Genomic DNA, 144,179 nt, shown 5'->3' on the forward strand with positions numbered 1-144,179 from the left:
GAAAAATAAACATGTTTTAGTATTCTATATACACTAAGTTGTAATAATGTTGATTATGTAATAATTATATAGTTTTAATTAGCAAATTACATTGAAATTCGAGAACTTTTTAACTTTGGTTACATATAAGGAACGTATGGTACTACATTGGGAATGCCAGTTGAAATTGTGATAATATTGTTAACTGATAGTCTGATACTGATATGAAAATATTGGGGTGCGCTATAAATTCAGCAAGACAGATATTAAACAGTGTCGGCGACGGTAGGATGGAAAGCTTTAATATTTATTTGATGCTACTATAGTGAATATTGTCAAGATGTTTATAATTTTTTTTCTTCAAAACGGTTAATGTATATAGTATTGTTACTTCATTTGGAAATACTTTGGTAACCTTACTCTCATTGAACTAAATTAGTTTTCTTGTTGGCTACGAAACTCAGCTAGTTTCTTATTTTTACAGGTTTCTGACCTAGTTGTCTAGTGATATAGCATTTGCGTGAACGAGCTAGTTCAACTCATTTACTATATCAACATGAACCCATATTATTTACATTGTAAAGTTACCTGAATCCATGAATGATTAACTGAAAACCTCCATAAAATGTGGAGACTAGAAAAAAAAGCAAACAAATCGCATTTACTGCATTTGTTGGCTAATAAACAAACTTTGCGATCATTTGTAGCAGCTGTATGACCGGTCGTAGCAAAGACTGAGAGCATTTTTATCGCAGATTTCTTAGGTTGGGTTTTTTACCGTAATATAAGATATGGTTTCTTATTTTATCGCAGATTTCTTAGGTTGAGTTTTTTACCGTAATATAAGATATGGTTTCTTAATTTTTAACAAAAAAAACTAAGAGACGTCTCTTATATCTCTTATCTAAAGAATATCTCTTAATTGTTTTAGCTAAAAACTAAGAGACCATATTTTATATTACGCTGAGAATTCTAACCAAGAGACATACAATAAACATGTTATTATAAAAAAACAATTGCAATTAAACTGCTCGGAACCTGATACCTGTCTCATGATGTTGAAATAAAAAAGTTATACAAATCAAGAAACAATATAATTCAGAAAATTATAATAATAAAAAGAGAGAGAGAGGCTCAATCAAAAGCACCAACCAAAGTTACACCGACTTCTTCTTCTAATCACAAACACAAACCAAAGAGAGAAACAACAAGAAAGCAAGAAAGAAACAGAGCTTCAACAGGCATGGGAGAAAAAGAGAAGAAAAGCAAGAAGAAGAAAAATAAAGATAGCAAATCCTCGCCGGACATCTCCTTCAAACCCTCCTCCGACGTTAAAGGTCTGAAGTTCGGCGGCCAGATAATAGTCAAATCATTCACAATACGGCGAGCAAGAACACTCGAGCTCCTAAAACTCCTCTCCCTCCCTTCTCCCTCATCACCTCCGCTTCTTTCCACGGCGGCGTATATTCCGACAAACTTCACGATCTTAGCTCACCAAGCATGGCACACACTGACCCTCGGACTAGGAACAAGAAATTCCAAAGTAGTGGTCTTCGTGTTCGAATCCGAGGCGATGAAGACGGCGGTCGCGGCGGCGGATGGAGGATTATGGCCGTCGGAGATTCCGCTCGGTGAAGTGAACAAGAAGATGATTAGAAAGTTAAAGAACTGGGAGATGGCGAGGTTCAAGTTCAGGAAAGGATGCTTAACGTTTTACGTCTACGCCGTGAGAAACGCCGGAAGTGAAGGTTTTGCGGCGGCGGAGGACTTAAAGGTAATTTTACAGGCGGTGGTGGCTTTGAAAGACTTCATGGATCACACGGCGATGCTAGTAATGCCCCACCAGAAAGCTATTAATTACAGTTCTTGCCCTCCTTTTGCCATGGCTCACTAGTATAATTGAACTGGCCCTCTTCTTTTTTATGAGGTCTGATAATACTCTTGTATTTAACGTGATAATGTTACAATGAGAATCCTACTCGTCTTTTATACATATAAGCCGGTCCTAGCTTGTCGTGTACGACAAGGTATACATCTCTATCTCCAAAGATACTAACAACCACATATGGGAATATGTAATATCGATCAAGATATTATCCGAAAGTGAATATTCACTAACATCCCAATACCCCTCCTCAAGTTGGAGCATGTAGATTTCTAATGCCCAACTTGAAAAGAAATGACCGAAACACCTTTCCGCCAAGTGCTTTTGTGAAAATATCAGCCAACTGATTCAACGTAGACACATGCTTCGTTCGTACTACACCCCGCTGTATATCATCACGAATGAAATGACAGTCCAACTCAACGTGTTTAGTACGCTCATGGAAAACCGGGTTAGAAGCTATATGAAGAGCTGAGCGACTATCACAATACAAATTCATCGCCTCCCGATGATCAATACCCATAGTGTAGAGAACACTCTTTATCCACTTTAGCTCGCACAATGCCTCCACCATCGCGCGGTACTCTGCTTCAGCAGATGAACGAGAGACCACCTCTTGCTTCTTAGACCTCCATGAGATCGGTGAATCTCCCAACTGAACCAGCCATCCACTAAGAGATCTTCTTGTTATCGGACACCCTGCCCAATCCGAATCACACCAAGCAGTAAGCTGAAAATCACAGTCTGATTTGAGCAAGATACCTTGTCCAGGAGACCCTTTCAAATACTTCACTACTCGCAGTCCAGCATCCCAATGCTCCTGAGTTGGTCGCTGCATAAATTGAGAAAGAGTGTGGACCGCGTAGGCGAGGTCTGGACGTGTTGCTGACAAGTAGATCAGCCTCCCAACTAGGCGCCTGTACTGTTGCGGGTTAGACAAGGGCTGAGCGACAGACTTGGCTAATTTGTGATTTTGCTCAATAGGAAACTCGACAGGCCGACCACCAAGAAAACCAACGTCAGCTAGAATATCAAGCGTATACTTTCTCTGCGACAAAAATATCCCCTCCTGGCTTCGTGCCACTTCAATACCCAAGAAATATTTAAGTTTTCCAAGATCCTTCATGTGAAAACATGTACTTAGATAAGACTTAAAATCCTGAACAACTTCATTCGAACTCCCTGTCAAAACTAGATCATCAACATATATTAAAACATGAAGTTCCTTCTTCCGTGTGATCAAAGAAAAAAGCGAATGATCAGCTCCACACTGGACGAAACCATAATCAAAGAGAGCCTTTGCAAACTTTGCAAACCAGCAACGCGGCGATTGCTTCAAACCATATAAAGACTTGCGTAGGCGACACACCATACCCTTTTCTGGAGCATGGAAACCAGGCGGTAGTTTCATAAAAACTTCTTCATCCAAGTCCCCGTGTAAAAACGCGTTATGAACGTCCATCTGGTGTAAGTCCCAGCCTCGTCCACATGCAATCTTCAGGAACATGCGCACTGTTGTCATTTTAATGACGGGTGCGAAAGTTTCAAAATAATCTAAACCCTCAACCTGTTTATTCCCAAGTGCTACGAGACGCGCCTTGAATCTTTCGACAGTACCATCAGCATTGTACTTAATCTTGAAGACCCATTTACATCCTATTGCGTGTTTTCCAGGAGGAAGATGTTCAACCGTCCAGGTACCATTTTCTTCTAGAGCCGAGATCTCAAAGCTAGCTGCATTTCTCCACCTTTCGTCTTGCATAGCTTCTGCAAAAGATTTTGGTTCTACTCCTTTGGTAACAGCGGCTAAAAATGCAGTATGAGCAGGTGAGAAACGATCACACGAGAGAAACTCCTCTATCCCATATAGTGAATCGAATTCAAACTCATACTCACCACCAGCACGATCCTCATTTCGTAGGACAGTGTTCAAAATATAGTCCTGCAAACGTGTGGGAGGTTTCTTCTCACGCAACCCTCTTCCCAGCTCCGTTACAGGTGTCTCATCTACTACTGGTTCGTCGTCTGCCTGCTCTGTGACGACCACTACATCTTCTTCTATCTCTGGTTGAGTAACATTTGACACCTCTACTTCTGTTATCTTGTTTTCTTCTTCATTCATGTCTTCTCTGTCTTCTGCCAGAGTATCTTGACAAGCTTCAGCCTGCTCAGTGTGGAAATGGTTTTCTTCCACCAAGTCGAGACCACTTTTCTCTGTTTCATTAACGCTATCATCGTCATCCAGAAACTGAACTGTATCATAGTCAGCAAATTGATTTCCTTCATAGAGAGCATCTTTAGACGAGGAAGACGTAGATACTTCAGAATATGGAAAAACTTCTTCAATAAAAGTGACGTCTCGAGATACAAAAATTTCATGCTTATCCAGATCAAATAGTGTCCATCCTTTCTTAGCGTATGGGTACCCGACAAAGACGCAGCGTCGGCTACGGCTAGCAAACTTGTCTCCATTCCTCTTCTGGTTATGTGCATATGCTAGACAACCAATAACTTTCAGTTCATCATACTTCGGTGCAGAACCAAAGATGACTTCGTATGGTGTTTTTCCTCTATGAATCTCACAGGGAGTTCTATTAATTAGGTGAGCTGCAGCAAGGACGCACTCTCCCCAGAACTCAGTAGGAAACTTTCCTTGAAACATAAGTGCTCTTGCGATGTTCAAAATATGGCGATGTTTCCTCTCCACTCTCCCATTTTGTTGTGGTGTGCTAACGCACGAGGTCTGGTGAACTATGCCGTTTGAAGAAAAAAAATTCTTCATGGACGTGAACTCTGTTCCATTGTCCGAACGTACCGTTTTCACATCTTTGTTGAATTGCCGTGATACTAAAGCAATGAAATTTTTCAGTGTTTGTTGAACCTGCTTCTTGTCTGCCAAGAGAAACACCCAGACACCTCTTGAGAAATCATCAACCACGGTTAGAAAATAGTAAGATCCACACAGGCTCTTTGTTCTGTAAGGTCCCCACAAGTCAACATGAATAAGCTCGAAGATGTCTTTGCTTTTATTGATACTCAAAGGAAATTCACTTCTACACTGTTTTGCTCGAAAACAAATATCACAAACTGAAAACTCAACACCACTACTTTCAACTACTGGCAACTGCCTTATTCTCTTCTCTGATGCATGCCCAAGTCGCCTGTGCCACAGCTCCAGCGACTCCTTTGCACCTACTTTCTTCACTCTTCTCACCAACTCCACTCCTTGAAGAAAGTAGACGCCATCCCGTCTTTTACCCGTTCCAATCGGAGTCATCAGCGTGAGGTCCTGTAATAGACAACACGTTTTTGAGAACAGAACAATACAATTCAGCTCATCAATGAGTTGTGAAACCGAGATCAAATTGCACTTCAGTTCTTTCACGTAAAGTACACTATGCAGTGTAAGATTGTTAGTCAGAATGACGCTTCCCTCTTGGTCAGCCATCACTAACTTCCCGTTTGGTAATCCAACTAGACATGGAGCAACTGTATGTATATCAAACAAGCCATCTACCATCCCTGTCATATGATGTGAAGCACCACTGTCTACTATCCAATCATCTCTACAGTTCTTACCAGTTAGCCGTGTCTCCTCTGTTTTCTCTCCCAGCAACTTTACCAGCTTGTCCCACTGATCCTTTGTTAATCCGGTCACTTCATGGGCATCAGCTGAAAGTCCTACGTGAGAGACTGCATTGACAGTTGCTCCTCTCCCGTAGCTTCCTTTGTTTCTCGCTGGAGCAGCTCCACTTCCCTGTTGAGAAGTCTTACCTCCTCGTCCTTTTCCATATTTCTCGACCCACCACTCAGGGTAACCGTGCAGCTGATAACACCCTGCAGTGTCATGACCGGTTTTGTTGCAATGAGTACAGTAACCTCCTCTGTTATTGTTCCGAGGTGTGTTCACTGCAAAAGCCATTGCTTCTCCTCTTGCCTCCTTCACCCGATCACGGTCAGAGAATCGCATCTGTTCTTCTCTTGCCACCATGGAGTAGGCGTGATCAACACTGGGAAGTGGTTCTGTGTTCACAATAGCCGTTCGTATGTTCCCATACAACGACGCGTCCAAACCAATGCAGAACTGATGTAGCTTCTCTCTTTCTCGTGCCATCTCGAGCTGACGCAAAAAATCGCATGTGCACCCTTGACACTTGCATCCTCCACAGCTACACACCGGTTTGTATTCATAATTTGAGAGATCTTCCCAAATCACTTGCAATTTTCCATAGTATGTCTCAAGCGACATATCTCTCTGCTTGCAGTTCATCAATTCTTCTTTCAGTTGCTGAACTCTGACTTCACTTCTTGAACTGAAACGCGCCTTGATGCTCTCCCATAGATCCTTAGCTATCTCACGATGTGTGATGCTGGACCTAAGTCTTGGTTCAATGGTGTTAAAGATCCAAGATGTCACCATGGCGTTCACGGTCATCCAGTCCTCTTCTTCTTCCGATCCTTCTTGCGGTGCTTTCACTGCACCATCGATGAAACCCAGTTTCTTCTTTGCTCGAAGTCCGGTTTTCACCTTCCTTACCCATTCATCATAGTTTCTTCCATTGAAGACAACTTGTGTGATCACATTTGCTGGATCATCCTTAGATGACAAAGCGTATGGAGACGTCACGATCTTGCTCACCGCTCCCTCCATCTTGCTTTCAATCTGTTTGCCGTCGGCTGACATACCTAGCGCTCTGATACCATATGAGGTCTGATAATACTCTTGTATTTAACGTGATAATGTTACAATGAGAATCCTACTCGTCTTTTATACATATAAGCCGGTCCTAGCTTGGACAAGGTATACATCTCTATCTCCAAAGATACTAACAACCACATATGGGAATATGTAATATCGATCAAGATATTATCCGAAAGTGAATATTCACTAACATCCCAATATTTTTCATTATTTTTGACTTTTTTTTAATTTTCAATATACAAAAAAATAGTTTTTATTATTATTATTTATTTTTGATTCCCTAATGAATTGTGATCAAGGATTGTTATTAATATGGTTTTTGGGTGGAAGAATTGTTTGAATAAGATCAAGACTGTTTGCGTTGGATTGTTTGAGATCGTGCATTACATATAACCAGAGCAGACCTTGAGCATGTTTGTCTCGATCGGCCTAAGTAGTTAATATGTATAGATGATAATGAACTTAAACTCGGAATATTAATTTAAAAAATTTGAATTAAAAGTGTAAAGTCACATTTTTTTATAAACACAATTAAAATTATAAAATGACGTTATTCGTAAAACGGAGTGAGTATAACTTTGCGTAAATTATTTAGTTTTCAATTTGTGATTGTTCTAAGCCCTAAAATTGGATCGAAGCTAGATGTTTCTTTTGCCAACAACTTCTAATTCACGTAATCAAAAACAAAATAGTTTTCTTTTGTTAATTATATTTAATATATAATGATGACGATCCAAGAACTGGAAGAATTATATATGTGCAATGTCTTTGATTTCTATAATCAGGTTAAGAATATGAAGGATCTCGTAGATCTTGCCTTTTTGGTAGGCGGCGACAGTATGTGGCTAATTATCCAAAACAAGTGTCACTATTTGTTTATTCTAGTCGTGACCAGTCAAATATTGTTCTTGAATGAGATCAAAACTCATCACTGCATATACTATTGGTTATAGTTTTGACCAACAAATGTTAATGATTCTATATTAGCAATGTCAATATGACGCTATGTGAACAATGTAATGTAATCATTGTAGAATATCATTGCCTGTGTGATTTTAGCCACTTTATAAATGCGTTTTGCTCATGTTTGACTGAAAACAGGAGATCGAGGGAGAAGCAACATTGAAAGTTTCTGTTGAACACTGGCTTAGTCAACAATGTGGACAAACCAACTTACTTTACTAACGGGAAAATTGCATTTTAAAAACTCAGATTATCATTATCTAACACTTTAAACACTGAATTTTTTTGACTAACATTTTAAACCTTCGACATTTTTACCGTAATAAACCCCCAAAGACGTTTTCTTGTTCAAACACAACCGGTACTGTTCATTTTACATGTCAAAATGATGACATGTCGGTTTCTTAAAAAAAAAATACAGAAAAATTCGAAAGAAATTAGAAAAAATTGTAAAAAATTCAAAACAAAATTAAAAAAAAATCTAAAAATTCAAAAAAATTTAAATTAAAATTTCAAACTTAAAAATAAAATAAAATATTAAAAATTTAAAATAAGATCTAAATTAAAATGTCAAATTTTAAAAAGAAAATAAAATTTTAAAAATTCTAAAATAAGAGCTAAAATATTAAAAAAATAATTTGAAATTTTTCTTTATTTATTTGTATTTATATATTTAGAGCATAAGAGTTTTTTGCATCTTTAATGAAACATTTTGGTCATTTTCTTAGAAAATCTTTTTGGGACAAAACTCAAAATAATATATTTGAGAGAATTATTAGCCCTGCGTGTAGCCACCATCAATTAACATGAGGTGAAATTGGCGACCCCAAAATACTTTCTGTGAAGTGTACTTAGGCGCTAGTCGGATTATGTAAGGTGTCTGGATATCCGGATTATCAAAAAAAAGGTTTTTGGTGGTAGCAAATTTTGATATATTGTTTTTGATGGTGGCAAGTTTTGATATAATTATAAGTGAGAGTCACTTTCATTGGATGGAATTTTAAAATAAATATAATTTTTTTGGTTAAATATTTACAATTTTAATTTTAAAATTTGAAGTTTTAATTTTAACTCTTATTTTAGAATTTTTAGATTTTTTAGAATTTTATTTTATTTTTTTTAATTTGACATTTTAATTTTAGATCTTATTTTTTACATTTTAATATTTTATTTTATTTTTAAGTTTGAAATTTTAATTTTAATTTTTTAAATTTTGTTTTGAATTTTTTACAGTTTTTCCAATTTCATTCGATTTTTTCTGTATTTTTTTATTTTTTAAGAAACCGACACGTCATCATTTTGACCTGTAAAATGAACAGTATCGTTCGTTTATGAACAGTATCGTTCGTTTATGAACAGAAAAACGTTTTTGGAGGTTTATTATAATAAAAATGTCACTATGAAGGTTTAAAGTGCTAGTCAAAAAAATTCAGTGTTTAAAGTGCTAGAAAATGACACTGTGAGTGTTTAAAATGCGATTTTCCCCTTTACAAACCAGAGCCATGCTTTAAAGTATTATGCAATTTTGTCTTTGTTTAACCAACCGGTCAAGAGTTTTTTATTGATGATTGTTTAAAGAGTTTGAAGGTTTAGCATGTACTAACAAAATAATGAAAAAGAAAGAGCGCAAGAGATATTTCGAACCACACATGAAACAATACGTCGATCGAAGATTGTGAACTGAGAGACGATTTTAGCTGAATGTGTCACTATGTAGTAGTAACTGATCAATAACCATAGCAAACAAAACATCATTTTTGTAATCATACCTTAGGAGAGTGATGCCTTAAGGTTTGTTAGCCTCATTTACAACCAACAAATAGTGATCCTCGATGACATTCGATTGCCATTGGCGAGGAAATACTAATCAAGTTGATCAATAAGAATATTTACGAATCCATACTCTAGAAAATTAGATATGTAATTTTGAATATAAAAATTCTGTTATGGCGAATGCGTGATTTCATTACACAGATTTGAAAACATAAATCTCAATTTTGAGAGTGGATTCTCTCAGTTATTGGTGTCATTCCTACCTACCAGTGTATGATTGGTCGAGGAACCGGCCTGGAAAACATAATTATCTTGTTGATAAGATTATGTTCTAACGTTCATATTGCTTTATAGGTTGATGGACCATCTATTTCAAACATAATGATCATAAGACAGCGTGATCACCGCGTTTAAGCGTATGTCCTAAGCATATATTACAAGAAGTTCCTCTTCATTTTATTCAAATAAAAGGATTTGAAAAAAAGGGAATGAATAAAGAAACCTTAAAATTAGAAGAATATCCAAAATTAAACATAAAGTACCTCAGAAACCATAACATTAAGTCTTTCCAAACAAATGCTACATAGACAAATCTCTTAAAGAGATGTCTCACTTAGTACTTACACGCATCATTGCTTGGGTTGTTCCCTACGATGACTCCGGTTCCACTGAAATTACATGACCCGTCAGTGCGACCGTTTCTCTGGAAATAAGCGTTCATCACGAAAGACGCTTGCGACCTCACACTGCTAGGGTTAAAGCACGAACCACCGGTTTGGATCGGTTTACAGTCAATGCCTCCTTGACTACACACCCAATCAATATTCCCTTGCAACTGCGCATCAGTGGCTTCCGACTTAGCCACACACCATTTACCACCAGCAGTACTAGGTGTAGGCAAGGCTGGTGCTGGACGGACGCCACCTCCACCACCTTGTTTGTTTCTGAGGAGGCCCACGTCGTAAACCGGAGAGAAATCTGACCGGAACAGCCCCCAGTTCCTCTCTGCGGTTGGACCGGGCTTGCCTTCTTCGTTAAACAAACCAAAAATGTAAGTCTCGAACCGTCTGTTAGGCATGAGAGGTGTTCCTTGGCCTTGAGCACGTTTAATAATGTTGAGGTTGAACCAAGCCGCGTTTTCAAGGGAGCACCACGGTGCATCGCAGGCAGATGGCCAGCCTGTCTCACCAACGACGATGTCAACATCACCGTAGCCAAGAGCTTTCATGGCTGAGTAAGTCGAATCCATGAGAGTGTCATACATGTTTGTGTAGACTTTGCCGGTTAACGGGTCACGGACCGCCTTGTACGGTGAGCGGAAAATGGCGAAGTTGACGTTTTTAGGGTCGAAACCGAAGTAAGGGTAAGGGTTAACCATGAACGGAGACTTGGTCTGACGATGATAAGCTAGGATTGGAGCCAATACGCCTTTGTCCCAGCCTGGTCTGAATCGACCGCTGCTTGGTGCACCATTCAGTTCATAGGCTATAATGTTAAGTGAATGTGCGGTTGTAACCTGGAACCAAATTGCAACAGTCAGTATATTAAAATCAATTATTATCTAGCAAGTTACAATTGATAGCCATATTGGTCTAAATATCCCATGAAAGTTGTATACAATTTGATTTATTCGGAAATATACATGTATTTGTGATGTAATAAAAGCACACTACGACTTGTTTTCGCATTTGTCATCAGAAACATTCATAAATCATAACAAACAGAGCGGTGAGACAGCACGTGGGATAGTCTATATGGTCGGACCTTTGAATGATTATCATTCACTAACATTCTTTGATTTTTTTTTCTTGGAATTTTACGAGCGATATTTTTACCTTTTATTTAATGAAAAAATGGAAGCAAAAATAAAGAAACACGTTGAAGTACATTATGCTATTTGGACTTTGAATTTAACTTTAGATTGTTCCAACTTTATAAGCGCAATCAATGCATTGGTTCCGTGTTTTTTTTAAACGATTTTTTTTTCAAATTGCATTATCACGCCAATCATCAATTATTATCTACTAATGACGCACTAATGACATCGAAATATATTATTAAATTATTTAATCACCAAAACAGAAAAAAATCAGGAGATTAGGAAATGAAGAGATAAACCGACCTTAACATCTTTGACACCAGCACGAACCAAAGCAGCGTTAAGATTCTTCATCGCCGGTAAAAGATTCTTGATCATGTTATCATCTCCGGAGAGCAGAATCTCATTTCCGACAGAGATATACTTGATCTTTGTCTGAGGATGAAACGGTTGAATATTAGCAGAAACCCACCGACGAGCTTGTACTCCGTTAGCTAACGCCGGAATATCCCCGTTAGGGACAGTGACGACGACTGAGATTCCAGTTCCGGCGAAGGCACGGATGATATCTGGATTCACGTTGAAGATCTTGACGCTGTCTATCGAAGTCTGAGTCTTGAGGAAGTTCGCCACCTGAGTCGGCGGTGGGAGGTTCCCGAGAGTGCCGTAGTTGACGCCGATGGAGGAGATAGTAGCGGGGAGGGTGAGGAATACGGCGGCGGAGAGCAGGAGGAGGAGGAGAGAGATTGACGGTGGCGCTGTGGCCATGTTTTGCTAGTTTTGGAAAAGATGAAAGAAAAAACGATTCAAGTGAAACCCGTGAATTGTTTGGGGTGTTTATTTATGGGGAGAGAGAGAGAGAGAGTTAACGTTTTATTGAGAAACTATAAATGTAGATAAATAGATATGACTGTTTCTATAAACTTATACGTGCGGTAAGTGTATATGTACATTTTTTTTTTTAGTGACGAACAGCTGGGCTTTTTAGAAAAGGAAGTACAATTATTCTTCTCTTTTCGTGTGCGTAGGTTAAATTTAGGCAAACTTGTAAATAATTGAAAAAGTGGATTTGATTATGACCGTGAAAATTCTAGTTAATTTGGCTTAAAATTTTGGTGTCTTTTTGCTGTTTAAAATTGGTTCTTACTTTTTTGTGTGATGTAATCCAAAATCTTAACCTGTTTTTGGCTGATCTCGAAATTAGTTTATCGGATTAGTTTTACTATCCTACTAGATGATAACCTGCATGCGCGTAATAAGTTCTTATGATAATATTTAATTATGAAATGATTTTAACATTTTGCTATAATACAATTTTATCGATTATAAAATTATGAATACAAATGTTGATCTCTTAAATATATATCGTTGTTGAAGAGTTAACATATTATATCTCATTTTAATTATTTTTAAAACTTCATATGCACAAAAAAAAATTAAGTTTTGCGGCTAACACAAATCACCAAAACAAATAGGCAACATCAATTGTATAATGACGAAAGGGGATTAGGTTTTTTGCTCTCGATTTGTTTACTATTGACTCTCCATAAGCGATTTCATTTTCTACCTCTCTAGAATTGTGCTTTCGTTCTCGTCTTTGTTTAATTGATATGAGTTAAGTTTCTTTTTTAACTTCTTTTATGAATTCAGTGAATTACATAAGTGTCAATTAAAAAAAATGGACATTTGTAAAAATTAGTTTCATTCCATATATATATCTAAGAATCAAAATTTTGAAAAACAAAATCACCAGCAAACTATATTAACAGATTAGTGTTCAAATCTAATATATCAAGCTGTTATAGAATATAAATGCAAACTCAATATATAAATGTTTGTCTAGTATATATTCACCAACTCGGTCTAAAAATCATTTAACAAAACAAATTACTTATTTCACCAGTTAGGGTAATATCTGAATCCGAACGGGTAATATCCGAATCCGAATGGATATCCGAAGATAACCAAACATAAGTATACTTAACTCTATATTTCTAGTGTATTTCTCTCATTTTATTCAAAATATTTATATTAATGATTCTTATTGCTCAAAATTAGATAATATTCATATAATTATGGACAAAATTATTTGCTACTCACTTAAAATACATATCAAGTTCTTGTTTCTTATATTAACAAAAGTTGCATCTAAAATTTCAAAACAATAACTAAATTAGTGTCTTTCTATTTTTAAAGTTTATCTCCAAACCTATTAATAGTTTAATATTTTAACATTTTTTTTAAAAAAGTTAAGTTAAAATATATTTTAAATACAAAAAACTTAAACAATGAATAATTTATTATTTTTTCTTCAAAAATTAAATATCCAAATCCGAGCCAAAATAACTGAACCCGAACATAAAATACCTGAACCCGGTTCGAAATATAGAAATACCTCGAACGGGTTCTATACCTTTATACTGAAATATCTGATATAAACCCGAATGTGTATCTGAACGTCCACCCCTATGATATATGATTATTTGTATCTTACTTGAACAAACAAAAAAAAGTTAAACCCTTGATCACAAAATTTTTAATGTGAGACTTTTACCATTTTTAGTGATTTATAGTCGTTTTTAAAAATTCAAAATATAACATATAAGAAAAAATCTAATTGTTTTTATTATATGCTTGATGTGATTGTTTAATTTTTTTAATAGTATAAAATTAAACAAAAAAGAGAAAGATTAGAATTTGTTTTATCAAATATATATTATTCATAATTATTAATTGTCATATATATGTTAATCATATTAGGTAACCGTAGCTTTTATTTATGGAAAAAAAAAATTATTAAGGAAAAAAAAATATGTTCTTTTGTACACAATTAATTAATTTGATAGTTAGTTTAATAAAAAACATAGTATATAGTATATATTTATACGGACCAACTTATTTTTCTAACAATTCTAAAAATCATTCTCGTGATGACACGTGAATACGAAAACATGTTGTAATGATCCGGGATTAATATATAGGAGATTTATATATATATATATACCAATTTACTCGTTTCTAAGAAAAAAAAAGTAGATATGGAGTGTTGCTTTTCTTGGATGTGCTTTTTGAAAAGTTTTGTTCCTAGTGACAGATTTGAGTGTCCTAATTATACTATGGGTTATTAGTTAGAGTCGATATTATTATTTAATGTAACTAAAAAATCTTTTTAATAATTAATTATATATATCGGTCTCAAGTTTATTATCATAATGGCTAATTAGAATAATGATCTTAATGAATTAATTTAATTATTACTATTAATATATTTTATTTAACTCTTTGTGTTAATATTTTTTTTCTAAATCACCTTATTATTAAAAAGGCAATATCTTTCATAATTACAATGATAATCTTAATGAATTAATTTAATTATTAAAGTATTATTATTACTATATCTTATTTAACTTTTTTTGTTAATATTTGTTCCAAATCACTTTATTACCAAAAGGGAATTCATATATATATATATATATCATTTTTATATTTAAAATGTAATTTAACAAAAACGAATTTCATTTTCTATAAATTATAAATATCTTTAATATAAATATAAATACCATAACTTAATAAATTTAAATATAAAATGCAATATTTTAATATAATTATAAATATAAATTAAACACACCAAATTATAATCAAATTAGAATTTTATAAACAAATATTATAGTAAAGTTGAATATTTTCAAAATCAAATATGCTAAAATATCATAACTTAGTAACTCTTAAACAATAGTTTTAACTAAAATTAGAGATTGATCCGCGTATCCGCGCGGATATTGGTTCTTACATTTTTATACATTGATATTTGCATTTTTTATAATTGGTGTTACATATTTTAAACGAGTCGTAATATAACTAATTGTATTCAAAAGACCTGGACCGAATCGGATAACATGGTTATTTTTGGTACAAATATTCTAACCCGTTTCAGATACATTTGTTATTTAGATATTTTTTAGGTTCTTATATATCAGAACCGAACTCTTCCAAATCTAAAAAGACCCAACTCAAAACCCGTACATAAACTTATAATATTCGAGCGGAGCTTAAATTCAAAAAAAAAAATGATACCCATAAAAGAACAATTGTATCTAAATGGATTGTCAATGTTCATACCTAGCTGATTTAATAAACTAATAAAAATGACTATTTCTATGTATTTGGCTAAATTAAGTGAAATAAAAAGTATTTTTTAGTGAAATAATTATATGGAGTGAAAAAATAAGTGACACTAAATATAATACATTTTTTATTATTTTGATTTAAGTTATTATTTTATTCACAAAATCATGTATTTAAATTATGTTTTTGGCTACGTAATTTTCCATCGATTGAAACTAAAATTTAAAAAAAAAGTAAAACAAACTAATCTGAACGTTTAACCATATGCAAAACCCAGTTATTTTACATTTTTGATTTTATAATTGGGACAAAGTTAATGTTGATTAACTAATAAATGAAAATCTGCATCTATTATTATTAGGGCAATATAATAATGATTTGATGTATTGTTAAGGTAATATAATTAATGAAATTGTTAGAATGAGTGCAATATAAAAAGAAAATTAATGTAATTATATTAATAAAATTACTAAAAAGATACTATACTTTTTTTATATTGCTATTGATGTTTCTAAACAATTTTCATTTATATTGGTATCCATATTTCCAAACAGTACCAAAAATACTTTAGTTTAAATAATATTGATAGTTTAGAGTATAAAACTAACTAAACAAAACAAAAATATATATTACTAATAAACCATCGCAAATATTTCTGCGTACGAATATGGATTATATACTATTAAAAGGGAAGGATTCTCAAAAATCTACTTAAACAAGGTTGTTAGACTATTTCATTAGATTTAACTATTTTTTTGGTCTTACCTTATATTTCTATAACTATATAAATACTTTACATAATTTAAATGAACTCATTTATTATTTTCCCATAATCTATTATATAATTACTCTAACAATAAATCTCTATGATCATTACCACATAGAGTACAATTAATTGTATAAAATTTTCAAAGGTTTAGTTATGTTTAATAGGTATATAATTTGTATTTTAAAAATTTAAGTACTCATTTGGTTCTCAATTTGGAATCTATTTTTTGGTTCTCAGTTCGGTTTCTATTTTTCGGTTCCAAAAATAACCGAGCATATCCTATTAAGATAGATCGACTCGGTTTCTGTCTTTATAATTGTCATTTGGCCACGTGTTTACTATAGAATCGTAGAAGTTTGAACGCTGCCGACCAAAGTCCAAAATAGATTCGAATTTCAATGTAAGAAAGATGTCGAGGAAGCTGATTCCTAACCTTGGCATCTGCGACCCAACTCTGTTTCTTTTCTAAAATAGAGTTTAGAATAAAAATGTTTCAATGGTATTCTATTTTTTACTCTATAATAGTATGAACCTATTTTTTATTCTATATATAGAGTAATTTTTTTATTTTTTTCATCATTTTATTTTTCACTTTGAAATAGAATATCATTGGAACAACGTCCAACTCTATTATAGAGTTATTCTATTTTAGAGGAATAAATTGAGTAAACCACGAGAGTTACTTGCTCTTTTTTAGCCACTTGTTGTGCTTTCTTTGCAAAAGAAAGATCCTTCCATGTCTCTCTTTTTCTTTTCTTTTTTGTCTCTGATCTTTCCATGTCTCATTCTCAGCTACTATTAGATAACAGTTTTTGTTATTGTCATTGTCATTTGCCAATGACATCAATTTCGCTGATTAATACAGCCAAGGCAACTTTTTAAAATCAAAATAGGTGAATGGAAGTTAATTTATTTACTTCTTACGAAAAATAAATAATTTAGATGAACATAAGATTATAGACCCTATATTTTTGGAACAGGAGCCGAGATTATTAAAAGACAAATTTCACTGGTGATAACAAACATGTCACCAGTTTGGCAGTTTCATTAACTGTGGTGGTTTTTTGAACTTTAGATTACACAACTGAATTCAAAATATAAGGCTTTCGAGAGTCAAATTTTAGGACTTCCAAATCAAATGGATTACTCAACACGACAACGTCAAAATCAGACAAAAGAAGATAGCAGAAATATATTTAGATTACACAACTGAAGAAGATTGTTAACACTCTTAACGAAGCTCAAGTGCCTTCACAGGATGTCGTTGGTATGTGCTTCATCTCAATTACTTAGATGGAAATATTGTTTTCTGTTTTTCATTTTTTTATGTCTGAGAAATCTAAGGGATGTGAATCTGTCTAGGAATCTTGATCTTGAAATTGGTAGAACATGATAAGGCCAATAACTACTTTGAAGATTTTATGAACTGATTTAAGTTCTTAAAAGACGTACTTGGATTTGGGAATACAAACAATTTTTGTATCTACTGGCTATGTAGTGAACTTTTGGGTAGATCAAAATATATTAAGATGTTGTTGTTACTCAAATTGTTTTTCATCTGCATTTCTGGTGCACATATGTTTTGGTTTATATAATGTTTGTAGCAATCGTTTTTGTTAATAACTAGCATACTATAAATTCTACAAATGCAGAGGTTGTGGTTAGCGCTCCATATGATTTTCTTCCTCTTGTTAAGAGCACATTGAGGTCTGACTTCCATGTTGCAGTGCTGAGATGCTTGTGAATTTGGACATCCCAAGGGTTATCCTTGGTCACTCTGATATTTTGATATTTTACCTCAATCCTACGTTTGTAGTTTGTCGGGGACAAGGTTGCCTAGACAAGGTTGCCTATGCACTTGCTCAAGGTTTGAAAGTGATCGCTTGTGTTGGTGAGACTCTTGAGCAGCGAGAGGCTGGGTCAACCATGGATGTTGTGGATGCCCAGAATCAAGCTATTGCTAATTTGTATATCTATTATATTGTCAAACACTTGTCATTGTTTATCTCCAAGCTGCATAGAAATGTTTTGCTGGCCGTTCTTCTTACAAAGAACTTTTTTTTGTTGGCAATGGCAGATCGAGTGTCGAAGTAGTCGAATGTTGTTACAGCCTATGAACCAGTGTAGGCCATTGGAACCGGAAAGGTCGCCAGCCTAGCCCAAGCTCAGTAAGTTATTCTCTATGCGTGTGAGAGCTAAGCATTGTTGCTTATCGCCATGACTATACATGAAAACTTATATTCTTTCTCGTCTATGAACACAGGTACATGATAAGCTTAGGAAATGGCTAGCAAAGAACGTGAGTGATGACGTGGCTGCTACAAGCCTACAACCCGCATCGTATACGGAGGTAAACAATAAATAACATGTCATATGACAGTACTTTGATTCAAACCAAATTCCTCCACAAAGTTTCTTTGATACTTAGCTTGATTATCCAAATAAATGATCAGGATCCGTCAATGGTGGTAACTGCAAGGAGCTAGTTGGCCAGACCGATGTTGATGGTTTCTTGGTCGGTGGTGCTTCTCTAAAGGTACATTTATATTGTGTTTTGTCTTTTGTTTGTTTCAGTCAAAACCATTAACTAATGTCTTTTCTTCTTCTTTCATTGTTGCTTTTGCAGGCTTTGAGTTTAGAGCCATCGTTGCCCGAAGCGAATCATAAAATTTCTTCACTAAAAATAATAATACATATTACAATAGAGAATAAACATATAGATAATATAACTTCCAAACATATTAATTATATAAGAAGTTTATTTTTGTAAAGAAATATTAATCAAGTATTTATCATTCAATTTTGTAACTATATTTTAAGATAAGATAAAACAAACCACTCAATATTTTTTTCATAATTAAATAAAGAAAAATTTTCTAACTTCAGTTTTTTAATATTTCAAAATGCATTCAAAACTAGAATCTCCAATATCTAATTACTCTAATTCTTTAACGATTAAAAATTATCTACATTGTTTGTTATTTAGGAAATCCATGTTTTCACTAAAACCGAACTTTTTAATCCGAACTAGGGGAATAGCCCCCGCGCAAGCGCGGAGCCGGATACGTTATTGATGCATTGTGTAGTCTTATATATGAGATTTTTTTTTTAACTTTTGTTTTTCCGTGTTGTATATAATCTATATTATAATAGATCGATTAGGTTGGTATGAGAATAACCGGTGATTTCTTATGTGTTGATATTTCATATCTTATGTGTGGACGTCTAAAAGAATATCCGATTTATCTTCATGAATTCAACATCTAGCAACATTTTCCCCATGAATATGTCGGACAGAGACCCACATATCCGCTGAGATTCAACATCTGATACGCCGACTAATTTACATCATCATTAGCTATCCAGTAAATCCGCAAGCTGTGCAAGTATAAGAAAATAATTATCTACCAAAGTTTAGAAACCCCAAACAATAGTGAAACCCTTTATTAGACATATAGCAAGAGAATATACATAACTTTATAAATATGGTAATGGCGAGATCTTTTAACAGAAATAAAAAATGAGTCTCCATGAGCTCATCTCAGGTCTATGCGAACCCTCTTAGTCCGTCCAAGAAGCTGTGTTTCTTTTTATTGATTGTTCATGTAGTTTTCGGCTGTGTAAACGACTTTGTTCACCTCCTTCTTGAAACTACCAATGTGTTTTAATTCAGATTTGAAGTCTGGAAAATTAGTGAATCCCTCCATGGCGTACAAGTCTTGGTGGACAACTTCAGAAAGTAAAACAAACAACAAAGGAAAGTTATATTAATCAAGGTTTCAGTAGGACTATGAAATTCTATCAATTTAAAGAGTTGCAATGATATGCGACACTGAGGTGAGAATTAAGCGACGAAGTGGGAGAACCCTAGGCCCTAGCTTTGAGACGGTGAAAAAGAATATACGATTAGGATGTTTAACGTTTTACGTCTACGCCGTGAGAAACGCCGGAAGTGAAGGCTTTGCTGCGGCGGAGGACTTAAAGGTAATTTTACTAGCTGTGTTTCAATATAAGTGGTTTTTAAAATTTCATTAAATAAAACTAATTTAACCAATACGAAAAAATACAGTATTTTATAATTGATCATAAATTTCAAATGATATTAAATTTTATCTAAAATACGGATATTCAATTCTAAGAAATTAAAACAAAACAGTTTAATTTTAATTTTCTTAATTATATTTAATTATAAGTATGACGATCCAAGAACAGGAAGAATTTTGTGCAATGTCTTTTGATTTCTATAATCATTTTAAGAATAGGAAGGATCTCGTAGATATGCCTTTTTGGTAGGTGTCGATAGTATGTGGCTAGTTATCCAAAAGAAGTGTCACGATTTATTTATTTATAGTCGTGACCAGTCAAATATTGTTCTTGAATGAGATCAAAACTCATTAATTAATGTATATATTCCTTCTAGATTTGACCAACGAAATGTTAATGATTCTGTATTAGCAATGTCAATATGACGCTCTGTGAACATTGTAATGTAATCATTGTAGAATATATTTGCCAGTGTTATTTTAGCCACTTTATAAATACAGTTTGCTCATGTTTGAATAAAAACAGGATCGAGGAAGAAAAAACATTGAAAATTTCGGTTAAACATTGGTTTAGTAGACAATATTGTGGACAAACCAACGGTTACTTTACTAATTAGAGCCATGCTTTAACTAATTATGCAATTTTGTCTTTCTTTAACCAACCGGTCAAGAGTTTTTTTGTTGATGAACTTTAAAAGAGTTGGAAGGTTTAGCATGTAAGTTACAAAATAATGAAAAAGAAAGAGCACAAGCTTATTTAAACCACTCTAGGCAAAATCTCTTGAACAGATGAAACAATATGTCGATCGAAGAGTGTGAATGGAATGACAATTTTAGCTGAAGGTGTCGTCACTCTGTAGTAGTAACTGATCAATAACATAGCAAAAAAAAAACCTCATTTTTGGAATCATACCTTAGGAGAGTGATGCCATAAGGATTCACAACCTCATTAACAACCAACTAGTAGTGATTAGGCCTAAGACATTTATCCGAGATCCGGATTCGATCCGAGATTCGATCCGAAAATCCGGATATCCGGAGAGGCCGAATCCGGATCCGGATAGTAAAATGTTGGATCCGTCAAAGCCGGATCTGATGTGCCCCAGTCCATGGATCAGTACATGAAACTAGCTCCGCATGGACATCAGGACGTTCTGAACAATTCAACCGAGGTTCATCCATCCAACCGTACCGATCAGACTGACCGAGCCGTGTACCGGATCGACCCGCGTTTGTCCGGAATGGGGTTTCGGCTGGAACCACGATCAGACGACCGAACTGACCGTACCAGAGCTTGTCTTGCCCGACCATCTCGACAATCTAAGGACAATAGTCGAGCCAGACTTAGCTTGGGTCGTGAAGAACCTGAAGACATACATGGATTCTCACCCGGCGGACCATCCGGACAGTCCCGCAGGAGTCCTTATCGTTACCGCCGTGCATCTATCAGGTTCGGATGAACCTGTACAATAGCCGAAGGGTTTTCTTGACCAGAACGTGAACCGAATGGTCATCTTTGACCAATCTGCATGGAAGACTGAGTCTTTGACTCATTAATAATATTCTAGTCAATGTTTCTATTTTCTATGCCTTGTTTTCCCACAATTCTTTTTAATTCTCTTTGACTACAAGTAGTATAAATATGTAATCTCTTCCATGAATAAAATCAGTCTAAGTTTGAGTTTATTTTTGTTTTCTTCTTTTCTCTGATTGAGAGAGAGAGTTCTTTAGCTAGTTCATTGGTGTGAACCGGCTTGTTGATTTGGTGGTCAGCCATTTCATCTTTGTGTGTTGTTTGGTGGTTAGCCAACACATTCATTCCTTCTTGGGTGGTTAGCCAACACATTCATTCCTTCTTGGGTGGTTAGCCTTAGATCGTGGGTATATTAAGAGTCATTCCACATCTCTTGACGATCCTTTCAATCCATCTCATCTCCAGAAATGCCATTGCCTTCTCGGATCATATCCAACACCCAGCTAAAGTGATCCTTCCCGATTTAGGGCATATCAAGTGGTATCAGAGCCACTTTGGCTGGTTTGTTTTCTTTCATCTTCTCATCTCTCCACGTTTTTCTTTTCTTATTTCTTGGATCCGGATTGTTCCTTTACTCCCTTGTGATTGCCTATTATATATAAAAAAAATCGATAAAAAAAAAGTTTTGGCTTGAATCACTTCTGAAGAGAAATCCATGGGGAGTGGTGAAAGAGAAACCCTGCTGGCTGAAGAAAAACCCAGCCTTAGGACAGTTAAGGCGGATCCATATCAAAAATTTCTTCATCTTTCTTTCTCTTTTCTTTTTCCCACAAAAGTTTGTTTTGGGTTTTGATTGCTGAATTTTGACTGCTTATCATCCTTTGAACCAGTGGAAAGAACTCTGAGTGATCACCTAAAAATCCTGAGCTAAACACTTTGAGAGTGTGAGAATTTTTATTTGCTAACTCTTTTGTTAAGTGTTTTCAGGATGTTTGGACTTCTCAAGAAATCAAAACCACAACAAGACGTTTACTTTCCTTTTAAAACCGTGTTAGAAAAAGAGCAAATGATTTTTGGAAATAAGAAACAGTTTGCTTCTGATGGGTTTGATTTTGTGCAGAAACAAAGAAACCAAAGGAAGAGACAAAACAGGTTCGATGACGATGAGAAGTGGGTCAGAAGTGGTGATCGTCCCTTCACCAAAGCCAAGAGAAGCAACTGTGATGTGTTTTATCAGAATGAGCTTCAGACTTATGTCAAGTTGGAGAAGATGTTGCATAAGGAAATTCATGCTATCCGGCAACTCAAAAAGAAGGGAAACACCAACACTTCTCCTGCACCAAAACAACATAATCTCAAACGAGGTAACCTTTCTTCTCTTTCAAATTCCGATTTGAAAACTAATGTATTTTCTTTTGATAAACGCAAAGCTGTGAAAACCACAAGCAAAGCTCATTCTACCAGGTGCTTCAAATGCCATATGATCGGTCATTATGCTAACAAGTGCCAAAACCAGAAACCGTTGGTGACTTTGGAGAATGACAAAGTTGAAACCGAGCCAGAAAAGGAAGAACTTTTAGTCTCATTGCCGATTTTCGATGACTTCACAAATAAGCCAATGGAGGGGCTAGATGAAGAACAAATCTGTGGTCATCAAGCAAACCAAGAAGGATCTTATTCCATTCAAAAACCGGACCAAATTCAAGGTGAGCATTGTGCTGATTATAATTATTTTGCTTATAACCCTTTTCCTTTTAATGTTACAGATTTGAGGACAAATCTTTTTGAAGGAGGGAATGATGTACCCCAGTCCATGGATCAGTACATGGACCCAGCTCCGCATGGACATCAGGACGTTCTAAACAATTCAACCGAGGTTCATCCATCCAACTGTACCGATCAGACTGACCGAGCTGTGTACCGGATCGACCCGCGTTTGACCGGAATGGAGTTTCGGCTGGAACCACGATCAGACGACCGAACTGACCGTACCAGAGCTCGTCTTCCCCGACCATTTCGATATTCTAAGGACAATAGTCGAGCCAGACTTAGCTTGGGTCATGAAGAACCTGAAGACATACATGGATTCTCACCCGGCGGACCATCTGGACAGTCCCGCAGGAGTCCTTATCGTTACCGCCGTGCATCTATCAGGTTCGGATGAACCTGTACAGTAGCCGAAGGGTTTCCTTGACCAGAACGTGAACCGAAAGGTCATCTTTGACCAATCTGCATGGAAGACTGAGTCTTTGACTCATTAATAATATTCTAGTCAATGTTTCTATTTTCTATGCCTTGTTTTCCCACAATTCTCTTTAATTCTCTTTGACTACAAGTAGTATAAATATGTAATCTCTTCCATGAATAAAATCAGTGTAAGTTTGAGTTTATTTTTGTTTTCTTCTTTTCTCTGAGTGAGAGAGAGAGTTCTTTAGCTAGTTCATTGGTGTGAACCGGCTTGTTGATTTGGTGGTCAGCCATTTCATCTTCGTGTGTTGTTTGGTGGTTAGCCAACACATTCATTCTTTCTTGGGTGGTTAGCCTTAGATCGTGGGTATATCAAGAGCCATTTCGCATCTCTTGACGATCCTTTCAATCCATCTCAGTTCCAGAAGTGTCATTGCCTTTTTGGATCATATCCAACACCCAGCTAAAGTGATCCTTCCCGATTTAGGGCGTATCAGGATCCGGATATCTTAATTTTTTTATTCCAGATATCCGGATCCGTAAGTTTTATTAATAACTATTTCAAAAATAGTAATATCTATATAAAAAAATTAATTTTATTTAATATATTTTCATTTTTATAATAGTATATATAAATTTTATGTAAATTTTGTTATATTATACATCGAAATGATTAAAAACATTATATATATTTTTATTTTTAAATTATTGTTAATATTATATATATATATATATATATTAATATTATTTTTTATTTATTTTAAGGATCCAAATCCGATCAGGATATCCGCCGAATATTACAATTTTTAGAAGGATATCCGACATCCGGATATCCGAGAACCCCGGATCCGGATAAAGATAATAAAATTATGGATCCGCCGGATAAAGATCCGGATATCTTAAAATTGTCTGGATACCTGATCCGTCCCATTGTGATCCTCGACAGTGGCGGAGCCATGGAGGGACCCCGATAAAATCAATAAATTTTTAAATATAGGCTTGGTTTTAACGTTATTGTCTTGGACAGATGGTTAAGATCACCCCTTTTGACCCATGTGTCGTATGTTCAAGTCTTATATATGCCCTCTTTCCCTATAATAAAAATTAATTATGACCCCCACAAAATTTCTTTTTGCCTCTGCCACTGATCCTCGATGACTTCCGGTGGTCATTGGCAAGGAAATACTAACCAAGTTGATCTATAAGAAACATTTACAAATTCATAGACTAGAAAATTTAGATTTGGTTTTGAATATTTAAATTCGATTTCATGATTTTGTTATACAGATCTGAAAATATAAATCTCAATTTTAAGACTGGAATTTCTCATATATTGGTGTCACCCAACCTACCAATGTATGATTGGTCAAGGAACCACCTGGAAAACATAATTATCTTAACCAAGGGAGGACGACCAGTGGTTTTGAGGGAGTTTTGGCCCCAATACGAACCCGGGTTCGAATCCCACTAGCCACCGTCGATTAAAATGGGGTGAAAAAGGCGGCTCTCCAGGATGCCTTCTGCGGAAGTGTACTTATGCGCTAGTCGGATTCCCTCCGTGGTGTCCGGATTACCTGAATTATCAAAAAAAAAAACATAATTATCTTGCTGATGAGATTATGTTCTAACGTTCAAATTGCTTTATAGGTTGATGGACCATCTATCAAACATAAAGATCACGAGCCAGCGTGATCAACGCGTTAAGCGTATGTCTAAAGTAAATATTATAAGAATTTCATCCTTATTTATTCAAATAAAAGGATTTGAAAAAAGGGAAATGAATACAGAAACCTCAGAACTAGAAGAATATCCAGAAAATCAAACAAAAAAAACCTCATAAACCATAATTTTAAGTCTTTTTTTTTATTCCAAACAAATGCTACATAGACAAATCTCTTAAAGAGATGTCGCACTTCTAGTACTTACACGCACCATTGCTTGGGTTGTTCCCCTACGATGACTCCGCTTCCACTGAAATAACATGACTGGTCAGTTCGACCGTTTTTCTGGAAATAAGCATTCATCACAAAAGACGCTTGTGTCCTCAAACTGTTCGGGTTAGAGCACGAACCACCGGTTTGGATCGGTTTACAGTCAACGCCTCCCTGGTTACACACCCAGTCAATATTTCCCTGCAACTGCCCATCAGTAGCTTCCGACTTGGCCACACACCATTTACCACCACCAACACTAGGCGCTGGCAATGCTGGTGCTGGACGTCCACCACCACCACCAGCTTGTTTGTTTCTGAGGAGGCCAACGTCGTAAACCGGTGAAAAATCTGGCCAGAAAAGCCCCCAGTTCCGCTCTGCGGTTGGACCGGGCTTGCCTTCTTCGTTGAACAAACCGAAAATGTAAGTCTCGAACCGTCTGTCAGGCATGAGAGGTGTTCCTTGGCCTTGTGCACGTTTAATAATGTTGAGGTTGAACCAAGCCGCGTTTTCAGGAGAGCACCAAGACGCATCGCAGGCAGACGGCCAGCCCGTCTCACCAACGACGATGTCAACATCACCGTAGCCGAGAGCTTTCATGGCTGAGTAAGTCGAGTCCATGAGAGTATCGTACATGTTTGTGTAGACTTTTCCGGTTAACGGGTCACGGACCGCCTTGTACGGTGAGCGGAAAATGGCGAAGTTGACGTTTTTGGGATCGAAACCGAAGTAAGGGTAAGGGTTGACCACGAAAGGAGACTTGGTCTGGCGATGGAACGCTAGGATTGGAGCTAATACGCCTTTGTCCCAGCCGGGTCTGAATCGACCGCTGCTTGGTGCACCGTTCAGTTCATAGGCTATGATGTTAAGCGAATGTGCGGTTGTAACCTGAAACGAAGTTGCAAAAAAATAGTATACAATATATTAAAAACAATTATTATCAAACAAGTTACAAATTGATAACCATATTGGTCTAAATTTGCTATGAAATTAGTATATTATTTGATCTTACTCGGACCAAATATGTATTTCAGTATTTGTGACGTAATCAAAGGACGCTTTAAGACATGGCAGACACACTAGGAAAGTATCCGAATGTAAAGACAAACAAGACGGTGAAACAGCACGTGGGATAGTCTATATGGTCGGACCTTTGAATGATTATTATTATCATAAAAGAAAATTTGCTTACTTGCGAAGTTGCGATATTTTTCCTTTTTTATAAATGAAAAAAATGAAGCAAAAGTAAAGAAACCCGTTGAACTACATTATGCAGCTGCGCAAGGATTTGGACTTTGGATTTAACTTTAGATTCATTGTTCCAACATTATGCGCAATCAATGCATTCGGTAAAAAAATGCATTTATCACGCCAATCCTCAGTTACTAAATAACCAATAATGACATCAAATGTATTATTAATTATTTTATCCCCCAAAAACAGAAAAAAATCTGAAGATTAGGAAATAAATACCCAATAATGACATCAAACGTATTATTAATTATTTTATTCACCAAAAACAGAAAAAATCTGGAGATTAGGAAATGAAGAGATGACTGACCTTAATATCTTTGACACCAGCATGAAACAAAGCAGCGTTAAGATTCTTCATCGCCGGTAAAAGATTCTTGATCATGTTATCATCACCGGACAGAAGAATCTCATTTCCGACAGAGATATACTTGATCTTTGTCTGAGGATGAAACGGTTGAATATTAGCAGCAACCCACCGACGAGCTTGTACTCCGTTAGCTAACGCCGGGATATCACCGTTAGGGACGGTGACTACGACGGATATTCCTGTTCCGGCGAAGGCACGGATGATGTCGGGGTTCACGTTGAAGATCTTGACGCTGTCGATGGAAGTCTGAGTCTTGAGGAAGTTCGCCACCTGAGTCGGCGGTGGGAGGTTTCCTAGAGTGCCGTAGTTGACGCCTATGGAGGATATAGTGGCGGGGAGGGTGAGAAATACGGCAGCGGAGAGGAGGAGGAGAGAGATTGACGGTGGCGCTTTGGCCATTGTTTTGCTAGTTTTGGAGAAAATGGGAAAATAAAACGATTCACGGGATTGGGGGTGTTTATTTATGAGGAGAGAGTTAATGTTTTATTGAGAAACTATTATATATAATAGATAAAAATAGATATGACTGTTTGTATAGGGGGGGTATACGTGTGCTATAAGTGTGTATGTATAGTTGATAGTGACGAACAGCTGGAATTTTTAGAAATAGAAGTAAATAATAAGATTTGATCCATAAAAAAGGAAGTAAATAATAAGATTTGACCACAAAAAAGTAAATAAGATTCTTGTCTTTTCACGTTCGTCGGCTTAAATTTAGGCAAAGTCGTAAATAATTGGAAAAAGTGGATTTGGTCATGACCGTGAAAAATTAGTTAATTGGCTTTTTTTTTTTTTTTATCAACTTAAAACATTCATTAAAAGGCCTCAGGCCCAGGAGGAGAACACACTATAGAGGCAGGTTTTTGCCAAATTGCCTGTCTGCCCATTAAGGTCACGAGAAACAAAGGAGAAGCAACAAAAAACGAAAGACGATGATAGAGACTCGATGTCCGAGAGAATTCTGTAGAGATTCACCGGCTTGTTAACCGAGTTTATGGCTCCGATGAGCGAAAGAGAGTCTGAACGGATCCAGATTTTGGTGATGCCGAGGTGTTGAGCGTGAGAGAGAGCCTCCCGAATAGCCAACCCTTCAGCCATAAGCGCTGATGAGACCCAAGTTTGGTATTGACAACCATCTGATTGGGTGAGTGATGAAGCTGAGTCGAAGATCCAGGCCAGACCAGCGGTGAGAGATTCCTTTTTCCAAGCGGCGTCGGTGTTACAAGTTACTGTCTCGACAGGGATCAATGGCGGTCTTGCTTGGATCTGAGTATTCTTCTGTGGAGATTTGGTGGGGTCCTGAGCCTCTAGCCATTCACGAGCATTCACAAGGGATTTAGTGGCCGTGGCTTGTGCAGAGGTTGGTCTTGACTCAAACAGAAGTTTGTTCCGAGTGGTCCATAGATTCCAACACACCCAAGAGAAGATGTCGCTGCTTATACCACTCGGCGGCAAACAGGTCCATGTCCTTGATGTCTGAGCAGCTTCACTAACTGATAAGCAGAGCCCCGGATCAAAAGTCCCAGACAGGGGAATTAGGCTCCATACCTAGGCCGCGTAGGGGCAATGTAGTAATAGGTGTTCAGTAGTCTCAGTCTGACCGCAGTGAACGCAGTTAGTATTCTGTAACATCCCCCTCTTCTGTAGATTCCCATCCGTTGGAAGAGCTCCTTGAATCGATTTCCAAATGAAGATCTGTAGCTTTGGCGTAGAGGAAATATACCACACCGATCGATGCCAATCAAAGGAGTCAAGCGGAGCGCTACTGTCCAAGAGTTCTTTATCAGCAATAGCCGCAGCATACCCTGACTTTGCGGAGTATATGCCAGACTTCGCTGGGTACCAAATGTAGGAATCTCTTGCTTCTGTTTTGCTCGGTTTGATAGTCAATATTTCCTCAACAAAATCAGGCATTATCCTACTGATCATCTCTATATTCCATTCACAGGTACCTCGATTAATAAGATTAGAGACATAGAGATCATTTGTACCTTCCTTGAGTGGCCCATACGGTATAATGCGAGACGTAGTTGATATCCAAGCATCCGTCCATACCTTGATCTCTGTCCCTTCTCCCACTGCTCTTCCAATGTGGGAGGCTAGTAAGTCTCTACCAGCGAGGATACCAGTCCATCCATGGGAAGCGCCTTTCACCAATAAATTAGTTAATTGGCTAAATATAGTTTTTTATATTTTATTTTGTCCATGTTTTATTGTCTTTTTGCTGTTTTAATTGGTTGTTACTTTTTTGTGTGATTTAATCCAAAAAGTCCAAAATCTAAACCTGTTTTTTGCTAATCTCAAAATTAGTTTATATGATTAGTTTTACTATCCTATTTTTATGTATATGCCAAATTTACTGGTTGGAAAGAAAAAAATTGATTGGACGCGATTGTAGATATTCTGGCAGTCAAAATTTAATCTAGAACTATATGTCAATCAAACAAGTTTTTTTTCTTTAGAAAACTCACATAAAAAAATCTCTACAACATTAAAATATGGTGGTAGAAAAATTTATTTTCACTGTAAAAATAGTACTTTACAAAGATACATCAAAATAATCTACCGATTAAATTTTAAGGCCAAAAAAATAAATCTACCGTTAATTCCAATCATCCCCAAAGTAGATATGGAGCGTTGATTTTCGTGGATATGCTTTTCTCAAGATGCTTTTAATTTTAATGACCGATTTGAGTGTCCTAATTATATATTTGGTACAATTAACAAACTTTTTTTTTGGACAGCAATTAACAAACTTTATATTAAATGAAAAGAAAAAGAAAAAGAGATAAATTGATAGACGCGGTTTCTGATTGTCATATGGACACGTGTTTACTATGATAGAATCGTAGGAGTCTGAAGACCGCCGACAAAAGTCAAATAGATTCGAATCAACGTATGATGTTCCGGAAGCTGATTCTTAACCTTTACGTACCCTTTTGTTTAGCCACTTGTTGTGCTTTCTTTAGTAGAGAAAGTAGGCATGGACATTCGGGTCTTCGGGTCTTCGGGTCAGGTTCGGATCGGGTATTGTCGGATCCGAGTCTTTCGGGTCCTAGCAATTTAGATCCATATAGATACTTATAATTTTTCGGGTCGGTTCCGGGTCGGATCTTGTCGGATCCGGATCGGTTCAGGTCTATAATTTTAATACCCGTAAAATATCCAATATTTTCGGGTATATTTTGGATCCGGATCGGTTCGGGTATTTAGGACCCGAAATAGACCCGAAATACACGAACTGGACCCGAAAACTCTAAAAATACCAGAAGAACCGCAAAAATACCCAAAAATTTATCCAAAATCAGACCCGAAAACCCAAAACATACCCGAATTTTATCCGGATACCCAAATTATATTTTCTAAAAATCTAAAATTTCACCCGAAACCTACAATTATACCCGAAAATCCAAACCCGGAACTTTAAAAAAAGTCTGAAATACCAAAAATATACTCAATCACCCAAATATACCTAGTATATACAATTATTTGCGGGTACTTCGGATACCTGAACGGGTCTCGGGTAGGACCCGGATCCGAACCGAGACCCGCGGATCCAAAAAAAGAAGACCCAATAGGTACTTAGCATGGATCCGGACCCGGATCCAAATCTGTATTTTCGGGTCGGTTCCGGTTCGGGTCTTCGGATCCGGGTAAAATGCCCAGGCCTAGAGAACGATCCTTCCATGTCTCCTTCTCCGCTGCTACTAGATAACAGTTTTATTGTCATTGTCATTTTGCCAATGACCCCAATTACGCTGATTAAGTGATTATACAACCAAGGCAAGACAACTTTTTTAAAAACCATATTAGGTAAATTGGAAGTTAATTTATATACTTTTTACAAAAAAAATCAATTAGGTGAACATAAGATTGTAGACCCTATGCTTTTGGAACATGTTTGGAGCCGAGATTATTGAAATACAATTTCCAATGGTGATAACAAACATGTTACCAGTTTGGCAGTTTCATTAACCGTGGTGGTTTTTTAAACTTTGGATTACACAACTTAATTCAAAAATATTGGGCTTTAGAGAGTCAAATTTCAAGACTTCCAAATGAAACGGGATTACCCAGCATGACAACGTTACGTGAATTATGCATGTTTCGTGGTGATTAGTCTTTGGATCTAAAAAGTTTTTAGAATTACACCATAGTTATAAAAGAAAAAAAACATTACAACGTCAAAATCAGACAAAAGAAGATAGCCGAAATATATTCAGAAAACTAAACTAGTAAACGAAGAACATACTTAGTGGGCTTCATCTATTTCTTTTGCCTCATGCATTTTGATGGGCCGTAAAACCTTATTGCGACAGGCACAGGCCCAGCAGCACTCTCCACGCCACATTACTCCGTAAACTTACGTTATTACCCTCATCTTTCCAGACCTTGGCCTACACGTCGATGATATTTCCCCTTCCCTCGTAATTTACTTTAATATTCTCTCTTCCTTCCTAAGTCCTCTCGGGGGAATATTCCTCTATGCCTAGACACGATCGTAATTTCCAAACTCAAATAATATTGAGAGTTGGTATAATATAATAGTGACCCCTGCGAGAGACAACGGCCACTGAACACTCTCTCTCGGTCTAGCTCTCTACATCGTCGTTTCTCGTGATCATCGTTCATAAAGATGGTATTAATGCTTTGATTGGATCTTGGCATGGATGTTGTTGGCTAAGATTTGGATTACGCTTATGTTGTTGTTGTGAACTTTGAATCGATGTAGAACGGAACTGTTGAGGAGGTGAATGACAGTAAACAAACATTTAAGTCAAATGTGCCAGCTGGAGTAAACCGTGGAATAGCTTTGTCTTGACATTATGATGCATTCCAGGCTGTAAAGAAAGGTATTTGGTATGATGCCTTCCAAGCTGTAAACCGTGTGTGATGGAGATATATTTGATTATCTTGTAAAGAAACGTTTTTTGGTTAAGAGAGCGAATACAAGTTAGAAGTAAAGCTTTTATCAAGATCTCTCAGTCTCCTTTTATTCACATGGTATCAGAGCTCATTTAACCCTAACAGGTGCTGTCATGGCTGAGCAAGATCCATATCCTTTTCCCACAAGTGTTCACATTACAAGTTCTGTTACCATTAAACTAAGTGACAGCAACTATCTCCTATGGAAGACTCAAATGGAGTCTCTTCTCCGCAGTCAGAAGCTGTTGGGTTTCGTTACTGGCCAGATTCCACCTCCGCCGGAGCAAGTGACAACCGTGGTTGACAACGTCAATATTCAAGCCCCAAATCCTCGTTCTGAAGCTTGGACTTGTACGGATCAACTCGTCATTTCTTGGATCTTTGGCACACTTACTGAGGAAGTCCTAGGTACAGTACATGGTCTATCTACGTCTCGTGATGTCTGGTTCTCATTAGCTGACAACTACAACAAGAGTTCTATTGCTCGTGAGTTTGAGCTCAGACGGTCTCTCCAGTTGATGACTAAGAAAGGCAAAGACTTTACTACCTACTGTCGTGAGTTTCGAGCCATATGTGACAAGTTGAGCTCCATTGGGAAGCCCATAGAGGAATCCATGAAGATCTTCTCATTTATCAATGGCCTTGGAAGAGAATATGATCCAATCATCACTGTTGTTCAGAGCTCCATGACTCGAATCCCTCTTCCGACTCTGAACGATGTGATTTCTGATGTTTCTGGTTTTGATGCTCGTCTTCAGTCGTATGAAGCAACATCAGATGTTACTCCCAACATGGCTTTCCAGACTCACCGAGGGTACTACAACAACTCGAACAGAGGACGAAGCAACAACTATTCTCGTGGTCGCGGTGGTTACTCTGGTCGTGGTGGTTTCTCAACTCGTGGAAGAGGTTTCACTCAACAAGTCAGCAACTCTGGTGGTGGCAATAACAACAACAACTCTCGCCCTGTGTGTCAGATATGTGGCCGCACCGGCCACTCCGCTCTTCGTTGCTGGAACCGCTTTGATAACTCTTATCAGAGTGACGACGTTCCTCATGCTCTGTCCGCTTTTCCAGTCTCTGATCCTAGTGGCAGGGAATGGATAGCTGACTCAGGTGCCACTGCTCACATGGTTCCTAATACATCACAGATGCAGAATACTACTCCATACAATGGTTCTGAGCATATCATGGTGGCTGATGGCAATTTCCTTCCGATTACCCACGTTGGTTCCACAACGCTCACCACTGAGACAGGTAGCCTCCCTCTAAACGATGTTCTTGTCTGTCCTTCAATGCAAAAATCACTATTATCTGTATCCAAACTGTGTGATGATTACCCCTGTGGAGTATTCTTTGACTCTAATGCTGTCTATGTCATCGACCTCGATGCTCACAAGGTGGTGACAAAGGGAACTCGAAATAGAGGCTTGTATGTGCTGGAGAAGAAGGAGTTTGCGGCTTACTTCTCAAACCGTCAGTGTGCAGCTAGCGATATGGTGTGGCATCAACGACTTGGACACGCGAACTTCCAGATTCTTCAGCTCCTCAAGCAAAGCAAGGCAATCATAGTCAATAAGAGCAGCATTTCTCCCATTTGTGGACCTTGCCAGATGGGAAAGAGTACGCAACTTCCGTTTTTTATTTCAGAGTCTAGTGTCAAAGAACCCATAGATCGGATACATTGTGATATGTGGGGTCCTTCTCCGGTTGTATCAGTTCAAGGGTTCAAGTATTATGCAGTCTTTGTTGACAACTTTAGTCGCTACTCATGGATAATACCTCTTAAAGCCAAGTCTGATTTTTGTGATGTGTTCATTGTCTTTCAAAAACAAGTCGAAAATCAGTTTAACAAGAAACTGAAAGTCTTTCAGAGCGACGGGGGTGGTGAGTTTATGAGCACCAGGTTTCGCAATCATCTCAGAGATCAAGGGATTGTTCATCTTGTGTCATGTCCTTCAACGCCTCAGCAAAATGGTATTGTTGAGAGAAAACATAGACACCTTACTGAATTGGGTCTTTCTATGTTATTTCAAAGCCATACTCCTCTTAAATATTGGGTTGAGGCCTTCTACTCTGTCAACTTCATCAGCAACATGATCCCTTCTTCTGTTCTGAACAATAAAAGCCCTTCAGAGGTTCTCTTGGGTAAAGCACCAGACTACTCGTTTCTCAGAATTTTTGGCTCTGCGTGCTACCCGTGCTTGCGTCCCTATGCTCAACACAAGTTCGAGCCACGTTCCTTACAGTGTGTCTTCCTCGGTTATCATCCTCAGTACAAAGGATACAGGTGTTTGCATCCGCCAACAGGTCGAGTTTACATCTCTCGCCACGTTATCTTCGATGAACAGACCTTCCCATTCACTGGACAGTATAAACATCTGCTTGTGAAATACAACTCTGGTTTGCTTAAGGCTTGGCAAGATGGTACTGCATTTGAAGCCCCTCCGGTTTATCTCCCTACAGTATCTTCTCAAGTTACAGAGTATCCTCAAGTTACAGAGTATCCTCAACAGGATGATCCTATCACAACGGGTCAAGATACGCCTATTGCAACTCCTACTCGTTCTGATCATGGAATGGAAGACTTCGAGCTGTCTGAAGGAGAAGTATCCACCACAACTCTTCCTGAGGTTGCTCAATCACCTCCTCGTGTCTCACCAGACGTAGCAGAGCCTAGTCATCCTATGACGACGAGATCACGAGCTGGTATTAGCAAACCTAATCCACGTTACGCTCTGGTCGCAAGCAAGACGATTCCCTCCTTACCAAAGACTATAGCTGAAGCCTTGGCGCACTCTGGATGGTATCAAGCAATGTTGGATGAACTAGACTCGATTTATCAGAACAACACTTGGTTTTTAACAGAAGCTACAGAAACTATGAATGTACTTGGTTGCAGATGGGTTTTTACAGTGAAGCTTAACGCAGATGGGACATTCAATAAACTTAAAGCGCGGTTAGTCGCTAAGGGGTTTGATCAAGAAGAAGGAGTAGACTTTACAGAGACATACAGCCCCGTGGTTAGGACTTCTACCATTCGGATAGTTCTTGCTGTAGCCGCTTCAAAGAATTGGAACATCACTCAGCTTGATGTTAAAAATGCTTTTCTTCATGGAGATCTTCAAGAAGCAGTCTATATGCTACAACCACCAGGCTTTGAAGATTGCACTAAACCTCATCATGTGTGCTCTCTCAAGAAGGCTCTGTATGGTTTAAAACAAGCCCCACGGGCTTGGTTTGATAAATTTAGTAACTTCCTTCTTGAGTATGGTTTTGTCTGCAGTAAAGCTGATCCCTCTCTCTTTGTTTATCATCACAATGGCGACACATTGGTTCTCCTCCTTTATGTAGATGATATACTTCTCACTGGCTCAAACTCATTCTTGTTCAAGTCTCTTATCACTGAGCTCAGTAGCCGATTCTCCATGAAAGATTTGGGTAATCTGCACTACTTCTTGGGAGTTCAGGCTCAGAGTACAGATCATGGTCTATTCCTCTCTCAATCCAAGTACACTGAAGAAATTCTTCACCATGCCAATATGTCTGCTTGTAATCACGTTCATACACCTCTCCCTTTGCGACTTGATCAAGTTTATGAAGATACTCGGCCGTTTCCTGAGCCTAGCTACTTTCGGAGTCTTGCTGGGAAGTTACAGTATCTTACTATCACTCGGCCCGACATTCAGTTTGCTGTGAATCTCATTTGTCAGAGAATGCATTCTCCAACTGAAGCTGACTTTCATTTGTTGAAGCGGGTTCTTCGCTACCTTCGTGGTACTTCATCCATGGGGATTTACTTCCGTAAGAACTCTGGTTTGGATGTTGTCGCGTATAGTGATAGTGATTGGGCAGGGTGTAGAGAGACAAGACGGTCGACTGGTGGCTTTTGTGTCATGATTGGTTCCAACATTGTCTCCTGGTCGGCAAAGCGCCAACCGACTGTCTCCCGGTCGTCCACTGAGGCTGAATATCGAGCTCTTGCAAGCACGGCCTCTGAGTTAACATGGATTTCGTTTGTGATGCGTGATATGAAGATCAAACAACCAAAGCCGGCCGTTCTTCACTGTGACAATCTCTCTGCAGTTTATCTTACAGCAAACCCGGTTCTTCACGGTCGGTCTAAACATATTGAAACAGATTACCATTATGTTCGGGAGCGGGTGGCTCTTGGTGTCCTGGAGGTTCAGCACATTCCTTCTGCACTGCAACTTGCAGATATCTTCACTAAATCTCTCCCGCGCCATTCCTTTCAGAGTCTCAGAGCCAAACTGAGTGTTGGTGCTCCACCCACCATCAGTTTGCGAGGGGATGACAGTAAACAAACATTTAAGTCAAATGTGCCAGCTGGAGTAAACTGTGGAATAGCTTTGTCTTGACATTATGATGCATTCCAGGCTGTAAAGAAAGGTATTTGGTATGATGCCTTCCAAGCTGTAAACCGTGTGTGATGGAGATATATTTGATTATCTTGTAAAGAAACGTTTTTTGGTTAAGAGAGCGAATACAAGTTAGAAGTAAAGCTTTTATCAAGATCTCTCAGTCTCCTTTTATTCACAGTGAAGAAGATTGTCAACACTCTTAACGAAGCTCAAGTACCTTCCCAGGATGTCGTTGGCATGTGCATATACTATAAATCTTCATCTTAACAAAGGGACATGTTAATTACTAATTAGAAGAGTATCTGAATTGCCTTTACTCTGATAAAAACGTATTTGATTTGTGTATACAAACAGTTCTGTGTCCATTAGCCATGTAGTGATGTTGTGGTTAGATCATATACTTTGTGTTTCTATCTGCTTGGATGACCAAATCTATCAAAAGTAGTTCTTATTAGTTGACTTATGTTTTTCTGTTTATGCAAATATGATTAGGTTTTATGTAATGTTTATAGGAGTAACTTATTATACACGTTGTTGGTTACTAACGTAGTGGAAATTTCGCAAATGCAGAGGTTGTGGTTAGCCTTCCATATGTGTTTCTTCCTCTTGTTAAGAGCAAATTGAGGTCTGACTTCTATGTCGCGGCTCAAAACTGCTGGGTTAAGAAAGGAGGTGCCTTCACTGGTGAAGTCAGGTGAGATACCCTCGCAGCTGAGTTCTGTTTGATTTATTTTGTGTTAGAAACAAATTAGTTTCGTTTTGTGTTCTCTTCTTTGTCCTGTTTCATATTATATCCTGCCTCTTATGCCTTAAGTAATTACGTAAGTACCTATTGGGTCTAAATATTTAGGACCCGAAAAAACCTGGACCCGAAAGGAACCGGCCCGAACCCGACCCGAAGACACGAACGCCCAGGCCTAGCTCAGCCCAAGCTCTCAGGAAGTAAGTTATTTTCTATGCGTGTGAGCTGTTAATTCTCGCGATGACTTTATATATGAAATCCAATATTCTTTCTTGTCTATGAACAAAGGTACATGATGAGCTGAGGAAATGGCTTGCAAAGAATGTGAGTGATGATGTCGCTGCTACAACCCGCATCATTTATGGAGGTAAGCAATAAATACCATATCATATGACAGTACTTTGATTTGAACCAAATGCCTCCTCTACAAAGTTTCTTTGATACTTAGCTTGATTATGTAAATAAATTATCAGGATCCGTCAATGGTGGTAACTGCAAAGAGCTCGGTGGTCAGGCCGATGTTGATGGTTTCTTGGTCGGTGGTGCTTCTCTAAAGGTACATTTATATTGTGTTTTGTCTTTTGTTTATCTCAGGCAAAACCATTAACTAATGGCTTTTCTTCTTCTTTCATTGTTGCTTTTGCAGCTTGAGTTTATCGACATCATCAAGGCTGCCGAGGTGAAGAAGAGTGCTTAATGAGTTTCACTAAGCAATATCTAGCTTCCTTTTGCTTGTTCAGTCTCAACACTGATTTTTAAAATGAATAAGTCGATACAGTTTTATTATGATACTCTTTGCTTCATGTGTATGTTATCTTGAGAAGGCAACAATCATTTTACCTTTTATTTAGTTGTGAGCTTACAAGAAAATCTCTTCCTTGATGCTGTGTCCGTGTTCTTAACGTCCGAGCTATTTAATTAAAAGGAAATTAAGATAAATACAAGCCCGATCGAGGAAGTGTTTTTTTTGCGGTCTAGTCCAGTACAATTGATTTTAGCCCAATAACAAACGTCTCGGCTTTTCTTTTCTAAGACACTTGATTCATTGAAACCAATCAGTTCTTTATAATGTTGCTTTATTCTCAACTTTATTCTCAAACTCAATGACTCCTATCGTTGTCCAATTAATCATTTTTAATTAATGTTTTGAAAATTGGTAGCGTTGTAGTTTGTGCGGTCGACGAACATTGGTATTGCTTTCTGTGTAGATTTGTTGCGGCTGTAAAACAAGTACAAGAAAGGTGGTATAAACTTTTTTTTAATACTTGTCTTTTAAATCTTATCATCAAAACTGATCTAAGTTTTTAATCATCAACTAGACCTGATATAGTGATGCGTCATGTGTTCTACTTCCATTAGTATTTTGTTATAGTTGATCCCTGATGAGTAATGGTGTTAGCCACTTCAAAAAGTAGAGTACTTTTTGAATGATGAAACTCACGGGATTTGGCCAGATAATGCTGCTGTCAACGAATGGGTATTTAGTTTTAGTTATTTATTTATCGCTTTTTCGGCTACTGGCTTATCAATTTTGACCTTTAAGCTTTTATAATGTTGCTTTATTCTCAACTTTATCGTTGGTAATCATAAGAAAAATATAACATTAGGAAAACCCCATGGAGAAACTAAATTAAATAATCGTCACGGTGAAACTCATTATTATTAACGAATGTCATTATTTGGTTGTAGAAAATAAAATGTATGCTACGTAGAGTGAGTGGTACTGGTAATAATACTTATGGACTACTTGTTAATTAGTAAGTAAAACCAGCTCAGCGGAACTAACGTGATAATGTAGTTAAAGAGACGGATAAGTCCAAAAGAAGAGCTCCGAATGTCAAAAACTGTTGAAAATACTGAGCTCAATGTAATCAATAAGGGTTTTGACCTGACCACGAAAGTAAAAAGTTTACGGATTTTGACCTGACCACGAATAATCTAAGCTAATACCAATAACATAGCGACTATTTTCATTATAAAACATGATCACGTTTTATCTCCGAAGTCAGACCAGAGATGCTCATTAATGTATATACTATAGTTTATTATTTAATTTTCCGCACTGTTTTACTTTTTGAAAAATGTATTTATTATTATTGGTTGACACTGGACTTATTTGCGTAACGAGCAAACAATTGTGACCTTAGAAAGGGTCCAAGGGAGGTTTGAAAAGGTCGTCCATCTTTCTGTAGTAGCGTATTTTGGGGTTCATCTAACTGAAACAAGGGTTTGCTATTTTTTATAATTGTTAGTCTGACGACTGAATAATTAGTTTATAAATATAAGATTGGGACTACACATTTTATGTGTGTCAAACTAAGCGATCTGACTTTATTATATCCATAAACCTATCTATCTATTCTTCTATTTCAAAATTCGAATTTATAATCTTGTTTTCTGATAGCTTAACCTTTTATGTGTGTTCATCGACAAACAGATTTTTATATGTCTTTCACTAACCCACCTTGTAATCATGTCTTCTTATAATTTTTGAATATCACAAAAGGATTGAAAATGATGTTTTATAATTGTAAAAGAAAAACTTATTAAGTGAGAATGTGACTTATAAACCAAGAGAAAAGTACATAAAGTGAATCATTGACTTTTGGGAAGTTTTGCAATTCAAACTTCAGGAATTGTGAATACCTCGATCAACCACTTTGATTAGATTCAGTACGTTCAAACTGATTTTGTTAAAGATATGTCATTATACTGTTTCCACGATTGTATAGACAATGTTTTGTTTGTAATAATGTCAATGATGTTACTACCCTGTTAAATTCGATAGGTAGCATTTTTTTTTGTAAACAGATATGTACCATGTTGTTAACAAGAACATCTTTAAAGGATATATACTATCTAACACAAACGTTAACTTACATCGAGTTGGATAACCTCTTTTCACTTTGCTGTTTTTTTTCTTTGTTTGACATTTTAACTACTAACCTCAGTCCATTTCCACCAATATATAATAATACTAGTAAGATGGTCTAACAAATAACAATAAAATAACAAGAACTACAATAATGACATCTTGTTATTTCCATCATCATATGAAAATAAACTACCTTTTGCAAGTTTGAGCTAAACTAGTAAAAAAAATTTTCCAAAGTAAATGAATTACAGATTATAGATATAACGACAACATTTAGTTCAATAATTGGCTAGCTATGTTTAGTTTTAAAATCTGGCCTATCTGTATTTGTGCTAAGTGCTAACCATTTTATATGCATGAAACTTCTGTCTCACGATCCTAAGTTAATTACTGTTTAATTGTCTTAAACAAAAGTACATTTTTTTCTTGCAAATCTTACTTTTCTTATCTACTCGTGTAAGCTTTAATTTATATACTGACTATTTGCATTATAATTTGTTTTTGGCAAAGTAGTACTCAATTACATCATACATATATGTTATTCTACATCAATCAGAAAACCATAAAGAAAATGGTGTATTTTATTTTATTTTTGACTAAGAGGATGGTGTATTTTCTTACCTACTTGTAGAAAACTTATAGATGGTTAGATATTCTATTGCAAATCTAAGCTTTTCCTATAACTTGTACAAAAACTTTTTCAAACTCCACAAGGTCGAAACTTGCTTTTATGTCTTTCAATCACAACAGTAAATAGTAAACCAGATTTTGTCTCGTCATTCAACACCCAAATTAGCAAGAAAAATAAAAACAAAATAAACCTTTGCATCTAACCCCACCACAGCAAACTGAGCCAGCAAAAGATACCAAAATCTCATGACCCTTTTTTTTTGAACAACAATCTCATGACCCTTAGTGATCTTCTTTCTGCACGTTAAGCTTTAATTTATATACTGGTTATTTGCATTATAATTTGTTTTTGGTAAAGTAGTACTCAATTACATCATACATACGTATATGTTATTCTATATGAACCAGAAAACCATAAAGCGGATGGTGTATTTTATTTTATTTTTGACTAAGAGGATGATGTATTTTATTTTATTTTTGACTAAGAGGATGGTGTATTTTCTTACCTACTTGTAGAAAACTTATAGATGGTAGATATTTTCTTGCAAATCTTGCTTTTCCTATAATACAAAACTTTATCAAACTCCACAAGGTCTAAACTTGCTTTTATGTCTTTCAATCAGATCAGTAAATAGTAAACCAGTTGTCTCGTCATTTCAACACCTAAAGCAACAAAAAACAAAATAAACCTTTGCATCTTATTACCCCACCACAGCAAACTGAGGCCGCCAGCAAAAGATACCAAAATGTCACGACCCTTATGAGTCGGGTCTTTTGAGACTTCATCTCACTGTCCATCGAACCTCTCTGATCTTTCTGCACGTTAAGCTATATATTAACACTGAAGACAAAAAAACAAATTTATAAAATATAAAAACCAAAGGAGAGGAAAAAAGCTCATCGATATCAAATTATTTTATTAAATAGATTATTTTCTTCAACTCGGTTTTGTGGCTTGCTAGTCAAAGAACACTGTTGTCTTAGTTTGTGTGTTTTGTACTTTATCAGAGAGAGTGAAAAGGACCTTTCTTCTTCTTCTCCTCATCGCTCTTTAGTTGCCTCTCGTATCTCATCAACACCCATCATCTCTCTCTCTCTCTTATATTCTTCTTCGCTCTGTTTCTTGATATCTCTGTTCTACACAACCACAGTTCAAGAAGCTACTTGTTGTCAGAAAAGAGCAAACACAAGCTTGCTTTCATTGTCTAGAAATGGGTTCTTGCCTCAGCTCTCGTGTCAATAGTACGTTCTCTGCAACTTCAAAAAAGTTTCCATTTTTATAAAATTTTCCTGGAAAATTTTGAATTTTTCCTTCAGATTCGATCTTTTTATGAGTTTATCAAGGATGGGTTTTAACAAAAGGAATGATATTTTCAAGAATCTTCACGTGATCTAAGTAAAGATTCACACTTTTTTCTTTCTCCTCAATTTTGACTTTGGTCAACGCTTTGTGTGTTCTGCAGATAAGAGCAGTGGTCTCTACGACCTCCACCTCTCGAGTGTTCAATCATCATCATCAGCGGCTCACAGGAGAGAAGGAGAGATACTCAGCAAGGCGAACGTCAAAAGCTTCACCTTCAACGAACTAAAACTCGCGACCAGAAACTTCAGATCGGACTCTGTTGTCGGAGAAGGCGGGTTTGGTTCTGTCTATAGAGGTTGGATCGATGAGACGACTCTCACTCCGACTAAATCTAGCTCCGGTCTTGTAATTGCTGTCAAGCGTCTTAACCCTGATGGGTTCCAAGGTCACCGAGAATGGCTGGTATGGTGGTTACACACAACACTGTTCTTGTTATGTCTCTTTAATCTCAATCGTTAATTGTCTGACTTTGAGTTGTTTGTTGTGAAATTCAGACAGAGATTAACTACTTGGGGCAGTTAAGTCACCCGAACTTAGTTAAACTGATTGGTTACTGCTTGGAAGATGAGCAAAGACTACTTGTGTATGAGTTTATGCACAAGGGTAGTCTTGAGGATCATCTCTTCACAAGTGAGTCATAACTCATAAACCAAACTATTTTATTGAAACTCTTTTAGGAGATTGTTTGTTCTTATGTTTGAATTGGTTTTTGAAGCAGCTGGTGTGAAGTGTAAGCCGCTCTCTTGGACCTTACGGGTTAAGGTTGCGCTTGATGCAGCTAAAGGTCTAGCGTTTCTTCATAGTGACCCTGTTAAAGTCATATACCGAGACATAAAGGCCTCTAACATCTTGCTTGACTCGGTATGTAACGCTCTTTCGAATAAAAGTCTCGTTGTTCTCTTTAATTAAAGGATTAATTTGGTTTCTATTGCATTGACAACAGGACTTCAATGGAAAACTTTCAGACTTTGGGTTAGCCAGGGACGGTCCAATGGGAGAAACAAGCTATGTCAGTACAAGAGTCATGGGTACATTTGGCTATGCTGCTCCTGAGTATGTGTCCACAGGTACTAAGATATGATACAATCAATGGTTAGATAATGAAAAATATTGTTTTATAATGTCAAGAGTAGCATAGTGTTACATGCTTGATTCTTGTTTTCATCCTCTCATTATTTTTTTCTTTTTCAGGTCACTTGAATGCTAGAAGTGACGTGTACAGTTTCGGAGTTGTGCTTCTAGAAATACTATCTGGGAGGCGAGCATTGGACCATAACCGACCAGCCAGGGAGCACAACCTTGTGGACTGGGCTAGGCCGTACCTCTCAAGCAGGCGAAAGGTTCTACTAATTGTGGACTCTCGTCTTGAGTCACAGTACAAACCTGAAGAGGCAGTGAGATTGGCAAGCATTGCTGTGCAGTGCATCTCGTCTGAACCTAAGTCAAGACCGACCATGGACCAAGTGGTCCGAGCCTTGATACAGCTGCAGGAAAGCATGGCTAAACCGGCTAAAGTTGACCCGGGTAAAGATACCAAGAACGTTGTGGGATTGAAAACGGAAGACAAGTACCAGAAAAAGGGTTTAAACAAAAAGACCATTGGTTTGTAGTAGGTAGATTATAAGGATGTGGTTAGGTCTCATGTCTCCTCGTGTGTTTGTAATATTGCGTGTAGTGATTTTGTGACACTAGTTGTAGTTTTGCTCCTGATATGGAGATTTTTTTCTTTCTTGTTTTCTCTGTCTATTTGATTAGATACATAGTTTAATTTTTATTTTCTATGTCATCTCTCATACAAGTTTTGTTTTGTGTACCTTTTTCTTTCTTTTGCAAACATGATTTTCATTTTTAGTAAACCATTCTTGCATCTAATTTCCAAAGATATATCCATCTTATTAAAATAGAAGTACATTTATAAATTAACCCTTAAAATTTCAATTTATTTACGCCTCATATCACTGAAGTAATAACTAATCTTATCTTTAAACATTAACTGTTTTTTTTTCTAATTTATATACAATTACTTGAAATAAATTCACATCAAATTCATGATAAATCTTAAATTTAATTAATACACCACAATTCGAAATCCATATATTTATGATCTTCGTAATTGGCAAGTCTTAAATTATAAAAATACATGACCTAATAAATCTATAATCACTACTTTCTCAATTTACTTTGTTTCAATTTTTCTTAAAAATAAATTTCACTGATTAATAAATAAATATATACGAATTATTATAAACTATTATAAAATATATTTTGATGATATAGTAAAATAATGGAAATATGATAATATATATGTATATATATTTAACAACCATAATTACATTATGAACTTTTTAAATTAGTTTTAAAATAATTTAAGTAAACGTACAGAAAAACTAAAAAAAAATCATTTCATTTACAATATAATATTGTCAAAGTTTACAACATACTTAGCTAAAATAATTATAAAATCAAAATAAATACCATTGGTTAAAATTTAAAACCTATAACAATTTTAAATATATATATATATTTTATATTGATATTAAAAATTAATTTTCATATTTTCACAAGATGAATATGTGATATTTTTATTTAGTTATGTGTGTCATTAGTTTTAGTCAAAAGAATTATATAAAACTCAACATGCATTTATATAAAATTGATTTCGAATATGGAAGGTGTGTCATTAATTAATAAACATGATAAAAACGGGATATAATGTTAAATATAAAACAATAATTAATTTACAAAAACGTAAAATAACTTGTAAAAACCACCTAAACCAGTTTAGATATCCTTTTACTCAATTTAGAACACAATATCGTTTTAAAAATATATAGTTATATTTTTATTATTTATTAGTAATAACTAAAAATTAAAACTACATAAAATAATCATTTATATAATATATACATAAATATAAATTATTCCATTTATATATTATTGGTAGCTTATTTTCATACAAATTAAATTTCACTCAAAATCAAATAAAATAAATTTATATGATAAATATATGCTGATGTAATTGAATGTTAAAAACAAAATATAATTACTCAATGTAATAAATAGAATTATTATGTTTAAAATGTTATATTTAACAATTATATAATATGTGTTAAATAATATAATTTATATTAAACAAAATTTTACTTATAAAAATGAAAATAAATACCGTGCGGTCGTACGGGTCAGGTTCTAGTGAGACTTATTATAAGAGAACGCTAAAGAATTTGAGAAATATTGGTTTACATTTATTATCTTATTTCATCATGCATTATCTTTTCCTTCTTTTATTAATTAGTGAATAACAACAGATGGTAGAGAATACTTTTCGGTAGGTATGGTGATTCTTCAATGAGATGAAGTCGTTTTCAGAGATGTGGAATATGCCGGGGATGTGTTGTGCTTTATTCAGTGCCAAAAAAAATGATGATCAGATTAATGTTTTCTTTTGCAACCCTTGTGGTTTGTAGAAGATATATCTTAAAAACGGTTGGTGTGGGGCATGTTGTATTTTACTTTACTTTATGTTGGTTATGTTGTTAGAACGTTAGCTAATAGTACGTTCTCTTTTTATTTCTGAACGGCGCTGATAGTACGTTCTCAATATCATTTCAACTAACATAATATAAGCAAGGAAAAATTTGCGAGATAGCTATATTTAGAGAAAAAATTTAGGTCAATATCATTGGTTTTGACATAATTAGACAAATAACAATTATGCATTAAGTGAGTCAGTTTTAATCGTCTCTTGCACAAGTAGGTGAACGATAGAATGTTAGATGACATAGACAAAAGTAGGAGGTGAAGCATAGAAGGTTAGATGACGTAGACAAATTGAGGTATGACTACTATTTAGTTCACATATGAAATAATATAAATAACCACCTCACACATTTATGATCACGTACATATGTACTGAATGTTTTATTTTACATCACCGAAATAATACAAATTTCTAACTTCACCCACATATTCTAATACTAAACATTACGCCAACTCCAACCTCTGTATACTAAACATTATCCCAACCAAACCCCAACCCCTTAATACTGAACCCTAAACCCTAATCAATAAACCCTAAACTCAAATACAAATCCTAAACCCAAATATAAATCCTAAACCTAAATAGAATGAAACAAAATAAATAGCATGGTATATTGGTGAAACTATGAAATATCAATGATTTCATGGAAGAAGTTGATGCTGACCCTAACCATATCCCTTCATCATCTAAATACTAAACCCTAAAACATATTCACTAAACCCTACACCCTATTCACTAAATCCTAAACTCAAAAATAAACCATAAACCCAAATATAATGGAACAAAAATAAATAGCATGGTATATATTGGTGAAATTATGAAATATCTATGATTTCATGGAAGAATTTAAAGTTAATGTTGACCACAGCCATACCCCTCACCTTCTAAATAATAAACCCTAAACCATATTCTTTAAATCCTAAACCCAAATATAAACTCTAAACCCAAATAGAATAAAACAAAATAAATAGTATGGTATATATTGGTGAATAATAAAATGTTTATGATTTCATGGAATAAGTTAATGATGACCCCAACCATATCCCCTCACCTTCTAAATACTAAACCCTAAATTGTATTCACTAACCCTAAACTCAAATATAAACCTTAGACCCAAATATCAAAGTGTAAAAAAATACATATATGTAATATTAAACTATACAATCAAGATCATAGTACGATATTTACTTATTCAAAAACTATATTTCCAAACAAAGTAAAACATTCTTTAGTAATCATCAAATGAAATGGAACATGATAAAATATAACAATAACAGAACATATCATAATAGGAATAGAACAAACATAATACATATTGTTTTACATTTCTATTCCATATGCAAATAGAATAGAACAAAATAAACGAAAACTGTTCATCTTCTCCAATCAACTTAACTCATTCATGGCGACAAAATATAAGTGTATCTGGAGATAGTACATACAACCACATCAGAGAGACAAATTTTGTTGTTGATACAGTAAATAGAAGAGAAGAACATACGGTGATGACGTGATGATGGTGTTGTTTGTATAAATGGAGGTGATCGCTACTATACAAGTCTTGTCGGCAAGGGTCAGCGCAAATTGGGATTTGAATGTGAATCGGCGAGGGTCAATGCAAATACCATTGGGCCTGTTACTTTCTCGTCTCTTCTGAAGATTTCAAAAGCAGTGAACCGACAACTCAGACAACTGAATTCTCTTCGCAAACGCCTTTTCTTAGTCGAATTAGCGTCGGGATTGTAATCAGAGAAAATGCGGTGGAAACAATCTGGGGTTAAACTATTCAAAGGGGTGTGAATCTGGGAGGGACACGACATATTTTTGTAAAATAGTAATTATTAATTTCATTTTTTTTTCTAGCAGGTTTCCCGATTTCAATCAGGGGCAATACAACAATATTATATAAAAGACAAGTGGAACAGTGAAAAGTTAGGGCAATTGGCTACTCAATCAATTATGTTTTTTTAGCGTCATCTCACCTAATTTCCCTATAAGAAACTAGGGTCGCTCTGCGCCACACGCGGAATATGCTTTACATGTGATATATATAAGTATATTATTGTATATTTCCATTTCATATTTTATGTTAGTTTTTGCAAAAGAAGTGTCTAAAATATGTGTGGTTTTTAAGAATGTTTGGGTGTCGAGGGATTATATATGTTAAATTTATAATGTTTAATTTTGATGGTTGTATCGATATTAAGAAACTGCAGGGTATAACATATTATATAGGTTGGATGAGGTTTACGTAATTTTTTGGTTGTATGTTTTTTTATAATTCTAGATCCATAATTGACATTTGTTCATGTTTTTAACGTGTTTTGATTTTTAGTTGTAGTTAAATATGTTTTAAGATATTATGCGTCAATTATTATTTTGTGTTTTTTTTTTATTTATGGTATCATATTTTTATGTTGAAATTGTTTATGTGATGAGATTCACCTTCAATATGGTTGATTAATTTTTTTATACGATCCTTGAAATATAGTTTGAATAGATATATGTTCAGTTATTTTCTGTGGTGTCAATTGTTTTATTATTCTTATTTTATTTTAGATTATTCATGCAAGAGAGCCTTGAAAGACTTGAAAGCACCAATTTCAGACGTCAGATTCCGCAAGAAGATTAATAAGATACGAAACCTTTCACTTCACTCAAATTAATAAATTTTTTCTAAGAGATATACATACTTATTGTTCATTATTTTTAGGGAAAATTGGCAATATAGAACAACTAAACTAAGGTATTGTCCCCTTAGAACAAAATCAACTTTTGTCACTTTTGGACATTCACTACCCTTTTTGTATATAAAAATTCATATCAATTTTTTTAGAATGCAAAAAAATCTGGAAAATTGTATATTTGATGTAGATAATCAACTGCATATAAGAAAAATAAATTTGGATTCAAAAAATGTTTGAATAGTAATTTCAAAAATTGGGTAAAGGTGTTAGAAAATCAGATCTACCATCTACGGAGATTTAGAATATATAATCTAACAAAGACATAGTGATCTAACAGTAGTAATATGCGCAATACACCGAAAACATTAGCAACTACTAGGGAAGAATATAAAATCCTCATTCCCTCTATGCTCTACGTAACTGGTAGATTTGATGCGCTACAAAAACTAATTAATCTACTAAAGTAGGAAATGCATTATTCGAATTGTCTTTTTGTCTACACCGGTGGTATACAATATTCTACCAGGCCTTCTAATTTCTAAACAGATAGAATGCAAATTCTACCTAATAAAATTACAAAATCCGAAAATCTAGCCAAAAACGGTTAGTAAATATTCAGTAAATCTTTTAAATGTTTTTAATTTCCTTTTTTATTTTTTTTCCTAAAATCTTGTCTTCTTCTTCAACATACCACGATTTCTGAAATTCAACGTGGAAGTTTTCTTCATCTTTTAGTTCTTCCAAACTTTTGTCATTATAAAATATGAAGATTAACATATATGCTTCATGTGGTTTGTGGAAATCGTCGATGAACAATGGATGGGGATTTCTTTCTGATGAAGAAAAAGGAGGCATGTTACTTACTTTGGACACAAGTTCAAGCTTTGAACACCTAAAGGCTATGGTGTGTGAAGACTTTGGAATTGATGTAAGCATGGTCAATATAGAGCTGAGTTATTTACCTTCCGATTTGATCAATAGCATCTACTCACCCCCTGTTATCATCACCAGTGATCGGCAAGTTAGAAATTTTCTTACATATGTAAAGAACAAAGCTTCGACGCAGTTGTGTGTGAGTACTCAAGCCTCTAACATAGCGGAAGAAGGTACTGAGTCGCCTAACAGAGAGGAAGCGCCTATGGAGTCTGACGATTCAAGTGATATGGAGTCTGACGATGCAGCTGATATGGATTCAGAAGAAGATGTTGAGGTACCTGACAGTGAAGATGACAAAAAGTGTGACAAAGAGAAGATCAATGAAGATGGTGTTCGCTTTTCTTTGGTGGATGTTGTGAAGAAGGGTCAATCTTTTAGTTCCAAAACACTTTTGAAAGCAGCATTCGAAATATGTGCAATGAAACATAATTTCGACTACGTGGTTGCCAGATCGGATAAAAAAGTGTACGTCTACAGGTGTTGTTAATCTTATCAATCTGAGTCTATAGGTGTTGTTAATCTTATCAATCTGAGTCTCAGCTCCTTCTTCAAGAATGCGTTTTGGAAACTGATAAGCCATTCCTATAAAACATGAAATCATAAACTTCAACTCGCTAGCCATTCCTTTAAGGACATACAAACACAATTCCAAAGTAAATATAACTCAATCTCACAATCAAACTATTAGACATTCAAAAATAGCACCTAACAATCACAATCAACTAGCATATGTGTTTTTCTCTACACGCATGGTCCAAACACGACAAAGAAACAGAGACAAATCAATTGATCACATTAACAACATGTAAAATCGATCTATTTACATGTCAAACTAATTAGCCTTTTCAAGTCTATTAGGAATTGAGAACTATAAACGTGAATCGAATCGAATTGTGTTTTAAAACGTGAATCGAACTGAACAAAAAACTACAATCAACTCAAACACAAACTAAAAATCAAAACCGTAAATGTGAATCGAATTGTGTTTTCAATCAAAGCAATCTCTATCTACTACATGCAAAACCATAAAACGAACAAAATAAAGAAAAATAATAAAGGGGATTTCCAAACCCTAACCTTCAATTTTTGGGAACCGAGATGAAGCAAGAGCAAAAGAAGAACAATGTGAATCTAATCGTGACGACGATTTCAAAGGAAAGACGAAGAGATGTGACGAGGAAGGAAGGACGAAGAGATGTGACGACGGCGGAGATAACAGAGCGTAGACGAAGAGATGTGACGATGAAAGAAGGAGGACGACGGAGAGATGGGACGACGATTTCAACCTCTCCGACAGACTTAGACGGCCAGCTCAAGACGGTGGCGACGGCGAACGAAATCGCATCTTCTTCAATTGAGAAGGAGTCAGAGACGACGATTATTGTGTTTTTTTATAAAACTTTTACTCCTTTTACTTTCTATTTCATTAAAGCAAATTTTTTTTTATGGTAACTACATGTTAAAGAAAAGGACAAAACAGGGTATTCACTATTGTTTATTCTATAGGGACAAAGATTTATGATTTAATACTAAGGGGACAAATCTATAGTTATTTTGCCAATTTTCCCTTATTTTTAACTGCAACCTATCCATGAAAACTTTAGTACCCTAAAATCAAAGTACAAAAAGTATAGAAAACTTGATCTCTCGTAAAAAAAACTTACAACTTCACCAGTAACAAAATTCCCAAAAGTTCCATCACCAACTTCTTTTGACAAAATTATACTCAATTTTATTGATAGTTAAGTGTAAGTTTCTAGCCATAATCAACCTCAAGATGATGATATGTTCAGACAACCCATACCTATCACTCACCAGAGGTCCACACTTTAACCTCGAATTATTGTTTCTGAATCTATACACGAATAGGACTTCAATAGAAGTCCTTACAAAATACAGTAATTCTAGAAAAAGATGTTGCAGATTTGCCAACCATACTCTGTACCTAGCAACTGACATTCTTAGACACCTCCCACATCATCTTAATATGACCACAGAAACATCAAGCATATTTTAACATATTTTCTCTCTTTTTTTTTCACATGCTCCATGCAGTCTAAAAAACAGCCTTCAACCGTACCCATTTTCTAGACCAAAGATAATTTACTTGTTCAGTCATCATGATTCCTTTACGTTTCACCAACAATAATAATCAAAAACAATATCCATAACATCTTCTACTTGCAGACTCCACCAAAAATCCAGATGTAGATAAATCTTTGGCAACATCTTTAGAAGGTTTTCCACCAAGACCTTCACCCTTAAATGCGCGCCTAATAACTTCAACAGATGATGATCTAGAATCAGGAGATGGTACCTGTACATATATACTGGATCTGCAGAAGATGAAAAGAGCTGTTTAATGCTTTAATAAGAAATTTTCGAGTTTGGATCCTGGAGACGGTTTGGTATAAAACTCTCTTTGGCCTATTTCTTAGCATATCTCCTCTTCTTGACTTATCTAGTCTTATTATTGCCTTCAAATTTCAGTTTCTATACAAAACAATCAACATAGTCAATCTTTGCAGGTGAGAAAAACTCTTCAGTTAAAAAAAAAAATCAACATAGTCAAAAAGCTGCATGTAATTATTACATGATAAGGTCGGTTTGAATAATTTTCGGCAATGCCACAATTTGAGCTAGGAAGATTTTGGATCAAGTTAAAACTTGCCAATCCCTTGATTAGAATTTTGTATAGAAGATATATGCCATCTTAGTCTAGATATGTAAATAATTTCAAGTTTCTGAGACCACCAATTGTGTAGTCAACGATAAGAACAACACTATCAGCCTGGATTAAAATAAGTGTGGGGAACGATGATCCGTTTATCCTGCCCCAATTATGTTCTGGTTTTGTAAGGTTTTGTCGTAGATGGGGCTGCTGGTTTGTTGTTGAGTGCGATTTCGAACTAAAATACCATTAGCGAAAGAATATTGTAAGATATTATTGTTTCTCACTCAATATTAAGATTGTAGAATTTAAACATGTACCTTTTCGAGTTGATATGCAACACATGCAGCTGCAGCTCATGATATTATGCTTTCTCTTTGATCTCGCGTTGAAACCGTTTCTTGTAACATAGGTTGTAGTAGTGATGAGGAGATACAGTCCGCCTTATTACAGTCCTCCGAGGAGAGGATATGATGGTCGAGGCAGACTCCTCGACGTTGTTATGGTAGTGGACGCAAGGGATCTAGCTCTGGAAGTCTATTGGTAGGGAAATTGAAGAGTAAAAAATGGACTCATTTATTAAGTTATGGATGTTAAAAGCTGATGAAAATGATAATTGTATCTCCGGGCTTAATCCATGCTACTACTAGGGCTCCTTCTCTTCCTAAAAGTTTTTTGGCTTTTTTAATTGCCTTTGAAAACTGTAAGGGACTAATCTCATCGATACTAATAAGAGCCACATACGTATTTTGTCAAAGACAGTACCACTATCTGATTCTGATGAATTCCCTTCTTCATTCCACAAAACACCCTAATAAAGGGAGAAGAAAGAAACTGAAGGAAGAGTTTACTAAGAGGCAGTAGAGAAAAGGCCGTGATGGAGTTGATTTAATTCACCCAGTTTTGGCGAAAACGCAAAATGAATCAGCTTAAATCTGAGAGAAGATCCCGTCCAGTGATGGTTCTCACAGGCAAGCAACAGTTATTACAAACATATGCCTTCATTCCACAAACTTCAAAAACATGTTCATTTCTTTATTTGGTTTCATGATAAATCTCTTTCTAGTTTGCTCCCAAGATAACACATACTATAATGATAATCAATCACTCGGAAACAGGTAAACAATGCAGAAAATTAAACCAAAGTGGGACTGTAGCCACAATGCCAGACCAATCGACAGTCCCACAAATCTTGTCTCCAGCTCTATCCAGTGAGACCAACATACACTGAACATTCTTGGTAACTTCATTTACATCCCACAAGCCGTCGTCGTCAGTTGGGATAATGTAGTTAAAAACCACAAGCCTTCCGTCGTGATATTCCGACATCCCCTTCACACGTGAGAGAACCAGGTCCTTCCCATCAGGACCGACCAATCTTCTCCACACATTAATCTTGGTATCAAACCACATCAACCCAGCCCGGGTAAAGAAAGCAAAGAGAACATCCTCCACCACACACACGCTATGCGCCATATCAGTGAACCTCTCCATACGAACCATCCGTTCTCCTTCTTCACCTCCTCTCGGATTGTACACATTAGTCTCCTCGTACTCCACCATATAAACCTTCCCCTCCACCGTGGCACTACACCGTGAAATCTTACGCACCTTCTCCACCCCCGCAAGCTCCCAACTCTCCGTCTCGGGATCGAAAACTTCAACTGGCATCTCTTCGTTAAACTCTCCGCCTCCCATCACGTATATCTTCCCGTCGATTACGCCCACGGCTGCTGTGCGACCTACTCGAGGCACGCACATGCTTGGTCCCTGAGTCATGTTTCCAGAGCGTGTATCAAGGATCCATAGATCCGTGGAAGGCTCTCTAGATCCGCCGATGAAGAAGACGTTTGAACCCACTGCGACGGTTGAAGAACCGTAACTAGGATGAGAAGGGAAGGGAGTTGGGTTCAGAAGTAACCCATGCTCCGCCTCGTTGAGAGTAAACCAGTGGAAGGATGAGTTGTCGTCTCCGTCGTCTTCTTCGAAACATACATGGAGGGAGGTCTTGGGGAGGGTGGATCGCAAGAGGTTGAGCTCAGGAGAGCGAACATGGGACCTTAGGTCTTTTGAGACCCATGAGATGTTTAGGTGATACATCCTTGGAACACGGACCAAGCATCTTAAAACGATATCGTCAGGCAGGGAAGAAAGAGACGGCTGCGGAGGAGGATGGGACATTGTTTCAACAGGAGAGACTGAAAAGGTTGGTGATGAATCCGGACAGAGCGTGCTTTATAAAAATTTATTACGTTACTTTTTTGGGTTTAGGTTATTGATTCAGAGATGGACGGCATTTATAAAAAAATATTACGTTACTTTTGAAAACCTTAATTTCAAAAACAAATGCTATAGAATCAAGTCATCAACGTTAATCAATAACAAGATTTCAACAAAAGTCTGTATTGAGTTTTGTCTTAATTCCAATATGGTCTCTTGAAATTGACCCGTAATTGTGGCTTTGATAAGATCTTGACCCAAAAAAAAAAAACAAAAAGATCTCACTTTTATTTTAATTGTAACTTCTCAAAGCTGATTTTGCGGGGTATGTATTAATGTAATAGATTTTTAGTGACAGGATTTATTTCCAATTACAAGATGCATTTTGGCAAAAAAAAAAGAAAAGACTAACACTGTTCATATCATAACACTAAATATTAAACATTATTTTTTATTTAATAATATAGTTAAAACTAATATTATTTATTAATTTAAATTAATAAATAAAAATAATCTATAAATTATTTAAAAACAATATATAAAATATTTATTGGGTTATGGAAAGCTGATAAAAAATGATAGTTGTATCTCCGGCCTAATCCATGCTACTACGTTTGCTTCTTCACTTCCTACAGTTTTTTTGTTTTTTGTTTTAAGTTGCATTTTCAATCTATAGGGGTCTAATCTCATAAGCTCTGTATTTAGTAATGTTTTTAAGAGAACTAACTAGCTCTTTATTTCGTAAATGGTCTTTGTACTAGAAGAAGCCGCCAAGGACAATACCAGTATTACGATTCTGATGCATTCCACAAAATAATCCAAAGTTAAAGACTCTTGTAACTTTGTAGGAATTTTGTCATCATTGACTTGAAACTCAGGTTAAACTAATATCACTATCTTCCTCCGTGTGTGTAGTTATCAATCATGTGAAACTCAATTTAGATTAACAGAAGATGGTTTCACAAAAAAAAAAAAAAATTAACAGAAGATGACAACAATCCTGAGGAACAAACAAGATAAATAGAAGTCCAAATTGATTTGGTTGGTGAACAAAACAATCATGAGCCAGAAGGTCGAACCACACTATATACTCTCCAGCACTTATCATTACCCTCGCGGTAAGACCGAGCTTGTCCTCAAGCTCGAAAGTGGGGTAATCTCGCAATATCCCTCACCCGAAGCCATGTCTTCTCATGGGTCGGTAAGCCCTTCCATTGAACCAAGGCCTCAAGATGACCTTCAGCATCATAACGAGTGCCTTGTATACGTTCTGGCTGCAGGATAAACTCTTCATTCTCCTCCAACATCTCCAGTAAAGCAGTCACCTCATGACTCTTCCCCAGTACCGGTTTCAGTTGGGACACGTGAAACACATGGTGAATCTTACTCTCAGCAGGGAGCTGCAAACGATAAGCCATTGTGCCTACTCTCTCCAGTACGGTAAACGGTCAGTAATACTTCGTAGCTAACTTCTGACAAAATGTCTTGCTCACAGATGTTTGCTGATAAGGTCTAAGCTTAAGAAACACCGAAGAACCCACCTCAAACTCCAAATCTCTCCTTTTCTTATCTGCATTGTTTTTCATTTGTTCTTGAGCTTTGAGTAAATGTGTTTTCGCATCCCTCAAAATAGCATCACGGGATTTCATCATATCTTCTAGCTCTCCATTAGTTGTTGATCCTTCTTCAAACCACAACAGACTAGGAGGATCTCGGCCATAAACCATTTTAAATGGCGTAGTTCGAGTAGCGGTATGATATGATGAATTGTACCAGAACTCCTCCCAAGCCAAATATTTGTGCCACTGTTTAGGATGAGAACTGGTAAAGCAACGTAGATAGGCTTCTAAGCATCTGTTGAGGACTTCAGTCTGACCATCACTCTCAGGATGATACGCTGTACTGAACTTCAATGTAGTACCAGCTAATCGAAAGCACTCTTTCCAGAATTTGCTTAAGAAGATCCTATCACTATCGGAAATAATCGAAGTTGGATAGCCATGCAACTGTACGATCTCTTTTACAAACATTTCTGCAACCACCGTGGCTGTAAAAGGATGACGGAGACTGAGGAAGTGAGCATACTTGCTCAGTCGATCTACCACAACAAAGATTATTTTAACACCTTCAGACTTTGGGAGACCTTCAATATCCATGGAAATCTCTGACCATATCGAAGTGGGTAATTCGATAGATTGAAGTCATCCAGCAGGTCTCAATGTTGAGTATTTGTGCTTCTGACAGACTAAACATTCGGCCACATACTTCTTGACATCCTCCTTCATCTTAGGCCAATAAAAGATCTGCTGAATACGTTCAATGGTTTTGAGAATTCCGGAATGACCCCCATGACTCCATCATGATATTCTCGAAGGATCTGTTGAATAAACTGAGAAGTTCTTGACTAGAACAACCTTCCTTTGTAGAATAACCTTCCTGCAACAACTGTATATCCCATTTTAGGCATTGTCTCCAATATTACTTCCTTAATCATTCGCTGAATATCTTCATTTGCATCCAATTCATCGAAGATACTCTACATTTGGAGTGATGAAGAGACTGTTAATGCACAGCACACCGTCAACGTTCATTTGTCGATCAATCATCACTCGTGAAAGTCCATCTGCCACTTTATTTTCCACACCAGCTTTGTACATAATCTCGAACTCATACCCCAATAATTTGGTCAACCACTTCTGATAATCCAGTGAGATATCGCGTTGATCCAAAAGAAATTTTAGACTCTTTTGATCTGTGTGTACAATAAATTTCTTCCCCATCAAATAATGCTTCCATTTTTGTACCGCCATGACTATAGCGATCAACTCCCTCTAACAAATTGGTTTAAGTTGCTCTCTATCAGATAGACCTTTTGTGAAATAAGCATTAGGTTTCTGTAGTTGCATCAAGACCGCTCCCAAATCATAACCTGATGCATCCGATTCCACCACGAAAGGAATATTAAAGTCCGGAAGTGAGAGAACTGGAGCTGTAATCATGGCTTTCTTCAAACTTTCAAACGCCTTTTGAGATAAACCCGTCCATTCAAAATTTCCAGACTTGAGAAGATCTGTCAAAGGACGAGCAATGACCACATACCCCTTTACGTAGTTACGGTAATACCCTGTCAGACCCAAGAAGCTTTGCAACTCTTTCACTGATCGTGGTGTTGGCCAGTTCTGCATAGCTGCAATCTTACTTGGATCTGTTGCAACACATGCAGCTGAGATAACATGGCCCAAATATTCAACTTGTTCTTGGCCAAACATACATTTCTTCTGGTTGGCAAAGAGTTGATGTTGAATGAGCTTCTGAATCACGATCGTGAGATGTGTAGAATGGTCTTCTACTGACTTGTTGTACACCAGAATGTCATCAAAGAAGACTAGTACAAACGTTAGGAGAAACAATTTGAATATCTCATTCATCAGAGCTTGAAACATTGCTGGAGCATTACTCAGTCCAAACGGCATGACCACAAACTCATATTGTCCTTGATGTGTTCTAAAAGTTGTCTTCTCAATATCAGCCTCTTCCATTCGGATCTGATGGTAACCTGATCGTAGATCCAACTTAGAGAAGATGACTACACCATTCAACTCATCCAGTAACTGATCAATTACCGGAATAGGAAACTTGTCTGGTATCGTCGCTTTATTTACTGCTCTATTCCCTAACACGCTTCATGAAATACCCGTACCCACCAAAATTGTGAAGTTATTGTGAGCTGATGTTTCAATATGTGTTTTCTCAACAATGTCCTGTGATATGAAATTGTGCGTAGCACCACTGTCGATCAACACTATTACTGAAGTTTTTCCAATTTTACCACGGATCTTTGTTGTTGTAGGAGACAACCATCCAAAAAATAAATGTAAAGATATTTCCATCACTTCTGTACTATCTATTCCCTAACACGCTTCATGAAATTCCTCTTCTATCAATTCCAACTCACAGTCTTGAGCAGCCACCATCACTTGCAACTGCTTATTCTTACAAAGATGTGTCTTTGACCATCGTTCAGGGCACTTGAAGCATAAACCATTCTTCCGCTTATAGTCGTATTCGGCATATGAAAGTTTGATAGGATGATTACTCTTCTCATTCACCCTCGGCTGTGCTTGCTTCTGTACTTGTTTTTGTCCTGTGTCAGCATTCATTTGCTTTGGTTTCCACGATTGTGACACATATGTTGAAGAAGGTTTGCTTGTACTGTTACTTATTTGTCTTTCACTCTTTTGATCTTGAGACTTCATCACGGTAAGCAGTCTACAAAACTCACTATCTTCCATCTTCAGTATCGCTTCAATATGCTTTGGTAGAGTGTGAGGTTCCTTCAACTTAATAACCTCTTTTAACTCTTGCTTCAACCCATTGTAGAAATATCAATTAAGTTCTCCTCAGCCACCCGCACTTGTGATGCTAGTTCTTGAAACTCTTTAATGTATTCTGCCACTGAACCATGTTGTTGAATGCCAAACAATTGTTTCCCAGGAGTCTTCTCAAATGAATCAGCGAAACGTGATAATAGCTTCTCTTGAACTCACCCCAATCCCTGAACGGCCTGAACTCTAATTCATAGTTGAACCAACACAGTGCATCCTCTGCTAAACTCAATGAAACCAGTTCCATCTTATAACCCTCACTGCTCTGAGTCACTCGAAAGTATCGCTCTGCCCTCACGATCCAATCAAAAGGATTATGTCCCAAAAACGTAGGCATCTCCAATTTTTTGTATAAACCTTTTCTATTCTCATCAGTACGATCTAACTGTCGATAACCTAACTCAGTGTCACCCCGGTTACGTTCCAGATTAGTATTTTGTACCTGAACTGGCTGATGGATTCTCGATTGAATCTGACTTGGTCCGCTTGACTTAGTGTGAGTTGTGTGATGTTGATTTTGCTGCAGAGACGCGATAAGAGATTGCATCGATGCCTCCAATCGATCGATCTTTGCATCGGAAGCCTTCATCGAAGCTTGAATCGAGTGCGTATTCGTTTGAGATGTTGCGACGATCGTGTTCATGCGTTCATCCAAACAATCGATCTTCCGGTTCAGTTCGCCACCGTTGTATCTAGAATCTCGATTCGTTGCGCCAATTCACCGAGCTGCTGCTCCACCGCCGCGACTGATCTCGTCGTCATCGTCGGGATAGCGTAATCCGATCTGCTCACCGCACCAAATGATAGAGCACAAGATATTGTATTCGTATTTCTTCCTCAAACGTACAATACTCAGTCTGTAAAATACAAACTAAGCCCAATCTCAAAAGCAATTGCTTAAGAGCCCAACGTACAAATCAGATACAAGCCACCTTACAAATGAATACAGCTCACAATATTTATACTACTCCAAATGCTCTTCAACTCTAACGGTTTAGTAACAAACTCCTGCCACAGCCGTTATGATCTTTAGCTTCAATGATCACTCATCGTCCTTCTCATGTTGATCCGCAGATCTTCTTGCCTTCCCCTCTCTTATCTTCTTTCTGTAATATACTCTCCAGCACTTATTAGATACATTCCGGCTGGTAAGACATTGGACATAGAGGGACTTCTTGTGGAGGATGGATCGCAACCTGTTGAGCTAACGAGGGATTTTAGGTGTTTTGAGACCCAAGAGAGGTTTAGGTGATAGCTTCTTGGGAGGCGGGCCAAGCATGGCAATGACGAAAGAGACGGCGGCGGTGGAGGATGGATGGGTGGTGTGTTGTGCCGGTGGACATTTTGTTGCGTTGAGGTTGGTTCAATCGTTTTCCAAACGGCACTTTGTAGCATTTTTGGCGAAAAGTAAAAAGTATTTAGAAATTTCGTAAGATATGAGTTTTAGTCACCCAATCGGTAGTGTGAAGAAGTTACGCTCTACCGAATGAAATCATTATTCTGTTTCAGATATTTTTTCCAGATCCTCAGTAATAGTATTGTTCAAGTCTTGTAATTGGTTAAATGCTTTATTCATTATAGGTGAGTCCTCTTATAAATAATTTTATTGCCAATATGAAAGTAAATCTGGATGAACTCAAAACTCTGACACTTGTGAATTTCAAATTTGATTTGTTTTATTGATACTAGTACTTGGACCCTGCGGAGAAAAGTTAATATTAAGTTTTCAATATTAATTTAAAATGATTACATATTACATGTTTATAAAATATGAAAATATATAATTATTTTAAAATATTTATAAAAACTGATATAGTTACAAGAGAAACACTAAAGATGAAAAATAAGATATTAAACTTTATTATGAATAAAACATATCGAAAACACTTATGTCAAAGTGATACAACCCTTCGAAAGTATTATGTTTAACAATCATTATTAAATTTTTCAATGTTATTTTAAAAATTATTTTGTATTCAATGTTTAAAACAAAATGATAATATTTGAATGTTCTAACTTTCTTACATCATTCTGAAGACTAATATGATCTGCACAATGGTATTACAGGTCTTATTCTCCTGCACCAAGACGAAGAGGAGCAGACTATTCAGCATCTCCAAGGAGAAGACATGAGGAACATCCAAGGTCGCCACCAAGAGGTCATCCTCGAGGAGAAGAAGATGGAAAATACAGTCGCAGGTCCTATTCCCCTGGCTATGAAGGTGGATCTGCTGCAGAGCCGGAGAAAAATGGAGAGGATGAGATTAGAGAGTAAGTGAGACATCATCACTGTCTGATTAGAGAGTATGTGAAAGAGTCAGTGTTTGGACACCTGGGTATGAACCAGAAGAAAGGCGTCGTGGGGGGAAGATCAGTATCAAGGTCGCCATCTGGATCGAGGTCCAGATCTGTGGAGGCATCTCCAAGAGTAAAGCAGTCTCCATCCATTATTTTACCAAAAAAAAAGAAAAAAAAGCAGTCTCCATCTCTCAGACCAAAGAACTTGGTGCAACTCTCTATGGGGCTTTGTTTCTCTAGTTGTGGTCTATGTGTCCTCAAAAAACTCCTTTCTCTGGCTTTGCTAAAAGATATTTGTGCTGTGATGTGATGATACTAGAGATCTTTCTCAATTTGTGAGTTTTTATTTTTTAATATTTGTTTGAAGAAGTTTGGTTAAGCTTTTTATTTTGAGAAACATTTTTTTTTTGAATGAATGTAAAATTTATTCAATCAAAACTTTAATTACATCAAGTGCTACTATTTTGATCTCCATTTACAAATCAAGAAACTCTTAAATCTCTACTTTTCTGTACTTCAAAAAGAAAACTCATGTAACTCTTGAGCCAAACCACACACTCAAACCTTCCTCAAAGTATTTTTGCCTCTTCCCTTTCACAGCTAAAAGCTTCGGTCTTATCACTTTATCAACCCATTTAATCAGCAACAATTCATCTCTTGGTTGCTCTCTATGCCGACGAGCATTGCGCTCCCTCCAAATACTATGCAGCAACGCTTGAAGAGTATATCTGATAATGAATACTTCAGTGATAAGAGAAACGTTTTCAATGTACCCTCGTCTTCTTTCCTATGAGTTCTCCAACTTAAAAGTCAAGATCGTCGACGATGTTGATATTTTCATTTAAGCACTCGAAAGTAGAAGACATTATGATGTTTCTTAGGTCTATTTTGGATAAAAGTCCCAAGGCTTTCGGTTCTTCTTTTGGTTGGTTAGGATTCAATTTTCAAGGAGCCAATCATCTCATACGTCAAACCGGTACCCAAAATAGGGGTTAATAAGGTCATTTAGTTTGGTTGAGCAGACCATATACCATAGTTAGGCGTAGGCATGAGCGTTCGGGTATCCATTGGCGTTCGGATCGGGTTTTCGGGTTTTTGGATTTACGCTCCTAGGTCCCATACTAAAATTTTATTAGTACGTGTCGGGTTCGGATAATAACACTTCGGGTTCGGTTCAAAATTGTATTGCGTCCTAAAACCCACAAAGTAATCATATATCGTAGGGATTCAGGTTATATCGGTTCGGTTTGGATATAACCGAAGTAAAAAACAAAGTTTTTGAAGCAAAACATAAAGAAAAACATCTAAATTAAATAAAAATTAATCTATCACACGTAAAATTGATAAAATAACAATAAAATGTTAAATCAAGCATGAAAACAACATCATTTGTAAACAATTTGTATTGTCTTATAGAGAGTAGACTTTTAATTTCAATGAGCAAATTATAAAATATTTATTTATAACTAATTGTGTACTTAAAGCATTTATTAAGATTTTAATATTTATTATTATATATCATATTACCACAAATATTGAATTTAATAATTGAAATACTTATATATATTTCAAAATATTTATATTGACTATTAATTTCGGATTTTTCGGGTTACTCGTTCGGTTCGGTTAATAACACTTCGGGTTCGGATAATTTTTGTACCACCCTACAAGACCCGTTCAGGTATTTTTACATTTCGGATCGGATAACGGATCGGATTTTTCGGTTCGGATTTGGTTCGGATTTCGGGTTCCAGATTTTATGCTCAGGCCTAGTTTGGCGCCTCCCTCCTCTGCATAATGGTTTGGTTCGGTCTGGTTTAAGTCTTTGGAACCACAACGCTGGTTGTGTTGAAATTCGAAAATAAATAAAGAATAGTAATAAATAATGTGAACCAATTCTGTATATAAGGACTTTCTCTTACACAACCACTTGTTCATTATGTCTCACAAGATTTCATCTTCTTTTCTTTTGGTTTAGAAAACTTCAAACAAAGCCAATATTTCTTTTGAAAAGCTCTCCAGAGACGGAGATGGCTGTGGGAATCCTAGAGGTTGATCTGATCAGTGGGAAAGGTCTCAAACGATCTGAATTTTTTGGTAAATTGTTAATTTCTCTCTTCTCTCATTCAGATTTGTCATCTCTTTCTTTCTGTTGGTTTTTGGCTTTTAATTTTGACATAATTTGATGTTAATTCCTTTGAAGGTAAGATAGATCCGTATGTTGAGATCCATTACAAAGGACAAACCCGCAAAAGCAGTGTTGATAAAGGTATAAAATTAACTCACGTATTACATTCTCTCCATATAACTCCAGATCTCAGCTTTTTATTCGTCTTTTTAGATTGACTTCTCTCGTTTCATGCGCCAGACTGGTTCTCCATCATTATCAGAATAGTATTATTATTTTAAAAATTACTAGGACTTAAGAAATAAACAAATTGCTAATATCTTTTCTTGGAGGAAAACAAATTGATTGTCACATATAATGGCTGTAGGCTTTCTGTGTTAATAACAGTAATATATAATGGTTGTAGTTCTTTATAAAGTTTGTGGTATTTGATTTTGAACCAGCCATGTATAAACTTGATCAAATGAAGTCATTAGTTAATCACTTAATCAGATAATCTACAAAAACACTTTTTTACTAATTGTGTTTCTGTTTCGTGAGCATTCTGTGATCATTTAACATTTGTTAATCCTATTTTATTATTTTTCTATTCGTCGTTATGCTATTTAGTATTTGCAAAATTTAGTGGTAACTTGTAAGTTTTCTTTTCTTGTACGGTTTAAATCTTGAAAAAATTGCTGTCTGGCCAACCTCATTTTAACTACTTATCAATATACCAAACTTCCTCTTATAACTTACATAAAGACGTTTACTAAATACTATAATTTCCTTCTGAAAATAAGATAAAAAGAATAATGTGTCAATACAATATAATGATCACATATATACTAGATATTTTATTGATATTTGTGTTATTTTAATGGAAAAGATGGAGGTAGAAATCCAACATGGAATGAGAAATTGAAATGGAGAGCAGAATTTCCTGGCTCCGGCGGCGACTACAAACTCATCGTCAAAGTCATGGACCATGATACTTTCTCCGCCGACGATCCCATCGGCGAAGCTACGTAAGTATCATTATCATGTATATACTGATATACACACTAAACTTGCTTATGCACTTGACTGGAATAAAAGCAATAATACTATGTGCGAATAAAAATGAATAAACAGAATATATGTGAAAGAGTTATTGGAAATGGGAGTGGAGAAAGGAACGGCTGAGCTAAGGCCGACCAAGTACAACGTTGTTGACACCGATCTCTCATTTGTCGGCGAGATTCTCCTTGGAGTTTCTTACTCTGTTATGGTCCATTATTACTCTTTATTTTTCTTAATCTACTTTTTCAAACTTTATTTACCATCTTATTGAAGCTCTTTCATTTATTTTTATTGGGAATATTCAGCAAGACAGAGGAATGGATGGAGAAGAGTTTGGTGGATGGAAGCATAGCCAGTTTGATTGATTTCTCCTTTAGATTGCTCGTTTATACATTTAGTGTGAACACATTAAGCATTTCTTAATTTCAACAAAAAAAAACTCTGAACACATATTGAATGTCATTTGTGTGTTGTGGTGAATGAATCTCGTTGTATTTAATTTCAGTATCGAAGAAAGTGTAAAACGCTGAGCCAAAGATGACTCTGCGCCTGCCACATAAAATACTTATAATATAAAGTAATCCCAATGAGGGGTTTTCACAAGATTTCTAGCATATAAAGTAAAACATTTTAATCAAATATTGTTTGATGTTCTCAAAATCATCAAATCTCCTTCTGAAAATAATCAAATGAAATATTCTAAGGAGTTCTTATGATTTTGAAAACTCATTAATAAAATATAAATATTTATAGATACATATAGCTAAAATACTATGTTTGAGAAATCTCTATTGGAGTTGTTCTATGCAGTCTGAAATTTACAAAATATTAAAGTAAATTAAATACATTAAATAAATATAATGTAATATTTTAAAATTTTGATTTATTAGTTTTTTCTTCTTCAATTGCCTAATTTTATTTTCCAAGTTTTATCTTTAGTGTGAACATCACCAAACTATTCAAAATTTCACAAAAAATAGTTTTAACACAACAATGAAATCTATATGCGAAATCTATATATCGATTTATTCAGCATTCTTCATCGTTGTTTATGATTTCTTATCTTCTGGTTTTATAATGCAAATGTTTTTCCAAAAAATGGATATGAAATATTTTGTGGGCAATCCTCTATATATTAATAGAGAAACATTTAAAAAATGGTAACATGTAGTTTGTAATAATTACAAAAGAGCATTGCTGAGTTGTTACTTAATTAAAATGCCAATTAATTTTACGTGGTAGTTTAAAAATCAATTGAAAAAATGTTGGTCCAAAATCTAATTACTAGGGAACATTATATTAACCCAAAATATAATAAGCGTGTATTCTTTCCTTAAATAAAAGCTATGAAGTTACCTATATGATTAACATATATATGACAATTAATGATTATGAATAATAAAGATTTGATAACAATTTTTGCACTCTTTCTCATTTTCTCTTTACGCGGACCTTACAGTGAAATCATTCATCAATGAAACATCAAGATCATGGAATTTACAGACCATTCGGACTCTGGTGGATCCTCAAGATGCGAAAATAATTGAAAGTATATCATCAAGTAAAGTTCCAACAGTAGATCGAGATGGATGTCATTTTACTACTAATGAGAAATATACAGTTAAATCTGGATACCAAGTAAAATGAGTGTACCCGAATAGAGAGAAAACACTACCAGAGTATGGTCCTTCGGTGATTCCACTGAAGGCTCACTGCTAGAAGGTACAATGTCCACCTAAGATGAAACATTTTTTATGGCAACTGGTATCAAGATCCATAGCGGTTAAGAAAATTTTAAGGGAAAGAAGATTATAAAGGGATATAATCTGTGCACGATGTGGAGCACCCGATGAATCCATAAATCAAGTTTTCTTTGAATGCCCACCATCGGTTCAGGTTTGGGCACTCTCCAGAATTCCATCAAACCCATACATATTTCCTACAGAGTCATTGTTTGTAAACATTGATAATTTATTTTGGAGGGTTACCCCGAAATTAGAAAATCATCAATTTGCTTGGATTTTATGGTACATATGGAAAGGAAGAAACAACAAAGTGTATAGCACTGTGGATGTTGATCATAGAGATACTCCTAAATTGGCGGAAACAAAATCATTACTTTGGGTTGATGCACAAACTTCACATGCACATGGAATCAATCAAAATTGATTACCAGTAGCAACAATAGTATCGTCTATCCCAGGTAGATTTTTTTTACGGATGGATCATGGAAAAACCAGGAAATGTTTTCAGGACAAGGGTGATATAACACACTGGAAGGTTCTGATGGTTTAATGGGAGCGAGAAATACAAGAGTGAGTCAGTCGCCACTTCATTCGGAGATAGATGCTCTCATTTGGGCAATGTAATGTATTAGAAACCTAAGACAGTTTTCTGTCACTTTTGAAACGGATTGTTCTCAATTATTGAAGAGGGTTTCAGAACCAGAAGAATGACCAGCATTTGCAAGTTATTTGGAAGACATAAAGAACTTAAAGACAAGTTTCAACAGTTCAGAGATTATTCATATACCACGGGCGCATAATTTACAAATATCGTTTGTTGTCCACATGAATGCGTAGCTAACAATTTGGTTTGCAAAGTCTATATGAGTCTGTATGTTGCTGACAAAAAAATATTATTAAAAGAAATTAAACAATCACATTAACCATATAATAAAAAAATAGATTTTTTTCTTATATGTTATATTTTAAAAATTTTAAAACGATTTTAAATTACAAAAATGTTAAAAATCCCTTTGAAAATTTTGTGATCAATGGCTTAATTTTTTTTTGTTTTAACAAGATACAAATGATCATACAATCATATTAATATGAATTTTTATTTAATAGATATTCATATTAAATAGTATATATATATATATATTAATACCATTTAAATTAAACTATGTACCATTTAAAAATACATTAATATTTTAATTTTTAAATTTGCATTGAAAGAGTATTGAGACATTAATATTTTAGTTTTGAAATTTGCATCAAAAAATACCACATCGAAAATTTTGAGATTAATGTTTTAAATTTTTTGTTATATCAAATATATAAATGTTAATAAAACCATCTGAGTAAGAAGTCTGAATAATAAATATTTATATTAAAAATACAATATTATGTCAATATCTTTGAAATATAATTATATACCATATAAATAAATAAAATGATTATTTTGATTTATTTACCATAAATATACTGTAAATGAATAAGAGGTATTGTTTTGATTTTATGTGATTACTATAATCTCCTATATATTAATTGAGAAACAATGCTGTCAAAAAAAAAGCTGTCAAAAAAAAATTAATTGAGAAACAATTGATTACTCTAACAAGTGCAAAATTTTATTAATTAATATTGTTCAAAAATCTTACAAGAGATCGATACAACTAAGATTGATTTAGAAGTTATTGGAATAATCTAGCGAGAACATGGATTTCACAACAAATATGATTTCCTAACCCTAACCCCATTTCTATTCGTCACAACACCAACATAAAATATTTGGAAGTATCGATTGACAATCGGAAATGATAACTTTTTTTTAAGTCCAGCCCATTTTTTTTTCTTAAATGACCTTAAAACAGTTTTTAATGATTAACTAAATGAGCTACATACATAGTAAAATGTGTTTTGGTTTAAAAATTATTGCATACCCAAAATCAATATGAACCATCATCATTTTCGTTTAAAATGTTTTCACAATAAAATATAGAGTTGGACAAAAAAATCGAATCCAAAAAACCGAACCAAAGCCGATCCAAAGAATAGTATTGAACTTTAACCAAAATTGGTTAGATATCCAAATGGGTTCAAAATTTTGGTATTTAGAGAACCGAAACCGAACCCGATTCAAACCGAAATATTTTTCCGAATATATCTGAACAGGATTTATATACTTAAATATATTAATTATTTTTTAATTTAATATCTAGAAGAATATACAAAATATATAAGACATTTTTAAGTTGTCCATAATACTTAGAAATATATACAAATAGTTATAACTACATTTTAAAATAGCTAAACGATACTTATAATACTTAAAATATCTACTGATTTCCTATCTGAATATTTAAGCTAAACTAATTTTTATGTTAATTTTAAGTATTTTGGCATACATTATTCAAATTTATATGTTATATATTATTTTATTTTTAGATTTTGAAAAATTTAAAGTATATATGAACTTTAATTTTTGAAAAAAAAAATAAGTTATTTGAACCCAAACCCGAACCAAACACGTAAAGATCTGAACTGACCCAAACCCTCAAGGATCCGAATCGAACCAAATGGTACTCGAATGTTCACATCTAAGCAAATGTAAAAAAGTTATTGATAACAAAATGTATATTGTTTATAATATTTAAGTACAATTTAGCAGAAATATGTCACTAGTTGAAATAAAATCTTTAATTTTTGTTTATGTAAGGTTTGAAAATCAGAATTTTAGGATCCTACAAGAAAAACAACAACATGAACAATCGCAAACAACTAAAAGAAAACATATATGATTTAAGGAAAAAGACTAACAAGAAAAACACTCCAAGATAACAATTCATAAGCATCATAACTCAAAATTTCAGTTCAACCTAAAGTAGCAGTCCACGAGGAAACTAATGCAATCGACGAAAAACAACGTTGATGAGTGCTTTGATATATAAAAACTTGTTGTATCTCAGCTTAAAAGTTATTCTAAGCATGCATGAATTGATATGGACTAATCATTGTAAGGTGCCAACACATTTATATTCAAAACAAAATATTAGCAGAGAATCATGTAACATGAGAGACATAATAGTCATAGTGGTTGAATTAAATGGTTCAAATAAAAACGAGTCAATAAGAAAACACTAAATAAAATATATGATTTAGAAATCTTTTATTTTAAGTTACATGGATTTAAAACAAAAAGTTTATTTCCAAAAACCAATTAAATGTTTTGGATTTAGAACAAAACAATATTTCCAAAAATAAGTTACATAGATCTAAAACAAATATTATCTCCAAATACAAGTTTTTTGCATAATCAACGTTAATAGATGTATAAAATTAACTTACTAATTTCATTCTCTCCATATCCTCCACATCTTAGCATTTTATTGGCCTTCTTAGTTTGTTTGTTTTTCCTCATTTCAGTGTAACAAACTAATTATCCATTATTACTGACCTTCAAGACATGGTTCATCTATGAGAAGATGGAGATCTTCTTTAATGCTATATTTTCACCCCTGCTTATTAACTCTATTATGAAATCAGAGTCGTGCACCCTTTTGTATAGTGCAATTTGAAAACCTTCGAGCTTCTGCCCAATTAAAAGCCTTATGTTAAATTTTCCCCATTTTGAGCAATTCTTCTTTTAAAACAAGAGTGTACCAACAAATTATGTTCCCTCATCCACCCGTTATCAACCCTCCACACACCTTCCATCTCAGTAGGAATCAACATCGCGTTTATGACCTGAAATAGATGCTGATGTTCGAACAGTATGTCCCATTCCGCAGTAGTAATCCATAGAGTCCGTGAAGCATGTAGTATCGCATTGACAACTGCAATGTTAATATGATCATTATAAATCTGTAGATCCTATTAGTATTATGATTTATCTAGCTAGGCATTCATTATTCATGATTAACGAGGTAAGTAAATGAACATATAGACATCATCATTTAATTATTGATATTTGTGTTATTTTAAAGGAAACTAGATTTTGATCCGCGCTTAGAAAGCGCAGATTTATTTTGAAATTAAATATTTTTTTCTTTTATAATTTATATATAAAATAATGTATACATTTGAGTAGATTTACCCGGGTACACTGAACCGTACCAAACTGAAAAAAAAAAATTAAGTTGAATTTCATAATAACCGAGCATATCCTATATCTTTGGAACCGAAAAATAGAAACCGAACTGAGAACCAAATGAATACTTAAATTTTTAAAATACAAATTATATACCTACAAATATTAATTATATTTAATTTCTAAATAACCAAATATCCTAAAAAATACTATTTATAAACGAAATTATGCAAAAGAAAAAAAATAATGACTCGAATATTTTTTATTCAAATATTTAATAGTTAATTATGTATCCTATATTTTTTTTCGAAACAACCTAAACTACCCGATTTAAAGCGCAAGATATTTTACATTTTTGAAGTAAATAAATATGTTCTATTTAAACCAGTCTTTTTTTACTAATTCCATTTAAATCTCCAACCCGTTTAGACCCATTTGATATTTTTATGATGAGATTAATCATTTAGTTCATATTATCATATATAAGAATGTGTAGTTTCCAATTCACGTAAAATGAAAAAAAATTGTTATATAACAGAGGATTCTCAATTACAACATATATTAAACATAACTAAACCATTGAAAATTTTATACTATTAATAGAATTATATGTGGCAATGATCACGTCATATGTAAACATGTTTGAATAATCTGTCATATATTTATAGGGATTTACTGTTAGAGTAACTAGATAATAGATTATGGGAAATAATAAATAAGTTCATTTAAATTATGTAAAGTATTAATATAGTTAGAGAAATATAAGGTAAAACCAAAAAAAATAGTTAAGTCTGATGAAATAGTTCAACAAATTTGTTTAAGTAGATTTTTTAAAAATTCTTCATTTGTAACAGTATAGATATCCAGAAATCCCTAATGGAATGAGAAACTCAAATAGAGAGACGGGGTTTCCTAGCTCTGGCACCGACTATAAACTCATTGTCAAAGTCATGGTCCATGGACCATGATACGTTCTACGTAAGCATCATATACACTAAACTTTGCTTATGCACTTGACTTGAATCAAAAACAATAATATGTAATGAATAAAATATACAGACAAGTATCAAAATTAAAAATGTTATGAAAAAAAGAGTTTGGCAACGTATTAAATTCACCACATGGTGGTGACATAGTATATAGCAAAAAAAAGAAGTAAAATTCGATTTATCAGCTGGCTGAAGAAGACGTCTCAACCATGAAATTAGCAATTCTGTTCAACAGGTTTAAACCGAAAACCGTTTCTTCGCAGTTGATCTTAACTGTTAAGTTGAGATCCTCATTGCATTTACCTTGGACTGTGATGGTAATCAAAAGAGGGATCTCACTGCTCAAGATTTTGCTGCTGAATCTCAAACGCAGACCAGTTGCATCTTCAAGTGTGTTAGCAACTGGCAAATCCACAGACACAAGGTGCAGATTTGAATTGCTAAGCACTTTAAGCGTAATAGACTCGCAGATGCTAAGAAACTTGTCTTTCCCATTCTCCATTCTTGTGTCTTTGACATGATCTGTGAAAGTACACCTACCAAAAAGCCAAGAGAGGTCAAGTAGAATCAGTATTTGCGAAAAAGAGATTGGTCGAAGTTATAATTAAGTAGAGAAAGGAGCTCTAACCTTCGACTATACTCGAACATTCCAGGTAACCGAGATTCTGTGGCTAAGAACTCTTGGATGGTTATTGAATACGGTTTGACAAGGTATCCGAGATCAGGTCGTAACTTAACAGGAACCTTCTTGCCATTGTAGTGTAAGCTTAACCTCATGGGAAGCAGGTGGTGATGAAACCTAACCTGGATAAGCCTCTTTGCGCTCTGACCTGGTTCAAGGCAGCTGAGTTCCTCCATTGGGATTAGTGTTGGCACATTGTTGTAAGATGCACTGCAAAATAAGTTAAATTAGAAAAATTTAACATGAGAACTTGTCTTTTCATGTCAGCTCAGAAAACAGGTTTTATAGGCATAATGAAAGTAAAACTCACTTTGCTTTGCCCACCAAAGTCTGTTCAGCTGAGTCTGATACATTCATTGCTTCTTCATCCTCCAAGTTAACCTCAAGGATAGGTTCTGTAGAACTGTTCTGAAAGAGAACTTCTACACAAACGTGCAAGGGAGATGCAGTGGAGACTTCAGATAAAAAGGTATAGTCTATCTTCAAGCCATTGCCATTTCCGGGGTCTAGGAGAGTATAGCTTTTAGGCTTTACTCTGCTTCCTATATCACCAATGGATATTTTGGCATAAGAGCTCTGATTCCTATCTAGTGCAGATGGAGTTTGATTTGAAGTGCTAGACTCCTCGTCTAACCACAGATCAAGGGCCCTTTTTGACCTTAGTTCTTCCTGGTCAGTGGAAACAGTAATCTCTGAAAATTGAATTAAAGGATCAGCTGCATCGTTGGCTTCATTTCTTTCATCACCATCACTGCTGAATTCTGAACCGTTATATGATTCGGAATCATATTCAGAAGAGCCATCTTCATCCACTGTTTCAGAAGATTCCTGAGAACCATTTAAATCAGATGTCGCCTCTCTTTGTCTATCAGAATCTGACAGCTGATCGTGTTCTTCAAAGACAAAACTACAGGGCTTTGGAAGAGGTTCATATCCAGGAGCCGCATGAAGAACTATCTGCGACAGAGATCCGGGAAGATAGAAACGGTTGTGTAAGTTTAAAGGTGAGAAAGGCTTCAGCTTTCTTCCAAACACATGTTCCACAACATGCTCAGCAATATTTTCTTGTGATGCCACACTGTCTTCCGCTGGCTCATGACAAGCTAATTTGTATGACAGCATTTTCTTGAGGAAACGAGTTCGATCACGAACATCATAGTTTAAGTCGCAACCTCCTAGTTCAAGCAAATAAAGCACAATCTTTTTCAACATCTGAAAATCTTCGACCTCTGCACTTATTAGAACCTGTAAATATGAAGGTAATATGAAAACTAGAAGTCTTGAACAATATATTCTGAGAAAGTACTGAAACGTGCCTAAGTAAAAAGTACATATAAGCACGAGCAGTTAATAATTTTGCAATAAACCTAAATTATTTCACAGGATAGAAAAGCCATTTGATGTTAAACTCTTATACTATTAGGTCAAAAACGGATCTGATTTTTTTTCTGAGAAAAAAAAATGATTATTCAAATAGCACAACAAATGTGGATGGCCTTTCTCATAAATCATTATTCCTTCAAATGGTAAATGTATAGATATAATACTGATTATACTATGGTTTTCTTTAAAAGAAAAACTGAACTCAGAATAAGAGGTTTCGAGGCAACGCCCTAGCTATACCTTAGCAGCCGTATTAAGAATCTGTAGTTTTGTCTCTGATGCCTCTGATTTAAAGCTCCATGCAAGGTACTTGGTTATTGTGGTCAGCATCTTTGGAATGATATGACCCAAAGAGCAGTAGACACCTACCATCCAAATAATAGTTGCACGAGCAGCAGCTACCTTGACTGAATCCAGACTACGAAACAGTTGAATTATCACCTTCAAACACAAAATAATTTACAAAACTGTCAACAAAATAGTTGAGATCATTGCAATAGCTTCTAAGCATGTGTTCTGAAAGTGTCTGAGAAGCTTAATAAAGTGAATGAGATGTACATACTTTTTCATGACTAAGGGGATCTCGCTCTATGATGGTCTGAATTGACATCACGGCTTGCACCAACACCCCTGCTTCTCCATCCACTAACTCGAGATCGCCAGCAAAAGATTCTGCAACATTGTAAGTGCTACTTTAACTTAACTGCAGAGTTTAACTAATGAGTGCAATGGAAATGAAGCATAACATACCTTGTTTAACTAGTGCTAACAATCCATTAAGGCATGCAGTTGGAATTTCTGGCAGTCTTTTTGCGCACAAACCAATTGCTGCAACTGTATCAGCTGCAAATCTCCTGTCTGGATCTTTAATATAGTCCTGGAGAAAGCTCACGGTTAAAACATTCAGTAATGTAAAAAACATTTCTGCTAAAAAGGACAAGGATGACGGTGCAGAAGTTCTTATATCACTGGAACCCAAATGATCACGCAAACTTTCCGGAATGAGCAAAAAAAGTTCTATAATCTATTAAGGATAAAGTATAACCTCAAACTCTCTTAAAATCGAAGAGATAGATGAAGTGGTAGCAATGAGAGAGAGCATCTCCAGCTTATGTGCTTTAACTTGATATGCATCTGATGAACAAATAAAGAAATCTTCGAAGTGTGGAGCAAAGAGAGAAGGGACTGCTTTGGCAAAAACAAGGATATTGCAGAGGACCTGCCACAAATTATGAACAAACAACACTCAGAGAACATTTCATCACGCCTACACAGACGTATGTGGAGTGGATGGACTAGAGAACCATAGGCGGGAAAAATAAAAGAATGGTTACCACATATTTTGAGGCAGTGGATGACCTAAGCAGAAACAGGAGCGGTTTAACAATTCTTTTAACATCTTCCAGGGGAGCCATTATCCACTGAACACCAGCTGCTGCTAGTACAACTGCACTATTGTTACTCCATAACAGCGGGGATGTACACTGAAGGAGGATCTTAACATCTTCATTATCTCCAACAGATGTGGTATCTTTGCTATCAAGCGAAGATGCCACCGTATCCACGCAATTAGATCGTGACAGGTACTCGTCTGGACCTTCAATGTAACATTTAGATACAAGGCTGACAAGATTAGCATCAAACGAATCACTCTTATCACCATCTCCTTTATCACTGACTAGACCATCCTTCTCATAGAAGCCGTTACTATCCAAACCATGTAAAGACAACATCAAAGATTCCCGTACAAGTCCATGCCTTGCAACAACATAGCGCAAAAGAGTTCCTATGAGTAGTATCTGACCCCACTCCTCTACATCAGGAAGAATCTGGCACAGCTTCTTATAGTTCTTCCCGATCAGTTTGAAGTTATTTGGACAGATACAGGTGAATGCTGCTGCCGCTGCTCCAACCACTCCTGGAGAATGGTCATTTAACAATATCCCCACTAGCTGCAAACAAAACCAACCATACTCAATGAAAGTTCACCATTCACAGATAAAATCAGTAAACTCAAGGACATCAAAGACTCCAAACAATGATGCATAAAACAGAAACTTAACATGATATAAATATCCTAGTCACACTCCATAAAAAGAAAGAAAGTATGTTTTCAAGGGGGCTCGTGAGTTTATATAACAACTAAAAAGGAAACTGAGAGGACAAAACCTCTTCGATTGAAGGGGCATGTTCTTCGAGGCGCAAATCATGCAACTTTGGAAGAGCATTGGCAGCACATTTTCGTACATAAACAGCTGGATCCCTCGCACATTTTCCCACAGCTGCAAGTGCAAGAGGCGCGATCACGTGTAAGCGAATCCCAGCCATTGTACGAAGCGCCCAAGCTCTAACCAACGGGTTTGGATCTCCCAAGTCCTTCTGGAAGTAGTTGATCGATAGCAATGCTTCATTTGGACGCCTAAAGAAACCAAATGAAAGTTAACATGTAAGTTACAATCACATACACATGTAGATGCACAAACAAATACGCCAAAAGAAGCATATAGTATTATACTATATGCTTCACATACTTTTCTGCATAGTGGAGCAGATACAAGTAAACCAGCTTCTTCACTTCCGATGACTGTGACGCCACGTTCTTCACCACCTGCGAATCGAAGTTCGTGCAAAGAGGTTTCATAATCTGAGCTCTACGATATTTCTAGGATTGTAATTTTAGATCATTCGACTGATATGGAATTCTACTGAATCGAAGGGATCAAATCAAAAGCACCTGAGGGAAGAAATTGGAGACGTCGAAGCCCTGAGCGATGAGAGCAAGGAGACGCTTGAGAGCTTCGCATTTCTCCGATTCGAACTTGCTATCCAGAAGTGGAGCGATGTTGACGTCTTCCGGATCGTCGTACAGGTGAGCGTCGGTGCCGATCCGGAGCACCGCAGCTGAGGCCTTGCTCAGCGTCTCCGCCGTGGAACCAAACTGATTGAACATCGGATCAAATCCACCTCCGGAAAATTCAGAAATCAAAAAAAAAAAGAACTCCAGCAACTAACCGAGAGAGAGAGAGAGAGAGACCGAGACGATGAATGGTTACTATGCAGATCGCAAACCGGTTTAATTACCCAAACGAAGCCCATTAATGTAATGCGGTAAAACGAAAACGGAGAAATGAAAGGTCGGCCCAGTAAAAAGCCCACAAAAAACTTTAGAACATTTTCGGTGAGTGAACCTTTCAATGACCAATGCATGAGAGATTAATTGGTGTAGGTCATTATTAATGGGCGTGGAGTCGTGGACAAAGCCGGTAGTTCCGATGCTCATTATTATTATCTTCTGATAATTTAACTCCTTCATGTAGATACATCTAAACTATTAAGGCAGAAGTACAAATAAATCTTACTCCTTAAAGTTCCACAAATATTACATCCCTATGCCACTATTAAAACTATGTCGTTTTACTTACTCTCTTTTTCTTCCTAATTCGTTGATACATATCAACTAAACAAACCTTATATTATTCTGGGCTTACAATTTCTAAATGGCCCAAACATACTTATTTAGGTATATGTGTATATTAAATAGATTATGCATAGACTATCGTAACTAATTCAACTTCTTTCCTTCCATACTACAAACCATTCCTAAAACTATTCCTACATTTACGATATTTAAAAAACAAATCAACACAGAATATTTTTTCCTAATTCTACTTATTTAGGTATATGTGTATATTAAATAGATTTTGCATAGACTATCGTAACTAATTCAACTTCTTTCCTTCCATACTACAAACCATTCGTAAAACTATTCCTACATTTACGATATTTAAAAAACAAATCAACACAAAATATTTTTTCCTAATTCTACGCAGTCAGCATTTAAAAAAGGGATCAATATAACTAACGAAATCACATAATTATCTTGCCAAAAACTTGGTTACCAAGTAATTCTTATCTTTAAAGATCGAATATTCTCTTTTTCCTATTAAATAAAAAATTATGAATGTACATTAAATAATTTTACAAAGATTTTGCCATTGATTCTGCGTTTAAATTATAACTACCAAAATTTACCATTTAATTATTATGAATTAACCTAACGGGATCCCATTTGATATGCCAACTATATATACATATCTCCTCAAGTTGCATCGAAATCATATCAAATCAAAGAATAAAAAAAACCTCAATATGTCTAAGCTAACGACATTTGTTCCTCTCACAAAACTCAGGCCATTCAAAGACAACTGGAGAATTCAAGTGAAATGTTTACATTCGTGGAAGCAAAACACACCTTTTGCAGGTGATACTTTCGAGATGGTGTTAGCAGATCAATGGGTAAGTTTTGTAACACACGTTTCTTCCTTTCGTTGTATTACTAATGTCATGAATCTAACTAATATGACTGTGTTTTTGTTAGGGTAACAAGATCCATGCTACTAGCAAACGATCTCTCATGCAACGGATTCAACGTGTCTTACCTATAGATTCTTGGGGAGTTATTGAACACGTTACTGTGACTCCAGCTGGTGGTCAGTATCGAACAACCAACTACAAATACAAGATGGTTATAGCAGAAGACGCTGTGCTATCAAGATCGGATTTAGTTGATGATAGAATTTTTATATCGCTTGCTAATTATGAAGAAATTGAGAATGGAACCAAAAAGCAAGCTTTTCTCATTGGTAATCTCTGTTTATGTTATATTCATATTGTTTTAAAACTATACTGACATGCGTTTGATATACATCGTTACCTATGTTTGTATTTGTTATCTTACAGACGTGATAGGAAGAATTCATGACCTTGGTGATGTACAGACTGTACAAGTTTCTGGCGAAGACAGAAAGAGGGTTCTGTTTCGCTTAGTTGATGCAGAGTTAGTTTCAAAACATTTTGTTTTTGTTACCTTATACACTTTATTTTGTTCTTTTCATTGACTAAATATCATTCTTTGATATCGTTAGAGGAAACAATCTTGCATGCTGTCTGTGGGGAACATATGCTGAGCAACTTGAACCGTTTTCTCTAAACGGAAAGGATCAAACAATTATTTGTTTGATCAGGTTTGCAAAAATCAAGGAATTTAGAGGTATTTGTTTTGACTCTTATAACATTAGTTGATTAATTTATTTTTTGTTTGATTGAATTCAAAGCCTATGTTTAATGTTTTATAGGCGAGCTGCAAATCACTAATGCTTTTGATGCGACACGATTGTTCCTGAATGCAATGATCCCTGAAGTTTCTAATATAACTCAAAGGTTTTGCTTCTGTTATGATTATGATTTATATATTATTACATGCCTATCTTATAAAACTAATTTTTAAATGTCCAAATTGAAATGCATTTAAGGCTGTCAAATGATGATCTCTCTGTTGTTCTGGTCCCAAAACCGTCTGGAAAGAAGGATGGTAAAAGAATTTTGTATAACTGGAATGATGCTGAGATCAAAACAATTGCAGAAGTCGCTGAGGCCAATCAGGTACATCTAACCATTTTTCCGAATGTAATTGTTTTGCTTTATGGTTATGAACATTTGAATAAAAATCCGCTTATGATTTTATAAAATATTTAGGTGGAGATTTGCAAAATCATATGTACTATTGAAGCTATAGATACAGATTGGTCTTGGTTCTACATTGGTTGTAACCGGCACCAAAAACGTGTACTTAAGATTCCTAAAGTTGATTATGGAAGGATGACAAAAAAAGATAAGCCTATGTTTCGTTGTGAACTTTGTCGTTCTAATATCAATACTGTTGGACCCAAGTAAGTGATTATATTTACTTGAACTAATTGTTGAGAGTTCAAATATTTAGCAAGATCAAAGTATTCTTACTATATCCGATTTTTTTTTTTTTAAGATTCAAGCTACATCTGGTTGTGAAAGATGACTCTGCAACATGTAATGTGATGTTGCTAGGCTCTGTTGGTAAGTCCATCGTTGGAGTGGATGCTGAAGAATTATGGGATGGCTCATATGAGGAGGTATATATTTTTTTTATGAATTTGTGTTTTGCAGTTACTTTTCTCTACAATAATAGTTTAGATTTAACCCCCATTTATTTCTACTATATATCAGATTGAAGATCCAGATATACTACCAGAACATATTCTTAGTTTGGTCGGCAAGTCTTTCTGTTTTGGTATTTCCATATCCTCAGACAATGTCACAAATGGATCCGACACTTTTGTTGTTTTAGAGGTTTGTTCTGGAGATAAAGTTCTTACTATCCAGACTGACTCTCAATCTAATTCTGATATGGTCACAACTTCTTCTACCATGTCATCTGGATCTGTAAGTATATTTTTTTATTAATCTATGCTTTACATTTGTTATTAGTGTGTGCTTTATGATAGTGTCTAACAATTCCTTGAAATTTAAATTGATTTAGGCCATGATGTTGGATCAAATTTCCTCTGATGAGTGTCCAACTCCTATAACAAAGCGCAAGGATGATGATTGTGACCTACAGGACCTAACATCTTCTTCCAAGAAACAATGCACCAAGATAATCAAAGAAGAGAAGATCAAGAATGATTAGGCTGAAGATGAAGTTTCTATCCGATATCAAACTCCTTTCGCTTATTTTGGTTTTTTTTGTTATGTTTTGATTTATTCCGTATTTTGAATTTGAGGCTTTGTTTTTTTTTATATTTTAATTGTGTTATTTTAATTTTCTTTATCTAATAATAAGCTGGGTTTTTATGTCATTTTTATGCATTCTTAAAATTAATTTATAAGACAGTATATTGAAATTACTTATTACTAATCAAAACAAGAGCCTAACTAACCAATCAACTCATATAGTTCTAAAGTAAAACTATACTACCAATCGTATTTCTAAAGGATAATAAGTTTGGTTAGAAGAGTTTACCTGTCTATAAGAGTATGAATGTTCGAACCTGCTCCATAATCACAACATATTCAAGATGGTCCTACATTGCTTGGTACTTATGAATTAGTTGTGATAGCTAAGAAATACTAACCGTATTCGAAGTCTTTTGTTCGCCAAGGTTGCTGGCTTACTTTGCATCTGGATTACTAGAAATTGCTTCACACAACGTCCAACTCAAACATGCGTCACAATTAAAAAGGATAATATCAGAATTGACACAATTGTATAAAAATAGATACAGAAATTTTAAAAATTGTTGATTTTGACTTTACGACCTTATGTCTCTAAAGACGAAGGTTAATTGCCGGCATACTCATTGAGACTAGAGATCTATCATTCCATAAGAGAAACAATCAAAAAATTTAGGGAAGAAAACTATTCATGGAATCTTAATCAAAATAATCGATTATGAATCTAACCTTTGATAAAGTAGATCGATTGACTTAACAAATAGAGTGACCAAAGTTAATAAACATCTGTTCATTGGAACAAAGATATATGAGTTGTTGACGAAGTGATCAAGTACTGTAATGAAGCATTCCGTGGACAAAGCAGAGCTTATAGTGAGTCTTGACAGGTCTTCATGATTAAACCGGGACCGTGCTATATCTATCCGACAGAAAGCTCTTCGTATGACCCCTTCAGTTGATTTTAAAAACCATCATAACACAGAATCTAGAACAACAAATCAAGATAAATAATTTCAACCTAAACCTCCAAAATCATACCTGTTTGCAAAATCTGTTGTAGTTCTCAATTGATCTAACCATCTTTCCTCTTTTGAGAGAGAAATTCAACCCCCTGAGATGGAACTTATCGCCAGAAAGCGGACGGCACCGACATAGAGATCTACAAGAACGGAAACCAAGAAGTCGTACAAAGAAAACTGTTTCTGTTTCTTTTCCCGGAAAAAAAAAAATTTGGGCTTCGATTAATATTTTAAGCCCACTAAATTGAAGTCAAAAATAAATTGCCTATTTCAATTCATCTAAATGGGCTTTGTATATATAATTTTGCACCCGAATACTTTTTGTGAATTTTTTTGGGTATGATTTTCCATAATTTGTAATTTTTGCTGAAATTTTTGTTTAAAAAAAATTAAATCAAATGTCATTTTTAAAATAATTTATCACACAAATTTTATAGTATAATTTAATAAAACACACTCAATCTAAACAAAATACTCTAATATTTTAGATTTAATTGTTTAATGTAATATTTAAGTTTGGACTAAACATCTAAATTGTTTAATTTACTCTAAGATCAAAATTAATCAAGTTAATTTTTTAATTTACAAAGTAAAAGTTAAAAAGGTACAAATGAAAAAGAATGCAACTAAAATTTAAAAATTCGACACTTAGCAAAATGACCAAGATACACAATATATCATAACTCAATAACCTATGAAACATTAACCTACAAGTCTACAACTAACAAAAATATTAAATTCTACAAAATATACATCCGCGCAGGCGCGCGGGTCAAAAGCTAGTTAGTCTTTATATACTTCGATACTTTCTCAATCGAACAAGCAAACAGTCTCAAGATACATTACTCTTTTTTATATCCGTCTGTTCACTTCTGATTTTATCTTCTGATTCTGGTTCTTCGTGAGACACCCATCACTTAATTAACTCTCCACATTTTATAAGGTTTTGTCACGTTCCTTTCTTTTGTCTTTTGTTTTTGATTATTGAGTGTTTCTAATTCATTTGGTTAGTTTTAAAGATGTTTTTTGTGTGTGTTTTGTCTCCTCCTCATATATGGACAGAATCAGTGGGTTGTCTGATGAATTACTTATTAAGATAATATTGTTTGTTCCTACAAAAGTTGCTGTATCCACTAGCATCTTGTCGAAACGGTGGGAGTATCTTTGGATGTGGTTGCCTAAACTCGAGTACGGTCATAGAGATTGTTCAGAGTCTGAATGCGAGAAGCTACGGTGTTTCCTTGACAGAAATCTGCCATTACATAGAGCTCCGGATATCGAAAGCTTCCGTCTTGAATTGTGTAATTCACGTTTTAAACCGGAGAATATCAGCATGTGGGTTGTAGTAGCTCTTTCTCACTGCCTACGTGAGCTGGATATATCATATGAGTCTTATCCGGAGAAGCCAGACATATTGCCGAGTAACTTGTATACCTGCAAATCGCTCGTGGTCTTGAAACTGGAGGGGGATATCCTCTTGGATGTTCCTCGAATGGTCTCTCTTCCGTCTCTGAAAACTCTGATGCTTCAGAGGGTGAGATACCTCAATGATGAAACTCTTCAACGGCTTCTATCTAATTGTCCAATTCTTGAAGACCTAGTGGTGAGGTTACGTGAATATGGTGACACCATGCAAAAGTTGACAGTTGTTGTTCCATCTTTGCAGAGATTGACACTCTATATACCCTATGGTCATGAACTATATGAGTATGTGATAGACACTCCTTCTTTAAAGTATTTCGAACTTGTGGATTATATTGATAATGATCACTACGGTTTGATTGAGAACATGCCTTACCTGATCGAGGCATATGTAGATTGTTGTTGCCCTGATATTTATAGTCTTATGGGATCAAACACATCTGTCAAGCGTCTTACAATATGTTCAGTGGTAAATCATTTTTCCATTTATTCAACTCATTTTATGTAATCAGTTGTCAGTAACTTTAGTATTCTGTGCGCAGGCTATTCTCGATGGTCTTGTCTTCAATGAACTTGAACATCTGGAGGTATGTCTATGCACAGTGCTTTTCTCGAATCAACTTGTCCAGCTGCTCAATGCTTCTTCTAAGTTAAAGAGACTAGACATCTCCTTAATGGATGTAAGTTTGTTTGTTAACCCTCTTTTTTTACTGTCTGATGCACAACTAGTCTCACTCTAATTTTTGTGTTTGATATATCAGGGTCATGTGCCTCGATATATGGACGACTGGAACCGACCAAGTACTGTTCCTGAATGTTTGTTGTCAAGTCTACAAAGTCTCAACTGGTTGGAGTACACAGGAGAACCACAAGAGAGAGATATTGTGGTTTACATTCTGAAACATGCTCGTCACTTAAAGACTGCAACAATCACGTCATTTGAATCGGATGTTCCAAAATTTGAGATGATAAAGGAGTTGGCTCTTTCTCCTAGAGCTTCAACAACATGCCAACTCGTGTTTGAATGAGTCTTTTGATCACTAAACTTTAGCGTGTTCTTCAATTTCTTGTATTTGCTAGGACTCGTTTCGTTTGTCTTCAACTCTGGAAACTTGTTTTCTACAATAGGTTTTATTTCTATATACTAAGAGCTAAGTTATATGATCTTTTTCATTAGCTTACAGTTTAAATACAGACCGGAGAAATCTTGTAACTGAAGAAAGAGAACAAATAAGCACTTGATGCATGTTAAAGTATATATTTTTAAACGCAACATGAAAATATAATTCATCTTAATCATATCCTTTTCCATAATATAAATAAATAAATTTTAAAAATGTATTATCTGCAAAATGTATAAATTAAAGAAAAAAAATAATTTTGAAAAAGGTTTTTTGTTTGATTATTTCAGATTGTTATTTTATGGTAGCTAACTCGAAAATATACTAGTAAGTAATAAAAATTAATAACAAAGTAAAATATATTAAACAAATCACTATATATTAATAATGCTAAATGAAAAATATAAACAATAATAGTATAGAGTTATACAATATATAACACAAAATAAAAAATTATATATTTAAAACATTTGTAATAATATAAAATATATTTATAAAATGAAGAAATATCCCCACAGACGACGTGCATGTTAATCTAGTTATATTTTAATTCACCGCCACGCTGTTTTAATAAATTACAAATGGTGAATTGCAAATTTGTAAATAAATAAATTTTAAAAAAACCAGCCACCATTGTCGCTAGGTTGAGCTAGGTTAGACTAGAGCGTCATTATCCCACATACCTTAAATGAGTTTCTTATTTTTTTAATATTTTTAAAAGGACAAATTTCCAAAATAACACATTTCTCAGTTTATATCACAAAATAGCACTCAAAAACTAAAATAACCAAAATAGCACATTTCTAAGTTTATCTTTTGAAAATTTTAATTTTTTTATTTTTCAAAATTTGAAATCTTATCCCCAAAACCTCATTTCTCAACTCTAAACCCTAAACCCTAAACTCTAAACCCTAAACCCTAAACCATAAACCCTAAACTCTAAACTCTAAACGTTAAACCCTAAACTCTAAACCCTAAACCCTAAACCCTAAAATCTAAACCCTAAACTCTAAACCCTAAACCATAAATCCTAAACCTCACCCTTTAACTCTAAATCCTAAGTTTGTGACTTTTGATAAAACATTAAGTGCTATTTTTGTGACTTTTGACCTTGAGTGCTAGTTTGGGAACAAAAATTTGATTTAGTGCTATTTTGTTTTTTTTTCTCTTTTTAAAATGCAAAAGTGAAACTGTATTAAGAGACCCAAAAATTTACGTGCTCCAATGCAAGTCTCTTAACTAAGGGTTCTTAAAAAAAAATTATTAAACTTATTTTTTTTTTATTTTTCTTATTAAACTTAAACTTAAAACATTATTAAAGATAACATTTTAAAGATAGATTTTAAAATAAAAACATAAAAACATAAACAAATATTAGTAAAATAAACGATAATAATTTGAAAAATAAAATTTCTTAATTAAAGGTTCTTATAAAAAAAATATTAAACATTATTTTTTTTAAACGTCTGAACTCAATTAAGAGGGGTAACAATGTTTCATGAGACAAAACAAATGAAAATAGAATAAAACTCTAACACCAACATAAATATCTTAAGGGAAAGATTTAGAAACCATTGGGTAGAGCCTCATTCCTGATCCTATTAAACATTGTTTTAAAGATAAATTTTATTTATTAAATAAAACATATTAACAATAATCATTCCATAAACGTACATGGTTTTCTTCACGATTTTTTTTGATATAAGCTCGTTTTTTTTTTCTTCTTTTTGATCACCATAATGAATGGTAAAATTCTCAAAGGTTTGATCAAAATATTGATCAAATGTATCATCAATTGATTCCTTTGAAGTGTTTTGAGAATAAGAAGCTATACATGGTGTTAGATCAAAGCATTTTTTGATAAAAGTGTTTTTAGATTTTCATAAAAAGAAAGCAGAGTGAATGGTGTTGTGAATAAAACTTTGGTGACACGAAGCATGATCAAGTCCGTGACATAATAAGTTCTTTCGCCTTGACATAAACCTTTTCATTCAAAACATAACAGATCAAAGTAGTTTGTGATATGTTCCAATCAAACAAAATAAACAAGTTGATTCTTTACAAACAGGAAACAAGTAAAAAGAACTAAGTTGGTGACACAAGAACATATATCTCCAGCCTCAAGATCCAACAAGTTGTTTAATAACAATGATCCTATGATCTACAATCCAAGACCAAACAGGGACAGATTATAAACTATGATCGGATCTGGAAGAATCAGTGAAGGAGATGCAGATCTAGAGATTGCTTTTCTCGGTGTCAGGGGTGCTGTAGTTTCTTTTCACTCTAGAGAACCTCGAGTTTTCCTGATGTTTGAGTGCTCGGTCATACTGACTCCTGGTAGCTTCATTAGATAGACCCTTTCAAAAACAAAATTACAGGTAAAGTGAATTAGAAAAAAAAACTCAAAGCTTGTGGTTAAGGCATTTTGATGATATGGAGTCATCCATAGAAAAAAAGAAGCTTTAGAAGAACACCCACCTCGTAGGAGCAACGAATGCTCTTGAATAGCTCTCCGGCTTTAGAATCCTTGTTCACATCAGGATGAAACTGCAATAGCAACACAAGGATACTGTCAACAAACAAAGAGCATACTAGATTTATCGTGTTCACTAGCGATAAGAAGGATCCAAGTGTAGCAGAGAGCTAGAATGTTCCACCAATAGCTTCAGACAAATGTTGCTAACTTGCTTAAATAATGAACACAAGGATACAGTCAACAAACAAAGCTGAGGAAAATAAGAGCATACTAGATTTAGCGTGTTCACTAGCGAGAAGAAGAAGGATCCAAGTGTACTATAAGAATACAAAGAACATATGTTCCACCAAGATTATTGCAAACACTCATTTTTAACCAAAACAATCAATCAAACCAGCTAATGACGCCAAACTAGAAACGTGAAGAATCCCAAAACAAATTCCTAACCTTTCGAGCCAGCAAGTGATAAGCTCTCTTGACGTCAGCTTGCGTGGCGTTGCGAGCGATTCCCAAGACGATGTAGTGGTTATGTTCGCCATTATTATAAACCGAAGACCAAGAATGAGAAGAAGAAGAAGACGCCGCTGATATAACAGTCGTCTTCCGACGACTGCGCTTGTGCCGAGATCTGCCCTCGCGGTATCTTCGACTATGGTGGTAAAGGTCACCCGACTCACGACCATGTTACAAATCGTAACTCAGGTTCCTCAACAACACCAGCAGCCTCAACGCTTCTACAATCAAAACAGAGGAACAAACAAGAAAAACAGAGGACGAGGCAGAGGCTTCTACAACCAACAATGACCACAGTACCAGCAATGGACAACTCCTATGTGGCCTCAGCAGTTCGGTCCATGGGTCCAACAACAACAACCTTTCTCCAATGGAGGAATAGTAGGACCACGACCTCAAGCCATGCTCACGCAGCCTCAGCAACCATGTTACAAGAAGGTAGGGACTTTGCTTCAGCTCAAAACGTCCCCACTATTGTCGGTAGTCTAACACTTACAATCATGTAGAGAGAAGATGCAGCCAAGGCAAGAGGAATGGCAACAGAGTTGACTTTGTCCATTGGTCCTTTAAGGTAAGTGTGCCTATTGCTTTGGAACAACCTCTGCTTCTCCAGAAGCTTCTCTCTTGGCCTAAATGGTGTTTCCGTTGATAACTTGTGCACGTTGATAACACCAAGCATTAAAGTAGATTATGTTCTATGTAGATACTGAAGCAACATATCATACGAATACTGCAACATTTAATAAACATATTAGAAGTCTGCAGACATGGAAATTCAAGTTAACCAGACCAGAAAACTTGAAGCATTTGCCTGTAAGAGACGGTCCCTTTGCTTGCTTAATTAAGGGACGCACGACACCTGCCTCTAAGAGACGGTCCCTTCGCTTGCTTAATTAAGGGACGCATCTTGAGTTAATGTCTTTTTTTTTTCTATTTTAGTTTTTTTCAATCCTAATTAGCCTAAGAACCCATGTTAAGACCATCTTTATCCTAAAGACCCTAATGGGTCTCTTAATTTTATTTTAGCATTATTTAAAGAGTTAATTTTGGTGAGAGAGTTGATTAAGAAACTTACACTTTTCCTCCCTCCATTGCAAGTCTCTTATTTGAGGTTTCTTAAAAAAAAATATTAAACATTTTTTATTGAAAAAAAAAAAAATTTGTTACATAAAGCATAATAAAATATTACATTGTAAACATAGATTTTTAAATTAAAACATCAAAACAAAGATTAGAAAAACAAACGAGAACATTTGAAAGAAGCGTTCGAGCTCAGTTGTCGTCTCCATCTCCTCCAAATTTAGACCATAAATGTTCAACTAAATCAGCTTTTAGTTGTTGATGCATCTGTCTATCACGAATTGTAGTTCGAACACCCATCATATTAGCAATATTTGTAGGCATATCTGTGAAGAAATTAAGATCGACATGCGAACTTCCGTTGTCTTCTGCTTGTTCGAACTCCGAAGAATCAAGCAGAGTGTATGAATCTCGTTCGTCTTCAACAATCATATTATGGAGTATGATACATGCTCGCATAATCTTCCCAATTTTGACTTTATCCCAAAAAAGTGCGGGATTTTTAACAATGGCAAAGCGAGCTTGCAAGACTCCAAAAGCACGCTCGACATCCTTTCGGACAGCTTCTTGACGTTGAGCAAATAAAACTGCTTTCGGCCCTTGGGGTAGTTGAATCGATTGGATAAAAGTTGCCCATTTCGGGTAAATACCATCTGTGGCAAACTTCCTCCTTTTCGAGCTGGTATCAGTTTTAGCAGTAGCGAGCTCACACCACTTCTGGTCGTTGCGAAGCTCGTTCCAGGCATGTTCGAGACCAAACTTCTTTTTTTGGTTATTGAAGAAGATCTCGTGGGCCAGTTTTAGAACGTCATTGTCATTCATGCCACTGGTTTTCTCTCTTGTGGCTGCTTCATACGCCCCTGAGAACTTGCAAACTGCTTCATTCACCTTGTGCCAACGTTGCTTGCATTGACTACCCTCTCGTTTTTCAGAGGCTGCAAGTTTAGGACTAGCCGAGAAATATGCTGCAACTCTGGTCCAGAAAGCCACAGACTTCTGCTCATTCCCCACAACGGGGTCTTTGCTCGTGTTCAACCACGCGCTAATGAGCACTATATCCTCTGTAGTTGTCCACGACCTTCTTTCCTTACGCTCTGGTCGCTGCTCTGCAGCTTGACTACCTGAGGAGGGTTGTTGACTGCCAAAGACAACATTTTGTTGACTATTAAGTAGGTCAACAAAATTGGCAGAATCCTCAAATGGATTGAAATCCATTTTCGAAGACAAGGATATAGTAGAAAGAGGAGACAGAGGAGAAAGAGGAGACAGAGGAGACAGAGGAGAAAGAGGAGACGGTGGAGAAAGAGGAGACAGAGGAGACAGAGGAGACAGAGGAGAAAGAGGAGAAAGAGGAGACGGTGGAGACAGAGGAGACAGAGGAGACGGTGGAGAAAGATGAGACAGAGGAGAAAGAGGAGGCAGAGGAGCCGGAGGAGAAAGAGAAGGAAGAGCTATCAAGCTCATTCAGATGTTGGAGATTGAAGAGAAAGACAGTGGTTATAAATAATACAAGGAAGAGAGGTAGCATTCAAGACACCAACCCAAACAACTCAACACAAACAATTCATCATAGAAGCTTTTTAAAATTTATGTTTCAACTACTAGCAGACTTGAATGCTGATCGAATTGACACATATCTAACAACAAACAAAGGAGTTTCACTGAAGCTTTTTAAAATTTATCTAACCACAGAAGCTTTTTAAAATTTATGGTTCAACTTATGTTTCTATCTAACCATCAGTTCTATTTAATACCATACACAACCATCAACCATAAATCTAACACTTGACTACATCTTTAATTACACGAGTTTCAAATCATCACAGAAGCTAACCACATCACTTCTAATTCAATTCATTTCATTTCATATCGGACAGATGTTGGAGAGTAACACTAACCTGCATTGAAGAACCTTCCTGACCTCTCTTTCCACTTAGCAGATCAAACGCAAGTTGATCCCTCGTCTCACGTTGATCCTTTCATCTCACCACACAAAGGCAGAAACAAAATAAATTCAATCAGCAAAAATAGCCAAATAAACATTGATGAACTTGCAACAAACAAAACGAGCTTGGAAAAAAAATTGTTCCAGCTAAACCCAACAGAATCATATGACAGAAACATTATCAAAATAGATTCACTTGCAACAAACAAATCACAACTTATGAAGCCACAATCAGAGACATGCATCATTGAAGAACATGAAACAGAAGCATTACCTGTACGAATCGCGGAGAGGCATCGACAGAGAGCTCTGTCGCCGTGGTGGAGAGCCACCGACAGATAGCCATATATCGCCGTCGACGACTACCACCGCGAGAAAGAATCGAACCTACAAACCAAACAAACCTGCAGTCAGAACAAGAATAAGTGTAGAATAAAACATGCATGCTTGAAGAACACAACAAACGCTTTAAATTTACCTTCAGATTCCAGTTTATCGACCCAGAAAGAGAGTGCCGTCCTTCGCCGACGAGAAGCCCCACGGAGAGGGAGATAATCGACGATTTCCTTCGTCGACGTCAGCCACCGAGAGAGAGAGGTCTGGCTTCGTTTCCTCCAGGAGTCACAAAGAGAGAGAGAGAGAGAGAATCGCCCTTTCGTCTGCGAGCCACAGAGAGAGACGATCTCGTTTCGTCTGAGTCCCATGGAGACATGGAGTTTCGCCGGCAAGTCGAAGAACCATGGAGGAAGAGAGAATCGCCTTCTCGGAAAGGTAGGTGGAGAGGTTTCGAGAGAAAGAGAGAATGAACCAAAACAAACCGTAGACGCTCTTCCTCTCTCTTCTTCCTTTGCCTACACGTGTCTCTCAAATACGGTCTCTACCTTACCCCAATTAAGCGACGTCTCCAACGTTTATTGTGTTTTTGATTTAATTTTAATGCACAATTAAATTAAGAGACCCCCTAAAGACCACCGATAATGGTGCTCTAAGGGACACCAATAAACATGCTCTAAGGATCGGTAATTTTCTTTCTTTTTTGTTTTGATTTAGTTAAATCAGCAATTATGTTTAAAAACTCCCTTAAAGATCTCCGATAATCATGGTCTTATAATCCTAGGACACATCCTTTGTTTTAATTGATATTTTTCTTTTTCTTTTAATTGTAACTAGGGATTAACCCGGGCTACGCCCAAAATTTTTATTTCTTTCTAATTTAAGTTGTTAATTATTTATATTTAGGTTATGATATATATTTATATAAATGTTAAGATGCATGTCATAATTAAAATTTATTTTTAAATTTTAACACGTTAAATTAACATATTTTTTACTATTTAAATATTTTTTTTGTAATTTTGTTGGCTATCTAGTTATCATATTTAGCAAAACTATCTGTTGAGTGTTGGAATAAATGTTTTAGATATTTAATTAAACTGTAAAGTATTTTTGGATCGACCACATGCTAAACAATCGATCGATCCGTAAAAAGATGGTTGATCTCCTTGGCCAGATAAGTACAATTTTAGCAAAAATATCTTTGATTTTCAAATATTAAGTACATAACTATTCTTTTGAATATTGTTTTTTGAATTGTATTTTTTGATTAAATTATTGTATTATAATGTTTATGTAAATATTTTTTGTGATGTTTGAATTTGTGCTGTTAGTATACTTAACCTAGATGATATTGATGTTTAACAATTTTTTTTTTTTCTGAAAATAGAAAATAATTATGTATCAAAACGTATCTAATACTTGTTAAATGATAGTATAATGTAAATTACATCCATAATTTGAAAATAACCATTTGTTGTTTTTATTTATTTTTTTAAATCAGAAATTATTTTTATTTAAAAAATTATTCATATATAATATAATAGTTTAAGTTTGCAAGATTAATCTATATATATAAATTAGGTATATTTTTTAAAAAATAATTTAAGATATTATATATTGAGTAACTGAATAAAAGCTGAATTTCTTATCTTGAAAATGAAATATTTATATTTTTGTCTTCATGTTATACTCACCAATCCAGCATTGATATTTATAACTTAGTGTGTTTTTTAAAAAAAAACTTAGTTTTAAGTAATAAATGAATTTAATAAATTAAATTCATCACCTATAATGTTCTGTAAACTATATTTGAAAACTCTCTAAAATTATATTTTAAGCATAATATTACTATTATTTAATTTAATTTATTTTAAGCATAATATATTCTAAACCAACTTAAATTATATTTACAATAGGACCATCCTAAACCGGTTAATAAACCAAAAACAATATTAAACCAACATGAACCAATACCTGATTCGGCGAGGAAAGAAGTGTTTCGGGATAAACGCTTGAATGGTTATTAATTGTAATGGTTTGATCATGAAAGAGTTAGTATGAATATTAACAATAAAATTATGGATTAGATTAATTTAAATTTGTAAGAATATCTTTGAGTCTATGAAAAGAAATTCAATTCTCGTTAATAAGTTTGGCTTTTGGAAGTTGCGGGGTTTCCCAAAAATTAATTCACCTAACAAAAAGTTCGTTGTTATAATAAATCTCCTTCAAGGTCTTTAAACGTTTTTGGGACGACAAGAGTTGATGGTGGAACCATTTTTTTGCTCGAGTGCTTTGAAGTGTTCCTTGATAGTGTGAGGTTGATGTTGATGGAATAATGAATTTTATAGGGACTTTCTTGATGTAAAACTATACATTTTTTTTTTGTTTAATGTGGTATTTCTATTTTTATATAATTTACTACCATTTTAAGATAGATGTACATTTTAAGATAGATGTTTAAATCTTAAAGTACTTTTTTCATTTTTTAAAATGTTTATTTCCATTTCTTATTTTTTATTTACGTAATATCTATATTTTATATTTTAAAAAAGATATTTAAATCTTAATGTACTTTTTCCATTTTTTTAAATTGTGTATTTAGTTATATTATATATTTTACATTTTAAGATAGATGTTTAATGCTTAATGAACTTTTTCCATTTTTTAAAAAAAATTGTGTATTTACTTATTATTATATATATAATTCATATATTATATATTTACATTATTTGCTTATTGTTTATTTTCCTGTATATGTATTTCCATTTCTTGTACTTTTTATTTACTTAATATCTCTATTTTACATTTTAAGATAGATGTTTAAATCTTAATGTACATTTTCCATTTTCTTTAAATTGTATATTTCCATTTGTTATACTTTTTATTACGTAATATCTATATTTTAGAATTTAAGATATATTTTTAAATTTTAATGTAATTTTCCATTTTTAAATTGCGTATTTACTTATTATTTATTTTTCTTTATATTGTGTATTTCTATTTCTTATACGTTCTAGTTACTAATAATTTTATATTTTAATATAGATTTACATTTTAAGATAGATGTTTAAATAGTAATGTATTTTTTCCATTTTTTAAAATTGTGTATTTCATTTTCTTATACTTTCTATTTGCGTAATATCTATATTTTAAATTTTAAGATAGGTGTTTAAATATTAATATACTTTTTCCATTATTTTTAAGTTGTGTATTTCTTTTTCTTATACTTTCTATTTACTTAATATCTATATTTTATATTTTAAGATAGATGTTTAATATTTAATGTACTATTTCCGTATTTTAAAAATTGTGCATTTACTTATTATTGTATATATAATTCATATATTTATATATTTATAATATTTACTTATTATTTATTTTTCTATATATCGAATATTTCTCTTTCTTATACTTTATATTTAGTTAATATCTATATTTTATATTTTAAGATAGATGTTTAAATCTTAATTTTTTCCATTTTTAATGTAAAGGGCAATGTTTAATAGAAGAAGTTGGACAAATAGTCAAATAGTTATATTTATGTTTTTTTTTATTTTTTTGTAAAATGGTAATGTTACATTATGGAGATAAGCCGTGTTCTTGATGTAAAACTATACATTTTTTTTTAATGTGGTATTTCCATTTTTATATAATTTACTACCATTTTAAGATAGATGTACATTTTAAGATAGATATTTAAATCTTAAAGTACTTTTTTCTTTTTTTTAAATGTTTATTTCCATTTCTTATATTTTATTTACGTAATATCTATATTTTATATTTTAAAATAGATATTTAAATATTTTTTCCATTTTTTTAAATTGTGTATTTACTTATATTATATATTTTACATTTTAAGATAGATGTTTAATGCTTAATGAACTTTTTCTATTTTTTAAAAAAAAATTGTGTATTTACTTATTATTATATATATAATTCATATATTATATATTTACATTATTTGCCTATTATTTATTTTCATGTATATGTATTTCCATTTCTTGTACTTTTTATTTACTTAATATCTCTATTTTACATTTTAAGATAGATGTTTAAATCTTAATGTACATTTTCCATTTTCTTTAAATTGTATATTTCCATTTGTTATATTTTTAATTTACGTAATATCTATATTTTAAAATTTAAGATATATTTTTAAATCTTAATGTAATTTTCCATTTTTAAATTGCGTATTTACTTATATTATATATTTACTTATTATTTATTTTTCTTTATATTGTGTATTTCTATTTCTTATACTTTCTATTTACTAATAATTTTATATTTTAAGATAGATTTACATTTTAAGATAGATGTTTAAATAATAATGTACTTTTTCCATTATTTTAAATTGTGTATTTCCTTTTCTTATACTTTCTATTTGCGTAATATCTATATTTTAAATTTTAAGATAGGTGTTTAAATATTAATATACTTTTTCCATTGTTCTTAAGTTGTGTATTTCTTTTTCTTATACTTTCTATTTACTTAATATCTATATTTTTTAAGATAGATGTTTAATATTTAATGTACTATTTCCGTATTTTAAAAATTGTGCATTTACTTATTATCGTATATATAATTCATATATTTATATATTTATAATATTTACTTATTATTTATTTTTCTATATATTGAGTATTTCTCCTTCTTATACTTTATATTTAGTTAATATCTATATTTTATATTTTAAGATAAATGTTTAAATTTTAATGTTTTTTTTCCATTTTTAATGTAAAACGGCAATGTTTAATAGAAGAAGTTGGACAAATAGTCAAATAGTTATATTTATGTTTTTTTCTTTTTTTATAAAATGGTAATGTTACGTTATGGAGATAAGCCATTTTTTTTACTGAAAGATGGTAATCTTACGTATGTTTAATGTAGTTTTTCCATTTTTTTATGTTGTATGTTTACATATTATTGTTATTTTTAAATGTAAAATGGTAATCTTACATTTGTTTAATGTAGTATTTCTATTTTTTATGTTGTATGTTTACATATTATTTATTATTTTCGAAATTAGATATAATGTTTTTTTTACAAAATAGTAATGTTACATTATGGAGATAAGCCGTCTTTTTTTTAATGAAAAATGGTAATCTTACATATGTTTAATGTAGTTTTTCCATTTATTATGTTGTATGTTTACATATTTTTTAAAAAAAATAAAAATGTAAAATGGTAATCTTACATATGTTTAATGTAGTATTTCCATTTTTATGTTGTATGTTTACATATATTTATTATTTTCGAAATTATAAATAATGTTTTTTGTTTTTTTTATAAAACGATAATGTTACATTATAGAGATAAACCTTCTTTTTTAAGTGAAAAATAGTAATTTTACATATGTTTAATGCAGTTTATTATATATAATGATTTTTGTTTTTTTTTATAAAACGATAATGTTACATTATGGAGATAAACCGTCTTTTTTAAAAGTGAAAAATGGTAATTTTACATATGTTTAATGCAGTTTTTCTATTTTTTATGATGTATGTTTACATATTATTTATAATTTTCGAAAATTAGTAATATTAAAATGTAAAACTATATTTTATGCCATGTGTCATCTTTCGGAAGAAATTTTTTTTTGCTGATGTGGACGCTCTATGGAGCCTCAAAAGGTCCCTTTTATTAGTATAGATTAAAATGTAAAACTATATTTTATGCCACGTGTCATCTTTCGGAAGAAATTTTTTTTTGCTGATGTAGACGTTCTATGAAGACTCAAAAGGTGTCTTTTATTAGTATAGATTATCTTTTAAAACCCTTCTAAGAAACTCCCATAATGGTCCTTTTAGGAGGGCAAAACAAAAGTTAGTAGCGGTTACAAAGACAGAAGGGCTGCCTGAATGAAAAGTCGGCCCTTAATCAGGCCCAGAGTAACATGCCCACCAAAGATTTAGATAATTTTACGGTGAGTAAACCATTCGTTGACCCAATCCATGCGTTATTGGTGTAGGTATTAATGTCGTTGACGAGACTTTTTGTAACCCCTTCATCTTTCCTTGTTGGGGTCGATTCACTACTCTTTATATTTGTCGATTCCTTCTCAAGCTACCCGTCTCTTCTGTACTAACAGATGCTTTCGCAGTCTTGTGGTCACTTCTAGGTTTATCTTCTGACTCTGTTTTCTTCGGAAACACTCATCATCTAACTACCCGTATTCTCTAAGGTTTTGTCACGTTCCTCTTTGTCTCTTTCGTTACTAATTAGTTTTGGTTAGTTTTTAAATATGTGTTCTTTTTTTTTTTGTGTCTAGATCCTATCGACAGTTAACAACTTTAGATTGTTTTTCTTTTTTTAAAGATATGGACAGAATCAGTGAGTTGCCTGATGAACTGCTTGTTAAGATATTAATGTCGGTTCCGACAAAAGTTGCTGTATCCACAAGCATCTTGTCGAAACGGTGGGAGTATCTTTGGATGTGGTTGCCTAAACTCGAGTACCTTCATAGAGATCATTGTTCAGAGCCTGGATGCAAGAGGCTACAAAGTTTTCTCGACATAAACCTGCCATTACATAGAGCTCCGGTTATAGAAACCTTCCGTCTCGAATCTTGTAGTTCGCATTTTAAACCTGAGAACATCAGTATGTGGGTTTCAACAGCAGTTTCTCACTGCCTACGTGAGCTGGATATCTTACATGACGACACCGAACCGGCAAAGTCAAACATACTGCCGAGTAACTTGTTTACTTGCAAATCGCTCGTGATCTTGAAACTGGTTGGTGAGATCCTCTTGGATGTTCCTCGAGTGGTCTCTCTTCCCTCTCTCAAAACTCTGAAACTTCAGAGTGTGAGATACTTCGATGAAGAAACTCTTCTACGGCTTCTTTCAAATTGCCCGATTCTTGAAGATCTAGTGGTTGATTTACGTGATTATGATTATGACTATACGGGAAAGTTGTCTATTGTTGTTCCATCGTTGCAGAGTTTGTCACTCTTTATACCCTATCGTCGTGAGATAGATGGGTTTGTGATAGAAACTCCTAATTTAAAGTATTTCAAACTTATGGATCATAGTATTAGTGATCACTACTGTCTGATTGAGAAGATGCCTTGTCTGATCGAGGCATATCTAGAGGTTAATCTTCCTGATATGAAGAGTATTATTGGATCAATCACATCTGTCAAGCGTCTTGCTATATGTTCAGAGGTTATTATTTTCTAGCTATTAACTCATTTTTCTTAAATCATCTGTCAGTAATTTTAATTAGTATTAATTGCGCGCAGGCTATTATGATGCTTGGTGAAGGTTTTGTCTTCAACCAACTTGAACATCTGGAGGTATGTTTTTGCACACTGTTTTCCTCGGATCGAGTTATCGAGCTACTGCTCAAAGCTTCTTCTAACTTGAAGAGACTAGACTTTTCCTTCATGGATGTAAGTTTGTTTGTTAAATTCTTTTTTTTTTTAGGGTCTGATTCACAGTTTGGTCTTTTAGTCTAATTTTATGTGTGTTTGATATCAGCATCATGTTCCTCAAGGTATGGTTTACTGGAATCAACCAACCACTGTTCCTGAATGTATATTGTCGAGTCTACAAAGTTTCAGCTGGTCGAAATATACAGGAGAACCAGAAGAGAGGGATATTGTGGTTTACATTCTGAAAAATGCTCTTCACTTAAAGACTGCAACAATCAAGTCATCAGAATCGTCGGCTGTTCCAAAATTTGAGATGTTAGAGGAGTTGGCACTTTCTCCTAGAGCTTCAGCTACATGCCAACTCATGTTTGATTGAGTGTTTGATCTTTAAACCTAGTCTTGTTATTCAATTTCTTGTATTTGCTCGGACTCATTTCGTTTGTCTTCAACTCTGAAAACTTGTTATTCGACATAAATTTTCTTTCTATATGTTATGAGTTAAGTTATATGTTACATTTAAATTTTTAACGGGTATGTAGGTTTGTAATTCCAGACCGGAGAAAATTTGTTGTTGAAGACAATTGTAAAAAAAAAAAAAACACATGTACTGATGTAGACAATGTTAGAGCCATTGATCATGGAAGTGTCCTTGTGAGTCTTCGTCGGAGTTGTATAATACGACAATGTATTATGATGAAGAAAAGACAACAAAAACAGAGCATTGGAAGTTTTATGGAACATTTAGAACTTAGCAAAATATCATTATTCCATGAATAAAATGTAATAAAATGTAATAAAGTTTAGAGAACCACTAATGACCAGGAGACGCAGAGATATAAGATCATAATAAGGCCATATTTATTCCAATTAGGTCTTAACTTCAAGCACTTGATTAATAGGGCTTAGTATCAGTCAATATGGTTAGTAAAGGATTGCAATTTGAACCACCATCATCGCTTAACTTATTCGTATCTCAACTTTCGTCTACTGGAATGTTTATGATAATACTCAAAACTGAATATCCAATATCACATATAGGCTGTGTTATAAATTTGTAAGATGAAGTTGTTCTAAAATACTTTATAAGTTATTCTCCGAAAAAAAAGAAAAATTTAATTAGTACTATAATAAAGTAACTATAGTATATAATATAATAAAGTAACTATAGTTTATTTACATTTTTTTTACCAATAGCCACGCCAGATCACAATAAACAAAACATAAAAGAAAATATAAAGTTATAAATCTCGAAAAAAAAATTCAAATTCACTTTAGAGCCTGAAATTCTTTCCGGCAAAATTTGTCCAAACTGCCAGTTTGAAGGTACGATGTTCCATGAAGTAGAGGTTCTATGGTCACTGGCTGTGACACGGAAGGAAAATGTCTGATGGCCAACTAGAACGGCATTAGACTGCCAGTTATGTCTCGAGTTCCTAGTCAAACCCATGATTTTACGATTTGGGGGAAAAAAAATTACGAATTTTTCCAAAAAAAATAGTTTTATAGTTTTGGCGAGAAAAAATTTAGTTATGTAATTTTGGAGAAAAAAAATATTCCCAAAGTTTTAGAGAAATAAAATTATAAATTAATAATTAAAATAATTAATTAATACTATTGAATGTCCATGGGTATACCCATTTGGACTTGCTCTATTGGTCTTGAGACATTTGTTTGGATCATTGTCCAATATGAACCATCTATTATTGCCCAAAACTGAAATGGTTTAATTGAGCAAATCCAGTTGGACTCTGAACGGACCATTTGACAGTTCTAATTACCCATCCAATCTGTCTTTGATCCTTTCACGCTCGTCCTCACGATGTCTCCTGCTCCAGCCATGTTCAAGTTGAAGTAACTGTGACCCTTGATCATAAATTATCATTCCACTCTTCCTATAAAAGATTCCACACTTATCAAGCTTAGCATTTTGAATCATTACATTTCTCAAGTTTAGATGTAAAGTTGGCTCTGAAAATTTAAACTAATGAGATATTGGCCTAGTGATAAAACGAGGGTCTAGTATACAGACCCGACCCTGAAATATTTTGGGTCGGAAGCCCAAAACCTGTAAAGATAACAGAATGTGATAAAAAGCAACTTACGGTAATCAAACCCACCACCTCTGTGAATAAATCTTAGTGATTAACCAGTACTACAAGAGATTTTATCAATAAACAGCCGAAATCTTATTTATTTTAAAAATGGCCGAAAGCAAATGCTTCCTTGGCTTTACCTCAGGGCCGATACGCTAGTATACATTCTGCCACCTAGACCTTAAGCATAACCACTATTTATAAACAACTCAGAATCTTTTTGAAGATACAATGCCAATGTTTTATTTGATTATGCTCAGAGTCGGTTCTGAGTTTATATAACCTGTGGTATTAAATAAAATAGGGACAATGTCGGCTCGATCTTGAGAAAAACAGGCATGACTAGATGTGGTAAATTACTAAGGTGGTTATTGGTTTAAGAATTCTAAATGAATTATAAAATTTTAAGAATCCATTGTTATTGGTTTATGGACTTTTAAAATCTTTCCAAAATCCATTGTTATTGGTTTGAGGACTTTTAAATTTCATTCAAATCCTTTGTTATTCAAAAAATTTAGTTATTGTTGATTTTGCTATTCTTTTAAAATATATGGTTATTGAGAGGTAAATTCTTTATATTTTCTTACTCATAATCTAGATTTTGAAAATATCAGGTGTATTCATAAGATTTTAGATATATGTGTAACATTAAGAACATACACATAACACTTGGTATATCTTCTGTTTGACCTATGATATAATCTTTCTTTTGTTAGAATGGTGTCTCGAAAAACAAAAAGTCAATGAAAACAAAACAGAAAAATCTTTCCTGTATAGTCATAACAAAACAAAAAACAAACCATAGCACAAAGAAGCAGTACTATAAAATGTATATGTCTACATGAACATACCAAACCATAATACCAATAAAAATAATCTGTCTCATTATCACTATTGACTTCCATTTCCTATTGCATCTGACCACATTAGAAGCTATCATGTTTCTGTAATTATTAGCGTATTCAATGATTTTAGAACCTTATGAAAGTTCTCATTAGTGTCAAATAGTGATCTCTTGAACATGTCTATTGTGTAATAATATTTTGAACTCTGGCCAATAGTTAGGAGAAATGTAGCCACCAACTCTTCAACACATATATTGCAGGTATCTCAGAGACATATTATGCTGAAACGAGAAACCAATAACAGCGAGAACTGATTTATCAAGATCCATTTTATTATTAATCAAGCCAATTCGAAAAAGTCTCAGATATCGTTAAAATATATAACGATAAAATTAAAACAATGACCACTTGTAGCCGCAACAGTGATCACTTGTAACTATAAGATGTGTATCATTGTGTCAATTACGTGATGTTTATATATATAGTTGTTGGGAAAATTACCCAATATCGATGAGATGAAAATGGGATTAGACAACTAAAAGATTTAAGAAGAAGACTCTTTATAATTTTGGAAAGGGTTTACAAAGATTTTGTTTTGAGAACTCTCTCTTACAAATGTTTTCTCTCTTTGTTTTCTTGATTCTTGGATGATTACAAATGGTGCTAAGCACCCCTATTTATACTAGTAAGTGGAGACTACAAGTTAGTTCTACACACTTCATCTTCTACACACTTCATCTTCTACACACTTCCTTTTCTACACACTTCTTCATCCTTCTCCATTTTTCTCTAGATATTTCTTCTTCTTCTTGGGCTTCTTGGGTCTTGGGCTAATGAGGGAAAAACCCAACAAATCTCCCCCTTCCCGATTTAGCCCGAAACCGTTGCCATCCCAGTGCCTTTGCAGCAATCTTCAAACTTCTTCAGCGGTAATACCTTGGTCATAAAGTCTGACCAGTTTTCGTCGGTGTGTACCTTTGTGAGATGTATGAGCTTCTCTTCAAGAACTTCTCGTATCCAATGATGCCGAATGTCGATGTGCTTCGAGCGAGAGTGAAATGTTGGATTCTTTGCTAGGTGAATAGCACTTTGGTTGTCACATAGCATGTTGTACTTGTCTTGCTTTACTCCCAACTCAAGCAAGAAGTTCTTCATCCATAGCATCTCCTTGCACGCTTCCGTTGCTGCGATGTACTCCGCTTCCGTGGTGGATAAGGCAACACACTTTTGTAGCTTCGACTGCCATGAAACAGCTCCCCCTGCAAAGGTAGTAACAAAGCCTGATGTCGATTTCCTTGAACCTTTATCACCAGCCCAATCTGCATCGGTGTAACCGTTCAGCTCCAATTTTTCATTGCCAAAACATAGACACTTCTTCGTTGTGCCTCGTAGATAGCGTAGGATCCACTTAACTGCTTTCCAATGCTCCATTCCTGGATTCGCTAGAAAGCGACTCACAACTCCTACTGCATAGGCAATGTCCGGTCTGGTGCACACCATAGCATACATGAGACTGCCTACTGCTGATGCATATGGGGTAGTCTTCATTTCTTCTTTCTCTTTCTCACTTGTTGGACTTTGCTCCGAACTTAACTTGAAATGTCCACCAAGTGGAGTGTTCACTGGCTTTGCCTTATTCATGTTGAATCTCTCCAACACCCTTTCAACATATCGTTCTTGGGATAACCACAAAAGCTTCTTTGGTCTATCCCGAGTGATCTTCATTCCAAGAATCTGTCTCGCTTGCCCTAGATCTTTCATTGCAAAGGACTCTCCTAGGTCTTTCTTCAATGCGGCTATTTTGTTGCGATCTTGGCCCACAATCAACATATCGTCAACATAGAGTAATAATATGAGAAAGTCGCCGCTTTCGTACCTCTTTATAAAAACGCAATGATCGTTCTTGGTTTTCTTGAAGTTGTGATCCACCATGAAGGAGTCAAACTTCTTATACCATTGTCTTGGGGCTTGCTTGAGACCGTAAAGACTCTTATTTAATCGGCACACTAAGTCTTCTTTTCCTGGAACCTTGAATCCTTCAGGTTGCTCCATATAGATCTCCTCCTCGAGTTCACCATGTAGAAAGGCCGTCTTGACATCGAGTTGTTCAATCTCCAAGTCTAGAACTGCTGCTAGACCAAGAACCACTCGGATAGAGGACATCTTCACCACTGGAGAGAATATTTCTTCAAAATCTATGCCTTTCTTTTGGTTGAATCCTTTCACAACCAATCGAGCTTTGTATCTTGGATTTGAGCTTTTCTCTTCATACTTCAACCTGTACACCCACTTGTTCTTCAAGGCTCTCTTTCCTTTTGGTAGCTTCATCAGCTCATAAGTGTGATTATCATGCAAGGATTGCATTTCATCTTGCATAGCTTCAACCCACTCATCTCTATGAGTGTCTCCTATGGCCTCCTCATAGCTTTGAGGCTCCCCCTCATCTGTAAGATTAACATACTCATCTCGATAATATCTTACAGATGGTCTTGTCTCTCTTCCAGACCTTCTTGGCTCATGTTCTTCCTCTGGCTCCACTTGAACTTCTTCTTCACCTTCATCACCATTCAGATCCATGATAGGATCCCCTTCGCCCTCATCTTCAATCATTTGTTCATGATATTGAGGCTTATGAGAATCTTCATTCCTTACAACCCTTAGCTTTGGTTTCTTTGATTTGTTGATGTCTTCGATTGTTTGATCTTCGAAGAAAACAACATCTCTGCTCCGGATAATTTTTCTGTTAACCGGATCCCAAAGCCGATAGCCAAAATCATCTCTTGGTGATCCAAGATAGATGCACTCTTTAGTCTTGGAGTCTAGCTTGGTTCGTTCATCCTTAGGTATATGAACAAACGCTCTGCAACCGAACACCTTCAAATGGTTGTAAGAGACCTTCTTACCCGACCAGATTTCCTCCGGGACATCACCTTCCAAAGGAACTGATGGTGTAAGATTTATGACGTCCACTGCAGTCTTTATGGCTTCTCCCCAAAATGGCTTGGGTAGTTTAGCGTGAGAGAGCATGCACCGAACTCTTTCTGTGATCGTTCGATTCATTCTTTCAGCTAGCCCGTTCAGTTGTGGCGTCTTTGGTGGTGTCTTCTCCATCCTGATTCCATGAGCTTTGCAAAACGCTTCAAAGGGACCTCGGTACTCTCCACCATTGTCAGATCGAACACACTTGAGTTTTTGACCCGTACTTCGCTCTGCTTGGGCTACAAACTCCTTGAAAGCATCAAGAACTTGATCTTTTGACTTCAAAAGGTATACCCATACCTTCCTTGAATGGTCATCAATAAAGGTGACGAAATATGATGCCCCTCCATTGGATTTCTCGGACATGGAGCATACGTCAGTATGCACAAGATCAAGAATATGCTTTCTTCTCATAGGCGTAGATGATCTTCGGAAAGCGACCCTATGTTGTTTTCCGGCTAAGCAATCATGACATGGTGAGAGAGAAATACCTTTCATATCAGGAAGAAGTTTCTTGCGAGAAAGTATATTTAAACCTTTCTCACTCATATGCCCGAGTCTTCGGTGCCATATATCGATGTCATCACTTGCGACATTTAATTCTTCCTTGCAAAGCTTGGCTTGAGTCACGTATAATGAGCCTTCTTTTCTTCCTCGAGCCATGATCAAACTTCCTTTGGTTAACTTCCATTTGCCACCACCAAAATGACTGTCCAAGCCGACATCATCGAGCTTTCCGGTTGATATGAGATTGAGTCGCATGTCGGGAACATGTCTCACATCCTTGAGAACTATCTTACATCCAGTGTTTGATGTAAGAATAACATCCCCCTTTCCAATGATCTTGCTTCTTCCTTGATTTCCCATTTGAACATTACCAAAGTCACCACTTTGATAGGTTGTGAAGAAGCTTCCATGAGGGGTGACGTGAAAAGAAGCACCAGAATCAACGATCCATGAGCTATCATCAGAGCTAAGATTACATTCTCCAACGAGATATAATTCTTCGCTCTGGTCTTCCACAATGGTGGTAGTCTTGTCTTCATGCTTCTTTGTAGGATTGAACCGGTCTGGTTTGATATTACCGGCTTGTTTGTCTTTCTTGAAAAACCGACATTCCGACTTCATGTGACCCGGTTTGCCACAGTAATAGCAAGTAACTATCGGACGTGACTTGGATCTTCCTCGAGATTGGTCTCGTCCTCTGCTTCGGTTTTGACCACGAGTCTCTTCTCTACCTCGTCTATCAACAATGTTAGCTTCTGAATATGAACTCGAACCTCGTTCCTTCCTGCGAACTTCTTCGTTTAGAAGGCTATCAGTGACGGTGTCCATGGTAAGCTTTCCCTCCGGTGCTGAATTGCTTAGAGTGACAACTAGTGTGTCCCAACTCTTCGGCAGTGAACTGAGGAGTAAAAGGGCTTGCATTTCGTCTTCAACCTTCATATCAACTTTGTTAAGCTGATTTACAATCCCCTTGAAATTGTTCAAGTGCTCCATCATGCTCTGGCCATCCTTGTACTCCAACTTTACCAACCGTCGAACAAGAAGAGCTTTGTTTCGAGGTGTTTTCTTTTGAATCATGGATTCAAGTTTTGTCCATAATTCAAAAGCATTTGTGTAGGTAGAAACATGTTCAAAGAGAGATCGGTCAATGTACTTACGGATTACAGCAACCGCCTTTCGGTTTAGTATTTCCCATGTTTTGTCATCCTTTCCTTCCGGCTTCTCCTTCATGATGATGGGTTCATGCAAATCCTTACAATAAAGGTGATCTTCCATCATCGGTTTCCAATAAGAGTAGTTGTCCGTCGTGAGTTTGAACATGTCACCTTCAACGGTAACGGTAGCCTCCATCTTGAATCTCACGGGTCTTGATGTTATGTTTGAACCTGGCTCTGATACCACTTGTTGGGAAAATTACCCAATATCGATGAGATGAAAATGGGATTAGACAACTAAAAGATTTAAGAAGAAGACTCTTTATAATTTTGGAAAGGGTTTACAAAGATTTTGTTTTGAGAACTCTCTCTTACAAATGTTTTCTCTCTTTGTTTTCTTGATTCTTTGATGATTACAAATGGTGCTAAGCACCCCTATTTATACTAGTAAGTGGAGACTACAAGTTAGTTCTACACACTTCATCTTCTACACACTTCATCTTCTACACACTTCCTTTTCTACACACTTCTTCATCCTTCTCCATTTTTCTCTAGATATTTCTTCTTCTTCTTGGGCTTCTTGGGTCTTGGGCTAATGAGGGAAAAACCCAACAATAGTTTACATTGAGATTTTTTTTTGGAAAAATTCTATACATTCCTTATAGAGACAATTTGCTAGATATACTGAATTGAAGTCAAAATTGGTGAACTACCCTATGGGTATGTAAAAAAAAAATCTCTGTAGCACTTTAAGCATAAATTGACTATTTTATCTCTGCCCCAAACCTTTCAACTCCCTCTCTCTCTTTCTCCATCTCCCATCATCACATTTATCTTTTTTTCATGCAACTCTTTACTCTCACGATTAGTTTATTCATAATCTTCATTGAAGTAATTTTTTTTTAAAGCTTGCAGTCAATCTCATAATCAATTACAATCATCACACCATTTCTATATTAACCTGTTCCTCCACACTACATCTTCATCACCGTTATATCCAATAACGTCGATGTTGGATGCGCCAAATATGCAAGTGAATCATGGTCTCAAAGAAACTCAAACCTTCCAAAGGAAATGTGACCATTCTAGGATTTGGCTGCTTCAGCAAACTACAACTAGTTAAGAGGAGAGGGAAAACACAATATACTATTTAGAATGTTAACAAAGTACGTTTAAAGGTAAATTGTTACATTATATATTATAGAAATTGTTAGTTGATAATTTATTTAATATAAATATATATAAAAAAAACAATAACATCAAATATAATATGTTATTTCCATATTTACCACAATGTTAGATATTTGTTTTTATTTATATATGCTACAATAGTTGTTAACCGCTAGGATTATAATAGTTGAATAGATAATGATTAAGTTAACACGGTAACATATTTTGTACCTTCTAACAAAAATATATATCAGTTAACGATAGCTAGTTTTAGCTTTTTAGCAATCGATATAAAAATGGTAACATAATTTGTAACGGTTAACCAAACATGTATCAGCTAATGATAATATATTTTATAAAATATTAATACAAAGTTTCAACGTAAACTGTTATACACCTTGTTAACCTGTTAACTTTTTTGTAGCATCTAACAAACTATTTACCAGGCAACGCAAGCTACTTATTAACATTTTACAAAGAATTTTAAAAAACTGTCAATATGTTTTGTAATAGCTAAGTAAACATTTATCAGCTAATGATTATATATATATTCTGCGAAAAAAATAACGACATCCATCAGTTAAGTAACAGCTAACCAAAAATGCATCTGGTCACAATACTTGATTTTGTAGCATCTAATCAAACAATTACCAGTTAATTGAATAAATATCGACTACAAAAACTCATAACTGAAAGGTTAGATTCAGGTTTCATCAATGTCGAGAAAATCCACTGTTTCTTGAGTATACAACGCATCAAATACAACCATGTTCTTTTACTAGCAAGCGAATCGGAAAGATCTCACATGTATGTGCAATGGAATCGCTTAGAACATTCATATCATAGTTGAGATTGAGTAAAAAGATAGAGAAGTTGGATAAAGATCTCTAGCTGGATTGAGGGTAATACTTGTTAAATTCATACTCTGTTAACCGAAAAATACGTACTTAAAACTGATTGATATCGTTGAAAATAGAAAAAATAAGAAGAAAACATTTGTAGATTAATAGAAAAGAAATTGTGTTGAGTGATTTTAAGAAAATACAAGAAAAAGAGAGAATGAAGAAGATTGTTCGGGCATAATATACAAGATAGAGAAAGAAAGAGATAGTTTGGACAGGGGTAGTTTTGTATTCAAGAAATATCAACAGTGCCAAAATTAATGTTTGGGTAGTTTGCAAATATTGAGTTTTTTTGTGTATATAGAACCTAATTTTCTCTTCTTTTTTTTTAGAAGGAGAAACCTTTTGAAAAAAATATATTGTGCAAATCTATAATAATTAATAAAAATCTATAGAAATCAACACAAAATATTTGATGGAAATTTACACAATACTTGTTACTCTACTTAACTTCTAAAAATCTGTCAACATTTAAAATCACTAAATTCTTTTCAAATTCTGATTTCAATAACCCCCTGAATTGCAAATTTGTAAACCGAAGAGGAGACATAAAAGGTCGGCTTTTAATCAGGCCCAGTAACATGCCCACCAAAGTTTTACATAATTTGTGGTGATAGGTGTTAAAAAAGAAGAAGATAATTTGTGTTGATTAAACCATTCATTAACCTAATTCACCAGTGATTAGTGTAGGTACTAATGGCGTGAACAAAGCTTTATATTTCTGATGTCCAATAACTTGTGTGATAATTTGATCCCTTCATCTTCTTTCTTGAAGATTCACTATTCTTTATATTTGTCGATTCCTTCTCTGTTTCTAAGGTTTTGTCACGTTTCTCTTTGAGTCTTTGGTTTTGCTTGTTACTAATTCGTGTGGTTAGTCTTAAACATGTTTTCTTCTACTTGGTGTCTAGATTCTGCCGACAGTAACAGCGGTACATTGGGTTTGGTTTTTAAGAAGATGGACAGAATCAGTGAGTTGTCTGATGACTTGCTTCATAAGATATTATTGTTGGTTCCGACAAAAGTTGCTGTATCAACTAGCATCTTGTCGAAACGGTGGGAGTATCTCTGGATGTGGTTGCCTAAACTCGAGTACGGTCATAGACGTTGTTCAGAACCTGAAAGCGAGAAGCTACAGTGTTTTCTTGAAAGAAACCTGCCATTACATAGAGCTCCGGTTATCGAAAGCTTCCGTCTTCAAATGTGTAATTCCCGTTTTAAACCGGAGAGTATAAACACGTGGGTTGTAGTAGCTCTTTCTCACTGCCTCCGTGAACTGGATGTACTATATGAGCCTTATCCGGCTAAGCCAAACATATTGCCGAGTAACTTGTATACATGCAAGTCGCTCGTGGTCTTGAAACTGGATGGTGGGATCCTCTTGAATGTTCCTCGAATGGTCTCTCTTCCCTCTCTCAAAACTTTGGAACTTCACGAGGTGAAATACTCCAAGGGCGAAACTCTACAACGGCTTCTATCAAATTGCCCAATTCTTGAAGATCTAGTGGTGTATTTACGTGAGCGTGATACTACTACGAGAAATTTGACTGTTGTTTGTTCCATCTTTGCAGAGATTGACATTCTATATACCCAATAATTATGAACTATATGAGTATGTGATAGACACTCCTTCTTTAAAGTATTTCGAACTTGTGGACTATAATGATTATGATCACTACGGTTTGATTGAGAACATGCCTTACCTGATCGAGGCATATGTAGATTCTTCTTGCCCTGGTATCTATAGTCTTATTTATTCAGTCACATCTGTCAAGCGTCTTACAATATGTTCAGAGGTAAATCATTTTTTCATTTTTTTTTGGAACACTTATGGGTCTGATTGGTAAGGGTTGTAGCTTTAAAATTTTTGTTGTAGAAAATAATCTGTAGACTTTTTGCTGTGGCGGTAGAATTTATTGCTGTAGAATTTTATGGAAAGCACTAAAAATTGCTTTGGATATTTGGCTGTGCAGAGCACTTGTACAGCTGTAGGTTATTTCAAGAGCTGTGGTTTCAAAAAAAAATTTAAAGCTTGATTGCTCTGAATTTGGTGCTTTAGAAATAAATAGGGCTGTGGACAGCACCTACAACAACTACCAATTGAAAGAGAAAGTTTAGTTGGGAGCAATAGCAGCATTCCCAACCACCAAAGGTTCAGCTACATTTAAAGCTCTTTTTGCCAACATATCGGCTTCAACATTCCTCTCACGAGGAATCCACACAAAAGCAACAGAAGCAAATCTACGAGACAGTTCAGTGATGTCTGCAACGACACTACGTAGCTCTGCAATGGAAACAACATGATTGAGGCAATTAACTAGTATGGAAGAGTCCGACTCAAATCTGAGGTTATGGAGCTCCAGGTCTTGGCATCTAAGCATAACTTCCCGCAGCGCTAGTCCTTCGGCCATTAGAGGCGATGCAATAAACTCCATCTTCAACTGGATCTCCCTGTTGCGAGGAGGGAGATGAATGATTCCACCAATGCCTGCAATCTTCCTTGCTGAGCACCACGCTGCATCTGTCTGTATCCTCGTCGTTCCGCTTAACACTGGCACCTCTATCAGTCGATGTTTCTTGCCTTCAATCTTCTCCGGTTTTCCACTTATGCTCCATTCTCGAGCCAAACGGATTGCAGAGGATAGAGTATCCTCGGGAGAGGCAGAGACACCTTCAAATACAAATCTGTTTCTAGCTTTCCAAATGTTCCAAATGATCCATGGGACCAGATTACCAGATGCTATGCCGGTTGGTGGTAAGGCTTTTAGGTTACTAAGTGCGGGCCAGTCGGCCATTAAATCTATCATTCTTCTAAAATCCGGAACAGTTGCAAGGGGAGCAAGAAGCCACACCCGTTGTGCAAACTGACAGTGGAAGAGGAGATGAGTGATAGATTCGTTACTTCCACATCGTTTACACCTAGGGTCGATGTCAATGTGCCTCTCATTTATCAACTCATTTTGTGTAATAAACTGTCAGTAACTTTATTATCCTCTGCGCAGGCTATTCTGAATTGTCTTGTCTTCAATGAACTTGAACATCTGGAGGTATGTCTATGCACAGTGCTTTTCTCGAATCAACTTGTCCGGCTGCTTAAGGCTTGTTCTAATTTAAAGAGACTAGACATTTCCTTAATGGATGTAAGTTTGTTTGTTAACTCTCTTTTTTTTACGGTCTGATGCATAACTTAGTTTCACTCTAATTTTTGTGTTTATTCTCAGGATCATGATCCTCGTCAAGATATGGATGACTGGAATGAACCAAGTACTGTTCCTGAATGTTTGTTGTCGAGTCTACAAAGTCTCAGCTGGTCGAAATACACAGGAGAACCACAAGAGAGAGATATTATGGGCTACATTTTGAAACATGCTGTTTACTTAAAGACTGCAACAATCAAATCATCTGAATCGGATGTTCAGAAATTGGAGATGATAAAGGAGTTGGCACTTTCTTCTAGAGCTTCAAAAACATGCCAACTCATGTTTGAATGAGTAAGTGATCGTTAAAATTTGGCTTGCTCTTCAGTTTTCTTTTAGTTTGCTCGGACTCGTCTCGTTTGTTCTCAACTCTGAAAACTTGTTCTCTACAATAAATGTTCTTTAGATATACTAAGAGCTAAGTTATATGATCTTTTTCATTAGTTTACTTTTTAAATACAGATCGGCGAAAAAAGAAAAAAGAGCACTGATGTATATTATGTTTTGACATACACTAATGACCAGGAGACGCAGAGATATAAGATCATAAGGCCATATTTATTCCGATTAATTCTTAACTTCAAGAGCACATGATTAATTGGGATTAGTATCAATCAATATGATTAGTAAAGGATTGCAATTTGATCCACCTTCCTCACTCCAAATGTAAACCTTGTCAAAAATATGAAAATCATCAATTTTTATGTTAACTTATTCGTATCTCGACTTTCGTCTACTGGAATGTTTATGATAATACAAAAAATTCCATATCCAATCAATATCACAAGTAGGCTGTGTTATAAATTTGTAGATCAAGTTGTCATATTAAAATTACAATTTATAAGTCAATATTGTAGATGGAATTCTCAGATTGAAAAATGAAAACAGAACAAGTTTAATTCTATATAGTATATAATGTAATTCGACATTACAAGCAAACTTAACGTAATTTAAGTGCTGCGGGCTGTTTACATTTTTCTCCAACAGCCACTTCAGATCACAATATAAAAATACATAACAGAAAATACACAGTTATAGATCTCGAATTGGGTAGAGGAGCTTCTTCAATTTTCTCCAAATTCACTTTAGACTGAAGTTTTTTCCGACAAAGGTTTGTCCAAACTGCCAGTTTGAAGGTACGATGTTCCATGAAGTAGAGGTTCTACGGTCACTGGTTGTCACACGGAAAGAAAGTGACTGACCAACGAGAACAGTATTAGACTGCCAGTTCTGTCCCCAGTTCCTAGTCAAACCCATCCAACCAGTCTTCGATCCTTTCACGCTCGTCCTCACGATGTCTCCTGCTCCAGCCACGTTCGTGATCAGCACCAAGTTGAAGTAACGGTGGCCGTTGATCGTAAACCTTATCCCTCCACTCTTCCTACATGCCACCCTATTGAAAAATCAAGAGTTAACCTTTAGTACTATTACAAATCAATCTAACACTTGTAAGTGTAGACGCAGGAGTATAAGCAAAGTAACTGGTCGCTTAGAGCATCATGATTTTTATGCAACAATTTTATTTGTATGGAAAACATTGAAAAGTTATATGAAAAATAATGACACAAACATTTATTTAAACATAGAGCATTATGAAAATTTTAAAATGTTAGATCAGCACGCTAGATTATGTAACGTTTATGTACTACCTGCGGTATGAAATAGGGACAATGCCGGCACGATACTCGGCGATCTTGAGGAAAACTGGCATGGCCAGGTCGAAGTGAGCGCGTGGTGGATTGCACCAGCCACCATTGTCGCTAGGCTGAGCTAAATTGGGAGGACAAAAATTTGTTGCGGTTACAAAGACAGAAGGACTGCCTGAATGACACCATTTAGGATCATTGACACATTTGATTTCAAAGCATGCGCCACAGGTTAAGCCACTGTTGAAAAGCGCCGTGCTCAGGGCCGCCGTGTTAGTGCCGTATCCTTGGCTATACAAATTCCCGTAACCGCATGCACCACCTACACGAGAGAAAAGGCAAACAAAATAATCTATAAGAAAAACAGAGTGCTCTGCTTCTGCTTTTAGAGAGTTTGTATAAATGAATGATTGATGGTGAAGTGCGGTTTTTTATATGAATGTTTGAAATTAATGGACTGACCCATGGTTCCTGAAGCGTCGTCGCCACCGTAGAAAGTGGCGTGAGCGGTTTGCCAAGAGCCACCGGAGTAGACGCCGGGGATCGCAGCGTTGGTAAGGCTCAAGAAGAGAAAGAGAGGGAACATGGTTATGAGAATGGATGGATTAACTGCCATTTTTGTTGATGTTTGTGGGTGATTTATGGAGGAGCTGGAAGAAGAAGAAGAAGACTGTAGAGTGTAGACTAAAAGGCTGAGAGACTTGATGATGGTGGAAACATCACTTGTGAAGATCGCTATTTATATAGGCGGAGAGAAACTCCAAAGTTAGAGAAAGAGCTATTATTGGCCGATATTAGTATTTTCTAGACATGAATATTTAGAGGGTAGATTACAACGTGTGGTGAAAGACATGTTTGTAATCTTATTTTGATTGCAATAATATGCGATCATGGAGTCTTTTATTATCCTCATAATTTAGGGATCTATAACTATTATAATGTGAGAGAAACTCCAAATTAAAAGAGATAAATGCCAAATTTCCAACGAAGTACACGAAAGATCTACTGCTGATATATTAACAAGTCACTCATGCGATATAAACTAGCAAACAATTGGTATGTTTGAAAGCAAAGATGATGATTGTTATGTCAAGGTAATAGTAGAACGATGGAATAGGTGAAGCGATATAGTAGAGAAAATATTAACGTTAAATAAAATTTTATAAACCATTAAGAAAAGGATACTTTCGTAGATTAACATCGCTTTATGTATTGTTTTCTAACAGTATTTCTGTGTTTTTTTTTTGCTTAAGCTTTAGTACTTCGGTACTGCCCATTATATATATCAAAAAAATTATAACACACAAAAGATAATGTTATGAATCACTGATAAAATATCAGATAATGGTGTTTTTTTGCGTTTTCAACGTTAGAACATTGCCAATATGATATGTTATTAATCAAATGTTAAAATTTATTCAAACCAAACTACGTTTTACAACGAATGCAATTGTACTTCTAATCTGTTTTCGATAAAGTTTCCGAAAGTTTCAATGGTGTTTGCTCCTTTGACTAAGTTGTTGTATTGAAGAATCGCAACTTAAACCCGTTTTGTATTTATGATATACTCCATATGTTTCATATTAAGTGTCGTTTTGGGTTTGTGCACACGGATTAAGAAAACAATTAATTTTGTACATTTCCTATATAAAAACACAATTACCAATATACCTAACCATATTTCAACCAATAGGAAAATAAATTACTGAATAAAACTAATAAATTTTGCATTGAAAATCGAAAACGACACTTATTTTGTAACGAAAAAATTTCTCTACAACGAGATTTAATATGAAACGGAGGGAGTACTATTTATCATGAAAATAATTTGTAAAATTAAAAGTAAAATAACTCGATTTACATACAAGATGTTTGGTTATATAGACGTACAGCTTATGGCGTACTAAATCATCAATGTCATTAATTTGGAAAGTGGGAAATATAAATATTTATTCAATCATCGCCGAGTGTGTATATACACATCCATGCATATATAGTTTTCCTAGAACTTTGGAGTTTTTATATGAACACCAAAAAATAAAGTCAACAACGCATTATATGATCTCAAGTCTAGTGAAGATCATTATCATTTTTAGTTTATTATTGCTAGGAATGACATATATGTATATGTTTATACATCAATGCCACAAATGATTATTAAAATATATTCAATTCATTGAGTTGCTTTCATAATGAGAAGAAAAAATAGTTGGGAAAATATAAGTAAGTGAAGCATGAGATGAAAATAAAGAACAAAAGAGAAAACAGTTAGGGGCGGGGAGGGTGGAAGAACATTAAGGACATTTGGTGATGACAAGGCATATATCTAAGCACCAACCAGATCTTGTTGTAGCTGCCAAGTCACACGCCAGCAAAATTATACATACATGTATACGTGTAATGTTCATTAATTAGTCAAAGTTTATAGATTCTCGTGGATGTAGATTTCCTTTTTTTGAGGTAGATATGATAGACTATTGTATTTCATAACTCACGTTTAGTTTAGATTAAAAGGAATTACAACGTAACTAAGATCCATTCTGCATATAAAGAAGAATAGTGTATACTTTGGACTTGGTTACGTGTATATTTTTCCAGAATGCACATGAACGCTTAGGAAACAAGGAGCTGCTTTATCATGATACCCACTTGCATGTGAATTTATTATCTACCTCTCCTCTCACGATAATTTCACGTCTTTTCATTTATTTTCGTTCCAACAAAACAAATCTTACTCTCTTGATTACCAAAAAAAAAAAAAATCTTACTCTCTTTTTGTTGTATATATGTTGGAATAATCATTTCTTAATTTTTATAAATATAGATGCCAACTTTCAAATTTCACTCCCAAAATAGAATCACATTACTGCAGAGATATTGTGTAGCTTTTAATTAGACTTTATATAACATAATCTTATTTGTATTTGTTTGGATCTAAAATAATATATGATCCATGATATCCTGCTCAGACAACTTGACATTGTTAGCCTGCCCGTGTGTATTAAATGGTGTCACAGTGTATGGAAGTTAGATTAATGTGAGAAATAAAGTATGTCAAAGCAAACAACAAATATACTAAAAACAGGTCTGGCACGCTGATCCGAAGGACAGGCCATGTACGATATATCGTACGAGCCCGTACATCATCTGGCAACGAAAACACGTTGCGATCTAAAGGCGTTTGATTGGACATGGTAGATAGCGCCTGATAAATCGATACATGGAGACTAGTTTTCTGTTTACGTTAGGTAAAAAATAGCATCGTCGACTTAAGTTTTACAAAATGTGCCATTAAAGGAACCATTTGACGATTTACAGTAAACATGATTTATCAATAGCTAGCGTGCTATCAATATCATAATGACTTCTGGAAACGTACATAAGAACCTTCCTGATTGGTTTTGAGAACAGATTAGATATGTTTGTGATTGAAAATGAAGTTATGTGCGTTTAAATAATTAATATAAATTTACATCAAATAACACAAGTAATTAAGTTCCATGTCCATGAAATAACTTAAGCGTAAAACATAGACTGTTAATTGTCAACTACGAATGAAGCAACATATGAAATCATGCAGAATGATTGAGAAAGAAACCATTGGTTCAAATTAAACATTATACCTTCAAAGGTTTTTAACCTGTCCGTCCAAGTCGAAGGTTTAATTAAATAAAAAGGTTAAATCAAATACCTAATCGGTAAATACGTCAGAAGTTTTTTAGTCGTCAGGAGTAGCAACAAACACACATTTTGGGTAATAACAAGATTTGACGAGACAAGCTAGGCGATTGTCAAACTATGAAACAAGAAGCCTCAAATGGGCTTTTTGGACTTACAAGATTGGGCTTACAGAGTGAAATTGTGAAAAAGTTAAACCGATCCAAAGAACCGATTCGAACCGAACCAATTTCAGCTAAAACCCTAAACCTTTGCGCCGCTCTCAACATTCTCTCCTTCTCCTTGTCAGACCAAACCTTTCTGAAGCACCCTCTCGTTTTCTTTCGGCTCTAGACGGTAAAGTCTCTTCCTTTCCTTCTAAAACCTAATTTGTATATTGTAAAGTCAGAAACTTTATCTTAGTTTTGGAATTTAACGACCTCGTTACTGAATAGTTCGCTCAAATGGGTAAGCTTGGGAAGAAAGCTAGAAAATTCGCCAAGAAGAATCTTCAGTCTGTTGAGAAGAAGAACAGGAAGCAAAAGCCCTTCCTCAAACGCAAATTCGCTAAAAGTAACTTCCCTTTTTCTTTTTTATCATCTTAGAGACTAACTTACTTTGTCTATGGTTGAGAAAGTTAGGATCTTGATGATAGCTGATTGTTTAGAGTCTATGTTGTGGTTTAGGAGATGGGCGTCGAGATGCAGAAGATGAAGAAGAAGAGGAGAAGATGATAGAGCAGCCACTTAAGAAGAGGTAAAAAAAAAAGTAGAATCCTTTTTTCTCTTATCTTTGTGTTACATCGCCTATGTGCGTTTTCAGATGTATTGAAGAAAGTCCTAAGGATATAGTCATAGATGCGGTGTTCGACAAAGATGAAGGTGTGGTGGTTCTTGACTGTGGTGACTCAGATAGTGATGGTTATCTAGCTGAGGTACTCTTTTTAACTTGGCGTTTTGTTGAAGTTTCTCTGTAATGGTACCAAGTATTCACAGTATGTTCTTGTGTTCAGGACTCTGCAGTTGTGAATGGAACACAAGGTAATGGCTTTACCCTATATTACTTCTCTTGGATTCCTTCCTTTTACTGTTTGACTCAATAGATAAGTTTCCAGGTAAAATCAGCGGAACTGAGCTTAAAAAACAGTCGAGGAAGCTTGCTAGATTGAATAAAAAAAAGGTAACAGTTACATTAAAGTGTTGATACAATGGTTGCGTTTATTGTACTATGTCAGGCTTTGTAACATGCTACTGATCATCTGATGCAGCTGGTAGATGAAACTGATTCAGATACAACGAAGCATAAAGTACTCTCAGGATCTGCTTTAAGCTCTTTCTCTAACCTAGTTGATGAGGAACAGTCTGTTCAAGCACTAACCAGTTTGCTAAACTGGTACCGAGCTGCATGTCATTACGGACACGAGCCATCAGGAATCACAAGCCCTGATACATGCTATGACATAGAAGACAGCGAGACGTTCGCCAATGTCATGATCTTTGTGCTCCAGAAAGCTGATCACACTTTCAGAAGCATTCTGGGGTTATCAGGCTCTGCTAACAAGGAGAAGGTTCTGAAGTTGAATAACAACAACCCAAAATGGGATAGTGTGAAACCTCTGATCAAATCTTTCTTTAGAAGTACCATCCATCTTGTCAAGCAGGCTGCAGATTTGGAGATTACAGTCTTTGCCCTTGCCCAACTTAGAGTTTCTGTTGTCTTCTTCGCCGCGTTTCCAGACTTGCTGAACAAACTGATCAAGGTAAACTCTATAATCACCAGTTTCTACTAGCAAAGTTACATATATTGGACTAGACTCATCATCTTCTTCGCTTTAATATATCATTAGTATCTACTATCTAGAGAGAATCATTGACAATTCTTTATTTAAACTCTAAAAGCTTATTTTATATGGGAAAGTCATGTTTTGATTGTGTTACTTGGTGCAGCTTTCTGTTGATCTGTGGGTAACCGGTGAAGAGACTCTGTCCCACCAAGCTTTTCTAATCTTGAAAGACATCAGTATGGTGTTCAACTCGGAGTGCTTCGACGCCTGCTTCGTCAACATGTACAAAGCCTTTCTACATGACTGCGATATTCCAAAGGCAAATTCAGAAAAACGTCTGCCTCTCCTCAGAGATTCTCTTGTTGAGCTCTGCTCTCAAGATATGCAGAAGTCTTATACTAAAGCCTCTGTTTCCATCACACAACTTGCCAAGTTACTGAAGATGGCTCTCGCTACAAAGAACAAGGTGCTTCTTAGTCTTATACTAAAGCCTCTGTTTTCTTGTTTGTCTTCTTAGCCTCTTTCCAATTTTTTTTTTGTAAGCAGGAAGCTGTTGAGAAGATACATAGCGAGCACTACACAAGTTGTCTTGATCTGTGGGTGAGTTTTATAGCCGCCAACGTTCAGGGTAATGATCTCCAGTCTCTGCTTTATACTGTAATCCAAGTTATAAATGGAGTTGCTACACTGTTTATTGGACCACGGTACCTGCTCCTAAGGGTTAAATGTATTCAATGGCTCAATCATCTCTCTCGTGCAAGCGGTATATTCATTCCCATAGCTTCACTGGTGTTGGATATGTTGGAATATAAAACCACAAATGACGGTGAAAAGCAAAAAAAGAAGTTTGAAGCTGTCTCAACTGTAAAGGTTCGTTGTAGTTTTTTTTTTCAATTTTTGTCATCAATGGATAAAGCTTATTAATAGATTCTTTGTTTTGCAGCTGCCTAAGAATTGGTTAAAGTCCCAAAACTTCCAAGAACAGTGTATCTTCTCTGTGATTGAGCTTCTTGCTAACCACTTTGCTCAGTGGAGCTTCCACATATCGTTTCCGGAGCTTGCTACTATCTCCATTATGAGGCTGAAGAATTTTAACGAGAGAAGTACCATGGAAGGGTTGAAGCGTGTGGTGAAACGCTTTATCGAGCAGGTAAAGCAACCAAACCAAACCAATCTTGGCTTTGAGATCATTCTTGTTCTGAGAAATGGTTTCTTGTTTTGTGTTTTTTTTCAAGGTGGAGTTGAATATTGAGTTTGTGCAAATGAAGAGAGATGAAGCGGCTTTTTCTCCAAACGATCAACAAGCGATAGAAACGTTTCTTCAGCTTGAGAAGAGAAGCAAGACTGCTCCGTATACACAATACTACCAAAACATTGTAGACAAAGGCCTTGGAACAAAAGTGAAGAAGTGAGGTTAAGTGTGGGAATAATTTTAATACAGTTTGTGGGTTTTGCAACTCGAATTGTAAGGGCAGAGAACATTTTTGTTGTCATTTAGATTTTGGATTTTTATGAACTGTTTTCAGAAACTTACAAAACATTTATGCAATGAGTTTAATCAGGTGAAAGTTATATGTTCTTGGATTACTCGTTTGTTCTTTCTTTCTTATTAAAGAAAATGTTTTTCTGTCTCTAATGTTAGTAATGTAGTAAAGTGAGCATGCCTTATTTTGTCTGTATTAATGTCGATTAATGAATAAAAATAGCTTTGAAGAATTAATGCCGATTAATAAATAAAAGTAGCTCTGAAGAGCTTTTTTTTTTTGACAAACCAAATCCCATATATTAAAGTAGGAGCTTTTTTTTAAGACTAACTTTACGTTCATGTGTTATTAACAACAATGCAATTTTTTACGTCAACACCATATTCTTTTTTTTGAGCAAACGTCAACACCATATTCCTTCTCAGCTTCTTTGTATAAAAATGTTCTTTTTACTAGACTTATTATATTCTTTGCCATTATGAATAAATTGTAGCCTAACATAGGGTTTGACTTTTGCCATTATGAATAAATTGTAGCCTAACATAGGGTTTGACTGATGACTGAAAACAAGAGGAACGAATAGAAAAAGAACGTAAAGGAATAAAATTGCAGGAATAAAAAGTAATGATTGTTCTTTCTCAAATTTAACAAAGAATATTTTTGTTCTTTATTTCTCTACAAAAAAAGGAATGATAGAGAATGAGAAAAAAAAAATTATTCTTTGTGAATTGTAATATTTTTTAAGAATGTTAAAGAATGCATTATTCTTCGTTGTTCCTTGCTCACCAAATCATACCCATAGTCTTTTTAGTCATGTTAATTGGTTATTTGCGTTGATATGGAAGATAATATCTAATCCGATAGTTTGTTGACCTGTTTGTTAACGTGTTTTATTTCTTTATAAAACCGGTTACCATATATTAAATTACATAAAATATACTTGATGTCCTTTTATTATACTCGATACTCGATATGACCATATATCAAACCATGTATTCAAAACCCGTCTATATAATCGCATGTATTGTTGCTCGCGATGCGATCTAAAGGATGATGATATCAAATTCGGTTATTGTTAACGTGTTTTATATTTCATTATAATTATAATGTATACTCTACTTCACACTATATATTATTATAAAACCGGATGGCTTGATATCCATTTATATAAAGACATCGTGAGACATGTAATATAATATAGTACTTCTTTGCAACGTCCACTATGTTTTAAATTGACATAAAACAATCGTTTTCACGTTAACTAAATTTTTTCAATGTCATATTTCTCAATGCAATATACTTTTTTTTTTTGACATCGAAATAGAATCTAAAACTACTCTGCAGCCGTTAGACTAGCTTCAGGGGCTAGTCATATGGGCGCAAAGACACTAACTGAGGAATTTAGCTTGCGTAGTCGGCCACCTTTGGCGAGTCTGTCCGCACATGCATTCTGTGATCTTGGGATAGCAGATATAGAGAAGCTTGAGAAATCAGAGGATAATGCTTTAATCTCGTCTAGCTCCGGTGCTAAGGCTGGCCATTCCATATCGGTTAGTATGATCTTCACTAGTTGTTCGCAATCCGACAGAATTTGAATCTCTCTTTTCCCGCTTTTAAGAATCTCCTGCATCGCCCATATTATGCCTTCTGCTTCCGCATGGAGAGGTGAAGCCGAGCTGATGTTACCCTTGACCCCGAACAGGGTGGATCTTCCATCGTCTAGTAGCACAAACCCGAGACCTGTAGCACCCTGATCTTCGATCCAAGATGCATCAACCTGGCATTTACACCTCCCTGCTTCAATTCCCTGTCTCATCTGATCGCCACCTACTGGCAGATCGTCTCCCCAAATATCAAAAATCTTTGCTGCCAATTGAGCTACACGCCAGCTCTCGGCTTCCTTTATCGCCATTTGAATCGTATCCATTGGAGATATGTCCTTATTGTTAAAAACCTTATCATTCCTTGCTTTCCATATGTACCATATGATCCATGGAAATGCCACCAATTTCTGCGCGCTCACTCCTCGATTTCTGGCTCTGAAAAGTAGGTAATCAAAGTTAGCGTAGAGAGAACTACTCGGGAAATACCCCGGAGATATTGGAATACGAGACAGAGCCCAACATTGGAGGGCTGGTGGGCATTCGAACAGAGTGTGGTTGATTGATTCTGTCTCCGCTCCACACCGGACACAAGTGCTTTCCCGCGCACAGTGACGATGCTCCAGTTGCTCCGCCGTCGCAATAAAACCGGAGATTGAGTTCCATAAAAAGTGTTTGAGCTTTCTTGGTGCTTTTAGTTTCCAGATCGCTTTCTTGGGAGTTAAGGTACTAGGTTCTGCGACTGTTGGGAGCAGAGACCTGGTTCTCATCTCATGGGCCATCTCGTATCCCGATTTCACCGTGTAGAGCCCATACTTTGTTAAGTCCCAGCTGACACAATCCGGACTGCCTGTTCTACTTATACGTAGAGATAAGATTCTTGGGATATCTTCGGCCCTCACAAATTCATTTAGCATGTTCCGGTTCCAGGTCTGAGATTGATGATCAATCAGATGATGTACTCTAAGGTCCTGGTCGTAGTGGTTGCTTCTGCTAACAGAAGGTCTTGCTGTTTTACATGGTAGCCATGGTTCTTCCCACACCTTTGTATCAACACCATTGCCTATCCTATTTCGTAGTCCTTGCTGCAGTAGCGGTCGCGACGCAGATATACTTCTCCATCCATACGAAGGATTAAGCGCAATACCGACATTCATTGAACTTGAGTGGCGATAGTATCGGCCTTTCATAACTCTGGCTAATAACGAGTGTGGGAACTTTAGGAGACGCCACAACTGCTTCGCCAGGAGGGCCAGATTAAAGTCTCTGAAGTTTCGAAACCCCAGGCCGCCACATTCAAGTGGGATACAAATTTTGTCCCAAGCTATCCAATGTAAACATCTATTGTACTGCTTTGTACTCCACCAGTACCGGGACACTGCGCTGGTTAGGTTCTGTGTGATCCCTTGTGGTAATAGGTAACATGACATGACGTAAGAGGGTACCGCTTGAGCAATCGATTTAATTTGCACTTCTTTACCCCCTTTAGATAGGAGTTTCACTGACCACAAGTTAGTTCGATTATTGAGTCTTTCCTGGACGAAGCTGAAGACTTGTTTTTTAGAGCCACAAATCTTTTCCGGTAGGCCGAGATACATTCCCATTCCACCTTCTTGATCGATGGCTAGAGACCTTTGCAGGTCAAGTTTTTTGGACGCTACCACCTTAGAACCAAACAGAACTGAAGATTTGGATTTGTTCAGTTGTTGTTCTGAGGCGTTTCCGTAGACGTCGATGAGTCGCATTAGTTCGCGACATTCTTCCGGTTCCGCTTTGCAGAAAAACAGACTATCATATGCAAACAGCAGGTGCGATACCGCGGGGCATGCTCGAGCGATCTTGATACCAGATAGCTTCTTTTCAGCTTCAGCATGCCTAATCTGAGATATCAGCACCTCTGTGCATAGGATAAATAAGAAGGGCGATAGAGGATCGTCTTGCCGTAGCCCCCGAGAGGGGATAATATGTCCTTTGGCTTCTCTGTTGATAAGGACTCGATACGAAACCGAAGAGATACAACTCATGATCCAGTGAATCCAGCGGTTGTCAAATCCCATCCTCTCCATAAGTTTTGCTAAGAAGCCCCATTCTACACGATCATATGCTTTACTCATGTCTGTCTTAATGGCGACATATTTCCTCTGGCAACTTGGGTTCGTCCGTAGAGCATAGAACATCTCTTATGCTACTAGAATATTGTCTGTGATGAGACGTCGAGCCACAAAGGCTGATTGAGTTTCCGATATCAATTCAGGAAGCACCTTTTTTAGGCGGGAAGATAAGACCTTGGATATAATCTTGTAACTGACGTGCATAGGCTGATTGGTCGGAACTCAGTCATGGACTGTGGTCTGTCCGTCTTAGGTATGAGACATATGTTGGTCTCGTTGATGTGTGGATCCATCTCCCCTGTGGCGAAGAATTCTTGTACGGTCCTTATAATGTCTTTCCCGATTACTTTCCAGAATCTCTGATAGAAGAGGCTAGTCATCCCATCTGGACCAGGTGCTTTTTCTGGATTTATCGCAAAGACTGCGTCTTTGATTTCTTCCTCTGAAGGTGCTCTTGTCAGAAGGGTGTTCATGTCATCAGTGACTGACGCGGTAATATACCGGAAAGCTTCTTCGTTATCTTCGGGGAAAGAGGACATGAACAACTTATGAAAATATTCAGTCGCCAAGTGCTCAATACCTTCTTCAGTTTCAATCCAATTCCCCATCGAGTCTAATAGCTTTGTTATTCGGTTCCGAGCTCTACGTTGTTTCGTCTTTGCATGAAAGAACTTTGTGTTTCTATCCCCTTCTTTTAGCCATAGGGCCCTGCTCTTTTGTTTCCAGAAAAATTCTTCCTCCCGGTATGCTTCGTAAAGCTTCCATTTTAGTTCTAGTTCCTCCTCGCTCGATATGGAATCATCGTTTTGAGACTGGTCTAGTTTACGCTTGAGGTCCTCAATGAGCTTCTTAGTATTCGACGGGTTGCTTCGTTTCCATCGGGAGATAGCTCTGCGACAATTCTTGATCTTCTCATATAAATGAGGTGATTCATTGGAGTCTACATGTCCCCATCCTTCCTTAACAGTTTCGATAAAGCCCTCTTTGCCGAACCACCTCCTATCAAACATAAAACCTCTTCGTCCTCGCCCTTCCTTTGATTTAATCCGAACAAGTACATGCCTATGGTCAGAGCCCCAACGCAAGAGATACTCCACATCAGTGTGGGAAAATATTTGGTGCCAATCTTCATTACCAACCGCTCTATCTAAGCGACATTGGATCCTTCCTGATCTTCTCCTACCTACCTAGGAAAAGAAATTGCCCGAGTGAGGGAATTCAATCGTACCGCAGTTCGCCAGCATGTTCTTGAAGGCTAGGAAGGACGACTCGGTGCGTTTTCTCCCTCCCTTCTTCTCTAAGTTACTCGTGATCTCATTAAAATCCCCCACCATCAACCATGCTCCTGACCGTCTTAAGCTGATTCTCGTCAATCTCTCCAATACTCTTTCGCGGTATTCGACTACCGGATCACCATACACAAAGGTCATAAAGACCTTGTGTCCTTCAATCTTTGCTGCAATATCTATCATTCGATCGTTCGAGAATTCAATATTCACATCAGCATCATTCATGTAAAATAAAGCTAGTCCACCGCTTCGCCCAGCTGGTTCCACGGTGAACACATTGTCATAACCAAACTCAAACTTAAAGTCTTGCATAAAAGAAAAATTATTTTTTGTTTCTGAAAGAAAAAGAAAACTAGGATTAAAACAACGATGTAACTCCCGGAGATGTTGTTTCGTCAGGTACGCTCCAGCCCCCTGACAGTTCCAAACTATTGTACTCATATCCGAGAACTGGATGGTTTCTGGGACACCACCGAACCTGAATTTGACACTGGTTTTCTGCCTTTAATGGCAGAGGGATACACCTCATAGCGAGGGAATTTTAGACTGTTCCGAGCCGATGCACTTGCCTCCCTCGGAGGCTTTAGCAACTTTGTTTTCGGGGAAAGCCTTCCACGACTTGCTAGTTTCTTGGAGGCAGCAGCACCTTTGAGATTAGGGCTACGTGTTCCTCTCCTCTTCCCTATTGTTTGAGCGATCGTCGTATCATTTTTTCCTAGAACCAGCTTGTTGGAAGTGCCCCGAGCTACCGCCTCGACACCCTGTACTTCAGAAGATTCCTTTGGCTTAGTTAGAGACGGCCGGTCCTTCCTGGATGGGGAGAGCTGTGAGATTGCCTCGATTCTCTCATCCTCAAGTTCCTTCTCAAAAGCCTGTATTTCTTCTTCAGATATTTCATCTAGTAAGTCATCGTTCTCCATCATCTCTTCATTCATAATCAGCTCAGCATACTTAGCAATGGTTGTATCAATGTCTTCCTCTCCTTTTTCATTATCCTTTGTTGTGTCGACAAGATCTTTATCTATCCCAAGCATGGGTTCCTTGTGGAGCTCCACTTCAGTTACCACCTCCTTGTTGTTCCTGTTGGTATCCGTCTCTCTCTCCAAGCTTGGAGTGAGATTCTCAGTCGCCCTCGGCGTGATTGTCTCCTGCTCCCCTTCTTCGCCAATGACTTGTTGACGATGATTTTCCTGAGCACTTTGAATTCTGATATCAACACTAGTTCTTCCACTCTTTGCAGCTTCAGGTCTAGCCGTCCCGGCAAGTTCTCTGCTTCTACTCCCAGCATTCTCTTGTCTTGGTGTTGTGTTAGTCTCTTTTGTTCCTGTATCTTTGTGCACCGGTCTCCACTCCATGGTTTGAGTAGGTGGCGATCGGGAACGTCTCCCCCCATAGTGTCCTCTGGGCCACTTACTCTGTAAGTTCTCTGAGATGGTGCGTTGAGAATCTGGAGAGTACCTTCTCCTGGGGGAGTGATTATCATGACGCTCAGTATGATTCCCTTTCCCTGCCTGTTTCACATAGCTACTGTAGCTATCAGCCCTCTTGTCTTTGCGATCTTTAGGGCGCCATTCCGAGGAGGAAGTTGTATCTCTGTTTTTTCCCTTAGTCTCCATTCTTGAGCTGTCTTGGTAGGGGTGGTATCTCTCCCGATTCCAGGGAAGTTCAGACTGATTGGAGTTATCCAAACGGTTCCAAAAGTTTTTGGACTGAGCTTCTCGCCGATCCGTGATTCTATTTCGAAGGTCATGCGATCTACCATATTCTTGACGGTTCTCGTAGCGATCCTTTCGCCTCTGGTTTGTCACATGCGCCTTCTCATTTCTTAGATCAAGATCTCTACTCTCGCGGTGGTATGGCGATTTGTGGTATGCTTCCGTATTCCGGCGATAGGGATTTGAGAAAGCTTCCTGAGTAGCCTTATCCTCTTGTTCCTTCTGTTCGATCCTTAAGAGACGATTCTTTTCTCTTTGAACTTCAGTCAACTCTGGGCACGTTCCTTCTTCATGTGTAATTCTTTTACACGTAAAGCAATGCCTGTGAAGGTCTTCGTAGATGATTGTAACCTTCACCACATCCCCGTTCTGAAAACTCACTTTGCATTCAAATTTCAGAGGAAGGTCACCATTAATAAAGACTTTTACTCGGCCTCCTTCAATATCAGCAGAGTCATAAGTTCCGAGAGCCTTGCCTACACTTTGGTAGGTTTCCAGCTTTTTGTAGTGAATATGTACGCCTGACACTGTCGCCCATAGCAGCATCATGTTAGGGAAGTCCTCCTTAATGGTTGGAATCCATCTTTCCAGCGAGAAACTCCACTTATTGAAGTGACATGGCCGTCGTTGAAGGACCTTCTGTAGGTCTTCTTCCTTGTCAAAATCGAACTGGAACTTATTATTTCCTAAGTTCGTGCCTCTTACTCGGCCTTCAACATCCAAGATACGACGTTTCGGCATATGTTTCAGAAGAGCTTCAACGCTTCTACCATCTGAAAGGAACATACGTCCAACCAGGGTAAGCTTAAATTTTTCTATCAGGTCTGAGTTGTCAAAGGTCGGGACCCTAATGATCTCATCATCTTCGTCTTGATGCCTTCTCTTCACCATGGAAGCTTCTCCTCTACCTCTGGATCCAACAGAACGCTGCATTCTGATCCTTTTTCCAAATCTTGCTAGCCAGGTCAACACACCACACAGTGGAAATTTTTGAAAAAAACCTTCGAGAAAACGTTGTATTCGCAACAGGACACCGGCTTTCAGAGAGGAGTGTACGATAGTCTCCCTCTCCCCTTCTCCTTGCTCGTCCTAGGTCACAGATCTGAAGTCACCTTTTTTGTCGCCTCAGAACCCTAAGCGGCTAGGGTTTTTCTCAATGCAAAATACTATTGGATCGTTTTATTGCAGTTTGGTGTAAATGAATCTGATTCAAACTAAACGAAATAAATATATTACTACGTTAGTTATTGCATTGATTCGCTTAATTTAAGTTTCTAAATATCAAATATGAATATGTGTGTGTGAATCACACATTACAGTAAAAGAACATATTGCATTGATCTTAATGATATTCCTACGTTAATTATGGCATTGATTCGCTCAATTTAAGTTTTTAAAGACCAAATGTGAATTGTCAATCACGCATTAATTTATGGTTTATAATAGGGGTTGACTCTCATTTTATCCCAAATTAGGAATGTATAAATATTAATATGACACTAATTTGGTTATATATGTACAATACTTATTAATAACGTTTATTATGGTAATAGAGTTTCAACGTCAACATCGGGTCATATGTCATATAGAAACTAAAATTCAGAGCACGTCAAATTTAAAATTGGAATGTGATCGTCACTGATTGATTTATACGATTAAATTTGATTGACCAGATCCTCAGTTTGTTTCCTATTATACTACAAACAAGTTTGTTTTCCTTTTGAATTTTATGTACTTCTTAATATCAAAGTTATTTTATGAGATTAAGGGATTGTATCAATTTATTATGGATTTTCCTTTTGAATTTTTTGTACTTCGTAATATCAGAATTATTTTATGAGATTAAGGGATTGCATCCATTTATTATGTACCAAGTACATAAAATTCAAAAGGAAAATCCATAATAAATTGATGCAATCCCTTGACTTAAGCACCAAAACCTTGAGATTAAGTAATTTCAATAAATGTTAATAGACTAATAATGTTATTGTTCATCAATTTGCATATGAATCGAAAAAGATAGGTTCTGACCGTGATTTAACCAAATTCGGTTCGATATTAAATTTAAATTTCGTATGCAAATTTAAATAATATTATTTTAAGGAAAGATAGATATTAAGGAAATTTAAATTTGACTGTACTTTATGCAATATCGAGAAATAAGAAACTGATATTCGCAATCATCATAACACATTTTGGTTTCGGTTAATATAAGAAAGTTACTATAAATTTATTTAAATTCTCATGACTAATTAAAAATCACACACAAAATTTTTGGAATTTACTTGAGAAAAATTATTAAACAAGATTTTTTTAAAAAAAATAAAGACAAAAAAAATTAACCAATTACACAAGTTGTAAATTACGCTTATAGATTTAGTTTCACAAAATCTACTTCAATTACACCTAACCAATTACACAAGTTTAAAAAAAAATCGAAGCTTACCTTCTATAATATGCACAATGTCCTTCACTATTTCATTATATAACATGTAATATCATGTAATATTTGTGACTAGAATTTTTACCGTTCTAAGATCTATAGATTAAAATTTTTAATCTTTCATTAGTTCATTCACTCCGCGCAAAGCGCATGTATCACCTAGTACTTTAATTAAGCCTTAAACAGGCCGAGCAGAGTTGAGGTTACAAACAGCTGATTTTGCTATGGAATCAGCAACAGAGTAAAATTACTAACTCATTTCTATATTTCAGTCTATAATACCATTTAAATGTAAAACTACTAACTCATTCATATTTTTTTCTTTTAAAATAGAGACTGTTATTTATTTTGTTATTTTATAGAAAAAGAAATAGTATTGAAATTGCCACTTGTTGTTTCTTTCTCATTGAAGAAAATGTTTTTTTCTCAGTCTCTAAGGTAGTAAAATAAGTATACCTTATTTAATCTGTATTAATGCCACAATTTCATATACACTACATGATGGTTGATTAATGAATAAAAATAGTTTTGTAACAAAAACCCAAGCAATATTTTGGCGTGACAACGTTGGTGTCACATCGATTATAATATTGTTTTCAACTTATTTAGTATTTTGTTGCTTTTTTAGTACTTTTTTTGCTGTATAGTTATTATGATATAAAAGACATAAGTACCTAACTTCAGAGGACTTAAGTAAAACGCAGAGTCTGACGATATTCTTCTGCAAATTTAAAGCACAATGGGTTTCTCAGAGTCTCTCGACGAGATAGGATCCACCTCGCATTGGTTTCTTTTGTTTACCCTTGTTTTTTTCAAACGCTCAAACATTCATTGTGATATATAAGTTCATGACCAAATTGGTCTTAATTATTACACTTTTTTTAACACATCTTAATTATTACACTAACATGTATACTTCTTGTACTTGGTCTTCTATACAAAGATGTTTTCTTTTTTTCCGCGTAAATATAGATGGCATTGGTATATAGAAAAATAAAAGAGAAGTTGTGCGTGGTACAATTTATGTTTTCTATTATTTATCACATCTAAATTTAATATTTATATAAAATCGTGAAAGATACTGTTACTTAACACTAACTGATCAGTTTTAATGTGTCTCTCAGTATAAGAAAAAAATATGTTGCAAATACACATCTTGCCAATGAGATTAAGAAATCAAATTGGGAAGAGAAGATGGATTAAAACATCACTAAGTCGCTTCTTTCTCTCTCTTGGATCTGCTACAATTACTTTTTAGCAAACGATTTTGGTTTGTAAGAAGTCAAATATGGATACATTACATTCTTTGTGGTTAAAACTGGTTTGGCTTTTTACAAAAGAGAACAAGAAACAATTCAAACCACTTCTACAAATCTCCCTGCAAATAGTAAAGTAGCAGAAAAGAGTGAGACCCTTTATTTGAATATGCCACGAATATTTACGGTATTCTTCTTACGAATGCAAAGAATAAAATGAGCCAAAATGTTTATAACATCTTACATAAATAAATTAAAATTTTGGGTTATGTCTTCACATGAAGAGTTTTGATGTATTATCTCTTAAGCTATGTGAATAATTGGTTTTCAATGTCAACAGGATTTTTACTTTATGAGATGTAGCTAACAATATCTAAGACAAGAATGCCTTTTTACAAATGGACTAATGAACCATGTCCAGTTGAACCAACCCACAGGCCCTCTCCAGCCTAGCTATAAGTCCTTAGATAGTCCCTATAGACGATTTTAACCTTAAAAAGAAGTATTAGCGACACATTCAAGAAGAAAAGCTGAAAATGATCTCTAGCAAATATGGAGATGAAAATATGGGTAATGGTTGAAGCAAGCAGCAATGTAAATAATAAAATATAAGACTATTTTAAAAAGATGACGGTATGGTAATTGAAAAAAAAACTACTAATATGGACATAACATGTCCTCTTATCATGTAATTAATTGTCGTTGTCATAAAATTTAAAGCCGTTCGCAGAAGGAGTTGGAGAGGAGGAGAAAAGAGGTATACGAGGAGACAGACGCAGAGGGTGAGAGCCCTAAAGCGTTTTCCAAATGAAGAAAGCTAATAAGAATAGACTATATATATTCAGAGTAATAATAAACTCTCACTTTTATTTTGTTCTGTAAATTGTCAGCTAAATTTAAGGGCTACACAAACCTACGAAGTACCTTCTTACATTGAATAATTTCGACAACCAATCGTTCGCCCGAGTGGGTTAAAAGCATTTAATGTGTCATGACCCACTTCCTCTACGTATTTTAGAGACGAGCTTCACAGATCAATCTCATAGTATATACGAACATATCATCTATCTATATATATTTGTCGGAAACAGCTATTCCAAATTATTCTTATACATAGGCAAAAGCCAGTTTCACCAAAAATTGATTATGGTTATGTGGCCTGGTTGTCCTCAACTTTTCTCTGATCATCACTTATATAGGCTCCTTCACTTTATATATTTCAAATTTAATAAACTAAGATACCTAAGGATATGCAAGGACATTAGCAAGTGGAACTGATACATTCGACCATGATATTACTAAAAATATGATATTTTTCGTTGTTGTAAAGTTTTCATTGTTGTAAAGTTAACACATCAAATATATTTAATATTTTTGTTGCATAGCATTTTAAATAATTTAAACCCTTTGCTCAAAATTGTAAATAATTTAAGATGGCCCTAGTTATTAGTTATAGAAAATAATAATGTACGTATTGGTGGTGTACACATGACAACAATACATAAAATGATATGAAGAGATGGATGTGACAATAAAAAATTAAAAAGAAATAAAAAGACTCCCGTACGAGGAGGAGGATTAACCTCTTTGGCTCCACTTCTTATGACTCCGTACCAGTGGGCAACTGCATCCACGTCAATGTCCCATCTCCTCTAAATTCGTGTTTCCTTCTTTCTTGTTTTATCTTTCTTTGTATTCTTCAACTTGGTACGTCCCATATTATTATACGCACGCACTTATGTTTTCTTGTAAATATCTGCATAACTATAAAGTTTTAATTTGCTACGGGCAGCACTAGGGTTTAGTGCAATAGCAGTCCTCGTTTCTCCCCCCCACATTTCTCTGACACTACTAAAATTTTAGTATTGACAAGAAATACTTTGGACTTCATTCGATTGTAATAGCTATTGATATATGTGTGTGTGTTCTTTTGTATAACCGAAACTCTAAGACGAGTCCATATCTCAGGAATTTTTTAAACCCGATCCAGACCCGCGGTTGAACCGGTAAATCCCGTGACCCAGAAAAAACCGGTTTGGATTTTGTGAAAAATCCAATATTTAGAAATCCGCAAAAATCCGCAAAAATCCAGTAAAACTCGGAACCTGATACCGGTTGAACCACTGGTTGAACCAATAAATAATTTTTGCTTCTTTATTTTTATTTTTTATTTTTTAATTATGTTTTTATATTATGTTTTATATTCTAAGTTTTCAATTAAGAAGTTAGGTGTTGACAAAAAAAAAGTTAAGCTTTCCCTTTTCAATTTTATATTTGTGATTTTTAGATTTTGATGAAGATTTCACTATGCCACTCGAAGAAAATGAAGTGAACGATGGTAGAGAGAACCAAAATTAGTTGATGTGATTTGGTGTTAGTTTATTTTCGTTATTGACAATTTATTACAATGATCTTTTACATTTGGTTTATTTTGTATTTGAAGTTTAATTTATTAACATTAGATATTTAAATATTTATAAATTTTATGTCTTGATTTTTTTAGATGTCATAACTCTTACCTTATTAGAGAAAATTTTAAATAGTCTAAACTATTTTTTTGATATTTTGTATATCAAATGAAAATAAAAATATAAAAACTAAAGTTAAGTATTTTCTAAATGTTTTTAAACATAAAATATATACATATCCAAACTATTATTTTCTGTTTTAAAAAACTTTTAGAAAATATTAAACTTTAGTTTCTATATTTTTATTTACATAGCAGATATATTATTATATAATAAAATTAATTCATTTATTAACCCGCGGTTCATCCGCGGTCGATCCAATGACCCAACAACCCGGTAAGTCGTCCGGTTAAGTGTCCGGGTCGGGTTTAAAAACATTGTATTCAATACAAGTTAGTTAATCCGATAGACAAGACAACTTTATATTTGTCTCGTTGTAGTTTTTTTTGGATCATCATTAGAGATCGAACCATGAGGCCCTATTAATACATAACACCAATGTGTGAGAAGTTGTAGCACAAAAAATAAAGTATGAACAGTTTCTTAACTAGGGGATCCCTCTTAAGTAAAGATAAGATGGTTAGCCTAGGGCGGTCCACACATTTCCGTAAATATGTAAACAGGTAATACTTTTATTTTAGTACCATAATATTTATAAATATGCATGTGATCAACAAGGTTCCATAAAAATGGTCTGCGACCAGTATTTTATAAATTCTGTAGCAAATCAATTAGACGTTTAATCATATTTTTCAAGCAGAGTACTAATTTAATACAAATAAAATTTTTTCCAATACAATTCTCCTGAATCAGCAAGCCCAACAAAATTTGAAGTGGAGAGGATTAGTTTTACATGTGAGCTCCAAAAAATAGAAGCAGGGATGATTAGTTTTACATGTGAGACCCGGAATAATAGGTCCTTTGACGAAGCTTTTAGCTCAACAGCAAGTCTCTAATCAAGGCATCATAAGATTCAACGAAATCAATTGTTTTTGTAAAAGAAGTCTACTGGTCAAAACAAAAACAAATTTAATGTGTTAGGGTTATTTGAAGTTAGAATCTACAAAACACCGCAAAAAGTAGGGACATTTATTTTTGAAGAACTCGTCCGTGTATATTCAAAGGAAGATATTTATAGTATTAATTGAACACATTAAATTCTATTTATTGGTACATATTTTGCAAACGAAAAAAAAAGAAAAAAATGTTTTTTTTGTTCAAAAGAAAATAAAAGTATTTGGTGTTAAAAAAAGGGTACTTGAGGTCTAATAAAGATGGCAGCAAGTAGCAACTACGAACTTAAGATTTACATGAGGCTGTTTATTGTTTATATGAGACATAAGACAACCGTATAACTATCTGGACTACATAATTAAAACAGCCCAGGGACTGGGAGTAAATTTATCTCTTTTAGAAATTAGAAATACTTCCAAGAAGTTAATTATAATTTTATGGAGTTATATTACATACTACAGGGTTATTAAAATAGTCATAAACTGAGATAGTTGCTCAAAAAAAAAAGTCATAAACTGATATACAAACAAAAAGGTTGAAATTTTTATAAAATTATAATTATAACTATATCCATTGACACAAATTAAGTTTCATGAATGTTCTGTATATAGCCAAGAGACTAGTCTTTAGTTCTACATCAGATATGGCATACAAAACTCGAAACTCCTTTTTTGCTTCTTTAAATATAGGTTCAGTTTTGCGGGAGACTCCAACATATATATTTACAACTAAGTATTGCAACACACAAAATCATGACAAACAACATTAAACTTATTTTTTTTAAAAGTGGATGTTGGTTTAAGATAAGTTGCTGGTATAGAACGCCCCTCGATGAGACCAAATAGCAAAGATGATGACATTTTTTGTAAAACCGAAAAAGGCGTAATAAAGTTAAATATGAGAAAACCCAAAAAGTTTTCAAAACCACAATAATTTAACTTGAAGAAAAGAAAGAGGAGAGAGAGAAGTAAAACTGGTAAGAGGAGGGACCAAAAGAAAGGAAACTCTGAGGAAAACCCTAAACCCAAAATGGTGACGAAAGAGCTGTCAAATGTGTCAATTCCATCGATCTACAAAACTTAAAGCTTGTGGGCTACGCAACACATCTCTTCTTTTCTCTCTTTTGTTTTGACCTAACACTTATTACTCTATTAATTTACTCTCTTCAATTCCTTTCCTTTTTTTATCACTCAGATTTGCCTCTTTAGTTAATTTTGGGCACAGTGAGGGTTAATGAGCGTTGGTTTATTTGGTATCTCCGATTATGATGTGTAACTGTTCTCTAATCTCTATCTCTCTAAATCTCTGATATGTCAATAAAATCTCGACCGTAGATTCCCTTCCTCTTTCTTCTATTTAAGCTCTTTTGCCCTTTCCTACTTTCTTCACCAAAATCTCTTATACTTCTTCAGATCTTAGGTTTCTCTATACTCCTTAGTAGTTTTCTTATTAGGGTTTGTGATGATGCGTTCAGACTTTGAAGCAGTTGCAGTCATTTTTTGCTATTGCATCATCATCAAGATTCAGAAATCATATTCTTTGATGGGTTCTCCTTCGAGCCCGTCTTTTTTGGTTTGAGAATCTTGATGATGCTGCAGCGGCGATTAAATGGCTTTTTTATATGATATAATCACCAGACGATTATTTTCCAGAAATCCAGACCAACATATCTTTAGATCCGTCAAATATGAGGACTTGTGGTGATCCTTTTGCTCAGGTATAGATATATACATATATATATAACCAAGCAAACATGTGTTTGTTTGTTATATAGATCTGTGTGCGTACGTGAACAACTTTATTTTGATGAAACGATGATGAATGGTAGAAATATGTATATATTTTTATGTTTCAGTTGATTGAATTAAGCGAACCCTTACTTATAGTCTCGTTATACTTTTTGCTGCACAATGTATGGACTTGTGGGAAAAAAATCTGATTTTAGGGGTTTCTTTCTACGGACAATGTAAACACAAGTCATTTTGTAGCTCGTCTTCAAAAAAAAAAAAGAATTCATTTTGTAGCTCCTTTTTTTGTCATTTTAGCTACGGTATATACAGAATCTGTAGATTTGATATGGGGTTTGCATATAAAACAGTAAATCAAAGGGTTTGGTAGAATATGACATCATGTATGGAGGAAGCTTATATCTGTTGTTTAATGTTCGGGTACATATGGTTATGTACCTTCTATTTGTCCATTGGTTAATCAAAGGATTCATCTTCATGTGAAACCTAACCCTCCTTGTTCTTCGTGTCAATGCGTCTTTTTATATTCAAGATCCTTACTTCCGGATCATGTTTCTCTATAGTATAATATAGCAGATGATGATGTGATGTATTGTATTTTACTCATATTCTGTGAGGTTCACATGATCTTCTTTTTTTTTTGATCAACTTCACATGATCTTCTATATACTATACAAGAGTTTAGAAAACCGAATCTCATTACTCACTAGTGCCAACTGTAGCTATGATCTAAGTATAGTATGGAAATGGATGAATATATATATATATGTGCGCGCGCGCGCGCGCAATCATAACAAATTTCTTTACTGCAAAGATTCATATCTATCCAATACTTAAGATCTGACAAGGTGTTGGCATACAATTATTATTTTAAGGAAATAAATATTATTACAAAATTGAAAGACAACTATTATATTCATGTAAAACTCCATATTTAGACCGAGCAAATGTAATTAAAACAAATATGTTTTCTGTAATATTAGATTAAGTGTTTACTATATATGAATTTGATCGCATTTTTGACCCTTTCCTCTAACATATATGTATATGTAATACGAAAGCACGTTAGGAAGATTTAAGTCATGGATTCCTTTTCCACTGTTCCAAACAATTGAGTTTATTGGGGCTAGGAAACCTAATAATGTGTATAGAATCATACTGGAAAATAAAGAACATATAAAAGCCAAATTGAGATAGACTAAAACTTATAGTTTTGCTAGGAAAAACATTTGTGTTTAGGAGTTGACCAAAACTTTAGTCGTTTCTTTATCAGATATAACTTTTAATTATCAGATATTTTTTGCAAGTTATTGTGGATGTTAGGTTTATGAAGTTTAAGCATGCAAGTATAGGTTAATCTGTCTCATGGCGATTTCGATCGTATCATGCGATTAATTGTGAGTTGAGCTGGGAACCATAGTTTGTTATCGTTCGTGTCCATTATATGCTTTGTGAACTGTTTTTGAAGTCAATGGTAAGATGTCTAAATTTCCTAATTTTAATGATGATATAATTGACGAGGTAAAAATAAAAACTGAAAAACATATTACGAATTAAGTATATGGGTAATATTTGGCAAATTATTGTATTTAGTTAGATGGTTGGTCAATTCAACAAAATTAGACACTTTGTTTTAACTTTCAGCATAAGAAACTTCGGGCAGTTGCGGCGTCTTCTAAATTTCGGCCTTTAAATTTGGGCCTCAGATTGGGTCCTAAGAAACGTGACACTTCTGCTAATCCAAAATATATCTTTGAGATCATTTCGTACATCATTTTCTGATATTAAAATGCACTCGCAAGTTATAACATACTAGGGATCGTTATCCACGCCAAGGCACGGAATTTTTGCATTTTAATCTATTTTTGTCTTTTGCTTACTAATTTAGCATTCAGTTTTTCAATGCATTTTATCTTCACCATCTCCTCTTGTCTTGTTTACATTTGTTTTCACGTTCTGTCGTTTGATTTGTCTTAGTTTTGGCTTTGTGTAATAACTTAAGCCTGCTCATTCTTCTTTCATTCTTTATTGATTGATATTTTTATCTCGCTTAGCTCTGTGTTGCCACTAATTTGCTCGAATCATTTTTCATCATCTGCTTCGTATTCTTTTCATATTCATTAACTATTGTCTCCAATATCTTTAAATCCTAAAATCCTACATGTTCTTTTGTTTATTAAAACACATATTAAATATTGTTGAAACTATTTATTTATTCTAATAAGTCCTTACGATTATAACTAAGATGATATGGATAAAAGACTGATTATAATTTAGTTGAAATTAAAGTCTACAGTAGAAGTTATTAAACTTGCAATCCTTCATTTTGTCATCCAAGATAGCTTTAGTCAAATCAATTATATTGATTTAGGAAACCCATAAGCTATTTCAATCCCAAACAACCAAAAAACAGGCGCATTTGTTATTGACGTTGCGGCGGGTTTCCTTTACTATAAACATAATTGTTTGTCACAACTTTTAATAAACCCAAATGTTTTTACAAAAGCTATTCATATAAGAGTTTCATACTAATTTCTCTTTATCTAGTCATCTCCTATGTTAGTAGCTATCATAATACAATCATCAAACAAAGGACATATCTCTTGGTTCCATATATAATATGCAAAATGACTGTTTTCTGCAGACTCCATGATCACTGAGTATTATAAATATCAAACTCTGTCTATGGTCTATTTATATGTTGAGGAAATGCTCGAAATGTAGCTTCCAAATAATGATTTCCAGGTCAACACATTGCATGTTAACCTCCACAATGGGATCAGCGGATCTGCAGATACCGCTACATGTCGAGTCGAACGCAGCTACACATATGTTCCCTGCTTGTGCCTTTCATTCACAATCTGTAATTCTCCCAAGAACCAGAATCAATGTTAAATGAGGTAAAAAATTTAGTGTCACAACAGACTTTGTATAGCCAAGCTCAATAAACCAAGCACCCAACGTAACATCCCCACTTGCCTATTTGTACAGAAAATGACTTGATCATTATATAGTAGCACCGAGAAGTTAGATGGAGAATGAGGTATGAATGCAAGGTAGACAAAACAGTTAAAATCTTACTGATTATGGGAAATATAAGAAATCAATTCTCTTGAAATGGCGTATAACTGTCCAATAGCGTGACAGAAGTACTTGTTCATGTTCTCACCAAACTTCTAATTCTGAATGTATATATAAATCTATTAGAGTTATTGTCAGCGCTCTGTTGCGATATTTGTTAGCTAAAATAATCCATCCAACATAATAGGAAAAAGAAACCAACGAAATTGTAAAGCTAACCATCAGCTGAGATGCTTTTGTTGTCCTGACACATTGCAAGCTTAGTGATTTCACTGTCAAAAGCAACAAACTAAGCAGTCATATACATCCGAGACATTTATTTACAAACGGTTCCTAGCACAGAAAAATCATATTATTATGTTGCGGATGATAAGTTTGATGCATAAATACAATTTAGAATTTTTTTCAACTGAACATTTGTGCCTACTGAATTATCTTACAACACTCACTGCATTGTGATTTTGGCATGTTAAAGCTGAGAATCAACATTGGAGCTTGCGTTAGCATTTGGAATATGAAATATAGCACCATCAATTTTCAGTGTTAATTCCATTGACAATAGCTATGCAAAAGAACTCTGCTAGTAAGGTAATCGTGATTAGTAATTCTTTACATCTTAGTGTCGTACAACTTCAAAACGATAGACACTTACAATCGACGGCTCTCAAAGATGGACCGCAAACTATCTAATGATATGCTTACCTCGTCGTATAAGTAATTCATGTCACTTCCCTCCCACGGGTAACGTTGCTGGTGCAGATCAATTCCCTCCACCTCTTCCTCATCATTAGGATGCTCTGCAATATACCCTCTGTAAAGTTCAAATTTATGTCGCTAGAATTATCAGAGAAAGAAATATAAAGTACCCTCCAAATCTTCAGGAGCATCAACATTTTCTTTATTCAATGATCTTCATTCAACCTAACAACCATCAAAATAAAAAGAATGTGAGGCACATAATCTTCAAAATCCAAGTTTAATGAATGGAAAAAAAAAACTCAGGAAGACAGAAAATGTCAAACACTCACTGACTTCTTCTTCTTTTACTTCTTGGCTCCCGTGAATGAACTGTCAAAGCCATCATTATTTGCAGGAGAAAATATTAAATAAAGCAACTGATGAAAATAAACAAATATGTTTCACAGCACATAAACTCTTCTTGAACAATCAGGCAACAGATATTATGTCTCCCGTGTGACTCAGCTGAGTCCTCGATGGCATCCTGAACGACAAATGTCTTCTTCTTCTTCTTGGTTAGATCAAAGGGTGCAAGCTAAGGATGACCAAAGAAAATTAAAACCACACAATCATGATTTATCAGGCAAAATAAAAGAACTGATGATGAATTTATTAAAGATGGGGAGATGTAGAGACTAAAGAAGAAAAACTGATTCATAAAACTCAAAGAGCCAATCTGTGTTTCCTAGATGAGTCATGAACCGATGATTAAAAATTGAAAGCCCTAAACTTCCATTGAAGAGAACGCTTACAGACCAAAGAGGTTTATTGGGCTTTTTTTTAACGAATCTCATTTCAAAACGTGAGTTATAAAGTATTTATTAAATCATTAGATAAAATAAATAAGTGTGGGTCCCACAGAGAAAACCGAAAAAGCAAAGGTTTCCGACCTTCATAAATATATATTTGTTTCAGCCATCAATGTACAAAGAATCCTTTAGCTCAGTGGTATAAATGTTGTTGTTTAGATCTCAATAATTTGGGTTCGAGTCACAGACTTAACACTTTTTCACACTTTTTAAAAGTGAGATCCATATATCGCTGACGTGTCGCATCATGAGTGATGCAACTGCCATATTATAATGTAGATTATATAGTTTCTTTCTAAGAACCTCAGAGCCTAAATTCACAACCTACCTTATTCTAGGATCAGTTTCTTAAAGAATAATTTTTCCTAAGGCGTAAACTATATATTCTTCTCAAACGAGATTTTAGTTTTAGTCTACATTCTTTGTCATACGAGAATGAATATATGCACAAAAAGGACAAAACTACAAAAGGGACAAAATGAAATACTTAGCTAGTATGAGTTGTATCCAATCATAGGTTATATAGTGACCCTTATAAACTGGAGACTTGTATATTATATGCAAATTAGTTTAATAGTTTTTTTTGTGCACCAACAGATTATATTAAAATTAAAAGGCTCTATAGATTTAACGATTACATCGGAAAGTAAACTCGACGAGAAGATGATTACCGAAAAGTACTACAACAAAAGAAAAGAAAAGATAGACTTGTTGAAATAACGAAAAGACTCATAAAGAAGCTTCACATTAAACCCTGCAACTGTTGTTCGATACGATAAATTATAGTTGGAGTCATCCACATTGAAATACTCAACTGAAAAAAATATGCGTATAGACAAAAACAGAAGTAAGAAACTTCAAGACCAAGATGCATATGTGCAACTAACACTAGAAGATGATGAGCTATGTATGCCGGTTTGGTCGGAGAGCGGAGATGGAAACTTCATTAGGGTGTCTTGGTCAAAGAGATGAGCCATGAACTTCAATTCTACAGCACTCATTGGAATGAACAAAATGATAATTAGTTTAATAGTTAATAGTTAGAAAATGTATATAGTAAGATAATCGAATTACTGTAATTAGTACAAGATTCGGTGTTTGACTGATATGGATTTTGTTAGATGTCTTTGTTTTTATTTTCAATGCGACTGTTAAGCGACAGATACTTTTGTATATTATATAACAATATTGCTTCACTTTTTTCCTTTTTTTTTTAATATTGCTTCACTTGACCCTCATTTTGTAAGGGGTGCTATGGTTAGGCCTGGGACTTATTATCCGAGATCCGGATTCGATCCGAGATCCGCTCCGGATACGCTCAGAAAATAAGATATCTGGGGTGCCCGGATCCGAATCCGGATAGTAAAATCTTGGATCCGTGCAAACCGAATCCGGATCCGGATATCTTAATTTTTAGGTCCGGATATCCGGATCCGGATCCGTATTTTTAAAATACATTAAATTTTTAAATTTTATTAATATTTATATTTGATATATTAATATTTATACATGAATTAATCTTATAATATTAAATTTTAGTTTTTACAATATTATAAACATATATAAATATATTTATAAATATTTAATTTATGTATTATATTAAAAAAATTAGTATTTTTTGTTAAAAAAATTATTTTTAATTATTTTGATGGATCCGGATCCGGATATCCGCGGATAATAGAATATCGAGACGGATATCCGAAACCTGGATATCCGGAAACCACGAATCCGGATCCGGATATTAAATCCACGGATCCGACAGATCCGGATCCGGATACCCTAAATTTCCCGGATATCCGGATCCGTCCCAGGGCTAGCTATGGTATTGCTGATTTATTAAAGTTTCATTGATTCTAAATTATTGGAATGGTATCCTGTTATAAGTTTTGTAAGGCTTATTGGATAGTTATCACTTATCAGAAGCCTCTCCAAAATTGTTACATACTCTGTTATGTTTTAAAGACAGCTTTCAATAAAATGGGGTTTTAAGTCCTAGACGATCAAAAAAGTTTTTAAAATAAAATAATAAATATTTATATAATTAATTCTTTTCATATTTATGATTTTGTATTCTTTTATTTAATTAATTTGGATAAATGCTAATGATTTTTAATTATATTTTTTCCCTTCCAAATTATCTATTTATTCAGTATATTTTTGGAGTGATAGTTTTTTACACATCCCATAAAGACACACAATTTGCTTAATAAGTTTATAAAAATGACACATATATATTATTAAAATAGAAGTCATGACTTTTTCATGTATGATATTTTAAATAGACAATTCCTAGAAAGTTGCTTATAATATATTTTGTATTTTTATAATAAAATCCTAACAACCTATTTAATTCTCTTTTTATTCCATCAAAATATTATAAGATATGCATAATTTCGAAAATACAATATTCCATCAATATATAATTATATTTGCATATAACCATTTATAATCTACTTAATAATAATAACATTTGGTTATTCTAGAGTTTATACTTGTATATGATCTAATTAATAATAATAATAATAATAATAACAATAACAACATTTATTATGCAAATACAATAATGTCAGAATTTTACCTTGCAAATAATAAAATCGAATCAAATATTAAAAATCCTAACACTATTGTATTTCCATAATAATTGTTATTATTATTAATTATACTATACATGTATCAATATTTATATAGGTATTTTGTTAACATGTATTGATAAATATATCTATACTATTACAAGGGAAGGATTCTTAAAAAAAAAAGACAAGATTGTTGGACCTATTCATTAGAAACTTTAATTTTTTATTTAAACCATTTAATGTTGCTGGAATATTTCAAATAAATCATTTTTGCAATGTTAGAGAAATTTACGGACACCAGAAGATAACATACAAATATTTACTTTCCAACTCACAGTAAAACTAATAAATTATCCCAAACGGTTGATAAAACGATTACAATTTTTTGTTTTGATAAATATTATGATTTCGCAAACACACACTATCACTTTTATTTTATATATTACCATAAGTCAAAATCATGATGCTACACTATCATCTAATTCGTACACTATAAATAATATATATTTTTATTTTTTATATATTTTATATATTGCACAAACATATCATTTATATGTTTATAAGTTACATGGACGATTATAATATATTGCCAATCCTAATAAGTTAAACCAGACCAACATTGGTTTTAACCAAATCGGTGCTAACCATCAAAACCAAGTAATTGTATAAGAGATTAAACGTTATTGTAAATATCTAATCTACTATTAATGTTCCATACTTTACATTCTAAGTGAAATACTAAAATAATCGTAAAAACTCAAAATTTAGATTTGATTTTGGTTTGTTCTTAGTAATTTAACTCTAAAATATTTTCAGGTATTATCAAGATTTCATTAATTATACCTATATACCATATTTGTAGCATCTATATACTTATACTATTAAAAGGAAAGTATTCTTAAAAAATCTACTTAAACAAAGTTGTTGAACCTATTCATTAGAAACTTAAATGTTTTATTTAAACCATTTAATGTTGCTGAAATATTTCAAATAAATCATTTTGGCAATTTTAGAGAAATTTACGGACACCAGAAGATAACATACAAATATTTACTTTCCAACTCACAGTAAAACCAATAAATTATCCCAAACGGTTGATAAAAAAGATTACAATTTTTTTTTTTTTGAGAAATATTATGATTTCGCAAACACACACTATCACTTTTATTTTATATATTACCATAAGTCAAAATCATGATGCTACACTATCATCTAAATCGTACACTACAAATAATATACATTTTTATTTTTTTATATATTTTATATATTACACAAGCATATCATTTATATGTTTAGAAGTTACATGGACGATTATAATATATTGCCAATCCTAATAAGTTAAACCAGACCAACATTGGTTTTAACCAAATTGGTGCTAACCATCAAAACCTAATAATTGTATAAGAGATCAAACGTTATTGTAAATATCTAATCTACTATCAATGTTCCATACTTTACATTCCAAGTGAAATACTAAAATAATCGTAAAAACTCAAAATTTAGATTTGATTCTGGTTTGTTTTTAGTAATTTTAACTCTAAAATATTTTCAGGTAATATCAAGATTTCGTTAATTATACCTTTATACCATATTTGTAGCAAACAATTAATAAATGAACAGAAAATACATGAAAATTAATATTCTCCAATCTACATTTAAAAGAATAAATTATTAAGATTTCCTATGATACATTATACACAAACTAAATCATGTTTAAACAATTTTGCTCCGTTTTTACAGAGAATACATCTTTAAAAAAATTTAATTTTGTTCTAAATTTCTGGGTTTTTTCAGATCAACTGGTGTCTGTTCACGGGTATAACAGATTTTTGGGTTTTATCAAACTTTTCATAATTATATTTTGTTAAATCCAAATTTTTTGGAAACGTAAAACTTATAATAGAATACTACATGAAGAACATAAGTCAGACTCGATTATATATTATATATAGTCAACTGGTTTACTGGTTCGACCGTGGATCCTGATAGAGTATGAAAACACTGCTTATATCTTAATTCATCTATAAATTACATATGCAACCAACTAAAAAGAGTTAAATAATTTGTGAAAAAATAGTTTTTTCCCACTATTTAATTGTATATGCATTATTAGTTCTTAGCATTCGGCTTTGTTTCACATTATTTATGTTTTTGGTACGGTTCTTCGGTTTCAAATAAATATGTCAAGACCCATACACTATTTTATATAGAAATTCATATAAAAAAATTATTTAGTTTCGAAAGTAAAATCTAATAATATTTTAAAATACAATACTATAGATTCAACCATATACTGTTTTTATAATAAATCGCTTAATATATATATATATATATATATATATATTGTAGTGATGAATTTTTCATGCGTGTTTTTTTTTAATTTGGACCATTCTATAAAATTTTATCAACTTTTACATAAGTTAATTATAATATTTTATCTTTTTATTTGAATAAAAATAAATATTTTTTAATATTTTCTAATTAAAAGAAAAACCAAAAAGTAATAGATAAAAGTAAATGTTGAATTTCTCTTAACATGTGTGAACAACTATAAACATCATATATTTGTATCAACTATCAAGTGGGAGTATAAACTAAAATATTTAAATATAGAAATAAAAAAATCTGCATGGTTGTGCGAATCAAGATCTAGTACTATAATTACAATAGTATGTCTAAATAAAAAAAGTAGTCAAAGAAGTTTGCTTAATACCAAGTTGAAATCTTTTTATATATTCATCTTCTCGAAGCACAAGAAAAGTCATCATGTATTGCCTCACCCATGTATATAAGCATCAAGATAATCATACGACTTCGTCTTCACAAGCTGTTGGATCTGCCGTCGCCGGAGATGGAGCCAATGGAGCCACCGCCGGAGCTGAGAAGCTCCACTCCATCCGGCCGCCTACCTTGCAGCACCGCTTCAGATAGTGAATCAGGATGACGATGACCAAGCAAAGGGTGAAACCGAGTGCAAAGTCTATGCATCGGTCCACCGGTGTGCGTTCTCTGTTAGTTGGAATCGGACAATTAGTCGGCATACCTACTTTGAATCGAAGAGTTTATGAACTCAAGTTGATGAACTCTACTTTATATAATGTTTAGAGTACTCG

General features: G+C 34.9%; 12 protein-coding genes, 2 long non-coding RNA genes and 1 pseudogene across 20 annotated transcripts; 9 read left to right on the forward strand and 6 right to left on the reverse strand.

Moving 5' to 3' along the window:
• Positions 1-1,011: 1,011 nt before the first annotated feature.
• LOC111197928 lies at positions 1,012-6,912 on the forward strand. Its single transcript, XM_048764662.1, has 2 exons — positions 1,012-1,896; positions 6,768-6,912. The coding sequence occupies exon 1, from the start codon at positions 1,223-1,225 to the stop codon at positions 1,871-1,873; it is 651 nt and encodes a 216-aa protein (XP_048620619.1). The 5' UTR covers positions 1,012-1,222; the 3' UTR covers positions 1,874-1,896; positions 6,768-6,912.
• Positions 6,913-9,791: 2,879 nt separating this feature from the next.
• LOC106396953 (glucan endo-1,3-beta-glucosidase-like) lies at positions 9,792-12,036 on the reverse strand. Its single transcript, XM_013837462.3, has 2 exons — positions 11,425-12,036; positions 9,792-10,818 (listed from the first exon to the last, which is right to left on the reverse strand). Exons 1-2 carry the CDS (start codon positions 11,887-11,889, stop codon positions 9,916-9,918), a joined length of 1,368 nt encoding a protein of 455 aa, XP_013692916.2. The 5' UTR covers positions 11,890-12,036; the 3' UTR covers positions 9,792-9,915.
• Positions 12,037-17,661: 5,625 nt separating this feature from the next.
• LOC106392606 (triosephosphate isomerase, cytosolic-like) lies at positions 17,662-18,682 on the forward strand. Its single transcript, XM_048766971.1, has 6 exons — positions 17,662-17,675; positions 17,743-17,982; positions 18,093-18,105; positions 18,279-18,365; positions 18,469-18,483; positions 18,590-18,682. Exons 1-6 carry the CDS (start codon positions 17,662-17,664, stop codon positions 18,680-18,682), a joined length of 462 nt encoding a protein of 153 aa, XP_048622928.1.
• Positions 18,683-24,960: 6,278 nt separating this feature from the next.
• Positions 24,961-27,803, reverse strand: LOC106396255 (glucan endo-1,3-beta-glucosidase-like). Of its 3 annotated transcripts, none has more exons than XM_048764665.1 (3): positions 27,212-27,771; positions 25,652-26,538; positions 24,961-25,293 (listed from the first exon to the last, which is right to left on the reverse strand). In XM_048764665.1, the coding sequence occupies exons 1-3, from the start codon at positions 27,668-27,670 to the stop codon at positions 25,290-25,292; spliced, it is 1,350 nt and encodes a 449-aa protein (XP_048620622.1). In that variant the 5' UTR covers positions 27,671-27,771; the 3' UTR covers positions 24,961-25,289. The 3 variants fall into 3 exon arrangements, with proteins under 3 accessions (XP_048620622.1, XP_048620621.1, XP_048620620.1); XM_048764664.1 differs by having other exon boundaries at positions 25,646-26,538; XM_048764663.1 differs by lacking the exon at positions 24,961-25,293 and having other exon boundaries at positions 25,538-26,538; positions 27,212-27,803.
• Positions 27,804-36,392: 8,589 nt separating this feature from the next.
• On the forward strand, positions 36,393-38,167 carry LOC106396256. The gene is made up of 5 exons (XR_001279454.3): positions 36,393-37,273; positions 37,430-37,521; positions 37,610-37,688; positions 37,795-37,877; positions 37,968-38,167. It is a non-coding gene; the product is annotated as an uncharacterized LOC106396256 (long non-coding RNA).
• A 3,542-nt stretch (positions 38,168-41,709) lies between these two features.
• On the forward strand, positions 41,710-44,004 carry LOC106396925 (probable serine/threonine-protein kinase PBL1). 2 transcript variants are annotated; one of them, XM_013837437.3, is made up of 6 exons: positions 41,710-42,068; positions 42,290-42,591; positions 42,684-42,819; positions 42,908-43,050; positions 43,133-43,256; positions 43,381-44,004. In XM_013837437.3, exons 1-6 carry the CDS (start codon positions 42,038-42,040, stop codon positions 43,797-43,799), a joined length of 1,155 nt encoding a protein of 384 aa, XP_013692891.2. In that variant the 5' UTR covers positions 41,710-42,037; the 3' UTR covers positions 43,800-44,004. The 2 variants fall into 2 exon arrangements, with proteins under 2 accessions (XP_013692891.2, XP_013692890.2); XM_013837436.3 differs by having other exon boundaries at positions 41,741-42,068; positions 42,905-43,050.
• Positions 44,005-53,033: 9,029 nt separating this feature from the next.
• On the reverse strand, positions 53,034-54,383 carry LOC106395346 (F-box/kelch-repeat protein At2g22050-like). Its single transcript, XM_013835835.3, has one exon. The coding sequence runs from the start codon at positions 54,203-54,205 to the stop codon at positions 53,129-53,131; it is 1,077 nt and encodes a 358-aa protein (XP_013691289.2). The 5' UTR covers positions 54,206-54,383; the 3' UTR covers positions 53,034-53,128.
• An 8,443-nt stretch (positions 54,384-62,826) lies between these two features.
• LOC106394420 (16 kDa phloem protein 1) lies at positions 62,827-64,600 on the forward strand. Of its 2 annotated transcripts, none has more exons than XM_013834993.3 (5): positions 62,827-63,024; positions 63,131-63,196; positions 63,924-64,062; positions 64,169-64,304; positions 64,402-64,600. In XM_013834993.3, exons 1-5 carry the CDS (start codon positions 62,958-62,960, stop codon positions 64,459-64,461), a joined length of 468 nt encoding a protein of 155 aa, XP_013690447.1. In that variant the 5' UTR covers positions 62,827-62,957; the 3' UTR covers positions 64,462-64,600. The 2 variants fall into 2 exon arrangements, with proteins under 2 accessions (XP_013690447.1, XP_013690448.1); XM_013834994.3 differs by having other exon boundaries at positions 64,169-64,298.
• Positions 64,601-70,928: 6,328 nt separating this feature from the next.
• LOC106396408 (AP3-complex subunit beta-A) lies at positions 70,929-79,976 on the reverse strand. The gene is made up of 13 exons (XM_022700051.2): positions 79,915-79,976; positions 79,803-79,830; positions 75,699-75,902; positions 75,496-75,572; positions 75,134-75,383; positions 74,299-74,916; positions 74,010-74,183; positions 73,715-73,841; positions 73,527-73,636; positions 73,205-73,405; positions 71,892-72,826; positions 71,528-71,791; positions 70,929-71,435 (listed from the first exon to the last, which is right to left on the reverse strand). Exons 1-13 carry the CDS (start codon positions 79,959-79,961, stop codon positions 71,081-71,083), a joined length of 3,390 nt encoding a protein of 1,129 aa, XP_022555772.2. The 5' UTR covers positions 79,962-79,976; the 3' UTR covers positions 70,929-71,080.
• LOC106395688 (FBD-associated F-box protein At4g10400) lies at positions 79,853-83,120 on the forward strand. The gene is given in 2 exon segments (XM_048764666.1): positions 79,853-82,423; positions 82,497-83,120. Coding segments are annotated over 2 exon segments (1,323 nt in total). The 5' UTR covers positions 79,853-81,586; the 3' UTR covers positions 82,983-83,120.
• A 1,915-nt stretch (positions 83,121-85,035) lies between these two features.
• LOC106394621 lies at positions 85,036-89,528 on the reverse strand. Of its 2 annotated transcripts, none has more exons than XR_007327127.1 (3): positions 89,046-89,528; positions 85,557-85,625; positions 85,036-85,435 (listed from the first exon to the last, which is right to left on the reverse strand). It is a non-coding gene; the product is annotated as an uncharacterized LOC106394621 (long non-coding RNA). The 2 variants fall into 2 exon arrangements; XR_001278935.3 differs by lacking the exon at positions 89,046-89,528 and adding an exon at positions 86,002-86,909.
• A 5,667-nt stretch (positions 89,529-95,195) lies between these two features.
• On the forward strand, positions 95,196-97,316 carry LOC106394795 (FBD-associated F-box protein At4g10400). Its single transcript, XM_013835348.3, has 4 exons — positions 95,196-95,612; positions 95,747-96,594; positions 96,672-96,821; positions 96,910-97,316. Exons 2-4 carry the CDS (start codon positions 95,749-95,751, stop codon positions 97,177-97,179), a joined length of 1,266 nt encoding a protein of 421 aa, XP_013690802.1. The 5' UTR covers positions 95,196-95,612; positions 95,747-95,748; the 3' UTR covers positions 97,180-97,316.
• A 10,069-nt stretch (positions 97,317-107,385) lies between these two features.
• On the forward strand, positions 107,386-110,670 carry LOC106390530 (annotated as a pseudogene).
• Positions 110,543-112,277, reverse strand: LOC106390531 (expansin-A16). Its single transcript, XM_013831022.3, has 3 exons — positions 111,759-112,277; positions 111,300-111,618; positions 110,543-111,043 (listed from the first exon to the last, which is right to left on the reverse strand). The coding sequence occupies exons 1-3, from the start codon at positions 111,910-111,912 to the stop codon at positions 110,731-110,733; spliced, it is 786 nt and encodes a 261-aa protein (XP_013686476.1). The 5' UTR covers positions 111,913-112,277; the 3' UTR covers positions 110,543-110,730.
• A 2,914-nt stretch (positions 112,278-115,191) lies between these two features.
• On the forward strand, positions 115,192-118,323 carry LOC106390204 (nucleolar complex-associated protein 2). Of its 2 annotated transcripts, none has more exons than XM_013830619.3 (11): positions 115,192-115,310; positions 115,409-115,526; positions 115,640-115,709; positions 115,776-115,887; positions 115,966-115,993; positions 116,068-116,132; positions 116,221-116,712; positions 116,900-117,202; positions 117,283-117,606; positions 117,680-117,886; positions 117,972-118,323. In XM_013830619.3, the coding sequence occupies exons 2-11, from the start codon at positions 115,418-115,420 to the stop codon at positions 118,146-118,148; spliced, it is 1,887 nt and encodes a 628-aa protein (XP_013686073.1). In that variant the 5' UTR covers positions 115,192-115,310; positions 115,409-115,417; the 3' UTR covers positions 118,149-118,323. The 2 variants fall into 2 exon arrangements, with proteins under 2 accessions (XP_013686073.1, XP_048620624.1); XM_048764667.1 differs by having other exon boundaries at positions 115,195-115,310; positions 115,402-115,526.
• Positions 118,324-144,179: the final 25,856 nt, after the last annotated feature.

This window comes from Brassica napus, chromosome C8, assembly GCF_020379485.1.
Source record: "Brassica napus cultivar Da-Ae chromosome C8, Da-Ae, whole genome shotgun sequence".
NCBI classification, from domain to species: domain Eukaryota; kingdom Viridiplantae; phylum Streptophyta; class Magnoliopsida; order Brassicales; family Brassicaceae; genus Brassica; species Brassica napus.

Excerpts from the sequence above, each read along its gene's own strand:
- LOC106396408 (XM_022700051.2), bottom strand. The coding sequence starts at position 79,961 with ATGCAAAGTAAGCCAGCAACCTTGGCGAACAAAAGACTTCGAATACG. Across the intron at positions 73,842-74,009 it reads CGATTTTAAGAGAGTTTGAG|GACTATATTAAAGATCCAGA; the intron begins GTTATACTTTAT and ends AGCTTTCTCCAG. Across the intron at positions 73,406-73,526 it reads ATCCCCTTAGTCATGAAAAA|GTGATAATTCAACTGTTTCG; the intron begins GTATGTACATCT and ends TTGTGTTTGAAG.
- LOC106394795 (XM_013835348.3), top strand. The coding sequence starts at position 95,749 with ATGGACAGAATCAGTGAGTTGCCTGATGAACTGCTTGTTAAGATATTA. Across the intron at positions 96,595-96,671 it reads GTCTTGCTATATGTTCAGAG|GCTATTATGATGCTTGGTGA; the intron begins GTTATTATTTTC and ends AATTGCGCGCAG. Across the intron at positions 96,822-96,909 it reads TAGACTTTTCCTTCATGGAT|CATCATGTTCCTCAAGGTAT; the intron begins GTAAGTTTGTTT and ends GTTTGATATCAG.
- LOC106396255 (XM_048764664.1), bottom strand. The coding sequence starts at position 27,670 with ATGGCCAAAGCGCCACCGTCAATCTCTCTCCTCCTCCTCTCCGCTGCC. Across the intron at positions 26,539-27,211 it reads CTGGTGTCAAAGATATTAAG|GTTACAACCGCACATTCGCT; the intron begins GTCAGTCATCTC and ends ACTTCGTTTCAG.
- LOC106394420 (XM_013834993.3), top strand. The coding sequence starts at position 62,958 with ATGGCTGTGGGAATCCTAGAGGTTGATCTGATCAGTGGGAAAGGTCTC. Across the intron at positions 63,025-63,130 it reads CAAACGATCTGAATTTTTTG|GTAAGATAGATCCGTATGTT; the intron begins GTAAATTGTTAA and ends ATTCCTTTGAAG. Across the intron at positions 64,305-64,401 it reads GAGTTTCTTACTCTGTTATG|CAAGACAGAGGAATGGATGG; the intron begins GTCCATTATTAC and ends GGGAATATTCAG.
- LOC106390531 (XM_013831022.3), bottom strand. The coding sequence starts at position 111,912 with ATGGCAGTTAATCCATCCATTCTCATAACCATGTTCCCTCTCTTTCTC. Across the intron at positions 111,619-111,758 it reads CGACGCTTCAGGAACCATGG|GTGGTGCATGCGGTTACGGG; the intron begins GTCAGTCCATTA and ends TCTCTCGTGTAG. Across the intron at positions 111,044-111,299 it reads GTCCCTATTTCATACCGCAG|GGTGGCATGTAGGAAGAGTG; the intron begins GTAGTACATAAA and ends ATTTTTCAATAG.
- LOC106396953 (XM_013837462.3), bottom strand. The coding sequence starts at position 11,889 with ATGGCCACAGCGCCACCGTCAATCTCTCTCCTCCTCCTCCTGCTCTCC. Across the intron at positions 10,819-11,424 it reads CTGGTGTCAAAGATGTTAAG|GTTACAACCGCACATTCACT; the intron begins GTCGGTTTATCT and ends ATTTGGTTCCAG.
- LOC111197928 (XM_048764662.1), top strand. The coding sequence starts at position 1,223 with ATGGGAGAAAAAGAGAAGAAAAGCAAGAAGAAGAAAAATAAAGATAGC.
- LOC106395346 (XM_013835835.3), bottom strand. The coding sequence starts at position 54,205 with ATGTCCCATCCTCCTCCGCAGCCGTCTCTTTCTTCCCTGCCTGACGAT.
- LOC106390204 (XM_013830619.3), top strand. The coding sequence starts at position 115,418 with ATGGGTAAGCTTGGGAAGAAAGCTAGAAAATTCGCCAAGAAGAATCTT. Across the intron at positions 115,888-115,965 it reads GTGATGGTTATCTAGCTGAG|GACTCTGCAGTTGTGAATGG; the intron begins GTACTCTTTTTA and ends TCTTGTGTTCAG. Across the intron at positions 116,713-116,899 it reads TGCTGAACAAACTGATCAAG|CTTTCTGTTGATCTGTGGGT; the intron begins GTAAACTCTATA and ends TACTTGGTGCAG.
- LOC106396925 (XM_013837436.3), top strand. The coding sequence starts at position 42,038 with ATGGGTTCTTGCCTCAGCTCTCGTGTCAATA. Across the intron at positions 42,069-42,289 it reads CCTCAGCTCTCGTGTCAATA|ATAAGAGCAGTGGTCTCTAC; the intron begins GTACGTTCTCTG and ends TGTGTTCTGCAG. Across the intron at positions 42,820-42,904 it reads TGAGGATCATCTCTTCACAA|CAGCTGGTGTGAAGTGTAAG; the intron begins GTGAGTCATAAC and ends TGGTTTTTGAAG.